Consider the following 121,896-nt stretch of genomic DNA (forward strand, 5'->3'; position numbering starts at 1 on the left):
TGCATTGGTTAACTCAAGGTTTTGAGAATAGTTAACTTCAGGTGAAACCAGATGTCATTATGGCAACAGTATTTTAAGAGAAATCTCCTTTTAAATTGGAATAGAGAAGGAAAAAAATATCGCTAGTTTGTTTCCTTCTGCCGCACTTGCAGGCTGTTTCCTCCCTTTGGAGACCCCTGGCCTTCCTGCCTGTTACTCTCTCACCTGCATCTCCCTCTCGGCGCCTTCGAGTCTGTCTCTGAACCTTCGTCTCTTTCTGCCTCTGTGTCTCCTCACACCCGGCCTCCCATCCCTTCCTCTGGCCTGGACTCTCACAGGTGCTATGGATCTGGCTCTGGCTGACGAGCTTGCGGCAGCCGGCTGTCTCACTTCGCGTGGGTGTGTGCGAGTGTCTGTGTGTCTCTCCAACTGCCTGCCTGTCGCTCCTCTGCTCTCTCAGGAAAGCCCTATGCTTGGCGGGCGGCGTAGGGGCAAGTAGGTCCTCAGTAGGGTGAAGGGGCGGGGCTGACGAGCTCTGTTCGACCTAACTTGTGGCTCCCGGTGGGTCCGAGCACTGGGTAGGTGCCCTGGCAGGAGGGGCGCTCAGGGCCCCGGCTAGGCTGCGCATAGGCCCGCAGGAGGCTCGGGGGACCATGGGTGGCCGGCAGCGGTGGGCCCCGAAGCTACAAAACCCCGAGGCCAACTGGCCCTGAGCAGCGAGACAGATGGGGGTTGGGTGCAGCCCAACGGGGGCTTGGCTCCAGAAGCCCAGGGTTGGAGAGCGCCTAGACCTCTGCAGCCCTCAACCCAACCCCCAGCCCCAGCACGCACGCACGCCCGGCAGGCCGCTCAGTGGTCCCGGAAGCCCTCCGGGCCCGAGGCCCGGTCAGGCGGGTGCTGGCCACGGATGGTGGTGTGCGGGGGCGGGGCGGCTTCCATCGGCCGCTGCACTGCCGGCCCTGCCTGGCCCGAGTTCAGTCGCTGCGCATGTACAGAGCTTGGTCTGGGGAGAAGTGCGCTGGGCTCTCCCGAGGGGCAGGCCAGAACCAAAAGGAGGGCTCTTAGGCGCCTGGCAGCAGCCGCCTCTGTCTACAACCATACCACGCTGAACCAATCTCATCTGATCTCAGAAGCTAAGCAGGGTCAGGGTCGGGACTGGTTAGTAATTGGATGAGAGACCCCTTGGGAATTCCGGGTGCTGTCATCTTTTTGCCTCCCCTGTCCTTTAGCCCCCGGCCCCCAGGCGTGGTTGGCGCCGCCAACCCCACCTGCCCCTGACCATGGCACCCCACCACACTCAAAGTCGTCGCCTGCCTTTAGGTTGGCCAGCCAGCCAGCCGGCGGGCCTCTCAGGCACTGGCGTCAAAACTGTTGGGTCCCTGCAGCCCCTGCACCTCCCTGGGTGGGTGGCAGGGGCCCTGGCTCCAGACAAAGACCTGGGTTGCCTCCAGGCAGCACGCGAGCCCCTTCGCATTCAGCTTCCAGGAACCCAGATGACCATCCAGTCTCTGTCTGAGGCTCCATTGGCAATCCCCCGGCAATCCCAGAGGCTGCCCCAGCCCCAACCCCACCCCGAGCCCAACCCCTAATCCCAGCCCCAAACTCGCACAGGACAGCATACTCTGGCGCACACGCACTCACACCCAGAGAAACAAACACACACACACCATCCGGCACCAAGACAGGTCAAGAGCAGGAAACCCCAGGTAATGGAGATGGAGAAAGAGGGGAGAGAAGCATCAAGAGGATCACACAGGCTTCCCATCCCCTGACGTCCACACACTCCCCTCTCCATTCTGGGTAGCCACCCAGCCCCCAGTCAACCCGACCACACCCTCGCTCACCGACACACTCACACACACTCTCCCACACTCACCCTCTGGCCTGGGTATGGGGTCTGGGTCTTGCCTAAGGTAGCCAAGCCGAAGGGGAGCTTTGAGACCTAGGCTGCGAAGAAGTCTTAGGGACGCCACGGGTGACTGCCAGCCCCAGGGCACTGCATTCAGCCGGGGACCCACCCAAGGCTGATGCCCCCTCCCTTGGAAAAGCATGGCCTCTCTCTGAGGTATGTCACGGTCTGTGCCAGTGGGTCTGTCTTTGATCGGATGCCATCCTCTCTCCCATGTCTGTCTCCTGTTTTCCATCTGTCAGTCGGTCTGTGTCTCCCTCTGTCTGTCTATGCCTGCCTGTGTATGTGTGTCTGTGTGTGTGTGTGCGCGTGTGTGTGCATGCGTGTCTGTCTCCCTCTTGCGATCTTCGAGTCTGTCTCTGAACCTTCGTTTCTTTCTGGCTTTTTGTCTCCTGACACCAGGCCTCCTGTCCCTTCCTCTTGCCCCAGCCTCTCACAGGTGCTATGACTCTGGCTCTGGCTGACGAACGTGCTCTGGCTGGCTGTCTCACTTGGTGTGAGTGCGTGCGAGTGTCTGTGTGTCTGTCCGTGTGCCTGCCTGTTGCTCAACTGCACTCTCAGGAAGGTCCTGTGCTTGGCAGGCGGCATGGGGCAAGTGGGCCTCCTTAGGGCGAAGAGGCGGGGCTGATGCTCTCCAGTGGACCACGCTGGTGGCTCCCCGTGCATTTGGGCACTGGGCAGGTGCCCAACAGGAAGGGCACTCCGGGACGCGGCTGGGCTGCGCTTAGGCCGGCAGAGGCTCACAAGACCTTGAGCCGCGGTCAGCTGTGGGCTGCCAAACCAGACACCTCGCGGCCTCGTGGCCCTGAGCAGCGAATGGGAGGGGGGTGGGCTGGCCTGCAGAGGCCCAGGGTGGGAGAGCGCCCAGATTTCCGTGCCCCTCACCCCATCCCCCACCCCACGCAGGTGCGCACGCCCAGCCACCCGCTTGGGGTCCAGGAAGCCCTCCGGCCCGCAGACCAGGCCAGACGGATGCTGACCGGGGGTGGTGGTGTTGCACAGCGGGGCGGCATCGGCCGGCCACCAGGCTGCCGACTCTGGCAGGCCGGATTCCGGTCGCGGGTCGTGCAGCTCAAGTACAGTGTGCGGCCCGTGGAGAGGTGCGGCCAGCTGTCCCGATCGGCAGGCAGGTCTGAGCAAAAGGGAGACGCAGCACAGGGCTCTTTAGGGCTGCAGCCACCTCCGTCTATGGCCATACCACCCTTAACGCGACTGATCTCGTCTGATCTCGAAAACGAAGCAGGGTCAGGACTGGTTATTACGTGGATGGGAGACCGCCTGGAAATACCGGGTGCTGTAGGCTTTTTGCCTCCCCTCTCCTTTAGCCCCCGGCCCCTGGCGCGGCTACCTCCGTAAGCCCCACCTCCCCCTGGCTCCTCGCACCCCACCGCGCTCAGAGCCTTCGCCTGCCTTCCAGCCAGTGGCCCTCGCAGGCAGCGGCGTCCCAAGTTTTGGGTCCCCGCAGCCACAGCCCCTCCCCGGGTGGGTGCCTGGGGCTCCAACTCCTGACGCGTGGCCCGCGAGCCACTCTGTAAGCCATTCAGCTTACAGGGAACCAGATGACCGTCTGGTCTCCCTCCGAGGGTCTCTTGGCATGCTCAGGCAATCCAGGGGGCTGCCCCACCCCTAGCCGCAACCCCAGCCCCAGCCCCAGCCCCATCCTCACATAGGACCACATACTCTGGCGCGCACGCACTCACAGCCTGAGAAACACACACACACACCCAGAGAAACACACACACACACCAACCGGCACCAAGACAGGTCAAGAGCTGGAAACCCCAGGTAAGGGAGATGGAGAAAGTGGGAGAGAGAGACATCAAGGGGACCACACAGGCTTCCCACCCCTGGCCTCCACACCCTTCCCCCTCCAGTCTCGGTATCCACCAGGCCCCTAGTCGACCGACCACACCCTCGACCTCGGACACACTCACACACACACACATTCTCACACACTCACTCTCTGGACTGGGGGCGGGAGCTGGGTCTTGCCTTAGGTAGCCAAGCCAAAGGGGACCTTTGAGACCTCGTCTGTGAAGAAATCTTGGGGACCCCACAGGTAACTGCCAGCCCCAGGGCACCACATCCAGCCGGGGCCGGCCCAAGGCTGACGCCCCCTCCCTTGGGGAAGTTGCTTCATCCGCGTGGCTTCTCTCTGAGGTGTGTCACAGTCTTTGCCAGTGTGTCTGTCTCGGATCAGATGCCATCCTCTCTGCCGTGTCTGTCTCCCGTTTTCCGTCTGTCAGTCACTCTGTGTCTCCCTCTCTCTGTCTATGCCTCCCTGTGTGTGTGTGCTCACGCGTGTCTGTCTCCCTCTCGCCATCTTCGAGTTTGTCTCTGAACCTTCGTCTCTTTCTGGCTCTGTGTCTCCTGACAGCAGGGCCCCTATCCCTTCCTCTGGCCCCGGCCTCTCACAGGTGCTATGATTCTGGCTCTTGCTGACTAACTTGCTCCGGCCAGCTGTCCTTCTTGGCGTGAGGGCATGTGCCGGTCTGTTTGTCTGTGTGCCTGCCAGTCTGCTCTCTCAGGAAGGTCCTGTGCTTGAGGGCGGCGTGGGGCAAGGGGGACCTCGGTAAGGCGATGGGGCTGGGCTGACGCTCTCCAGTCGAACGCGCTGGTGGCTCCTCATGCGTTTGGGCACCGGGCAGATGCTGGGCAGGATGGGCGCTCCAGGCCCCGGCTGGGCTGCGCCTAGGCCCGCAGGAGGCTCAGGACCGAGGGCAGCTGCGGGTTCCCAAGCCAGACACCTCCGGGGCCAAGTGGCCCTGAGCACAGAATGGGATGGTGGGGGGCAGAGCCGCCTAGCGGGGGCGGGCCTGGAGAGGCCCAGGGTGGGAGAGCACGGAGACCTCCGCGCCCCTCACCCAAGCCCCTAGCCCCCACACGCACGCCCAGCCTCCCGCTCTGTGTCCCAGAAGCCCACCGGCCCGGGTGCTGGCCAGGGTAGAAGTGTACAGGGGCGGGGCGGCTTCGGCCGACCGCCGGGCTGCCGGCCCTGTCTGGATGGAGTCCATTCGCGGGTTGGGCGGCGCATGTACAGCACGCGGTACGGGGAGAAGTGCGCCCGGCTCTCCCGACTGGCAGGCAGGTCAGAGCGAAAGGGAGGCGCAGCGCTGGGGTCTTAGGGCGCCTGGTGGCAGCCGTCTCTATCTGCAACCATACCACCCTGAACACGCCCGAGCTCTTCTGATCTCCCAAGCAAAGCAGGGTCGGGCCTGTTTAATACTTGGATGGGAGACCGCTTGGGATTACCGCGTGCTGTCGTCTTTTTTGCCCCCTCTCTCCTTTAACCCCGGCCACCAGGCACTGTTGGCGCCGCACACCCCACCTGCCCCTGTCCTCTGGCACCCCACCACACTCACAGCCATCGCCTGTCGAATCATATAGGTATTCCTGAAGCATTTGGTTGGAGTGACTAACAATTTGTTGAGGGGCTCACTGCAAAATGGAGGAAAATAAAGAAAATGCATTCAAATGATACTCGGCCATATTTACTGTAAATTAAAGACAACTTGTCTGAAATATGAACATGACTGAGCACAATTAAGTATCAGAACCCAAGCACCCACCTCACACAACTTCTGTAACAGTTCCAGTCTGCACCAAATTGAGCAAATGCTTTCTGAAAATGTGGACTGAAAAAGGATGCCAAAACACTCGCTCTGAAAAGTTGGGGATTAGTGACAGTTCATAAAGGAACCTAAGGAAATAATGCTAAGTTAAGAGGAAAAAGCTGGAAACAAGATTTCCAGGAGAAATATCAATAATCTCAGATATGCAGATGATACCACCCTTATGGAAGAAAGTGAAGAGGAGCTAAAGAGCCTCTTGATGAAAGTGAAAGAGGAGAGTGAAAAAGTTGGCTTAAAGCTCAACATTCAGAAACTAAGATCATGGCATCCGGTCCCATCACTTCATGGCAAATAGATGGGGAAACAGTGGAGACCGGGGCTGACTATTTTTCTGGGCTCCAAAATCACTGCAGATGGTGATTGCAGCTATGAAATTAAAAGATGCTTACTCCTTGGAAGGAAAGTTATGACCAACCTAGACAGCATATTAAAAAGCAGAGACATGACATTGTCAACAGAGGTCCTTCTAGTCAAGGCTATGGTTTTTTTCCAGTGGTTATGTATGGATGTGAGAGTTGGACTGTGAAGAACGCCCAAGAATTGATGCTTTTGAACTGTGGTGTTGGAGAAGACTCTTGAGAGTCCCTTGGACTGCAAGGAGATCCAACCAGTCCATCCTAAAGGAGCTCAGTCTTGCGTGTTCATTGGAAGGACTGATGTTGAAACTGAAACTCCAATACTTTGGCCACCTGATACAGTGCTGACTCATTTGAAAAGACCCTGATGGTGGGAAAGATTGAGGGAAAGCGGAGAAGGGGACGACGGAGGATGAGATGGTTGGACAGCATCACCGACACAATGGACATGGGTTTGGGTGGACTCTGGGAGTTGATGATGGACAGGGAGGCCTGGCATACTGAGGTTCATGGGGTCGCAAAGAGTTGGACACAACTGAGCAACTGAACTGAACTGAACTAAGAGGAAAAAGACGATGCGCATAAACACGTTCATCCTCACACCATTCATGACACTGATGCACAGAAGATACTTCATTTTCCCAATGGAAAGAGCCCCCTATGGCCTGCATGCTGCCCATGGGGCCAACAGTGTGCTTACTTCTCAGCTTTGTCCAGAGACTTGGCGCTTTCCTTGTCTTTAGAGGACTGAATATGATTTTCAGTTTTTTCCAGTTCAACTGACTGTGCTCTCTGGAAAAACAAAAACCAAGCAGTTTTTAGATAATGATCTTAAATACAGCAAAACTCTACATATTTTCATATTTCTTAGCATCTGTTTGAGGTAAAGTTTGACTTTATTCATGAGGTATTTTAAAGTGCATATGTGTAATACAAACCACATCATCTCCAAATCTTCCAAATATTATTGGCTATCAAAAGTGAAAGTGAAATTCTCTGTCGTGTCTGACTCTTTGTGACCCCATGGCCTATATAGTCCATGGAATTCTCCAGGACAGAATACTGCAGTGGGTAGCCTTTCCCTTCTCCAGGCGATCTTCCTGACCCAGGAATCGAACCGGGGTCTCCTGCATTGTAGGGAGATTCTTTACCAACTGAGCTATCAGGGAAACCATTATTGGCTATTGGTGATGTGCAAAATATTTATTCTAGCATGGTTTAAATCAATATGATTTCCCTTTCTTGTTTTTTAGCTGTTTATAATACTTCTCTGGCAATCAGTAGCTAGGATTCTGAGCTTCCACTGTAGCAGGGCACAGGTTCAATTCTTGCTCAGAGAACTCAGATGCCACATGACAATTAAACTATAATACTCTCTGGAATGCAATAATTTTACTTAAAAATGGTATTTCTTATTCAGAAGTTAATCACATTAAATTTGGAAGGAATTTGATCCTAAAGATGGTATAAGGTTTTTAATAGAAATTTATTTATGTTAATTGGAGGTTAATTACTTTACAATATTGTATTGGTATAAGATTTTTAAAAGAAAAAGTACCTATTTACCCTATTGCAATCATTGTGTATGCCTATCTGCTTTGGAAGAAATAAAAATACAGTTGAATTATTAAGTCATGGAACAAAAATAAAAGATTTTGATTCTCCTAAATTTTCTTTCTGATACAAAAATAGCTCCAGGCTTATTTTCTTCCCAAGTGTCTTTTCTTACTCTTGAAAACCTCAAGCTAAACATTTGTAATTCTAAATTTCTGTCTTTATGGGAGAGGATTTTCTACATTTTAACATAAGGTACAGAATTTTATGGGCTACCAAAACACAAATTTATGCTTTGTGAAGAATCTGGATGATTTTTATTGTTTATTTTAATGTCTCTATCATTCACAGAGATGTTTCAAATAGCCTAAATACTTCATTTTCTAAGTGTATGAAGAAATTTGAGTAGATCACCCTATCTTGGGTTTGAATCTAGTCCTCAGAAGGTAAAATCCCTTCAAGATTATTTGTTGTTTACACAGAAAAGCAGCCAGCCAAAAACTGCTGTACATGACAGAACCTGATCAACTTTTAAGCGAAGGGATGGTTCTGTTTTGAGCTCACTGATTATTCTGAAAGGCAGGTATTTCTGTTGATGGGATTAATTAGCCAAGACTAGTTCCTCCAAGAAAACTTCTTTTAGCAGGGAAAAAAGATTTGATGACAGATTGGTCAATCTTGAGGGTTCGATAAATTTTGCTTTTGGAATATGATACAACAGAAGAATACTGACAAGTAAAGATACAACATCTGCTGCAAAGCCTGTCTTGCCCATCTCAACCCCTACTCTAACCAGTCTCTCTCTAGACCAACATAGAACCTTATATTTGCTCTGTATTGGCCACACATACCACCATGTCTTACTGGTGATGTGCAGGCATGTTTACAACTTCTGTAAGAGAAGGGCCACGTCCTGTGTATCTCTGTGGTCCTGGTGACCGGTATGATTCATGATGTGGTCAGCCCTCTGCATCCTGGGCTCCGAATTCAAGGATTCAACCAAATGCAGATCCAAAATATTTGGGGGGGAAAACTCCATAAAGTTCCCAAAGGTAAACTAGAATTCACTGCACTCCAGTAATCATTTATACAGCATTTCCATCATATTAGGCATTATAAGTAATTGAAGTGATTAAAAGTATACAAGAGGGTGGGGTGGGGTGTTCTATGCAAGAACTGTGTCATTTTATTTAAGGGACTTCAGCACCTTTTTTGTATCAATCCTCCCTCCTGTCCCCCTCCCTGCAGATATCCAGGGATGACTATAAAGCTGTTGTTTAGTTGCTAAACCGTCCCCACCTCTCTGCGACCCATGGACTGCAGTATGCCAGGCTTCCTTCACTATCACCCCGAGTTTGCTTAAACTCATGTCCACTGAGTCAGTGATACCTTCCAACCATCTCATTATATGTCACCCTCTTCACCTCTGGCCCTTAGGTTTTCCTACCATCAGGGTCTTTTCAAAAGAGTCAGCTCTTCACATCAAGGGGTCAAAGTATTAGAGCTTCAGCTTCAGCATCAGTCCTTCCAATGTATACTCAGGGTTGGTTTCCCTTATGATTGACTGGCTTGATCTCCTTGCACTTCAAGGGATTTTCAAGAGTCTTTTCTAGCACTGCAATTCAAAAGCTTTAGCACTCAGCTTTCTTTATGGTCCATCTCTCACATCCATACATGACTACTGGAAAAACCATTGCTTTGACTAGATGGACCTTTGTTGGCAAAGTGATGTCTCTGTTTTTTAATATGCTGTCTAGGTTTGTCACAGCTTTCCTTCCAAGGAGCAAGCATCTTTGAATTCCGTGGCTACAGTCACTGGCCACAGTGATTTTGGAGCCCAAGAGAGAATATCTGTCACAGTTTCCACTTTTTCCCCATCAATTTGCCATGAAGTGATGGGACCAGATGCCATGATATTTGTTTTTTAAACGTTGAGTTTTAAGCCAGCTTTTTCACTCTCCTCTTTCACCTTCATCAAGAGGTTCTTTAGTTCCTCTTGGCTTTCTGCCGTTACAGTAGTATCATCTGCATATTTGAGATTGTTGAATTTCTCCTGGCAATCTTGATTCCAACTTGTGATTCAACCAGCCCAGGATTTCAAACGATGTACTCTGCATAGAGGGCTTCCCAGGTGGTGCTAGGTAAAGAACCTGCCTGCCAATGCAGGTTATATGTAAGAGATATGGGTTTGATCCCTGGGTATGGAAGATCCCCTGGAGGAGGGCATAGCATCCCACTCCAGTATTCTTGCCAGAGGAGAATCCCATGGACAGAGGAGCCTGGCAAGCTGTGGTCCACAGGATCACACAGAGTTGGACACGACTGAAGTGACTTAGCATGTATGCATGCACTCTGCTAAGCAGGGTGACAATATACAGCCTTGACATACTACTTAGCAGTTAGTAAATTCTTAAAACATTGAAAAATTAAATCAGTCATCCAATAAGAAGAAAGAAGGCCTCCAAGTCCAGAGAGAAGACAGAGGCAAAAGGAGGAAAGATAATGACAGGACACTGGAAACAAGAAATGGGACGCAATGACATGCAGAACATGCCAGCTGTTTACTATCACCTTAAGAGCACAGTGAGAGTCCATGTGAGGTAATGTGAATCCAAAATATACACCTAAGCATGCATGAGACAAAACTACTTATTTCAAGTGTTAGGACACCAACAAGTAGATAAAGAAATAAGAAAGTTACACTCAGCAAAAGCACCTGTGAATTCACTCATCTGTATATTCATTCAACATCACTCTCTCATGCAGGAATCATCAACCTGTTATGCAGGAATATGTGTATAAAGCTGTAAGGAGTAGGACTAAAAGGGATGCCCAGGTGGCACAGTGGTGAAGAACCTGCTTGCCAATGCAGGTGATGCAAGAGACGTGGGTTCAATCTCTCGGTTGGGAAGATCCCCTGAAGTAGGAAATGGCATCCGACTCCAGTATTCTTGCCTGGAAAATTCCATGGACAAAGAAGCCTGGCAGGCTACAGTCCACAGTGCAGCAAAGAATCAGACATGACTGAGTGCACGCGCATGCACGCACACACACTCAGGACTAAAACACCATAGATTTTTAAGCAGTATTCATCAAATCTACACATTTTACTATCCATCATTACACTAAGACCAACTGCTTCTTCTAGCCCATAATGTCAGTTTTCTCCTTGCAAAACTTGTGCAAAACTCAGAGTCAGTTATTTTCTACCTTTTTAGTTCAGTTCAGTTCTGTTCAGTTCAATCGCTCAGTCATGTCCGAATCTTTGCGACTCCATGAATCACAGCACGCCAGGCCTCCCTGTTCATCACCATCTCCCGGAGTTCACGCAGACTCACGTCCATAGAGTCCGTTATGCCATCCAGCCATCTCATCCTTGGTCGTCCCCTTCTCCTCCTGCCCCCAATCTCTCCCAGCATCAGAGTTTTTTCCAATGAGTCAACTCTTCGCATGAGGTGGCCAAAGTACTGGAGTTTCAGCTTTAGCATCATTCCTTCCAAAGAAATCCCAGGGTTGATCTCCTTCAGAATGGACTGGTTGGATCTCCTTGCAGCCCAAGGGACTCTCAAGAGTCTTCTTCAACACTGCAGTTCAAAAGCATCAATTCTTCGGTGCTCAGCCTTCTTCACAGTCCAACTCTCACATCCATACATGACCACAGGAAAAAACACAGCCTTGACTAGACGGACCTTAGTCGGCAAAGTAATGTCTCTGCTTTTGAATATGCTATCTAGGTTGGTCATAACTTTTCTTCCAAGGAGTAAGCGTCTTTTAATTTCATGGCTGCAGTCACCATCTGCAGTGATTCTGGAGCCCCCAAAAATAAAGTCTGACACTGTTTCTACTGTTTCCCCATCTATTTCCCATGAAGTGATGCAACCGGATGCCATGATCTTCATTTTCTGAATGTTGAGCTTTAGGCCAACTTTTTCACTCTCCTCTTTCATTTTCATCAAGAGGCTTTTTAGCTCGTCTTCACTTTCTGCCATAAGGGTGGTGTCATCTGCATATCTGAGGTTATTGATATTTCTCCTGGCAATCTTGATTCCAGCTTGTGCTTCTTCCAGCCCAGCATTTCTCATGATGTACTCTGCATATAAGTTAAATAAGCAGGGTGACAATATACAGCCTTGATGTACTCCTTTTCCTATTTGGAAGCAGTGTGTTGTTCCATGTCCAGTTCTAACTGTTGCTTCCTGACCTGCATACAGATTTCTCAAGAGGCAGGCCAGGTGGTCTTGTATTCCCATCTCTTTCAGAATTTTCCACAGTTAGGCCCCAAATTCTCTTTCTTATCAGCAACCATCAACTATGTCAGACTAGTGACTACCAATCTGTACAAGAACCTAAAGGTCATCCGGGTAATTCTGACTCTCTTTGACCCCCAAAGTGAAGTATCAAGGGTTCTTCGCTGACCCATCAGTTTAAAGTCAGGCTTTAAAAAGAACGAGTATTAGGGATTTATTCATCCACCTATTCAATTAAAGGCTGACCGATTACTAAGCATTACACAAGATACTGGAGATAAATATATATATTGGGCTTCAAGTTCTAGGAAAATCCCACCACACTACATTCCGTGCTCCTCATAACACCACTCTTATTTGCTCAACCCTGCTACAGCGATCTTCCACTGCTTTTAAAACTGCATGTAACTCTTTCTATATATGAAGGAGGTGCTAGTAAGCTCACTATCATTCCACAGTTTCTGCTGAAATAGGTCTTATGGCCAAACATATGGACAATGCAACTACACATTCACATATCAATTAACCACATAAAAGAATTTCCAAGTTTCAAACATTCAAATAACAAGCCCTCCCTCTCCTAGTCTCACGAGACCAAATTGTTTCAGTCTCCAGCACAGGGACTGCGTACCCCTTCCTACTCCCACCCCAGTTATCTGCAGGTTTGTTCCAGAATTTCTTTTTCCCATGATTTCCCATCTGCCTAAAGATGAACTAGACCTATTGCTGCTAAGTTAGAGGCTTTCACTAATTACTCACTAGTTTCACTAGTTTTCACTTTGCTACTCACTAAAACTCATGGCGCCTAACACCACAGACACAACTCTCACCCAACCACTGGCCAGAATAAATGGAATTCCTGGCTGCCAGGAATCACCAAGTATTTTGACCTCCACAGTCCTAAACCAACCTACCCTGCAACTGATGGCTGCTCTTCCAACTCCTGAGAGAAACTGTAGCTCCCAGAGAGGAGAGGCGTGGGAGCAGGTACGCAAAGGGAGGGGAGGCTGTCGAGAGAGACCATGTGCTTTTCTGTGGCTAAGTCTATTGACAGTGCTCAGCCAGTGTTTCTCAAGTGGGGTTCCAGGGAACATTGACTTGTGTCCTGGGATTCATTAAGAATTGCTGGGTGGTACATACTATAGTAATAAGGGGGTTTCCCAGGTGGCTCAGTGGTAAAGAATCCGCCTGTAATGGAGGAGACATGGGTTCAGTCCCTGGCTTCGGAGGATCCCCTGGAGAAGAAAATGGCAACTTGCCCCAGTATCCTTGCCTGGTGACTCCCACGGGCAGAGGAGCCTGGCAGGTGGGGTAGCAAAAGAGTCAGACATGACTTAGTGACTAAACAAAGACATGCTAAATAAATACTTTCAGAAGTTATGTTGTTGAAAGAGCTATTTCATTTTAACAACAATCCTCATAATTAATTGATTATAAAACAAGTGTGTGTGTGTCAGAAGGAGACAGAGAAGAGGTGATAGAAATGCTCCTGAAGAGCCAGGTTTCCAAGGGATGCAGGTGGAAACACTGTGCAAGCCAGACTTTCACCAGCTCCCTCACTCAGTCTCTACCATTTTCTCAGTATTTTATACTCAATCTCATCTGTAAATCTTTGCCTTGATCCTCAAAGGGCATAAACTCTCCCCCTCGTTTCTGCCGCCTAGTGTTGCTTCCTTCCATCACAGCATCACACCCTCGGCCCCTGGACTTCCCCTCACCCCCAATGACCCCCACCAACCCCCCTCACCAGACCTGCATGCACCCAACCACCCAGGACAAATCTCTTCAGCCTGTGTTTCTGTCATCAGCTCCAGTTTTCCCTCCACATCCACACAGGCAACTACTTTCTAGGCATTTTCATCTTAGACCAAAAAAGTCTAAAGTTAAGCTCATGTCTTCTTCAGTGGTCCTGATGACAGTAAAGTGGGAACGAGTTGCCCAGCTGGAAGGTGATGAATTGCCAAGTCTCGGAGCTGCTCACTGTCCTCCACTCCCACTGCTCTGCCCTCTCCATACCAACAGCCTCCATCTACCCAAGACGCGAGGGTCCACCTGGTCCCCCACCATATCCAAGGCTCTGATACATGTCCTAAATGGTGGGCAGCTTGGCTGTAAAGATACGGATCTGAGCCTGTGTTCCACATCGACCTCACTCTTACCTGTGTCACAGTATCCTGTGGAGGATTACTATCCTCACTCTTGGATCCACAGAGACCCTGGGCACATGTTAAGCTCCCAGTGCCTGCCCGCTTCCCTGCACCCGTGTCTGTGTCCTGCCCCCTCCTGCTGAGCAAGTCTGTCCTCACCAGCTTTCCTTCAGTTCCTCATCCACAAACGCCACATCCTTTGTCTAGAACATGCCGCGCACATCTCACCCTGGCAGCACCCACAGCCACCTGGCTTCAGCTCTAGTCTCTCTGCTCTGGGGAGGCCTCCTTCACCCTCCACCAGCTGCATCCCCCTGTATCATGGCAGCACTAGAGGAATGCACATTTCCTTCCAGCACACATCACAGCTGTGAACAGATATATGAGGCCCAGTGCCCAGAGCAGAAAGAAACTGACATAAGCACATGGATAATGTCCATTTTCTCCTCACTGCAACCAGAGCAAATGCCTGAAATAAAGCAGATGGTTAATAAACACAAGATGAACTCATAATAAAAGAATGGAGCTTATTATACATATAAATTACTGTAAACTCACTCCTTTCTTTCTAATCTCTTATCTCCTCCTTCCGTCTCTTTCCTCTTCTTTACACAGTGGAAACAGTAACCACCAGGAGTGGAAACAGTGGGTGTCTGATTTTGGAGAAGCAGAGGTCACAGGATGTGGTGATGTCAGTCAGGAATGCAGTCCCTGGCTGGATTCAGGCTGAGGGACGCCTGCACTGGCCTCGGGGTCAGTGTTCCTGTCTTTGCTCCTGTGCTACTCTGACAGCACCAGCCGCACTGTCCTCTCCCTGTAATTTACCTGCATGTCTCCCTTCTCTCTCCTCCCCCTCAGCTTCTCCTCCTGTCCTGCCTGAGCTTCAAACTTCCTTCTCCCTCTTTCACAGGCCTCTCTCTCCTTCTCCAGCTCAGAATCTCAGAGACAAACTGACTCCCCTCACCAAGTGCTTGGTCTTTGAATCCCCATCATCTGGCTTTTGTTCTTCCACTAAGCTCAGAAATGATCTCCCTGGAGCCAAGAGTCTCACCTATAGAAGAACAAGAGCTCCTACTGTTGAGCCCTTAGTAACAGGCAGGCATCTGCAAGGTATCCTGTGTGTACAGTGTCATGGAACCCTGACAGACAGGCATCATCACCAAGAGGGTCACCCCCAGTGTATGAAGACAATGCAGATCTCGGGCCTTGTCCACTGAGGACAGGCGCTGAGGTCCAGGCCCTCACCCGTCACCTCCTGACATCAAGGGCCAACATCAGTGTCTCTCCACAGGAGCTCTACTGAGCCCCAGGCTAACTAATGAAGGGGTCTGGGGCCTTAGACACCAACAAATATAGGAAAGCTATGAAAAATGCAGGGAAGGTGACCGGGCGGGAACTTCACAACCTGAGGAATGATGTAAGCTCCTGGGTTTTCTTTCCTTCTTCATCCCTGATGGGGTGCTAGAGAGGCCTGGGCCCAGCACCAGCTCTACACAAAGGACTGGAGAAAGGATGTCTGGTAGGAAAAAACTTCATTTTTAATACTTGTTGACCAACCAAAAATGAAAAGGAAAACTGACCCCTCTTGGAATCAGTGTGTTAAAGTGGAGAACCAAACTTTCCCCCTGAGGAGGGAGCAGATGGCACTCCTACCTGCTCCCCCAGCAGCAACAAGACAGAATGTGGTGGCTAAGAGGGGTGATAGTGAGCCTACAATCTAACAAGAAAATGGGCAAAAGACAGAGACTTCACTGAGAGAACACACAGAAGATAAACATATGCAAAGATGGTCATTTTTTTCCAGAAGTCATGTATGGATGTGAGAGTTGGACTATAAAGCAAGCTGAGCACCAAAGAATTGATGCTTTTGAACTGTGGTGTCGGAGAAGACTCTTGAGAAGTCCCTTGGACTGTGAGGAGATCCAACCTGTCCATCTTAAAGGAGATCAGTCCTGGGTGTTTATTGGAAGGACTGATGTTGAAGCTGAAACTCCAATAATTTGGCCACCTGATGCAAAGAGCTGACTCATTGGAAAAGACCCTGATTGCTGGGAAAGATTGAGGGCAGGAAGAGAAGGGGACAACAGAGGATGAGATGGTTGGATGGCATCACCGACTCAATGGACATGGGTTTGCGTGGACACTGGGAGTTGGTGATAGACAGGGAGGTCTGGCGTGCTGTGGTTCATATAGTTGCAAAAAGTCGGACATGAGTGAGCAATTGAACTGAACTGAACTGAAGATTGCCCTTTACCATTAGAAAATTGCCCATTAAAATCACGAAGAGATATTGCCATACATCCATCTATTACAACAGCTAAAATTTTTAAATGGTGACAGTAGCAGCGATGTAGCAAAATAGATCTCTCACATATTGCCTCTGAGAGTATTAAAATGGTACAGCCATTCTGTAGTTTTCAGTCCGTTTGCCCTCTGATGGAGAAGGATAAGAGGCTTATGAAAGCTTCCTGATGGGATAGACTGACTGTGGGGGATACTGGGGATACTGGGTCTTGTTCTGATGGGCAGGGCCATGTTCTGTAAATCTTTAATCTAATTTTCTGTTGAGGGATGGAGCTCTGTTCCCTCCCCGCTATTTACCTCAGGCCAAACTATGGTGGAATTAATGAATGGATGGATGGTATCACCGACTCAATAGACATGAGTCTCAATAAATTCTGGGAGTTGGTGATGGACAGGGAGGCCAGGCATACTGCAGTCCATGGGGTCACAAAGAGTCAGACAGGACTGAGCGACTGAACAGAATAAAGATAACGGTGACCTCCCTCAAAAGATCCTATGCATGTACTGCTACAGTCCATGCCCCGAACCCCACAGCAGGCCACCACCAACCCATGCCTTTGCCAGAGACTCCCGGACATCCACAGGCAAGTCTCCTGTGGGGTCACTGTTTCTTTCTCCTGGGTCCTGGTGCTGACATCACCAGCTGAACTGAACTGAACAGCCATTCTGGAAAATAGTTTCAGTTCACTTCAGTCGATCAGTCATGTCTGACTCTTTGCGACCCCATGAATCGCAGCACGCCAGGCCTCCCTGTCCATCACCATCTCCCGGAGTTCACTCAGACTCATGTCCATTGAGTCCGTGATGCCATCCAGCCATCTCATCCTCTGTCCTCGCCTTCTCTTCCTGCCCCCAATCCCTCCCAGCATCAGAGTCTTTTCTGATGAGTCAACTCTTCTCATGAGGTGGCCAAAGTACTGGAGTTTCAGCTTTAGCATCATTCCTTCCAAAGAAATCCCAGGGCTGATCTCCTTCAGAATGGACTGGTTGGATCTCCTTGCAGTCCAAGGGACTCTCAAGAGTCTTCTCCAACACCACAGTTCAAAAGCATCAATTCTTGGGCGCTCATCCTTCTTCACAGTCCAACTATCACATCCATGCATGACCACAGGAAAAACCATAGCATTGACTAGACAGATCTTAGTCAGCAAAGTGATGTCTCTATTTTTGAATATACTATCTAGGTTGGTCATAACTTTTCTTCCAAGGAGTAAGCGTCTTTTAATTTCATGGCTGCAATCACCATCTGCAGTGATTTTGGAGCCCAAAAAAACAAAGTCTGACACTGTTTCCACTGTTTCCCCATTTATTTCCCATGAAGTGATGGGACCAGATGCCATGGTCTTCGTTTTCTGTTCCCCTGGTATTTCTGATTTTCTTGAAGAGATCTCTAGCCTTTCCCATTCTGTTGTTTTCATCTATTTCTTTGCATTGTTCACTGATGAAGGCTTTCTTATCTCTCCTTGCTATTCTTTGGAACTCTGCATTCAGATGGGTATATCTTTGTTTTTCTCCTTTGCCTTTAGCTTTGCTTCTTTTTCAGCTATTTGTAAGGCCTCCTTAGACAGCCATTTTGCCTTTTAGACATCCCTCATGTTGTTGGAAGATGGTCTTTGCTATGACCAGTGTGTGCTCTTGGCAAAACTTTGTTGGCCTTTGTCCTACTTCATTTTGTACTCCAAGGCCTATTACAATAGTGTTTTCCATCTCTTTAATTTAGTCATTTTGAAAGCATTAATAAATGGAATCATATAGTATGTAACCCATAGCCTTTTGATACTGGCTTATTTTCACTCAGTATAATTCTGTTGCAATACCACCAAGTGTTGAGTGTATTGAAAGCTCATTTCTTTCCATTGCTGAATAGTATTCCATGGTGTGAATGCCCCATGTCCAAGGGCAAAGGAGAAGCCCCAACAAGATGATAGGAGGGGCAAAATCATGTTTAGAATCAAACCCCATACCCACCAGAGATGCTCAGATGGCTCAAACAAAGCCTTGTGCACACCAGGACCCAGAGACCCCACAGAGACTGAGCCAGACCTGCCTTTGAGTGAGTGAGTATCACCTGCAGAGCTATGGGTCAGCAGTGGCCAGCCATGGGGCCATGGACTCTGGCTGCAGTAGACCTGGGTCATGCAGTGTGTGGCATAAGCCCTCTTCGAGGAGATCATCATTCACGCCAGCATAGAGCCGCCGAGCAGGTGACCCACAAACCGCAGAACAATTATACCAAAGCAAGTCTCGCACTGTTAAGAAAGTTCTAGGACCCACAATAGATTTCCCAACCTGGGGATCTGGCAAAGGGCCTGAGAACCCCCAGGGAATTCTCTTTGGAGGCCAGTGGGATTTGATTCCAGAACTTCCACAGGACTGGGGAAACAGATTTGGAGTACATGTTTGCTTATACAAAGTACAAAACTTTGTGCACACCAGGAGCCAAGAGATAGGAGCAGTGTCCCCACAAGAGACTGGGCCAGACTTTCCTGTGAGTGTCCAGGAGTCACTGGTGGAGGCATGGGTTGACAGTGGCCTGCTGCAGGGTCCAGGCACTGAATACAACAGTGTGTGCACAAGTCCTTTTGAAGGTCACCATTACCACAGTTACCCCTACCACAGTTTGCCTCAGGCCAAAAACAGGGAGAGAACACAGCCCCACCCATCAGCAGAGAGTTGGATTAAAGATTTACTGAGCATGGCTCTGCCCATCAGAATAAGACTTAGTTTCCCCCACAGTCAGTCTCTCCCATTAGGAAGAGCTTCTTATCCTGATCCATCAGAGAGCAGACAGAATGAAAACCACAATCACAGAGAACTAACCAAACTGATCACATGGATCACAGCCTTGTCTAACTCAAAGAAACTATGAGCCATGCCATGTAGGTCACCCAAGATGGACGGGTCATGGTGGAGAGTTCTGACAAAACGTAGTCCACTGGAGAAGGGAATGGCAAACCACTTCAGTATTCCTGCCTTGAGGACCCCATGAGCAGTAATGAGAAAACTTATATCAGCACACAAAAAATATGTATACCTATGGCTGATTCATGTTGAGGTTTGACAAAAAAACAGCAAAATTCTGTAAAGCAATTATTCTTCATTTTAAAAAAAAAACCTAAAACAAAAACAACTTAATGTATGTAAATAGTCACAGACCAAACTGTGGCAGGGGTAATTGTGGTAAAAGGACTTGTGCACACACTGTTGTATTCAGGGCCTCTGACCCCGAGGCAGGCCACTGTCAACCCATGCCCCTGCCAGAGACTCCTTGACACTCACAGGCAAGTACGGCTCAGTCTCTTGTGGGGACACTGCTCCTATTTCCTGGCTCCTGGTGCTCAAAAGGTTTTGTTTGTGCCTTTTGAGAGTTTGCTGGAGGAAGTCCTGTGGAAGTTCCATAATCACACTACAGAATCAGGCAGTAAATAGCCCAAACCTGAAAGCAACACAAATGTCCCTCAATGTATAAAGCAAATGTTAGAGCATTTACACCATGGATTATTATTCAGCAGTGGAAAGAAATGAGCTTTAGATACACTCAGCGCTTGGCTGGATCACAACAGAATTAATACTGAGTGAAAATAAGCCAGTATCAAAGGCTATGGGTTACATACTATATGATTTCATTTATATAACACTTTCAGAATGACAAAATTAAGAGATGGAAAACAGAATAATAAGTGTCAGAGATTAGTAATTGGGAAAGGGATCTTTGCAGAGGTGGAACAATTGTGGGTTTTTTTTTTTTTTTTTTCAGTTGGCTTCATGACTTGCAGCATCTGTCCCTATCAGGGATTGAACCTGGTCCCCGGAAGTGAAAGCTCTGAGTCCTAACCGCTGGACCACCAGGGAATTTCCAACAATTCTGTCTCTTGATTGTAGTGATGTTTACACAAATCAGTACATGTGATAAAACTGTATAGAACTACACACACAAACATGCATGCACATACACTCATTCACATACACACACAAGTGCATGTGAAACCAGCAAAACTGAAAAAAAGGGTCTCTAAAAAACACCAAGTCAGTTTTCAAGTTTTAACATTGTACTATACTTCTGCAAAAAGCAGAGACATTACTTGGCCGACTAAGGTCCGCCTAGTCAAGGCTATGGTTTTTCCTGTGGTCATGTATGGATGTGAGAGTTGGACTGTGAAGAAGGATGAGCACCAAAGAATTGATGCTTTTGAACTGTGGTGTTGGAGAAAACTCTTGAGAGCCCCTTGGACTGCAAGGAGATCCAACCAGTCCATTCTGAAGGAGATCAGCCCTGGGATTTCTTTGGAAGGAATGATGCTAAAGCTGAAACTCCAGTACTTTGACCACCTCATGAGAAGAGTTGACTCATCAGAAAAGACTCTGATGCTGGGAGGGATTGGGGGCGGGAGGAGAAGGGGACGACAGAGGATGAGATGGCTGGATGGCATCATGGACTCGATGGACATGAGTCTAAGTGAACTCCGGGAGATGGTGATGGACAGGGAGGCCTGGCGTGCTGCGATTCATGGGGTCTCAAAGAGTCAGACACGACTGAGCAACTGAACTGATACTTCTGTAAGATGTTATCATTGGGGAAAACTGGGGAAAGGCTACACAGGATCTTTGTGTACTATGCATGCTGTTTCTTGTGAACCTGTAAAATAAAAACTTAAAAGAAAAAACAAATCAACAGGGCTCATTGGTCATCTGTTCCTTAATTTCCCCAAACATGTACCTCCTTTGAAAACCCAACATTGGCACATGGCCATCTGGTCCAGACACCCAGGAAAGAAGCAGACTTCAGTCTCTCTCCTCCCGCATCCAGTTAGGTACCACTTCCTAGCTCGATCAGCCCTGATAGAAATCTCAGGAGCAGATTTCCCCTCTCTTATCACTGCCGATCCAGAGCCATCTGACCACATCCACCCCTGTCAGTCTCAGCCTCATCCAAATCCAATTTCAACTCTCCTGTGGGTCAACTTCACCAACACAGAATTCCACACCCCAAATATTGTAATGTTTCTCTCGTCTGTGCCTTTCAGCAAACTTTATCCCACCTGCTGGGAAAGTCCCCATATCCTCTCTCAAGCTTATAAGAACTTTTACAAGTGGCTTCGAATCTTGCCTCATAATGAAAAGTACTCCAGGTGCCCCAAGACCAAGTAATCGTCACCTCTTCAGCAACTACCCTGTTCTTCTCACATAATTATATCCTAGCACTTGTTACCTTAACCTGTAATTACTTCGTTGTGTGTTTGAAACCCCCCTCCTAATTTTGCAGTCATCTCATCTTATTTGAATAAAAAATATGCATGTTGGACTTCCTGATGGTCTCGGGGTTAAGAATCCACCTGCCAATGCAGGAGACACAGGTTGGATCCCTGGTCTGGGAAGGCTGCATGCGCCATGGAGGAGCTAAATGCACGAGCCACCACTCCTGAAGCCCACACACCCTGGAGCCTGTACTCTGCAACAGGAGAAGCTGCTGCAGTGGAGCCTGAGCGCTGAAGCTAGAGAGCAGCGCTTGCCTGCTGCAGTTAGAAAAAGCCCCGGCAAAGCAACAAAGACTCGGCACAGCCAAAGTTAGAAAAAATAAATGAAACGCAAAAACTATGCATGTTAAGTACATTATGAATGGAACAGCATTTTCTGTGTTGGACTGAGGACTTCTCAGCAATTTCAAGCAAAAATCCTTCTGTATTATTAAATGACTACTTAAATAGACCTTTAATACACCATACATTCCAGAGTTTATGGGTGGTCTCTATACTACTTGTTTGCCTGTGTTTCCTCTAAACTTGAAAACTAGCTTTTCAAGAAGTATATTCTTCATAGTCCACAGACTCAGATACCACAGTCCCACAAATCTTTCCTCCCCAGGTAGAATGAACAACTGGAATGTTGTTAAACGACAAGAGCTGAGGGGAATTTGCAAAATGGTAGTCATGTACACACAGCAATGGTGAACAGAGACACACAGCAATGGAGACACAGATAATATATACATATCGTGATGGTGGACACTGACACACAGCAATCTCAAACTGAATGGCTATTTAGGACTCCTGAAAATATCACAATCACATATTGGCAAATCATTGTATACTGGTGAGTAAACAAAAAGTTCAGAAATGAATACAGATCTAAAATCATTCAATTTCCTAAATAAGTAATCAACAGAAAGAAAAAAAAAAAAGCACAACCAGGATGTATAGAATTTTGCTGAGAAAACAAAATAAAAACATGTAGTCAAATATCAAAATTACTGCTAATCACAAATAAGCCAACATCTCAAGTTAATGACTATAGTTGCCTTTCTGTGTATGGGTAGATGCAAGAGTCTGGGCTCACTGAAATCATTCCTTTGATATGCATGTTAAAGTGGTTCTGTCTGGGGCCTGCATCCTGTTTCTTTCCACCCCAGTCCCTTAGGCACACCATTAGGGACAGCTGTAGTGGCCAAGAGCTTAATGGCAAGAAACATTCTTTGTTTAGAAAAACGGCAGGCAACATTTTTTGTCCAACATTCAGTGAAGGAAAATACAGGAATTTTATATCCTTATAAAGGCATTTGACTATTCCTTTCATTGACTAATTGTCCAGCAAAACATTAGTTGTTGCAATCATGGGTGACAAGGAGGGGAGGGGTGGATGATGCATCCCTCAAGAAGAACGGTGAAACCATCAAATGCTCTTCCTCTTCATGAATAATTACCTGTCAGAACTTCACTTTGGTAGTAGCTAGAGCACTTAGCAAAATTCTCCAAGCCAGGCTTCAGCAATATGTGAACCATGAACTTCCAGGTGTTCAAGCTGGAAGTTTTAGAAAAGGCACAGGAACCAGAGATCAAATTGCCAACATCCCCTGGATCATCGAAAAAGCAAGAGAGTTCCAGAAAAACATCTACTTCTGCTTTATTGACTATGTCAAAGCCTTTGGCTATGTGGATCACAATAAACTGTGGAAAATTCTGAAAGAGATCAGAATACCAGACCACCTGACCTGCCTCTTGAGAAACCTATTGCAGGTCAGGGAGCAACAGTTAGAACTGGTCATGGAACAACAGACTGGTTCCAAATAAGAAAAAGAGTACATCAAGGCTGTATATTGTCACCCTGCTTATTTAACTTCTATGCAGAGTACATCATGAGAAACGCTGGCCTGGGAGAAGCATAAGCTGGAACCAAGGTTGCTGGGAGAAATATCAATAACCTCAGATATGCAGATGACACCACCCTTATGGCAGAAAGGGAAGAGGAACTAAAAAGCGTCTTGATGAAAGTGAAAGAGGAGAGTGAAAAAGTTGGCTTAAAGCTCAACATTCAGAAAACGAAGATCATGGCATCTGGTCCCATCACTTCATGGGAAATAGTTGGGGAACCAGTGGAAACAGTGTCAGGCTTTATTTTCTGGGGGGGCCCTCCAAAATCACTGCAGATGGTGATTGCAGCATGAAATTAAAAGACGCTTACTCCTTGGAAGAAAAGTTATGACTGACTTAGATAGGATATTAAAAAGCAGAAACATTACTTTGTCAACAAAGGTCAGTCTAGTCAAGGCTATGGTTTTTCCAGTGGTTATGTATGGATGTGAGAGTTGGACTATGAAGAAAGTTGAGTGCCAAGTAACTGATTCTTTTGAACTGTGGTGTTGGAGAAGACTCTTGAGAGTCCCTATGACTGCAAGGAGATCCAACCAGTCCAATCTAAAGGAGATCAGTCCTGGGTGTTCTTTGGAAGGACTGATGCAAAAGCTGAAACTCCAATATTTTGGCTACCTCATGCGAAGAGTTGACTCGTTGGAGAAGACTCTGATGCTGGGAGGGATTGGGGGCAGGAGGAGAAGGGGATGACAGAGGATGAGATGGCTGGATGGCATCATTGACTCGATGGACGTTAGTTTGAGTGAACTCTGGGAGTTGGTGATGGACAGGGAAGCCTGGCGTGCTGTAATTCATGGGGTCACAAAGAGTCAGACACAATTGAGCAACTGAACTCAATTGAAAGCCCTTAGCAGGTAGCTACAACCATCAATCCTTGATACCACTGAAATACCTCTGCCTTATTCATAAGAAAAACCAGATGGTCTTCCACATAATCTATTACTTTCCTGCCTCATCAGCAGAATGGTGGTGGTGTTGGTGTAGCCACTAAGTCATGTCTGAGTCTTGCAACCCCATGAATTATAGTCCTCCAGGTTCCTCTGTCCATGGAATTTCTCAGGTAAGAATACTGGAGTGGGTTGCCATTTTCTTCTCCAGGGGATATTCCTAATCCAAGATTTAACCCAAGTCTCCTGTATTGCAGGTAGATTCCTTACAAACTGAGCCACAAGGAAAGCTTTAAAGGGACTTAAAGAAGGTATAGTGAACATTCATGGCACAAGGTTGGAAGCATTCATCTTATCTGCTAGCACCATTCTTCTAACGTCTGCCTGCCACCATAGACAATTACTGGGGAAGGTTCAGTACTTGTATGTCAGGAGAGACTGTCTGTCCAGGAGAGTTGAATATAGTTAGTAAATAGGGGAAGGACAAAAAGTACTTCCTGTACTCCATAATTTGTTAATGTTCCCAAAGAGAGAATCTAGAGGTAGATCACAGAACAGAATTTATATAAAAACAGTCACTGGTAGAAACAGACAAATATTCTAAACTACTCAACTCTCCACACGAGGATGTGCAATTTGTGTTCTTCCAAGGTGAGACTTCCAGATTGGTGGAAAGAAACTGCAAGAAAAGCAGAAGCAAACAAGTGCTTCCATCACCAAATATAGCTTAGGTTTACAACTAAAACATGAGAAAAAAAAATAACAGTAGGGATCAAAGCCAGTGTGAAACCAACATAAAATCATTCCAAATTTTTTTAAAAATTATTAAGGATTCATTCTCCATAGACTTTAAAAAATTTATTATAGTGCTCATTTTGTTCTCTATTTTGAGAAAAGTAATTATAATATTCCCAAATCTTCCTTTATTCTAATTGAAATATCACTTCAGTTCAGTCACTCAGTCGTGCCCGACTCCTTGCGACCCCATGAATAGCAGCACGCCAGGCCTCCCTGTCCATCACCATCTCCCGGAGTTCACTCAGACTCATGTCCATCGAGTCCGTGATTCCATCCAGCCATCTCATCCTCTGTCATCCTCGTGCCCCCAATCCCTCCCAGCATCAGAGTCTTTTCTGATAAGTCAACTCTTTGCATGAGGTGGCCAAAGTACTGGAGTTTCAGCTTTAGCATCATTCCCTCCAAAGAAATCCCAGGGCTGATCTCCTTCAAATGGACTGGTTGGATCTCCTTGCAGTCCAAGCGACTCTCAAGAGTCTTCTCCAACACCACAGTTCAAAAGCATCAATTCTTGGGCGCTCATCCTTCTTCACAGTCCAACTCTCACATCCATACATGACCTCAGCAAAAACCATAGCCTTGACTAGACGGACCTTTGTCGGCAAAGTAATGTCTCTGCTTTTGAATATGCTATGTAGGTTGCTCATAACTTTTCTTCCAAGGAGTAAGCATCTTTTAATTTCATGGCTGCAATCACCATCTGCAGTGATTTTGGAGCCCCCAAAAATAAAGTCTGACACTGTTTTCACTGTTTCCTCATCTATTTCCCATGAAGTGATGCAACCGGATGCCATGATCTTAGTTTTCTGAATGTTGAGCTTTAAGCCAACCTTTTTGCTCTCCTCTTTCATTTTCATCAAGAGGCTTTTTAGCTCCTCTTCCTTTCTGCCATAAGGTTGGTGTCATCTGCATATCTGAGGTTATTGATATTTCTCCTGGCAATCTTGATTCCAGCTTGTGTTTCTTCCAGTCCAGCATTTCTCATGATGTACTGTGCATATAAGTTATATAAGCAGGGTGACAATATACAGCCTTGACATACTCCTTTTCCTATTTGGAACCAGTCTGTTGTTTCATGTCCAGTTCTAACTGTTGCTTCCTGACCTGCATACAGATTTCTTAAGAGGCAGGTCAGGTAGTCTGGTATTCCCATCTCTTTCAGAATTTTCCACAGTTTGTTGTGTTCCACACAGTCAAAGGCTTTGGCTTAGTCAATAGTTGATTTATAATGTGTTAGTTTCAGGTGTACAGCATAGTGATTTAGTTACACACATGTATATACACCTACTTTTTTTCAGATTGTTTTCTCATATAGGTTATTACAGAATACTGAGAGGAGTTCCCTGTGCTGTAGAGTAGGTCCTTGAAGATAATCTATTTTATATATAGTAGTGAAAAGAAATGAAGTCGCTCAGTTGTGTCTGACTCTTTGCGACCCCATGGACTGTAACCTACCAGGTTCCTCTGTCCATGGGATTTTCCCATATATAATAGTGTGTTCATGTTAATCCCAAACTCCTAATTTCCCTCTCCCCCTTTCCCTTTTGATAACCATAAGTTTGTTTTTTAGGTCTGTAAGTATATTTGTTTTGTAAATAAGTTAATTTGTATTGGTTTTTAGATTCCACATATAAGTGAAGAATTTGAGGACAGCAGTATTAGCAGATCTTTTTTCTTCTCTCTTTTGAGAAATCGGTATTTTTTAACCAGGTGATTACATATTAAAAACAGCCCTGTGATTTACAAACAGGTCTGTGGTTGGAGCAGAATTTCTCAGGGAAGTGTGAACATTGGAAAGGCACAACACAGCAACCCTCCCTCCATTCCAGCCTTTCAATCAATGTCTGTGCTCCCAGCTCTAGACGCCACACATCCCCTCCACAAACCGACTGCCTTCACCATCTACTCCTTGTTTTAAGGGGATGAGACTTAGAGTGCGCTATGGTATATTTTGTGCTAAATTATCATATCATTGAATGTTATCCCATTGGAATACTTTCGTGATTATTAAAAATTTATGCAGAGGAAGGTAGAGAAAGATGGCGGAGGAATAGGACGGGAAGATCACTTTCTCCCTCACAAATTCCTCAAAAGAACATTTCAACGCCGAGCGAACTCCACAAAACAACTTCTGTAGGCTGGCAGAGGACATCAGGCAACCAGAAAAGCAGACCATTGTCTTCAAAAACAGATTTTTAATCTTTGCTCTTAGGTTTTTGTTGTCAATTTTGTACATTTAAAAACCCAAACTTCACTACCCAAGTTTACCTGAGAGCGAGATTACTGGCTTGACCACTCTCTCCTCCTCTGGACTCTCCTTTTTCTCCACCAGGTGGCCTCTGTCTCTTTTCTCCCCCATCTCTTCTCTATCCAACTCTGTGAATCTCTGTGTGTTCCAGACGGTAGAGAACACCTAAGGAACTGCTACTGGCAGGATTTGTCTCTCTCCTACTCATTCCTCTCTCTTATCCTCCTGGTCACCTCTGTCTACTTCCTCCCTCTCCTCTTCCCCATATAACTCTGTAAATACCTCTGAGCGGCCCAGACTATAGAGCGCACATAAGGAAGTGACTACTGGCTAGCTTGCTCTCTCCTCTTTTGATCTCACCGCATCTCATTCCAGTTACCTCTAACTACCCCCTCCATCTTCTCTTCTCCTTGTAACTCAGTGAACCTCTCTGAGTGTCCCTCAATGTGGAGAAACTTTTCATCTTTAACCTAGATGTTTTATCATCGGTGCTGTATAGATGGAGAAGTCTAGAGGCTACTGTAAAAATAAAACTGAAAACCAGAAGCAGGAAGCTTAAATTCAAAGCCTGAAAACATTAGAGAACTCTTGAATTCAGGGAACATTAAGCAATAGGAGCTCATCAAATGCCTTCATACCTACACCGAAACCAAGCTCCACCCAAGGGCCAACAAGTTCCAAAACAAGACATACCACGAAAGTTCTCCAGCAACACAGGAACACTCCCCTGAGCTTCAATATACAGGCAGCTCAAAATTATCCCAAAACCTTTGATGTCTCATAACCCATTACGGGTCACTCCACTGCATTCCAGAGAGAAGAAACCCAGCTCCACCCACCAAAACTCCAACACAAGCCTCCCTAACCAGGAAACCTTGACAAGCCACTGATAGAACCCCACCCAAAGTGAGGAAGCTCCATAATAAAGAGAACTCCACGAATTACCAGAATATAAAAAGGCCACCCCAAATGCAGCAATATAACCAAGATGAAGAGACAGAGGAATACTCAGCAGGCAAAGGAACAGGAGAGTTGCCCACCAAACCAAACAAAAGAGGAAGAAGTAGGGAATCTACCGGAGAAGGAATTCCAAATACTGATAGTGAAAATGATCCAAAATCTTGAAATCAAAATGGAAACACAGATAAATAGCCTAGAGATAAGGATTGAGAAGATGCAAGAAAGGTTCAACAAGGACCTAGAAGAAATAAAAAAGAGTCAAAATATAATGAATAATGCAATAAATGAGATCAGAAACACTCTGGAGGCAACAAATAGTAGAATAATGGAGGCAGAAGATAGGATTAGTGAAATAGAAGATAGAATGGTAGAAATAAATGAATCAGAGAGGAAACAAGAAAAACGAATTAAAAGAAACGAGGACAATCTCAGAGACCTCCAGGACAATATGAAACGCTCCAACATTCGAATTATAGGAGTCCCAGAAGAAGAAGACAGAAAGAAAGATCATGAGAAAATCCTTGAGGAGATAATAGTTGAAAGCTTCCCTAAGATGGGGAAGGAAATAACCACCCAAGTCCAAGAAACACAGAGAGTTCCAAATAGGATAAACCCAAGGCAAAACACCCCAAGACACATATTAATCAAATTAACAAAGATCAAACACAAAGAGCAAATATTAAAAGCAGCAAGGGAAAAACAACAAATAACACACAAGGGGATTCCCATAAGGATAACAGCTGATCTTTCAATAGAAACTCTTCAGGCCAGGAGGGAATGGCAAGACATACTTAAAGTGATGAAAGACAATAACCTACAGCCCAGATTACTGTACCCAGCAAGGATCTCATTCAAATACGAAGGACAAATCAAAAGCTTTACAGACAAGCAAAAGCTGAGAGAATTCAGCACCACCAAACCAGCTCTCCAACAAATTCTAAAGGATATCCTCTAGACAGGAAACACGAAAAGGGTGTATAAACCCGAACCCAAAACAATAAAATAAATGGTAACGGGATCATACTTATCAATAATTACCTTAAACGTAAATGGGTTGAATGCCCCAACCAAAAGACAAAGACTGGCCGAATGGATACAAAAACAAGACCCCTCTATATGCTGCTTACAAGAGACCCACCTCAAAACAAGGGACACATACAGACTGAAAGTGAAGGGCTGGAAAAAGATATACCACGCAAATAGAGACCAAAGAAAGCAGGAGTGGCAATACTCATATCCGATAAAATAGACTTTAAAACAAAGGCTGTAAAAAGAGACAAAGAAGGCCACTACATAACGATCAAAGGAACAATCCAAGAAGAAGATATAACAATTATAAATATATATGCACCCAATATAGGAGCACCGCAATATGTAAGACAAGTATGCTAACAAGTATGAAAGGGGAAATCAACAATAACACAATAATAGTGGGAGACTTTAATACCCCACTCACACCTATGGACAGATCAACTAAACAGAAAATTAAGAAAGAAACGCAAACTTTAAATGATACATTAGATCAGTTAGACCTAATTGATATCTATAGGACATTTCACCCCAAAACAATGAATTTCACCTTTTTTTCAAGTGCTCATGGAACCTTCTCCAGGATAGATCACATCCTGGGCCATAAATCTAAACTTGATAAATTCAAAAAAATCGAAATCATTCCAAGCATCTTTTCTGACCATAATGCATTAAGATTAGATCTCAATTACAGGAGAAAAACTATTAAAAATTCCAACATATGGAGGTTGAACAACACACTTCTGAATAACCAACAAATCACAGAAGAAATCAAAAAAGAAATCAAAATATGCATAGAAACTAGTGAAAATGAAAACACAACAACCCAAAACCTGTGGGACACTATAAAAGCAGTGCTAAGAGGAAAGTTCATAGCAATACAGGCATAGGTCAAGAAACAAGAAAAAAGTCAAATAAATAACCTAACTCTGCAACTAAAGCAACTAGAAAAGGAAGAGTTGGAGAACCCCAGAGTTAGTAGAAGGAAAGAAATCTTAAAAATTAGGGCAGAAATAAATGCAAAAGAAACAAAAGAGACCATAGCAAAAATCAACAAAGCCAAAAGCTGGTTCTTTGAAAGGATAAATAAAATTGACAAACCATTAGCGAGACTCATCAAGAAGCAAAGAGAGAAAAATCAAATCAATAAAATTAGAAATGAAAATGGAGAGATCACTACAGACAACACAGAAATACAAAGGATCATAAGAGACTACTATCAGCAGTTGTATGCCAATAAAATGGACAACGTGGAAGAAATGGACAAATCCTTAGAAAAGTACAATTTTCCAAAACTGAACCAGGAAGAAATAGAAAATCTTAACAGACCAATCACAAGCACGGAAATTGAAACTGTAATCAGAAATCTTCCAGCAAACAAAAGCCCAGGTCCAGACGGCTTCACAGCTGAATTCTACCAAAAATTTCGAGAAGAGCTAACACCTATCCTCCTCAAACTCTTCCAGAAAATTGCAGAGGAAGGTAAACTTCCAAACTCATTCTATGAGGCCACCATCACCCTAATACCAAAACCTGACAAAGATGTCACAAAAAAAGAAAACTACAGGCCAATATCACTGATGAACATAGATGCAAAAATCCTCAACAAAATTCTAGCAATCAGAATCCAACAACACATTAAAAAGATCATACACTATGACCAAGTGGGCTTTATCCCAAGGATGCAAGGATTCTTCAATATCCGCAAATCAATCAATGTAATTCACCACATTAACAAATTGAAAAATAAAAACCATATGATTATCTCAATAGATGCAGAGAAGGCCTTTGACAAAATTCAACATCCATTTATGATAAAAACTCTCCAGAAAGCAGGAATAGAAGGAACATACCTCAACATAATAAAACCTATCTATGACAAACCCACAGCAAACATTATCCTCAATGGTGAAAAATTGAAAGCATTTCCCCTAAAGTCAGGAACAAGACAAGGGTGTCCACTTTCACCGCAACTATTCAACATAGTTCTGGAAGTTTTGGCCACAGCAATCAGAGCAGAAAAAGAAATAAAAGGAATCCAAATTGGAAAAGAAGAAGTAAAACTCTCACTGTTTGCAGAAGACATGATCCTCTACATAGAAAACCCTAAAGACTCCACCAGAAAATTACTAGAGCTAATCAATGAATATAATAAAGTTGCAGGATATAATATCAACACACAGAAATCCCTTGCATTCCTATACACGAATAACGAGAAAGTAGAAAAAGAAATTAAGGAATCAATTCCATTCACCATTGCAACAAAGAGAATAAAATACTTAGGAATATATCTACCTAAAGAAACTAAAGACCTATATATAGAAAACTATAAAACACTGATGAAAGAAATCAAAGAGGACACTAATAGATGGAGAAATATACCATGTTCATGGATCGGAAGAATCAATATAGTGAAAATGAGTATACTACCCGAAGCAATTTACAAATTCAATGCAATCCCTATCAAGCTACCAGCCACATTTTTCACAGAACTAGAACAAATAATTTCAAGATTTGTATGGAAATACAAAAAACCTCGAATAGCCAAAGCAATCTTGAGAAAGAAGAATGGAACGGGAGGAATCAACTTGCCTGACTTCAGGCTCTACTACAAAGCCACAGTCATCAAGACAGTATGGTACTGGCACAAAGACAGACATATAGATCAATTGAACAAAATAGAAAGCCCAGAGATAAATCCACACACATATGGACACCTTATCTTTGACAAAGGAGGCAAGAATATACAATGGAGAAAAGACAATCTCTTTAACAAGTGGTGCTGGGAAAACTGGTCAACCACTTGTAAAAGAATGAAACTAGATCACTTTCTAACACTGCACACAAAAATAAACTCAAAATGGATTAAAGATCTAAATGTAAGATCAGAAACTATAAAACTCCTAGAGGAGAACATAGGCAAAACACTCTCAGAAATAAATCACAGCAGGATCCTCTATGATCCACCTCCCAGAATGCTGGAAATAAAAGCAAAAATAAACAAATGGGATCTAATTAAAATTAAAAGCTTCTGCACAACAAAGGAAAATATAAGCAAGGTGAAAAGACAGCCTTCTGAATGGGAGAAAATAATAGCAAATGAAGCAACTGACAAACAACTAATCTCAAAAATATACAAGCAACTTATGCAGCTCAATTCCAGAAAAATAAACGACCCAATCAAAAAATGGGCCAAAGAACTAAATAGACATTTCTCCAAAGAAGACATACGGATGGCTAACAAACACATGAAAAGATGCTCAACATCACTCATTATTAGAGAAATGCAAATCAAAACCACAATGAGGTACCACTTCACACCAGTCAGAATGGCTGCGATCCAAAAATCTGCAAGCAATAAATGCTGGAGAGGGTGTGGAGAAAAGGGAACCCTCCTACACTGTTGGTGGGAATGCAAACTAGTACAGCCACTATGGAGAACAGTGTGGAGATTCCTTTAAAAATTGCAAATAGAACTACCTTATGACCCAGCAATCCCACTCCTGGGCATACACACCGAGGAAACCAGAATGGAAAGAGACACATGTACCCCAATGTTCATCACAGCACTGTTTATAATAGCCAGGACATGGAAACAACCTAGATGTCCATCAGCAGATGAATGGATAAGAAAGCTGTGGTACATATACACAATGGAGTATTACTCAGCTGTTAAAAAGAATTCATTTGAATCAGTTCTGATGAGATGGATGAAACTGGAGCCGATTATACAGAGTGAAGTAAGCCAGAAAGAAAAACACCAATATAGTATACTAACACATATATATGGAATTTAGGAAGATGGCAATGACGACCCTGTATGCAAGACAGGGAAAGAGACACAGATGTGTATAACGGACCTTTGGACTCAGAGGGAGAGGGAGAGGGTGGGATGATTTGGGAGAATGACATTCTAACATGTATACTATCTTGTAAGAATTGAATCGCCAGTCTATGTCTGACGCAGGATGCAGCATGCTTGGGGCTGGTGCATGGGGATGACCCAGAGAGATGTTATGGGGAGGGAGGTGGGAGGGGGGTTCATGTTTGGGAACGCATGTAAGAATTAAAGATATTAAAATTTAAAAAGTAAAAAACTAAAAAAAAAATGAAATAAAAAAAATCAAGGCAAAAAAAAAATTTATGCATATTTTAACCTCCCCCCCCCCAAAGTATATCCTCTTTGTGGGGGAAGGAGGGCAGAAACAGGCATCCAGGATATTTTCTAGAATCATTCTATAGACAAAGCATAAATTGGAACATAAAACGTGTAAGTATAAATTATTTTTCAGAGCATTACTATTGTCGTTCAGTCGCCAAGTCGTGTCTCTTTGGGAGACCATGGGCTGCAGCACGTCAGGCTTCCCTTTCCTTCGCTATCTCTGAGTTTGCTCAAACTCACGTGCATTGAATTGGTGATGCCATCTGACCATCTCATCCTCTGCCTATCCCTTCTCCTCCTGCCCTCAATTTCTTCCAGCATCAGGGTCTTTTCCAATGAGTCGAGTGTCCACATCCAGTGGTCAAAGTGTTGGAGCTTCAGCTTCAGCAACAGTCTTTCCAATGAATATTTAGGGTTGACTTCCTTTTGGATCAACTAGTTTGATCTCCTTGCTCTCCAAGGGAGTCTCAACAGTCTTCTCCAGCACCGCAATTGAAAAGCATCAATTCTTCAGTGCTCAGCCTTCTTTATGGCCTACTCTCACATCTGTACATGACTTCTGGAAAAACCATAACTTTGACTAGATGGACCATTGTCAGCAAGTCATGTCTCTGCTTTTTAATATGCTGTCTAGGATTGTCATAGTATATACTATTTCCATATATATTATTTTAAACATTTAATTAAATATCCAATACTATATTTTAACATGCACAATATACAGAGCTTTCCAGAAATGGAATTACCAGTCACATCTAAGGAAAACCTTACCTCAACTTCACCAAGTGTTCACCACCTTGGAATATCTTATAAATGTACGTAGGTTTTTATCTATTAATTTCTTCTCAGAATGGTAAAGGAAATGTGGGCAAAGAATGTTGATGCAATTTCAGTAAACCAAGGATGTTGCTGCCTTCAGCCACTACAGCCACCTCCTCTGTGAGCCCTGAGAGGATCTGGGAAGGAGTGAAACAGGACACTGGCCCTAAGTAGTTAACGTGCACATCAAAGGAATATTCCAGTGAACCCAGCCTCTTGCATCTTCCTATACACAGAAAAGCACTAAGGTCATTTACTTGAGATGTCTGTTTTTTGATTAGAAGTCACCTTTTGATGTTCAACTACATGTTTTTGTTTTTGTTTTTTCCCCTTTTATATATCCTTACCTCTTTGGGACAGTCACTCAGAGCTTTCTGAGAGGCTGTATCCCAGGCTTACATCCTCAGAATGTCTGCCAAGAAAAACATAGTTCTCAACTTACAGGCTGTACATATTTTTCATCCAACAATAACATATTTCTTAGGAAAAGGAGGCATCGAATGGATAGGATTGAGAATTAGCAGTCTGGTCTAAGGATTATCCATCTGGGATGACTCATCCTTCTGCAGGAAGCTCACTCAATAAAGAGACTCCAAAAGGAAAGCAAAGTGGTAACACTGGAGCTTCAAAAGCAAATGTTGCAACATGGAATGATGCAGTCAACATCCAGGGATTACTTCCTGAGGGTGCCTGGTCATTTAAAATGAGAGAGGGCAGGAGGGGAAAGGAGAAGGTCTGGAGCAGAAGGAAGCTCCATAGAGCCAGGAGTACAGTCTCTCTTCAGGCCCCTTGGGGACACACAAGGAAGCCAGTAATTGTGATGCACTGGAGAAACACAGCAGGTCAACCCAGGCAGCTCTCAGCTGTGCTTTATGTGGGGGACGTAGTGCCAGACATCTGACTTCCTGTCATGATTATGAGAAAGTGAGAGTCTTTATTGCATTTGTCAAAGTAAAAACTGATCCTCAGATTACCTTTGTGGAAGATCTGATCACAGTTCCTCTTTCTCCTTAAAATATTTGTCATCACTTAAGTAATGATCAAAAGCTTGATGTTTTTAAAAACATTCTATTTAAGAGAACATGTCAAAGCTAGTGTTATGTTTACTATCAGTAAATGCATTTATTTGGTAAATATTTCTTTGGGATGCTTAGTGGGTTCCCAGTGGGAATATGCTACTAAGGAAAAGAAGCAGACATGGAACTTACATGATGTTGGAGGCGATGACAGTAAATGCTGGGGCTGTGTGTGGAACATCCAGGCTAAGTGCTCTAAGGGTGAGGTTGCTCTGAGTTTAAAATAGGAGGGTCTTTGACCTGGAAGAATGAATGAGGAGGAAGGAGGGAATGAGAAATGCTTCCGAGGAGGAGCTGGTGAGCAGAAGCTTCCATCTGAGAGCAGCTTGTCAATGGAGTTCTAGGGGTGGACAAGGAGGTTCTGAGAAGCAGACACCAAGTGGCTGGAGGGCAGACAGCTGGGAAAGCTGTTCTCCAACATGCCTACCCTTGGATTTCAGCAATCAAATTAGAATCTCAAGTTAAAATGAGGTAAAAAAGTATGTGAACATTCCCATGTCATTCATTTTCAGTGAAGCCGGGTTATCATTCTAACTTTCATTTTCCAGGAATTCCCTGGAAGCCATTTATCTGAAAGAAGCACAGTTATCAAAACCTCAGTCGCACCTTCATTGCGTGGAAGGCGATGTCATGTCTCAGACGGAGTAGAGAGAAATGTAATGTCTGAATTTTACTAAGTCCACAGCATCAATATGTTAAGTGATCTGAGATCAACAGGCTTTCTGTTTTAATTCTGACATTCACCTTAATCGCATTCATACTTGAAAATGAGGAACACGGAGTCCAGGAACCAACCCAAAAAGCAAAGAAATGCAAGAGTATAGTTTTTAAAAAGCTCTGTGGGGAATTTAATTTCCTTGGGCTCCAATATCACTGCAGGTGGTAGCTGCAGTCATGAGATTAAAAAAACGTTTGCTCCTTGGAAGGAAGGCTATGATGGACCTACATGGCATATTAGGAAGCAAAGACTACTTTGTCAACAAAGATCTGTCTAATCAAAGCTATGGCTTCGTATGGATGTGAGAGTTGGACCAGAAATAAGGCTGAGCACTGAAGAATTGATGCTTTTGGACTGTGGTGTTAGAGAAGACTCTTGAGAGTCCCTTGGACTGCAAGGAGATCAAACCAGTCAATCTTAAAGGAAATCAACCCTGAATATTCATTGGAAGGACTGATGCTGAAGCTCCAATACTTCGGCCACTTGATGCGAAGAGTTGAGTCACTAGATAAGACCCTGATGCTGGGAAAGTTTGAAGACAGGAGTAGAAGGGGATGACAGAGGTTGGATGGCATCACTGACTCAATGGACATGAATTTGAGCAAGCTCTGGAAGATGCTGAAGGATGGGGAAGCCTGGTATGCTGCAGTTCATGGTGTCACAAAGAGTTGGATGGGACTGAGTGATTTAACAACAACTATGGAGAACATCAGTAATCCTATTACACTTATTTGAAGAAACTAGTGATTAAATGTTTCATAAAACATCAATCCAGTAAAGACCTCTAGGAAGTGATGGGAACAGATGGTCAATCTAGTTCATTTTTACTAAGGTACCACAGTGCACACCTTTGAGGATGCTCTGTCCTCTGCTGTGTGCTGGCTCCTTTTCCATACTGAGGTTTACAATCTGTCAACCAGGACACTAAGTAAAGATCACTCCAACTATGAAGCCTGCCTGTGAAATCCAATCTTGAAAAGTGTAATTTTAAACCTCTAATTCTTTCTACTTTCCCTGCTTTTTTCCCCTCCTTCTAATTGGATTAGTTGTTTAATTACAAAGGGATCTGGATTTTTTTCCCTTTTCTTTTTAATATCTTTTCTTGGACTAAAATTCTAATAGGACTTACTTCCAAGGTTTGCTTTTGTCTCACTATTTAAGATTATTTCTGTTTCTTGAATATGAAATAAAGAAAACTGAACCATTCTCTGAAAAAAATATACAAGGACATTTTTACAGGCACATTTCTGACTTTATGTTAAATATTTGATTCACTGAAAAAAAAAAAAAGGATTCTACCTCAACTTCTCTTCCATTCTCCCAACCTCTGTCCACCACTTCTCACTGGGCCATATGAAGAGTATGTACTAAGAATTAGAATCAATAGATATATTAAAGAAGAAGTGAAGTGAAGTCGCTCAGTCGTGTCCGACTCTTTGCGACCCCATAGACTGTAGCCCACCAGGTTCCTCCGTCCATGGGGTTCTCCAGGCAAGAATACTGGAGTGGGTTGCCATTTCCTTCTCCAGGCAAATCTTCCCAACCCAGGGATCGAACCCAGGTCTCCCGCATTGTAGGCAGACGCTTTAACCTCTGAGCCACCAGGGAAGCCCCAATATATACATTGAACCATCCATAAATACTGCATAGCTTATGAAGAGATATTACTCTCAGAACTCAATTGCAGTCAATAACCCAAAGTTAACTGTAAAGATTTTTTGCTTTAAAAAAAGTCAATAGGATATACTGTATTTAGAATCTCTGGATGTGCTAGGATTTAATTCCTCAGGAAACAGGTATTGGGCCCTCAAGGCTCTGGCTTTTGTTTTTTTTTGTTGGTTTTTTTTTTTTAATTTTATTTTATTATTTATTTATTTATTTTTTTAATTTTAAAATCTTAAATTCTTACATGCGTTCCCAAACATGACCCCCCCGTCCCACCTCCCTCCCCACAACATCTCTCTGGGTCATCCCCATGCACCAGCCCCAAGCATGCTGCACCCTACATCAGACATGGACTGGCGATTCAATTCTTACATGATAGTATACATGTTAGAATTTCCATTCTCCCAAATCATCCCACCCTCTCCCTCTCCCTCTGAGTCCAAAAGTCCGTTATACACATCTGTGTCTTTTTTCCTGTCTTGCATACAGGGTCGTCATTGCCATCTTCCTAAATTCCATATATATGTGTTAGTATACTGTATTGGTGTTTTTCTTTCTGGCTTACTTCACTCTGTATAATTGGCTCCAGTTTCATCCATCTCATCAGAACTGATTCAAATGAATTCTTTTTAACGGCTGAGTAATACTCCATTGTGTATATGTACCACAGCTTTCTTATCCATTCATCTGCTGATGGACATCTAGGTTGTTTCCATGTCCTGGCTATTATAAACAGTGCTGCGATGAACATTGGGGTACATGTGTCTCTTTCAATTCTGGTTTCCTCGGTGTGTATGCCCAGCAGTGGGATTGCTGGGTCATAAGGTAGTTCTATTTGCAATTTTTTAAGGAATCTCCACACTGTTCTCCATAGTGGCTGTACTAGTTTGCATTCCCACCAACAGTGTAGGAGGGTTCCCTTTTCTCCACACCCTCTCCAGCATTTATTGCTTGCAGATTTTTGGATCACAGCCATTCTGACTGGTGTGAAGTGGTACCTCATTGTGGTTTTGATTTGCATTTCTCTAATAATGAGTGATGTTGAGCATCTTCCACTTTCACCGCTACTATTCAACATAGTTCTGGAAGTTTTGGCCACAGCAATCAGAGCAGAAAAAGAAATAAAAGGAATCCAAATTGGAAAAGAAGAAGTAAAACTATCACTGTTTGCAGATGACATGATCCTCTACATAGAAAACCCTAAAGACTCCACCAGAAAATTACTAGAGATCATCAATGAATATAGTAAAGTTGCAGGATATAAAATCAACACACAGAAATCCCTTGCATTCCTATACACGAATAATGAGAAAGTAGAAAAAGAAATTAAGGAAACAATTCCATTTACCATTGCAACGAAAAGAATAAAATACTTAGGAATATATCTACCTAAAGAAACTAAAGACCTATATATAGAAAACTATAAAACACTGATGAAAGAAATCAAAGAGGACACTAATAGATGGAGAAATATACCATGTTCATGGATCGGAAGAATCAATATAGTGAAAATGAGTATACTACCCAAAGCAATTTACAAATTCAATGCAATCCCTGTCAAGCTACCAGCCACATTTTTCACAGAACTAGAACAAATAATTTCAAGATTTGTATGGAAATACAAAAAACCTCGAATAGCCAAAGCAATCTTGAGAAAGAAGAATGGAACTGGAGGAATCAACTTGCCTGACTTCAGGCTCTACTACAAAGCCACAGTCATCAAGACAGTATGGTACTGGCACAAAGACAGACATATAGATCAATGGAACAAAATAGAAAGCCCAGAAATAAATCCACACACATATGGACACCTTATCTTTGACAAAGGATGCAAGAATATACAATGGAGTAAAGACAATCTCTTTAACAAGTGGTGCTGGGAAAACTGGTCAACCACTTGTAAAAGAATGAAACTAGATCACTTTCTAACACCGCACACAAAAATAAACTCAAAATGAATTAAAGATCTAAATGTAAGATCAGAAACTATAAAACTCCTAGAGGAGAATATAGGCAAAACACTCTCAGAAATAAATCACAGCAGGATCCTCTATGATCCACCTCCCAGAATTCTGGAAATAAAAGCACAAATAAACAAATGGGATCTAATTAAAATTAAAAGCTTCTGCACAACAAAGGAAAATATAAGCAAGGTGAAAAGACAGCCTTCTGAATGGGAGAAAATAATAGCAAATGAAGCAACTGACAAACAACTAATCTCAAAAATATACAAGCAACTTATGCAGCTCAACTCCAGAAAAATAAACGACCCAATCAAAAAATGGGCCAAAGAACTAAATAGACATTTCTCCAAAGAAGACATACAGATGGCTAACAAAGGCTGTGGCTTTTGAAATTGTGTCGTGTTTACATCTGGAGAGAAAGCTCTCTGCCAAACATATGCCATCAGAGGAAAACAAAGATTACATTCTCAACAAGGCTACATAACAACAGCCTCCGTCTGTTCCACAAAGGTCACACACAGCTGCTGCAAAACATGCCAATGATCTGGAAGCATCTGGCAAAATGCAAACATGGATTTACAGCAAAGGATTCAGGCTGGCTATGGGTGCTGCTCTCAAGGACCAAGACTGCAAAGACAAGTAAGTGTTCCTTGTACCCCTGAAACAAATATAACAATATAGGTCAATTATATTTCAATAAAAAATGAAAAGGAAAAAATAAACCACTAATTAAAAGATCATTTATCATATATTTACTAGCAAAAAAATGAGTTTAAACGTTAGTCTATTTTCTACTAGAGAAAACTTAAATAGCACTTCAAAATACCATTATTGCCTGAGGGGAAGAACAAGATCATGGAGGAGGAGGTGGGCGTGGACTACATCCCTCTCCATGGATACATCAGGAATACACCTTCAGACACATAAGTGTATGCAGAACACCAGCTGAGAGTGGACAGGAATACATGACCAGTGATAAAAAAAATATATAGAACCATGCAAAACTCAAGATCAAGCCCTGAGCCTCTGCAGTGGGAGCACTGAATCTAAGATCCTAGGCTACCAGGGAACTAACCCTAGGGAGTATCAAATAGCAAGAACTTCCACAAAGGAAACTATTTGAATACAAGACCGACCAACACGCAACCACCAGTAGAACCCTGTGCAGGATGCCTCATCCAAACAACAAACAAAACAAAAATACAAACCCAATCATCAGCAGAGATTACCACCTCATTCAGCCTTGCCCACCAGAGGGAAAAAATAACTCAGCCCTAATCTCACCCTATACAAAGCTTACACAAACCACTAGATCAAACTTAGGAGGGCAGAAACCAAAAGGAAGAAATAATTCAACCTTGAAGTCGGGCAAAAGGAGACCTCAAACACAGTAAGTTAAAATCAAACAAACAAACAGACAAACAGACTAAAAGGCAGAGAAATATTGCACAGATGAAGGAACAAACTAGAAACACAAGTGCAAATAAATGAAGAGGAAATAGGAAAACTACCTGAAAAAGAATTCAGAATAATGATAGTAAAGATGATCAAAAATCTTGAAGACAAAATGAAGAAAATGCAAGACTCAGTTAACAGAGACCTAGAAGAATTAAAGAATAAACCTACAGAGACAAACAACACAATTACTGAGATTAAAAATACTCTAGAAATAATCAATAGCAGAATATCTGAAGCAGAACAAATCAGTGAGCTGGAAGATAAAATGGTGGAAATAACATCTGAAGAGCAGAATAAAGTAAGCAGAATGAAAGAACTGAGGATAGTCTCAGAGACCTCTGGGACAACATCAAATGCACCAGAATTCAAATTATACGGGTCCCCAAAGAAGAATAGAAAAAGAAAGGGCATGAGAAATTTTTTGAAGAGAATATAGCTGAAAATTTCCTCAACATGGAAAAGGAAATAGTCAATCCAGTCCAAGAGGTGCAAAGAGTCCCATGCAGGATAAACCCAAGGAGAAACATGCCAAGACACAGAATAATCAAACTAACAAAGACTAAATACAAAGAAAGAATATGAAAGGCAGCAAGGGAGAAGCAACAAGTAACATACAAGGGAAACCCCATACGCTTAACAGCTGATCTTTCAGCAGAAACTGCAGGCCAGAGGAAATGGCAGGGTATATTTAAAGGGAAAAATCTACAACCAAGATTACTGTACCTGGAAAGTATCTCAATCAAAATTGATGGAGAAATCAAAAGCTTTCCAGACAAGCAAAAGTTAAGAGAATTCAGTACCACCAAACCAGCTTTACAACAAATGTTAAACGGACTTATATAGTCAAGAAATATTAGAGAAGAAACAGGTATACAAAATCAAACCCCAAACAATTAAGGAAATGGCAATAGGAACAAATATATCAATAATTACTTGAAATGTAAATGGATTAAATGCTCCAACCAAAAGTCACAGACTGGCTAAATGGACACAAAAACAAGACCCATATATATTCTGTCTGTAAGAAACCCACTTCAGGCCTAAAGACACGTATACATTGAAAGTGAGAAGATGGAAAAATATATTCCATGCAAATGGAAAGCAAAAGAAAGCTGGAGTAGCAATCCTTATATCAGACAAAATTGACCTTAAATTAAAGAATGTTATAAGAGGTAAGGGATCAATCCATGAGGAAGACATGACAATTGTATATATCTATGCACCCCACATAGGATCACCTCAATACATAAGACAAACACTAACAGACATAAAAGGAGAAATTGACAGTAACACAATAATAGTAGGACACTTCAACACCCCACTCACACCAATGGACAGATCATCAAAACAGAAAGTTAATAAGGAAACATGAGTCTTAAATGATACATTAGATGAGATGGATCTCACTGATATCTTCAGGACATTCCATCCAAATGCAGAATAATACACATTCTTCTCAAGCACATACAATACATTCTTCAGGATAGACCACATCTTGGGTCACAAATCAAATTTTGGTAAATTTAAGAATATCGAAATTCCATAAAGCATCTTTTCTGACCACAATGCTATGAGACTAAGTATCAATTACAAGAAAAATAACTGTAAAAAACAAAAACACGTGGAGATTAACCAACATGTTTCTATATAACCAACAGGTTACTGAAGAAATCAAAAGGGAAATCAAAAAATTTCTCAAAACAGATGACGATGAAATCATGACAACTCAAAACCTAAGGGATGCAGCAAAAACAGTTCTAAGAGGGAAGTTTATAGCAATGCAACCCTACCTCAAGAAACAAGAAAAGCATCGAATAGACAACCTAACTTTACACCTGAAACAACTGAAAAAGAACAAAAATCCCAAAAATTAGCATCAGGAAAGAAATCATAAAGATCCAAGCAGAAATAAATGAAAAAGAAATGAAAGAAAAATAGTAAAGATTAATAAAACTAAAAGCTGTTTTTTTGAGAAGATAAACAAAATTGACAAATCTTTAACCAGACTCATTCAGAAAAAAAGACTGAAAATCAAATCAACAAAATCCGAAATGATAAATGAGAGGCTATTACAGACAATGAAGAGATACAAAGGCATATAAGGGACTATTACAAACAACTATATGGCAATAAAATGGAAAACCTTCAAGAAATGGACAGATGTTTAGAAAAGTTCAATCTTCCAAGACTGAGCCAGGAAGAAATAGAAATTATGAACCACCCAATTACAAGCACTGAAATTGAAGCTGTGATAAAAAATCTCTCAAAAGAACAAAAGCCCAGGACCAGATGGCTTCACAGGAGAATTCTATCTAACATTTAGAGAGGAGCTAGTGCCTATCCTTCTAAAACTCTTTCATAAAATCACAGAGGAAGGAAAATTTCCAAACTCATTCTATGAGGCCACCATCACCCTGATACCAAAACCGGACAAAGGCAACACAAAAAAAGAAAACTACAGGCCAATATCACTGATGAATGTATATGCAAAAATCCTCAACAAAATTTTAGCAAACAGAATTCAGCAACACATCAAAAATTTCATACAACATGAGCAAGTTGGGTTTATACCAGGGATGCAAGAATTCTTCAATAAATGCAAATCAGTCAATGGGATACACCATGTTACCAAACTGGAAGATAAAAATCACATGATCATTTCAATAGATGCAGAAAAAGCCTTTGACAAAATTCAGCACCCATTTATGATTGAAATTCTTTAAAAATGGGCATAAGAAGAAACATCCCTCAACCTAGTAAAGGTCATATATGATAAGCCCACAGCAAACATTAGTCTCAGTGGTGAAAAACTGAATGGATTCCCCTAAAATCAGGAACAAGACAAGGGTGGCCACTTTCACCGCTATTATTCAACATAGTTCTGGAAGTCCTAGCTACAGCAATCAGGGAAGAAAAAGAAATAAAAGGAATCCAGATCAGAAAAGAAGATGTTAAGTTCTCACTCTTTGCAGGTGACATGATACTGTACATAGAAAACCCTAAAGATAATATCAGAAAATTACGAGAGCTAATCAGTGAATTTAGCAAATTCGTAGGATGCACTATCAATACGCAGAAATAACTTACATTTCTATACAGTAACAATGAAGAATCAGAAAGAGAAATTAAGGAATCAATCCCATTCACCACTGCAACAAAAATAATTAAATATCTAGGAGCAAACGTATCTAAGGAGACAAAAGAACTACACACAGAAAATTATAAGACACTGATGAAAGAAATCAAAGATGACATAAACAGATAGAGAGACAGTCCATGTTCCTGGGTAGAAAGAATCAATATTGTAAAAATGACTATACTACCAAACACAGTCTACAGATTCTGTGCGATTCCTATCAAATTACCAAACACATTTTTCATAGAACTAGAACAAAAAAAAAAATTCACAATTCATATGGAAACACAAAAGACCTCAAACGCCCCAAGCAGTCTTGAGAAAGAAGAATGGAGCTGGAGAATCAACCTTCCTGACTTCAGATTATACTACAAAGCTACAGTCACCAAAACAGTATGGTAGTGGTGCAAAAACATAAATATAGACCAATAAAATAAGATATAAAGGAGGCAAGAATATACAAAGGTGCAAAGACAGCCTCTTCCATAAATGGTGCTGGGAATACTTGACAGCTACATGTATAAGAGTGAAATTAGAACACTTCCTAACACCATACAGAAAGATAAACTCAAAATGGATTAAAGACCTAAATGTAGGGCCAGAAACTATAAAACTCTCAGAGGAAAACAGAGGCAGAACACTCAATGACATAAATCAAAGCAAGATCCTCTATGACCCACCCCTTAGAGTAATGGGAATTCAAAACAAAAGTAAACAAGTGTGACCTGATTACGCTTAGCTTTTGCACAGCAAAGGAAACTATCTGCAAGTTGAAATGGCAACTCTCAGAATGGGAGAAAATAATAGCAAATGAAACAACTGACAAAGAATTAATTTCCAAAATATACAAGCAGCTCATATACCAGAAAAACAAACAACCCAATCAAAAACTGGGGGAAAGGCCTAAACAGATATTTCTCCAAAGAAGACATACAGATGGCTAACAAACATATGAAAAGATGTTCAACATCGCTCATAATTAGAGAAATGCAAATGAAAACTACAATGAGATATCATCTCATACCAGTCAGAATGGCCATCATCAAAAAGGTCTACAAACAATAAATGCTGGAGAGGGTGTGGAGAAAAGGGAACACTCTTATACTGTTGGTGGGAATGTAAATTGATACAACCACTATGGGAGATGGTATGGAGATTTCTTTAAAAACTAGGGTTAAAACCACCATATGACCCAGCAATCCCACTCCTAGGTATATACACTGAGAAAACCAAAATTGAAAAAGACATGTGTGTCCCATTCATTGCAGCAATAGCTAGAACGTGGAAGCAACCTAGATGTCCATCAACAGATGAATGGATAAAGATGCTGTGGTACATATACACAATGGAATATTATTACTCAGCCATAAAAAGGAACATATTTAAGTCAGTTCTAATGAAGTGGATGAACCTGAGACTATTATACAGAGTGAAGTAAGTCAGAAAGAGAAAGATAAATATCGTATACAAATGCACATATTCAGAATCTAGAAAAATGGTACTCAAGAATTTATTTGCAGGGCAGCAATGGAGAAACAGACATAGAGAATAGACTTATGGACAGGGGCAGAGGGGAGGAGAGGGTGAGATGAAGGGAGAGAATAACTTACATTACCACGTGTAAAATGGACATCCAGTGGGAAATTGCTGTATGGCTCAGGTAACTCAAACAGGGGCTCTGTATCAACCTAGAGGGGTGAGATGGGGAGGGAGATGAGAGGGAGGTTCAAAAGGGAGCGAATATATGTATACCTATGGCTGATTCATGATGAGGTTTGACAGAAAACCACAAAATTCTGTAAAGCAATCATCCTTCAGTTAAAAAATAAGTAAAATTTTTAAAAGTTCATTATTAAACATTACAGCAAATTTAAGGCTCTATTCAGATATATTTCCAATACTGTTTCAGACAGTATTGAAATAAATATTTACAGTTATATCGCACAATAAAGTTTGAAAGATTTCCAAGGAGATCCCAAGCCAGATCCAAGTGCACAGATAAATTTTTCCTTCCAGAGGCACCTTCATATGAGCAATACTTGAGTCTTACAGAGTCACAAGTGACATGGGACTTATACGCAAAATAAGAACAAACATTCCAAGCCTCAACCCTCCCTACTGTCCATGCCAGTTATTGACTCTCAGCCCTCAATTTACCCCACTGACCCCATTCTTCACATAGTGGACAGGCCTTACAGCATCTTGCCTTTTGCCCTGTGAACACAATGTTAAGCTCTGCCAGTAGCAGGCGCTGGAGGGACACAGCCAGTGGAAAGGTGCTCTTCCTGATTCTGGCTCGCAGGGGTTGATCTCTTCTTTCCCCGCTGTTCAGGTGATTCGCTCAGGGGAGCCACCTGCACAGGTGATCCAAAACGCGGGTGTGTGAGAACGTGGGGGTCCTCCGGCCTCAGCTGTAGCCACAAACCAGAGCACACAGGTTTCGAACTTCTCAGGCCTAAGGCCCAGTGACCTCTTCAGCCCCATGTGGACACCAGGCATTTGGCACCTGTGCCAGCCAGGGCTCACCTAATACTCCCTGGCATCTGCCTTGGCATCCTGCTCCATGACAACGGCCCCCAATGCTTCAGCGTCTTTGAGGAGCTGGTACTTCACCACATCTCTGATGACCTCCAGCTATATTCCCCTCGCTCACACCGTTTCCTTTGAGCCTCCCTACTGGTCCTTGAACACATCAGGCTTGCTCTAACCTCAGGCAGGAAATCATCCCTGAAATATCCACGTGGCTTCTCTTCTCCCTCTCCTGAAATTCCTACTTAAAATGCCATCTTTCACATGGTATTTACAATTGTACATATTATCCTGGGCAATCTTCATTCTCTTGAAGGACAACTTTGCTGGAGAGAGTATTTCTGGCTGGCATTTTTTATCATTCAGTATTTTAAGAACGTCATTCTGCTCTTGCCTGGCCTGCAGGGTTTCTGCTGAGAAATCTGATGATGGCCCAATGGGAGTTCCTTTGTAGGGTTCCTTTTTTTTTTTTTTATTGCTGCCTATAAAATTATTTGTCATTGACTTCTGACAGTTTTAACATAATGTGTGTTGGAGAAGGTCTTTTTGTGTTGAAGTAATTAGGAGTTCTCTTAGCCTCATGGACTTGCTTATCCACTTCCTTCCCCTGTCTGGGATGTTCTCAGCTATTATTTCTTTAGACAGTTGCTCTACTCCCTTCTCTCTCTCTTCTCCTTCTGGGTACCCATTACTCTGTTGCCCCTTATAAAAGAATCAAAGAATTCTTGTAGGATTTCCTTACTTTCTAAAGATTTTAATTCTCTATTCTCTTCTATCTGAATCATTTCTAGATTTATATCTTCAAGCTCACTATTTCTTCCACACGGTCTGCTCTATTTCCAGTACTTTCTAACGAATTTTTCATCTTCTTAATCGAGTTCTTCAGCTCTAGAATTTTTGTTTGTTGGTTTTTTAGAGCTTCAGTCTCTTTGGTAAAGGATACCTCCTGTACAATAATATTATTCTTGATCTCATTGTAATGCCTTTCTGAGTTTTCCTGTGCTTCTTCACAATGGCCATTTTGAATTGTCTTTCATTTGGATAATACTCCTTAAGTGTTTTTGTTTTTTTTTTTTTCCTGGAAGACTGTTGATTTCTTTTTGAAACACAATGTCACCTTGGTTTTTCATGGTGCTGGATGAGCTGTTCTTCTGCAGGCACATGTGAAGTAGGCAACACCTTTCTTCTTTAGGTAAAGCTTTTTTTTTTAACTTGATTCTAACATTTAAGGGAAGGGAATGTTGCTCAGTCATGTCCGATTCTTTGTGACCTCATGAGCTATACAGTCCATGGAATTCTCCAGGCCAGAATACTGGAGTGGGTAGCCTTCCCCTTCTTCTGGGGATCTTCCAAACCCAGGGGTTGAACCCAGGTCTGCCACATTGGGGGGCAGATTCTTTACCAGCTGAGCCACCAAGGAAGTCCAAGAATACTGGAGTGGGTAGCCTATCCCTTCTTCAGGGGATCTTCCTGACCCAGGAATTGAACTGGGGTCTCCTGCATCACAGTCAGATTCTTCACCAGCCAAGCTGCTAAGAGCTAACATTTTAAAAGGTCTGTAATTAGAGCGCTGTCTTCGATCTCCAGTAGGTGGCGCTGTGGCATACATTTGTGTGTCTCCACCTGCGTGGCCTCTGCAGGTGCTGCAGGTGACCTGGGTACTGCTGCTAGTGTTACTGGGATGTGCGTCACTTCCACCACATTCCGGGGCCTCCTGCATATCCAGGGTGTGGGGTCCACAGGCACAATCCTGGGGGGTCAGGAGGCAGGTGGCTGGAGTCCCTGATGCCCAGCTCCCATGGCCCAGGCGTTTCAGTGGTCAGGAGGCTGGAGTCCTATACAAGCTGCCTGACCAGTGCTGCCAGGCTCCCCAGTGATGCGGGCTGAGCCCCCAGCCAGTCCACGATCACAGGCAGGTGATCCAGGATCACCTTCTCTGTCTCAGGCTCCGCTTTCTCCACGTGCCCTACACACCCGCCTTCAGATGCACAGATCCAAGGAACTCTCCAGAGACCTGACGTGCTGAGCAGAGGCATCTTTGTTGAGTTATGGATATTTTACTGATTATATATTGAAGGGGAAAGAGACAGAGATCATCTCATTCCACTCTGATGCTGGACATAGTTAAGATGCCATTTTCACATAATAATTCTTGGTGAAAAGAAACATAACTGGAAAAAGTTCAATTATTTTGTAACAGGTAAAGACTAACAATATTAATTTATAATTATATAATAGACACTTTCCTTGACATTTTATAACAGATAAATTTCTGAAAGCCTGGGTTTATTTCAACTGTAGCACAGTAGTATTTTCAAAAGTATATAATTTGTGTACTATCTGTTCTTTTTTATGGCTGAGTATAGAATTTTTTAGATAAAGAGGAAGTGGTGGTGATACAGCTGTGATGGGCTGGGCATTCTCCAGGAAAGGCGAGGGTTCGGGGGTGGACACACTACAAGGGCCAGGACGTGTCACTGAGCTGGCCTTGTTTAGCCTGCCCACTTGCTCTCCCCCACACCTTCAATAGTGCAGAGGAGACATGGAATGTCTGCTGCAGTTCCACTGGGTTGGGGTGCTGCCCCTTACAATACATGATGAATGAGAAGTGCAGCTGGAACCCCAGTCCCCTGGGGACTGGCACACATACTGGTTTCACGTGGCTGGAACCACACCTTCTGTTGTGCCTTGTGTGTAAGGGCAGGAGAAGAGGGTTGGTTCAGGAGAGTCACCTCATCTCAGGCAGAAACAAAACTTCAGCCTATTTAATGCAGCTCCACTCCAACTGTAAAGGCAGGAGGGGGAGGAACATGGGAAGAGCCCCAGAGGTCCACCCAGACACGTGGTCACGTGGCGGCCACCTCATTTCTGTGAGTCGTAGGTAAACACAGAGTCTTTAACAACTGAAAAAACATGGAGAACTGTGTTCTGCATTGAGTACAAAATAAATAAACTACAACTGGGTCCAAGTCTTGGCTTCACCTTGGGATCAATGAACTGGGATGAGAAAGTTCACACATCCAGTCAATCTACTTGGCATTCAAAGGTCAAGGCAACCTGGGAAAAGGGAAAACTTCCTCCAGCAGCTCCAACAGCTTCTGAGGCAAAAGCCTCTGAAACTGCATTAACAAGAAGGAAACGACCATACCATACTGAGGCTGCCTAAGACAAAACGTCACTTACTGAATTTAAAACATTGAAAAAAAGCACACAAAAATCCGATGAACTATTTCTGAGTTAGTAATGATTAACTTCTATTCAGGTAGTTATCAGTTCTGAATCTTTGAACACATATTTCTGAAATTATATTTAAGAAGGCAACATTACTTTTTACACTGATCTTTCAAAAAAGTACAGTATTTGAAATAGTGACATTTACCAATTTCATCTCCTTCATTGATGAAACCACACCAAAAGCAAAAAATAATACAACTCTCATATCATTCTTTAATTAACTAGTAATTATTATAATATACATAAACCATCACACTAAGCATGGAATATGAAAGTCCTACTAGCAAGGAATTTATAAGGAAACAGTGGACACAGTGGCTGACTTTATTTTGGGGGGCTCCAAAATCACTGCAGATGGTGACTGTATCCATGAAATAAAAAGATGCTTGCTCCTTGGAAGGAAAGTTATGACCAACATATTGAAATATGTCATTTTAATTATTAAAATAATTTAAAAAGCAGAGACATTACTTTGCTAACAAAAGTCCGTCTAGTCAAGGCTATGGTTTTTCCAGTAGTCACGTATGGATGCGAGAGTTGGACTACAAAGAAAGCTGAGCGCCGAAGAATTGATGCTTTGAACTGTGGTGTTGGAGAAGACTCAAGAGTCACTTGGACTGCAAGGAGATCCAACCAGTCCATCCTAAAGGAGATCAGTCCTGAGTGTTCATTGGAAGGACTGATGTTGAAGTTGAAACTCCAATACTCTGGCCACCTGATGTGAAGAGCTGACTCATTGGAAAAGGCCCTGATGCTGGGAAAGATTGAAGGCAGGAGGAGAAGGGGACGGAGGATGAGATGGTTGGATGGCATCACCAACTCAATGGACACGAGTTTGGGTAAACTCGGGGGGTTGGTGATGGACAGGGAGGCCTGGCGTGCTGTGGTCCATGGGGTCACAAACAGTCGGACATGACTGAGCAACTGAACTGAACTGAAGGAATTTATAGTTAAATTGAAAGATAAGACATATGTACACAAATGATAATATAAATCAAAAAAAGGCGTGTGACCAAGGAAAGGAGGACAGAAAGGATGTCATAAGGGAGGTTACTGGAACAACCATCAAAACAATGGGATCTGAGGATTAGATGACACTAATATATCAGTGTCAATTTCATGATATTGCTGGTTGTATTATGATTAAGTGTCTGCTACTTTGTATGAAATACACACTAAAGTATTCAGGGACAATCAGGCATAATGTTGACAATTTATTTGCAACAAATACAGAAAAAGAATAGTCCTTCATAGTGACCTGCAACTTCAGTGTATCTCTGAAAATGTTTTAAAAAATTAAATATAAATTTTAAAGTGACGATTGTAAATAAAGTGATATCATTCTAAATTTGACAATTTTTTTAAAAGAAGTATTCCCTATGAATTCATGTTGCCTATAAATACACAGATATTTATTCTCCTTCATTCAGCAAAATCTTCAGACCCTCGAGGAAAGGTCCAGTTTTAAGATCCATGGTGCACAACTTTTGCTATCTTCAATGCTACCAGTCTTAGACAGTCACTGTCGTTTGACAATCTTAGTTGTTTTCAGTTCTATGCTCATGCTTATTTTTATTTAAAAGAAAAGCATAAGAGTATTGAATAGTCCAGAAAATTCTCTTTATGTCCATTTGACAGTGACAAAGATTGATGTTTTTATACATTATTAGACACCTTATTTAGAAATGGGGAAATGGAAGCTGAAGGAGCATCAATAAATCACTGGGGGCAACCATGAGCTTCTGCTGCTGAAACCTGGGCCACATTCTCACTTTTCACCCCGAGTTCCTGCCACCACACAGTGTGCCTTACCTCTTCCCAGAGGGTCCTGTCCAGTGCTCTTCAAGAATCAGGAAATTCTGTGCTTCAGAGCATGGTGCTCAGGGACCAGGGTCACACGCAGCAATGAGCTGACTACCTCTCTGTGTCAGTTTTCTCTTTTTCTAATAATAGTGCTTCTTCCTTCTAAGTTGGATGTAAGCCACTTGCAGGATTAAATGAAGTAACATATGTAAGATGCTTAGAGTGGTATCTGGTGCATAATACACATTAAATTACTACTAGTCTAAAACTCAGATACCCTGATTTTTAAATGATCCTAGCTCTCTTAGGAACTTAAACAAGTCGAATGAAGATTTTGAACAAGTGCGTTTTTCACTCAGGGGATATATAGCTCAATTTTCTCTTGAGTTAGGGGGAGTTTCTTGCTTTGCTAAAAGTACATTCATCACCTAACTGGGGAAGCCTTCATCCACAACTGTTGTCTGACACCAAAAAAAAACAGACACAGCCTCAGCCCATATCCCTAGAAAACCAAAGAGCGTCACATGCCAACAAGTCCCAGAAGTATGACCCTAACGACCCAGAATTCCAAAAATATGTAACAAATTTACCTTTGTCATTTACCGTTTTCAAGGTTTCAGCCATTCTGCTCCTCACCACGTTTTGTGCAGATCAGGTTACAGTAAGCTATCCACAGCCTCCCAGAAAGAGCCTCTCATTATTGTGCACATGCAGTTTCATTATCAACAAAGTAAAGAGGGCAAGAATCAATGTTCAATATGGATCCTTATTCATGATGAGTATCAGTGTGAAGAGGCAAAATGGATCTGAAAACTATATTACAGAAAATCCAAGAGGTCATAAAACCAAGCCTACCAGCAGAGTTCACTCAGGAATTCAGACATATATTCAAAAGAGATGCCCTTTTCATCATAGGGGACTGGAATGCAACAGTAGGAAGTCAAAAGATACCTGGAGTAACAGGCAACTTTGGCCTTGGAGTATGGAATGAAGCAGGGCAAAGGCCAACAGAGTTTTGCCAAGAGAATGCACTACTCATAGCAAACACCCTCTTCCAACAATAAGAGAGAACTCTACACATGGACGTCACCGGATGGTCAATACCCAAATCAGACTGATTATATTCTTTGCAGCCAAAGATAAAGACGCTCTAAACAGTCAGCAAAAGCAAGACCAGGAGCTGACTGTGGGTCAGATCATGAACTCCTTACTGCAAAATTCACACTTAAGGAGGCAGGGATCAAGACCATCCCCAAGAAAAAGAAATGCAAAAAGAGCAAAATGGTTGTCTGAGGAGGCCTTACAAATAGCTGAGAAAAGAAGAGAAGCTAAAGACAAAGGAGAAAAGCAAAGATATACCCATCTGAATGCCGAGTTCCGAAGAATAGCAAGGAGAGATAAGAAAGCCTTCCTCAGTGATCAATGCAAAGAAATAGAGGAAAACAATAGAATGGGAAAAACTAGAGATCTCTTCAAGAAAATTATACATACCAAGGGAACATTTCATGCAAAGATAAGCACAATAAAGAACAGAAATGGTATGGACCTAACAGAAGCAGAAGATAATAATAAGAGGTGGCAAGAATACACAGAAGAACTATATAAAATATTTCAATGACCCAGATAACCATGATGGTGTGATCACTCACCTAGAGCCAGACATTCTGGGATGCAAAGTCAAGTGGGCCTTGGGAAGCATCACTATGAACAAAGCTAGTGAAGGTGATGGAATTCCAGTTGAGCTATTTCAAGTCCTAAAAGATGATGTTGTTAAAAGTGCTACACTCAATATGCCAGCAAATATGAAGAACTCAGCAGTGGCCACAGGACTGGAAAAGGTCAGTTTCAATTCCAATCCCAAAGAAAGGCAATGCCAAAGAATGCTCAAACTACCACACAACTGCACTTGTCTCACACGCTAGCAAAGTAATGCTCAAAATTCTCAAAGCGAGCTTCAACAGTACATGAACCGAGAACTTCCAGATGTTCAAGTTGGATTTAGAAAAAGCAGAGGAACTAGAGATCAAATTGCCAATATCCACTGGATCATTGAAAAAGCAAGAGAGTTCCAGAAAAACATCTACTTTATTGACTCTGCCAAACCCTTTGACTGTGTGGATCACAACAAACTGTGGAAAATTTTTTAAGAGATGGGAATACCAGACCACCTGACCTGCCTCTTGAGAAATCTGTATGCAGGTCAAGAAGCAAGAGTTAGAACCGGATATGGAACAATGTTCTGGTTCCAAATAGGAAAGGAGTATGTCAAGGCTGGATATTCTCACCCTGTTTATTTAACTTATATGAAGTGTACATCAAGCAAAATAACAGGCTGGATAAAGCACAAGATGGAATCAAGATTGCCATGAAAAATATCATTAACCTCAGATATGCAGATGACACCCCCTAGATGGCAAAAAGAGAAGAGGAACTAAAGAGTCTCCTTATGAAAGTGAAAGAGGAGAGTGAAAAAGTTGGCTTAAAACTCAACATTCTGGTCCCATCACTTCATGGGAAATGGATGGGGAAACAATGGTAATGGTGACAGACTTTATTTTGGAAGGGGCTCCAAAATCACCATGGATGGTGCCTGCAGCCATGAAATTAAAGAACATTTGCTCCTTGGAAGAAAAGCTATGACCAAATGGACAGCATATTAAAAAGCAGAGACATTATTTTGCCAGCAAAGGTCCATCTAGTCAAACCTATGGTTTTTGCAGTAGTCATGCATGGATGGGAGAGTTGGACCATAAGGAAAGTTGAGTGCTGAAGAAGATGCTTTGAACTGTGGTGTTGAAGAAGACTCTTGAGAGTGCCTTGGACTGCAAGGAGATCAAACCAGTCTATTCTAAGGGAAATCAGTCCTGAATATTCATTGGGAGGACTGATGCGGAAGCTACAATATTTTGGCCACCTGATGTAAAGAACTGACACATTGGAAAAGACCCTGATGCTGGGAAAGATTGAAGGCAGAAGGGGAGGACAGAGGATGAGATGGCTGGATAGCATCACCAACTTGATGGACATGAGTTTGAGCAAGCTCAGGGAGTTGGTGATGGACAAGGAAGCCTAGCGTGCTGCAGTCCATGGGGTTGCAAAGAGTCAGACATGACTGAGCAACTGAGCTGACCGACTGATCCATTTAACATTTACTGAATATTTCCTATGTGCCCAGTACTACCTGAATCTAAGTGCTCGAGATGTTGCTGTGGATAAAAGAAATAGTTCTGCCTTCTTTGGCCTTGTATATTAATGGACATGACTCAGGAATTAGTATGAGTTCTGTTTGTATACAAGGCATATATTTTTACACAAGGCATCTCTTATTCATACAGGGTGCCTTAAGTTCCTCTATTGAAGAGAGTGATCAAAACAATCCAGAATATTCCCAACTAAACCAGTATCACTATGAATCACTCCTACCACAAACTGATTGTTTTCCTGACACAGTGAAAGTCTGAACCATCAGATTTAATGACATCAGCAATATAAAGAAAACCACAAATGTAACTAGTTCCAGTTGGTGCTGGTTCTCCTTTCATGGAGTACAATGATAAGAAATTCTGGGTAGCTATCTGGGTTGTCTATAGTCAGAAATTTCTATTTTGTGAAGTTACTTTACTTTAAAGGCGAAAATCTCCCAAAGGAAATACTCTAAATCACTGCAAAATAAAGTTTCCTTATAAATACAGTTGTCCCCAATGTTGTTTTTTTTCTGTATATGTTTTTGCACATGGATATAGCAGCTTAAAATAAAACATTCATGCCTTCATATAATGTACAGACATATATACTATGTATCTGCAGAAAGACATGTACATAAGTACATTGAATATGTGCCTGAGACACAATTACACATATACCAATAAGTCTGACATGGTTACAATCTGTTCAAGGCATTGTTCCCCCTGGTGCTTCTTTGTTTCTTCCACATGGTTCTTGGTTGAGAGCAGGTTGGCAGGAAGGATGAGGGAAATGAAAGCTCTGTATACCTCTAGACAGTTCCATTTTTTCCAAGTTTTCCATCATGTAGTGACCACCAGGTAACAAAACACTCATGCTTTCCTGTCCAGTTCATTAATGAGTCACACACCTGTGCCCACAGTGGGCGCCAGGTGACAGCACTGCGTCCGCCACAGCTGTATATTTCGCCTGTGGACTGGATGATGCTTCGAGAAATACATGCCCGATTCTAATATGCCGTCAAGGTTGAAACCCACCAATCAAGCCCACCACTGAGTTTTCAGATGAGAGACTTGAGACAGACAATCCTTAGCCACTCCCCTCTGCTTCCCAATCCCATCCATTCATTGCTACTGTCCAGCTTCTGATTCTCTGACTGGAACGTCTTGGTACAAGGCCCCCAGAGGTGACAGAAGAATGTCACCATGGTGGCCATCATGCCCCACTCATGAGAGTGTGTGTGTGTGTGCTAAGTCTCTTCAGTCGTGTTGGACTCTGTGACCCCATGGACTATAGTCCACCAGGCTCCTCTGTCCATGGGATTCCCTAGACAAGAATACTGGAATGGGTTGCCATGCCCTCCTCCAAGGGATCTTCCCAAAACAGGAATCAAACTCAAGTCTCCTATGTCTCCTGTGCTGGCAGGCGGGTTCTTTACCACTAGTGCCACCTGGAAGAGAATCCAGGAAAGCCCCTCAAGGACCATGAGGCAAGAGGGCAGCCACCTTGCTGTGGTCACCATATCCACCTCAATTTCCAACACACACCCATGACCTATGGAACCACAAACTGGCCCAGGCTTTGTAAAGTGCTACCCAAACGCACTTGATCACTTTATTGCATCATCCGTGGTAGCATCACCTCAGGAACCTGGTAAAAGTGTGCACTTTGCCCACTCACCCATTTGCTCCCTATTACTCATGTTCTTAGGCATCTTTCTGCTGCTGTTCTATTTTGTCATTATCACTGCACAGTTTACAAAAGTAAGACACATTTTTTTCTTACTTCTTTTTAATTTTTGTGTATTCTGGTATCACACCCAATACAACAAATTCTTTTTTCCCTTGCTTTAGCCAGAAAAAAAAATGCCAAAATAGACAAAATGGCTTGCTCAACACCTGAACCAACACCAAATAACCCTAAGATTTGGGACCAGTGAGCTGCAAACAAAAGTTGAACAATTATGATGGAGGCAAAACAGATCCTGCTGCTCTGTCTCTCCTAGAATTCTAGGCACCTCTCTAATCCATTTCTCATTCCTCTTGTCTCCAATCTTGAGGGAGCCCAAGATCAGTAGGAAAAGGAACCCCACAAACAGGCCTCTACACCTCCGGCTTGTCAAAGATTTAAAATCAAGAAGCAAATAACCTTGGTAGAATGACCTGTGTGATTCTTTTGCTTCTTTTAAGTGTAGTCCACACTGTTGGTAAATTACATGCAAGTATTTCAGAGACTCCTGTGTACCTTTCAAATACTTTGGCATATGGTATGACCAGAAACAGGGCTTCCCAGGTGGCGCGAGTGGTAAAGAACCTGCCTGCCAAGGCAGGAGTCATGAGAGATGCAGGTCTGATCCCAGGGCTGGGAAGATCCCCTGGAGGAGAGCGTGGCAACCACTCCAGTATTCATGCCTGGAGAATTCCACAGACAGAGGAGCCTGGCGGGCTGCAGTCTTAGGGTCGCAGAGCTGGACACAACTGAAGCCACTTAGCACATGTGCACATGACCAGAACAGCCGGATGGGACAACCCTGCCCAGGGCTCAGCAGCAGGTCTGGGCTCTGGGCCTCCCCCCAGGTCACAAACCTCAACCCTGGGCATTTTGTGTGTGTGAAACTCACTCAGTCATGTCTGACTCTTTGTGACCCCATGGATTGTAGCCTGCCAGGCTCCTCTGTCCATGGAATTCTCCAGGCCAGAATATTAAAGTGGGTAGTCATCATTCCCTTCTTCAGGGGATCTTTCCAACCCAGGGATCAAACTCAAGTCTCCCACATTGCAGGCAGATTCTTTACTGTCTGAGTTACCAGGGAAGCCCTAGCTGCAGCCAAACTCAGTTTTTGTGTCAGTTCTGTGGGCTTCCAGAAAGAATTCAGAACTATAACGTGAACAAACATCCTCTAACTGATCCACCTTAAGTAGCCAGGGTTTTGTGAATTACATGTTCTTAGGATGATGCACACCTTGGTTCTCTTAACTGTGAAAGAAAGGTTGGGGTTTTTTTTCCAAAGCCTAATAGCGAACCACTGGAGGTGGGGAAGGAGACCTGTGGAATGTTGCCAAGAGTTTGTTTCTGTTCAGTTATCTGGTCAGTGAAGGAAGGAACCTGGACCTCACCATACAAGTTGTGTGTGTGTGTGTGTGTGTGTGTGTGGCACATATATGGGTACATGAGTGAATGAGTGTGTGTGACTGTATTGCATGAGTGAGTATGCTTGTGTGTATCTGTGGGGATGTGTGTGAATGTTTGTGCGTTTGTGTTGCAGGAAGGGGGATCCCTTCCAGGCCATGAGAGTGGGCTCTCATTTACATTTCTGAGTCTAACACTCAGGAAAGAACTGTCCAAGGAAAACAAGTGTGCTGACTAAGCAAGAGATTTTATTGGGAAGGGGTGCTCCAGTAGAGAGCAGCAGGGTAAGGGAACCCAGAACTATTCTGCCACATGGCTTGCAGTCTTGGGTTTTATGGTGATGGGATTAGTTTCTGGGTTGTCTTTGGCCAATCATTCTGACTCAGAGTCCTTCCTGGTGGCGCACACATTGCTCAGCCAACATGGACGCCAGTGAAAAGGATTCTGGTAGGTGGTCAGATATACGGCATTTCCTTTTGACTTTGCCTGAATTCTTCTGATTGGTGGTGGCTTGTTAGTTCTGTGTTCCTCACCAGGACATCCTCTCATAAAATATCTCAAGCAGATGGTTACTGTGGTACCTGGTCAAGGGGGATGGTTTTAGTCAGTGTGTTTCTCCTAACATTTGAACAGGTGTGAAAGAGTTCTGTGAGCATGCTGTCAGTGTGTATGAACATATGTGAGTGTGTACGTACATGAGTGTATGTGTATGAAGTATGTGCATTTGAGTCTGTCTGTGGGGGCTTGGGCATATACTCAGTTCCTGGGGATAGTCCTGTAGTTCACAGCTAACCTGTTGAGACCACTGGTCTCAGAGGTTCGTTCCTGGGCTAAACAGGTTGCATCCTTGTTTGCTGGACCATGCCCAGAAAGTACACCTTTGTGGCACTCATATTCGTTTTCAGCCTACACTTGGAGATTCTGTATTCAGAAGTAAAGCTAATTTTTTCTGAATTGTCCAGCCTCTTGGGCAACTAAAAGCAAGAACAGAATCTCCTTAGCCCAAGAACCTTCCCAGGATCAGCCTCAAAGGAGGGCTGCTCTCACAACTAGTTATTTGCATCCCTGGTGACAGATGGTAGAGTCTGCCTGCAATGCAGGAAACCTGTGTTTGACCCTGGGTGGGGAAGATCCCTCAGAGAAGGGAATTGCAAACCACTCCAGTATTCTTGCCTGGAGCATTCCATGGACAGGGGAGCCTGGTGGCCTATAGTCCATGGGGTCACAGAGTTGAACATGACTGAGCAACTAACACACACATATGGTATGTTTGTAAGAACAAATGCATTTTGTTTCAAAAATGCACGCCTGGAGAAGACTTCAAGGCAGGTGAACAACCCTGGGGTACTTCTCACCTGCCAGCACAAGAACAGCTTTTGAGTGCCCTGCAAAGGGGGTGTGGGGTCCCTGGGAGGGGAAGGCTGCCAGGAACCAAGAGATTTCCAACTACACTTAAAAATGGAGCTATCTGCAAGACCTGTATGTCAGCCACCTGGGCAAGCACAGGTCACATGCATTTTTTCGGACCTCTTTAAGGCTCCATGAAAATGTCTTTGAGTGTCACAATTCTAATACAGATAATTTCTAATTTAACTAATGATAACCAGTCAATCCTAAAGGAAGTCAACCCTGAACATTCATTGGAAGGACTGATGCTGAAGCTGAAGTTCCAATACTTTGGCCACTGGATGCAAAGAGCCAACTCATTGGAAAAGACCCTGATGCTGGGAAAGATTGAGGGCAGGAGAAGAGGGAGGCAAAGGATGAGTCGGTTGGATGGTATCACCGACTCAATGGACATGAACTCGAGCAAGCTCTGGGAGCTGGTGAAGGACAGGGGAGCCTGATGTGCTGCAGTCCATGGGGTCACAGATTCAGACACGACTTAGTGACTGAACAACGACAGCAATACTTTCTAGTTCAAAGTTGCTATTGCAATTTTACTATTATTATTTCTTTGACCACACTGCATGTGGGATGCCAGTTCCCCAACCAGGGATGGAATCTGCATGCCCTGCAGTAAAAGCACAGTGTTAACTTGTGGACCACCAGGGAAGTCACACTCTCATCACTTTAAAGGAAGCCCATTTCAGTTCACTTTCTCAGTGAGGGTCCCCTTCGAAAGTTCCTGTAAGTATTAACTCCTATCCCACCTAATCTAACATTATTATTACTTTGGCTGCACTGGGTCATTTTGAGGGGCATGGGCTTCTCCAGTTGTGGCGCTTAGGCTCAGCAGTTGTGTTATATGGATCTAGTTGCCTGGTGGCTTGTGGGATCTTAGCTCCCCAACCAGGGATCAAACCCATGTTCCCTGTATTGGAAGGCCTCTTAACCACTGGACCACCAGGGAAATCCCATCCTACCTTTTTATTTTTAAAAATAGTGTAATATAGGGTTATCCCTAGGATAATGTGGGTCATGGTCATTTTAGTGGTGTCCTGGGGCAACTCACATCTTATAACTGACTTCCCATCTTTTTCCATCAGGCAAGGATCAGGTGAAGCAATACACACACACACACACACACACACACACACACACACACACACCATCTCAGTGGAGGATGCAAAGTAAAATAAAGAAAAATTAAAGATATTGGTTCCAAATAAATATTTTCATAATTTGTTTAATTTGTAAGGCACAAAGGGTTTTCGCTTTAACTTCTAAAAATACAAACCTGGCACTAGTAGCAGCAATTCATTTACTAAATTTAAATGTAACATGGTAAAACTCATCTTCAGAATCTGATTCCTAAACAGATGTGAGACAGGAATCACCACGACACATGCCAGAGACAACTTCCTAAATAAATGGCTAACAAAGTGAGTGGAGGGCTGGGAGTTTGGCTGCCCCTGGTTAAACCATTGGATCCAGTACGAGGGAAGAGAAAGCGGCCACCGTATGAAGGGCTTTGTTCCTCTTACTAGACATCTTTTTCTAAACCCCAGAAATCTCAGAATGTTAATGCATCTCCCTTTCTTCCAAATGAATCGCCCAGTGAACAGATGTATACTTTTTTTCTAATGTTTTTAACATCAATCACATGCTGTCTCCAACTCCACAAGCGAGTTTTCTGGAAGGTGTGTGCCAATGTCAAAAGGACACAGCCTGGCGGATAACACTGGAACCCTGGGAGTTTAGATGAGCATGGAAGGAGTCTCCTATTCTGTCCTCCAAGCCTTGAGTAGGAACCCAGCCCCCACACACAGCTGTCGCTGGGAAGCTGGCTAAGGGTGGGGGAGGGGAAGGCACAGATGAACCAGAACACTCTTTTGACTCAGTACTTTCTACTTCCTCCCCATATGGCCTGTTTACCACAACTGCCCAAGAGGAGTCACCAAGAATTAAATCTCCCTGGATTTTCCCTGCCTGACCTTGAAATGATGCTAGAGAGCGCAGAGATCCAGCAGGATCCAGGCCAGCCCAACATGACATCATGGCCAAAAAGGTGCGGTGTTACACCATCTGAAGAATCGAGATGTGCTTGGTCCACGTTTCAACAGGGGGCAAGGAGATTCTGCCACACAGATGATGTTAAGAGTCCTCCCGCAGGCGTGATGTCTGAGAGGGAGGGAGTAAGAGGCCTCTGAAAGAGAGCCAGGAGAGACACACAGAGGCACCCTCCTCCATGCCTTCCCTGGAACCAGGGACAGAGGCATCATGGAGGTAGGAACAAGGTGGGGGGGGGTGCCCTCCCACTGCTTGCGGTCCCCGCTGGTCTTCACAAGTCCTCACATCTCTGTGGACCCCGAGGTTCTCCATCCCTCTGAAACTTGGCCACAAGTGCTCTCTCGAGGTCTGTGGTGCCGAATCTCTGTTTTAGGTCCTCTAGGGCTGACCATCAAGGTATCACCAAGGGGGGTCAGTCCCTTCACCAGTCCGTGAAAATAAACTAACACAATACCACAGAGGCAAGAAATGATATGTGGTGTGAATGCGAGTGTGTGAAAGAGTCTGAAGACTTGGAAGATACTCACTGATACACTATCAGTAGTTATATAAGTGTAGTGAAATTCTAGGTGACTTTTGTCTTTCTTTTTTATACCTTCTGACTTTGTTTCAAATATTAAAATAAGTGAGTATCACTTTGTAATTATAAAAATTATTTTGTTTTAAAATAGTTGAACTACCATTTTAGAGCAGGAAAATAGGTTATGCATGATTTTGAGAACTATCAGAGAAAAACACATTTAAAAAAAAAAAAAGGAGTTTAGTAATAAATAAGGTTTGAATCCAAACCTTATTTGCTTTGAAACGTAAACTGCACAACACATGCCCTAAATATCATGGATTACAAGGTCCCAGAATGCCAAAGATATAAATGAACATAAACCAGACAACTGGAGTGTATAACAACAGACACTGGTATTATTCAGATACACAAGTGAGCTGACAAATTACAAGGCTAGGAGTGATTTCCTGTTGAGTGGATCATGCTATGGTATCCACATAGCTAAAGTATGGGCATTATTTTGCAAAGAATGGTCACTGGGAGGAAAACACAAAGGAGACACTCGTTTCACAGTCTAGCTCACACAGCTGAGAAATGAGACAGAAAACAGCCCAGCTTTACTTCATTCTTTTGGCAACATCTGAATATGCGTGTTCAATCTCCTGGTCGGCAGGACACGTGTTTGTGAACTCATCCCGAGCATATGCATTGTTCAAGTACCTCCAGATGCCAGTCATTTCAGGAGGAAATTCAAAATCTCTGTATCTCTTGGCCACGATCTGAAAACGAAGAGGAAACAGTCAAGAAGGGAAAACCCACAAACGTAGGCAGTTACATCAGACAATCCATTCTTCTGAGGCATGTATATTCTTTCTCAAGTTCCCATGTCATTCTACAGCCTTTCAAGCGGCCCAAAGTGAGTGTGGGACTCAAAACAGAAGTACTACACACCTGTACCCCACCCATTCATCACAGATGGTCCTCGTGACCCGCTGGCATGAATTTGCTCTATTGTCTTGTCACTCAGTCATGTCCAGCTCTTTTGTGACCCCATGGACTGTAGCCCACCAGGCTCCTCTGTCCATGAGATTTCCCTGGCAAGAATACTGGAGTGGGCCACCATTTCCTTCTGCAGGGGATCTTCCTGACCCAGGGATTGAACCAAAATCTCCTGCACTAGTGGGCAGATTCTTTACCATCTGAGCCACCAGGGAAGCCCTGAGCTTGCTCAGTAATCTGGTGGATTTCTCTTTGTGCTTCTAGTAGTTTTCTCTCCCTGCGTTCTGCTGCTGAGTTATTTGGTGCCTAAAGATTCAGATGGCTCAGATGATAAAGAGTCTGCCTGCAATACAGGAGGCCCAGGTTCAATCCCTGGGTCAGGAAGATCCCCTGGAGAAGGAAATGTCAACTTATTCCATTATTCTTGCCTAGAGAATCCCATAAACAGAGGTGACAATTCATGGGATCGCATAGGTTTGGACATGACTAAGCAACTAACACTTTCACTTTCAAGGGTTCAGGATGGATTTTCAGTGCCAGGATCACTTTGTAGTGCCCTCTCTTTTTCTTATTTGCTGAGCCTCACCTCCTGAAACCCCAAGTAACCATGTGAGTTACACCTGTGAATTTCCATCATTCTGCCCAAGAGTATCATTTCACTGTGGGTCTGCCGTGTGCAGAGGGCAGATTCATGAACTGAAAAATCCTTATCCTCAAGGAAACAGTGGATATAAGGATGGGGTAGCTGAGAATGGATATCATGAAAACACAGTGGTATGAGATGTCTCCTCTGGCTGGAGGGTGTCACTGGGAATTCATCACAAAGGAGGGTGTATCCTCTTTGCAGGTGGTATGGGTTCTCTGCGGTTGCCTTAACAAAGCACTACAACCGTGGGTGGCTTAAACAACAGAAATGTCTTCTCCCACAGCCCGGGAGGCCCAGAGTCCAAGATCATGGTGTCAGCAGGGCCGGGTTCCCTCTGAAGCCTCCAGGGAAGGATCTGTTCCAGGTCTCTCCCTGTCTCTGGCTCATGGGTGTACAGTTCCAGTCTTCACCTGGCATTTTCCCTGTGTTGGCGTCTCTGGATCTAAGCTCCCTTTTATAGGAACATCTGTCATGTTGGATTAGGAGCCCACTCTACTGCTCCTAATCAATTAACATGACCCCATCTTAACTAATTACATCTGCTAAAACTCTATTTCTAAATAAGGTCAGTTTTGAGATATTGGGAGTTAGGACTTGGTCTAGTTTAGATACAAATTCGGGGGGACAAATATTTGGAAAGCTATGACAAACCTAGACAGTTTATTAAAAGGCAGAGACAGCACTTTGCCAACAAAAGTGCATATAGTCAAAGCTGTGGTTTTTCCAGTAGTCATGTATGGATGTAAGAGCTGGACTATAAAGAAGGCTGAGCACTAAAGAACTGATGCTTTTGAACTATGGTGCTGGAGAAGACTCTTGAGGGTCCCTTGGACTGCAAGATCAAACCAGTCAATCCTAAAGGAAATGAACCTCGAATATTCATTAGGAGAACTGATACTAAAGTTCCAATACTTTGACCACGTGATGCAAAGGGCTGACTCAATGGAAAAGACCCTGATGCTGGGAAAGATTGAAGGCGGGAGGAAAAGGGGATGACAGAGGATGAGATGGTTGGATGGCATCACGGACTCAATGGACGTAAGTGTGAGCAAGCTCTGGAAGTTGGTACTGGACAGGGAAGCCTGGCATTCTGTAGTCCATGGGGTCCCAAAGAGTCAGACACGACTGAGCAACAACACTTGGAAGGACTAATATTTCCCATTGTATTGGCTCCTGGGATGTTTGGATGACGTGAGCATGGAATTTGTCACCAATTAGAAGATCTTAATGACTTATTTCTCAGATTTTGGAAGCTGTGAGCTAATGATGCAGCAAGACAGGACCACATAACTTTCCAAAGAACCTCCTAAATTAATATCTTTTACTTGAATTCAATCTTACTAGAGATTAGTGTCAAGACTCCTGCTTTTCTTTTATTTGCATTTCCCTACTTTTGCTTTACCCAAACATTCTGGGTAAATTTATTACGTACGTGCCTCTCATAAATGTAAACTTGTTTTATATCATATCTTACTAATGTTATACTTTGTTTTCCAACTTCCTATAAATATTTTTGCATTTGTGTACACGTGTGTTTCCCTATCTGGTGGTTTGGAAGGTTTACGGTCTGTTTTAACTCTTCCAGTGGTGGTGGTTGTTTAGTTGCTAAGCCATGTCTGACTCTTTGTGGCTCCATGGACTATAACCTCCCAGGCTCCTCTGTTTATGGGATTTCCCAGGCAAGAATACTGGAGTGGGTCCAGTGGTCTCCTATATAACTAAAAAACAAGAATTCTTTATTTCTTGATTATCAACTATCTAACTGATCTCTACTTACTCCTGATAATAAATAAGGAAATGAGTATACTTACACTTCTTTTCATTTCTGATCTACTATGCCCCTTCCAGTGGTGTGAAAATAGAAGTTTACTATATTTGATTCAGTTCTGTATCTGTAATTCCCACTGCTCTTGAGTTTTAGTTCTGGTTTAATATCTAAAGAGGTTCTATGTCTCTATCACTAATCCTTTTATACCACGCACCTTCTCTGTTCCTGGATCCTTATTTTATTATCCTTTTTTATTATGTCATCATACAGAAATTTTATTTTTACAAAATGGCTCAGGGGTGCTTATTCCATCAAGACCAGAAGTCTAGGTGAAAGCAACAATTTACTTGGATATAAAATTCTTACATCACACACCCTTTCCTTTAATCCTTTACCTACTGGCCGTGCTGGGTCTTCACTGTGGCACGCAGGCTTCTCTAGTTGCGGAGCATAGGCTTAGTTGCCCCAAAGCATATAGGCTCTTAGTTCCCCGACCAGGCGTAGAACCTGCATCCCCTGCACTGGAAGGCAGATTCTTAACCACTAGGCCACCAGGGAAGTCCCTAATCCCTTAACCATTAAACCACTGTTTTCTGGCTTTTAATGTGATTCTAGAATCCCACGGAGAAGGGAATGGCAACCACTCCAGTACTCTTTTCCTTTTTTAATTAATTTATTTTTTTTAATCAAAGGATAATTGCTTACAGAATTTTGTTGTTTTCTGTCAAACCTCAACATGAACCAGCCATCAGTTCAGTTCAGTTGCTCAGTCCTGTCCGACTCTTTGTGACCCCATGAACCATAGCATACCAGGCCTCCCTGTCCATCACCAACTGCCAGAGTTTACCCAAACTCATGTCCATTGAGTCACTGATGCCATCTAACCATCGCATCCTCTGTTGTCCCCTTCTCCTCCTGCCTTCAATCTTTCCCAACATGAGGGTCTTTTCAAATGAGTCAACTTTTTGCATCAGGTGGCCAAAATATTGGAGTTTCAGCTTCAAATCAGTCCTTTCAATGAACACTCAGGACTGATCTCCTTTAGGATGGACTGGTTGGAACTCCTTGCAGGCCAAGGGACTTTCAAGTGTCTTCTCCAACACCACAGTCCAAAAGCATCCATTCTTTAGCACTCAGCTTTCTTTATAGTCCAACTCTCACATCCATAAATGACCACCTGACTAGACGGACCTTTGTTGACAAAGTAATGTCTCTGCTTTTTAATATGCTGTCTAGGTTGGTCATAACTTTGCTTACAAGGAGTAAGCATCTTTTAATTTATTGCCATCGGTATACATATATCCCCTCCCTTTTGAACCTCCCTCCCATCTCCCACCCCATCCCACTCCTCTAGGTTGATACAGAGCCCGTTTGAGTTTTCTAAGACACACAGCAAATTCCCATTGGCTATCTATTTTATATAGGGTAATGTAAGTTTCCATGTTATCCTTTCCATACATCTCGCCTTCTCCTCCCCTCTCCCATGTCCATAAGTCTATTCTCTACTTCTGTTTCTCCATTGCTGCCCTGTAAATAAATTCTTCAGTACCAGGATTCCATATATATGCATTAGAATACAATATTTATCTTTCTCTTTCTGATTTACTTCACTCTATATAATATGTTCTAGGTTCATCCACCTCATTAGAACAGACTCAAATGCATTCATTTATGGCTGAGTAATATTCCATTGTGTATATGTACAACTTCTTTATCCATTCATCTGTCGATGGACATCTAGGTTACTTTCATGCTCTAGGTATTGTAAATAGTGCTGCATGGAACAATGGGATGCATGTGTCTTTTTCAATTTTGGTTTCCTCAGGGCATATATATAGGAGTGGGAATGGAAGAAGCACAAGCTGGAATAAAGATTGCCGGGAGAAATATCAATAACTTCAGATATGCAGATGACACCACCCTTATGGCAGAAAGTGAAGAGGAACTAAACAGCCTCTTGATGAAAGTGAAAGGGGAAAGTAAAAAAGTTGGCTTAAAGCTCAACATTCAGAAAACTAAGATCATGGCATCTGGTCCCATCACTTCATGGAAAATAGATGGGAAACAGTGGAAACAGTGTCAGACTTTATTTTTGGGCTCCAAAATCACTGCAGATGGTGACTGCAGCCATGAAATTAAAAGACACTTACTCCTTGGAAGAAAAGTTATGACCAACCTAGATAGCATATTCAAAAGCAGAGACATTACTTTGCCAACAAAGGTCCATCTAGTCAAGGCTATGGTTTTTCCAGTGGTCATGTATGGATGTGAGAGTTGGACTGTGAAGAAAGCTGAGTGCCAAAGAATTGATGCTTTTGAACTGTGGTGTTGGAGAAGACTCTTGAGAGTCCCTTGGACTGCAAGGAGATCCAACCAGTCCATTCTAAAGGAGATCAACCCTGGGATCTTTGGCCACCTCATGCGAAGAGTTGACTCATTGGAAAAGACTCTGCATCAGAGTCTAGGAGGGATTGGGGGCAGGAGGAGAAGGGGACGACAGAGGATGAGATGGCTGGATGGCATCACTGACTCAATGGATGTGAGTCTGAGTGAACTCCAGGAGTTGGTGATGGATAGGAAGGCCTGGTGTGCTGCAGTTCTTGGTGTCGCAAAGAGTCGGACACAATTGAGCGACTGAACTGAACTGAACTGATGGTGCTTTTATTCCTAGTTTTTTAAGGAATCTCCATACCATCTTCCATAGTGGCTATACCAGTTCATATTCCCACCAACAGTACAAGAGTGTTCCCTTTTCTCCACACCCTCTCCAGCATTTATTGTTTGTAGACTTTTCGATGATGGCCATTCTGATCTGTGTATGTGATAGCTCACTGTAGTTTTGTTCTGCATTTCTCTGATAATGAGCAATATTGAGCATCTTTTCATGTGTTTGTTAGTCTTCTTTGGAGAAATGTCTGTTTAGGTCTTTTCCCCACTTTTTGACTGGCTTGTTTGTTTCTCTGGTATTGAGTTATATGAGCTGCTTGTATCCTTTGTCAATTGTTTCATTTGCTATTAGTTTCTCCCATTCTGAGGGTTGTCTTTTCACCTTGCTTATAGCTTCCTTTGCTGTGCAAAAGCTTTTAAGTTTAATAAGATCTCACTTGTTTCCTTTTGTTTTTATTTCTATTACTCTAGGAGGTGGGTCATAGAGGATCTTGCTTTGATTTATGTCAGTGCCACTCCAGTATTCTTGCCTGGAGAATTCCAGAGGAGCCTGACGGGGGTTGCAAAGAGTCAAACACGACTGAGCTACTTTAGAGACATATGAGGCTAGTCTGAATTTATTCATTGTGTAGGTGCACTTACCTTTTATTATTACTACTATTATCATTATCATCTGGGCACCCAAAGGGGTGATTTTTTTATCATCAAAGTTCAAATATAATTTACCAGCTATATCAGTGTGTTGACTGTTCAGGACAATATTTTTCTAATCATGGATGGCTATTTAAAGTAAATGCTCAAGTCATCCTTTAATTCAAAACACTTTCCCTTTGAGTCTTCTTTTTCCTTTTTTTCTTTCCTCTTCTTTTTCCTGATTAGGTTTACCTTTACCTCTTGCTTCTTCTCCATTTGATTTGAGGTCATTTCCTCAGGCTCTCTTCCAAATCCTTGATGGATTTCTGTAATGTCATTTTCCACCTCTTGCTACTCCTAATACAACTTCTAAACAATTTCTGAAATTGTTTTGTCTTTAAGGTTTTTTTCAGTTCTACCAGTTTCATTTTCATCCTCTTTGTGAGATTATATTTTTTGACACTTTGTTACTTGTCTTCGAGCACTTTCTCCAAAGGTTCATGTGCTATGCTAAGTAGCTCAGTCATGTCCAACTCTTCTGAGACCCCATGGACTGTGGCCCACTAGGCTTCTCTGTCTATGGGATTTTCCACCTGAGAATACTGGAATGGGTTGTTATTTCCTACTCCAGGGCATGTTCCCAACTCAGGGATCAAACCCATGTCTCCTGTGTCTTCTGCATTGCACTTGGGTTTTTTACCCACTAAGCCATCAGGGAAGGGTTCATGTTCTCTTTTCATTTTTTTGAGGCTGTAGAGAAGTAACTGTCTGAAAAGTTGAGATACTTTTCAGTTACTGAAACCAATCTTAACCAGAGAGGTGTTTCTCATCTGCCTTTTTCTCTTTTGTTCTATTTAACACTTCCCCCTCTTCTTTGTGATCATCTTTATCCACATAGAGGTCCCACTTAGATTCCTTTTGGTTACTAACCATCCTTTAATGGGCAGACCAGTTGGACCTACTATTTGCTTAAAAACAAGGTGGAGAGCAATGGGAGGAAGGCCAGGCAACAGGCAGACCAATTTGGATATTTATCCTCAAACACCTATTCATCAAGGGGCTTCTCTGGTGGCTCAAATGGTAAAGAAACTGCCTGCATTGCAGAAGACCCAGGTTCAACTCCTGGTCAGGAAGATCTCCTGGAGAAGGAAATGATAGCCCACTCCAATATTCTTGCCTGGAGAATTCCATGGACGGAGGAGCCTGGCAGGCTAGATTCCATGGGTGGCAGAATCAGACAAAACTGAGCAACTGACACTCTTAACTTTTTTCACCTGCTCTTCAAACTCTACCCTATACTCTGCCCCAGGGACAAATGAGGGTCAAGGTCAAAATCAGGGTTAGTGCCTCCTCCACTCTGAAGCTCATGGATTAGGAGGAGGTCACCCTGGCTAAAAGTGATGCTGAGGTCATCTACAGTCTCTCTTCTGAGTGATTCCAAGCTTATTTCTTTTCTCTGCTCAGCAGTCACAAAGCAGAATGCCTCTTTCCTTCTCTCCTCCCTCCATGTTCCTTTGGGTCAGGGGACAGTGGCAGAACACACAGGGGACACCTCTGAACAGTTTCACCTTCAGCTCTGCCTCCACAGAAATCTCATCTCCGTAGGGCTTGTCCCTGCCTCTCTTGGTCCACTCGGTGCTTTGTCCTCAAACAAAGAAGCTTAGGTTGGGCACTTCAAGGCTGTATTATTTACTTTTACAGACATCCGAACCTTGCTGAAGATCTAGAGAAGCTAGTGTCTAAGCCTTTGAGTTGGTGGTCCTTCCTTTTCTAATTTTACATAGGGTGGAGAGGGACTTCCCTGGTGGTCCAGTGGCTAAGACTCTGAGCTTCCAGTGCGGGAGGTGCATATTCAATCCCTGGATGGGGAACCGAGGTCCCAGGTGCTACCCAATGCAGCCAAAAAGAAATTAAAGGTGGAGATAATGCTTTAGATTTTCAGAATGTTTTTGCTGGTTTCAGGATGGGAATAGATTATAAAGTCCTCTATTTTCTCATTGTCTTACTATAAATTCCTATAGACTGATTCTCATTGCCTTTCAAAAGTGCTGCATCCTGGAAGATTAAGCTGCTGGGTATTTTGAGTGCTAAGTGGCTTTGAAGATTTTGCAGTTAGGTCTTCCATTGGAGCTGTGGACTGCTTTATTTTACTCTGAAGTTTATACCCTCTACTGACATATTAAATAGTCTTTTTTTATAGGAACTAAACAAGTGGCAACTGATCTGTGTATGTAGGCATGTGTGTGCATACGTGTGTCTTTTACTTGCCTTCCCTAAACTCCATGTGCTTCTGTGATGTTACATTAGTCAGAGCAATAATGAGAATATGTTTAATAAAGGGACTAACCCAGACACAATGACATAAATAATCTGTTGGAAAATGGCTCCCAAATATCCGGTTTGGATTATCACCAATGTGGCAGGTTTGAGTGGCAGGTTTGAAGGATTGAGTTGCTGTCATGAAACTTTACATCAGAACACTGGCAGCTATTAAAAATCACTTGGAGGATCAGCAGCATCCTCAACGCTTAGCTTTCAGGTTGGTGCCCCTTGAACACATCAGGGAAGAGAGAAGAAAGATGAATGGGGCAAGGCTGGGAATGGAGTCGGAAAGGAAAAGAAAGGCGAAGAATGACTGGAGTAATGGGGTGGCCAGTCGCCCACAGGACAGCCATGCCACAGATGGTGGGAACCTAATTTGTAAATTTCTAAATGCCAGATTAGTCATGTATGGATGTGAGAGTTGGACTATAAAGAAAGCTGAGTACTGAAGAATTGATGCTTTTGAACTATAGTATTGGAGAAGACTCTTGAGAGTCCCATGGAGATCTCCCAAGGAGATCCAACTAGTCCATCCTAAAGGAAATCAGTCCTGAATATTCATTGAAAGGACTGATGCTGAAGCTGAAACTCCAATACTTTGGCCACCTGATTCGAAGAGCCAATTCCTTGGAAAAGACCCTGATGCTGGGAAAGACTGAAGGCTGGAGGAGAAGGGGACAACAGAGGATGAGATGGTTGGATGGCATCACTGATTTGATGGACATGAGTTTGAGGAAGCTCTGGGAGTTGGTGATGGACAGGGAAGCTGCAGTCCAATTCAGTTCAGTTCAGTCGCTCAGCCGTGTCCGAGTCTTTGCGACCCCATGAACCTGCAGTCCATGGGGTTGCAAAGAGTCGGACACAACTGAGTGACTGAACTGAAATAAAATGGCAAATAAATACATTATTGAACAAAAGGTTGTTGACTTGTATTTCCCTATGTCTTCTCTCCCATCTCCCTATCCTATACCAAGGACCTAGTTCTGGACCTGGTATGATCTGAATACTAAGGATGCCCCAGAACAAGGGTTGGGCTTCTTCCTGGGGCCTCTAGGGCTACTGAGGACCAAGGGCATAGCAACAGTGATAATGACACAACAACTAACAGCTGTGAGTAACAGCCAGACTGGGGCACCCTGGAGAGCAGCCATAACTACAGGGACCAAGGATGGGGTCATCTGCTTCTGAATTTCAGAGTCACCCCCAGAAGTTCTGCTTTTAGTAAGTCAGGAGCTGAACTGCTGGGTTTACATTTCTAAAACGGCTTCCCTGGTGCCTCAGTGGTAAAGAATCTGCCTGCATTGCAGGAGACGTGGGTTCAATCCCTGGGTCAGGAAGATTCCCTGGAGGAGGGCATGGTAACCCACTCCAGTAAACTTGCTGGGAAAATCCCATGGACAGAGGAGTCTGGTGGGCTATAGTCCACGGGGTCACAAAGAGTCAGACACAACTGGAGCCCCTGAGCAGGCACCGTTCTAAATTAGTAGGCATCTTTAAACCCTAATTATACATGACCAGCGACCCTTATTTCATGTTCGATCACCTGGGAAAACAGGCTGCTGCATGTGGTCCAGCCGAGGAGCAGTCAGCTGCTTACCAGCTGTTAAGGGGTCTGTGTTAAGAGCCAACCTCCTCCCTTATCCCAGGGTTAGGCTTACTCTTCCCATCACCAACAATTGACTGAGTTCACTTTTTTTTTTCCGAAGGTTGGCTCAGTTTTTTGGTTGTTATTTTTGTTTTTAGACTGCACTGCTCAGCTTGTAGGATCTTAGTTCCCCACCCAGGGATTGAACCCAGGCCACCCCAGTGAAAGCGCTGAGTCCCAACCACTGGACCACCACCAGGGAATTTCCCGAGTTCACATTTTAATCCTTGCAGATTCCACACACCATCCCTAAGCCTGGAGTGTGAAATACCAGCTATAAGCAATGTATTCCCTTAAGTTGCTTTCACAGAGCTTGTCTTTAGGCTGTGGGGGTTAAGAGTGGAAAAAAGAAGCTGTGAGGATGGAGGGATGAGAGCCAAGCTCTCAGATGCTTCATGAGAACCTCCAAGGAACACCTGATAATAGCATCCACAGATCTCAGACTTGGGGCTTGGCTGCCGCAAACAGAAACGAGCTAGACTTTTAAATTCATTTTAGATTGTCTTGGCAAAAAAAAAAAAAAAGCAAGTCAAAACCAAATGGAATAAAGCCCCATTCATGTATTCAGCACCTGACGTACGACGAAGGACAAACCTTAATAATGTGGAGCTTGGGTAAGAGGTTGCAGTCGGCCAGCGTGAGCTCATTGCCATCCAGGAACTTCCTTCCAGAAACAGCAGCTTCCTCGGTGCTGTAGGCATCTATCTCATCAGGCAGGGGGCTGTTCAGATAACTATCCAGCTTCTTCAGGGCCTTTAACAGGTTCCTTTCATAAACTAAAATGGGAAGGCAGAAAGCAACTGCGATGAGCCATGAAGTCCACGTCTCCTCTGTCTTTGTCGTTGCTCAGTGGCTCAGTCATGTCCAGCTCTTTGCGACCCCATGGACTGCAGCACGCCAGGCTCCCCTGTCCTTCACCAACTCCCAGAGCTTGCTCAAACTCATGTCCATTGGGTTGATGATGCCATCCAACCATCTCATCCTCTGTCATCCCCTTCTCCTCCTGCCCTCCTCTCTCTAGATATCAAAAAAAAGGAGTTTGTCCCTTCCCTCCTGAGGCATGGCCAGTGAGTGTTAAGAGTCAGGAAGGAGACAGATGGGTTTATGGGATCTAAATAAAAGACTCACTTCTCCTTGGAAAATAATTCTGCTCTCTACACAACACTGCTGCTTCTAGAACTCATTCATTTATTCAAAAACCTATATGGAAAAACTTTCACGGTGGGCATCACCAACTCAATGTACGTAAGTTTGAGTAAACTCTGAGAGTTGGTGATGGACAGGGAGGCCTAGCGTGCTGCAGTCCGTGGGATTGCAAAGAGTCAGACGCGACTGAGCGACTGAACTGAACTGAATGATTAAGACTCTGTGCTTTCCAGGTGGGATGGGAGGTTGGAGGGAGGCTCAAGAGGGAGGGGCTGGGTATATACCCATCGCTGATGCATGTTGATGTATGGCAGAAACCAACACAATATGCTAAAGGAATTATATTCCAACTAAAAATAAATAAACTAAAAAAGACTCTGCATTTCCAATGCAGGGTCAAGGAACTAAGATCCAACACGCTACACCATATGACCAAAACATTTTTTAAAAAATTAAAAATTAAAAAAAAATCTTTATGGAAATCATCTAATGAAGGAAGCACCAATAGAAGGTTCATTCACCCTGAATCCCATGGGAGAGCAAGGAACTACTGGTGGTGATGATTTTCTCCTAAAAATCTCCTTTTCTGGACAATCTCTAGAAAAGCACTCAGTCCCTGAAACCCATGTGCAGGCTCAGAGTAGGAGGTGCTTTTTCTTTATTTCTATACACAGGTCCCTCCCCACTGTGCAGTGAGTCAGAATTCCCCGAATCTTATAAGAAGCCACACCAGAGGTGGAATAGAGGTCCATGAAGAAAACAGAAAACAGGAAGATGGGAGGGACTCACTCTCGTTTGCATCCTTCTTGGTGTTTTTTATAAATGCTGAGAACTTGGCAAACACATCATTTCCAGCAGAGTTAGATTCAGGGTGCTGGGTCCCCAGCTTAGGGTACCTTGAAAAGTTCAAAGTGAGAGTATCATAGATCAGCAATGTTTGAGTTAGAAGAATACAAAGCAGGAGGGGAAGAAATGCCTTTCTTTGAGCAGATATAAAGATGAAAACTGCTCCTTAAGTGTTTTCCTATTCTACCCATCTTCAAAGTTGGGAGTAACACCAGCCAACAGTAAAGCACTGGATGGACTGTTCTCATCCTGGGATGGAGTGCCCCCTGGCCTTGCTGGTCTCAGTTCTCTCCCTCCTGAAACAAAGGTGATGAACTAGAAGGCTCCCTTGCAGGCCCAGCCTGCTGCGATGTTGCGTGTAACACATATTCCCAACAGGCCATCAAAACAGGCCACCCACGTGACATCAGCCCACTTCCTGCCACCAAACCCTAATTGCCAAATGCAGAGTAGAGAAATCCCAGCCACCTAGACTCAGGGCTTCTAATCTCTCTGTGCTTCCTGTGGCACACCACAGGTACAGCTCAGGACGTAAGCCACAGGAAACCAACACAGCGCCAAGAGCTTTAGAACGGTCTGTGAATGGGGAAAGCTGACGACCAAGTTGCCGACACTCATCTGGCGAGGCCCACCTTGGGGGAGCCAGTTTCTCCTCCAAAAACTCCTCGATCTTATTCACGTCTGTCTTGACTTCGCCGTCAAAAGTCATGAAAGGTGGGTTGGTGCCGGGAGCCAAGTTCTGCAGGTCCGCGGGTTTCCTGGGCAGGGGGGAAGGGCAGTGCCAGGGTTGGGATCATTGCCTAGGCTTAAGCAGACCCTCACACACACACACATGCACACACCAGTGGAAGAGAAACCACCCTTGAGAATTTCAAAGGCAACTGGAGTTTACAAACTGTCCTACTGGCAAGGAGAGTGTGGCCCTTTATCTGGAGACGGGGCTGAAAAGTTGACCCTTCCCAGTGTTATCAGCCAGGAGCAGGGCTCAGGCAGGCTACAGAGAGTCACAGCTGACCAGTCATGGGGTGGGCAGGCTCCTCCCAGTTCCCCTCCGCCTACTCCTTCCAGGTTACATCTGACCCCATCCTGTAAGGACTCTGTGGCCCACGTACGCCCACCCTAATCCAGGGTCCTGACCCAGGGTGGATATGCCCAGAACAGGGCCCACGGGTCCTAGGAGTGTGTATGCGTGTACCTGTGTGTTTGTCTCAGTGTGTCTCCGTCTATGTGTGTGTGTGTGTGTGTCTGTGTCTATGCATGTGCCTGTCTCCATCTGTGCGTGTGCATCTATGTGTCTGTGTCTGTGTCTGTGCCTCTGTGCGTGTCTGTCTCTGTGTGTGTCTGTGTCTGTGTGTTGTGTCTGTGTATGTGCCTATGTCTGTATGTCTGTGTGTCTCCATCTGTGTGTGTGCACTCCTGTGTGTATGTGTTTCTCTATGTCTCTGTGTGTGTCTGTCTTTGTCTCAGTGTTTGTATGTGTGTGTCTGTGTGTCTGTGTTTGTATTTGGGTCTGTGTATGCTCCTGTGTCTATCTGTCTATGTGTGTATGTGTTTCCATCTCTGTGCGGGTGTGCTTACACCTGTGTGTCTGTGTCTCTGTGTGCCTCTGTGTGCCTCTGTGTGTGTCTGTCTCTGTGTGTCTCCATCTGTGTGTGTGTGTGTGTGTCTGTGTAGACACCTGTGTCTGTATGTCTGTGTGTATGTGTATCTCCATCTATGTGTGTGTGTGTGTGCACGCCTGTGTGTCTGCATCTCTGTGTGCCTATGTGCATGTCTGTCTCTGTGTGTCTCTGTCTTTGTGTGTGTGTGTGTGTGTCTGTGTCTATATTTGGGTCTGTGTATGTGTGTCTGTGTGAATGCGTGTCTCCATCTCTGTGTGTGCGTGCACCTGTTTGTGTCTCTCTGTGCCTCTGTGCATGTCTGTCTGTCTGTCTGAGTGTGTGTGTGTCTGTGTCTGTATCTGGGTCTGTGTATGCATTGTGTCTGTGTGTCTGCGTGGATGCATGTCTCCATCTCTGTGTGTGTGCCTGTGCCTGTGTGTCTGTATGTGTCCGCCTGGGTGTCTCTCTGTGTGCCTGTGTGTATAGGGAACTGGGGATGTTTATTTCAGTACTGCAGAAACTAGGTCTTACCTTTTCAAGTCCACTGTTGTCACATTAAATATAACACCCTTCAGCCAGAGAATCATAAAGAGACGCTGAGAAAATGGGCAATTGCCAATACTCTCACCATCACAGCCAGCCTGCAAAAGGAAGAGGAGATCATCATCAGAGCCAGCCTCACAGTTACAAATGCCAGACTCCGCTCTGCACACACACAAAATCATGGTGAATGTTTGTTAACAGTGATGATACTGTAAGTAGCCTTCTGAGGTCCCTTCCCCCAGCCTCCAAGTGGGAGGTGTGGGTGGGGAGGACACACGCACTCGCTGAGCCTTCTGCCTTCCTTCCATCTCCTCACCACTTCCTGCCATTTGGGGCCTCTGAATAGTGGTTCTCAGAGGGGAAAGAGCAGCCAGAGGGAACCCCCTTTATTACTAAAGGCAAAAATGAAAGACATACTCTTCCCCTCCCTCCATCTCTTGATCCTCTTTAGAGACACACCTCTCTTGCCAGGATGATCATTTGTGAAAAAGACCAGCAGGCTCTCCCACCGGGACTCAATGCCCAGCATTCTCTACTGTTTCCATCTCTGGAATGAGGGCTAGTTCCTATGAGTTCTAGGACCCCGGGACACTAAAATGTTTAGGTCCCCTCCTCCATTTGGGAGCATTTGTACTTAGATGGCAGATTGTTCACAGTTGATATGGAGGGTAGGAAAACAGGTAGAAACAATGTCTCCCTGATAACCTGAGAGGGTCACATCCACACACAGGTACCCGGACGCAGGCACAGAAGAACACTCAGCAGACATCCTCCCTTCTGTGGGCTTGCGGGAGAAAAGAATGGCAGATATAAGAGAAGAGAAGGGAGCCGCAGACTTCATCCTCTTGGGGCAGTTCCCAATCTCTTCCTTCTCTTCCCTACAAAGTTATAGCGCTAACAAAATGCTGCTGGAAAGACCAGGAGACTCAGCCGGGCTCTGATGACACAAATGGCCATATTTAGGCCAGAAGTCCATTTATTCCACCTGCAGTCCAAACGGAATTGACAGGAAAGCATTGAAACTATAACCTGAACAACAGAAAGGGAGAAAGTTACTTGCTGGTTTGAGAATTGAAGAAAGGAAAAAAGATGCTTCAAGAAAATTAGGCATCTTAGGAAATTCTTCAGAGGTGGTTCTCTGGCATGAAGTTCTTAAGTCACCTGGAGAGGTGATTAATAACAAGCTGTTCCTACAAATGTAGAGTTGATAAGAGACCCCAAACTCAGTTTTAAAAGACACTCGATCAGCCTCTTCACAAAGACAAAGCCCAGATGGCCAACAAGCACATGAAAAGGTTCTTAACAGCTAACAGGGCAATGCAATTTATAACTGCAAATAAATTCGATGACATACCTACTAGAATGGCTAAAATGAAAAGCTCAGACAATATCAAGTGTGGACAGGAATGTGGAGCAGCGGACTCCCCATCCACTGTTGGTGAGAGTGCAAATTGGTGCAACCACTCTGGAAAACTGTTTGGCGATTATTTACCCAAAATAAACATGCATTCATGCTATGACATAGCAATTCCACTCCCAACAGAAATGAGTGTTAGGGGCACAAAAAGCACTTAAATGAATATTCCTAGCAGCTTTAGTGTCGTAGCCAAAACCTGGAAACAATTCAGACACCACCAAGAGTAGAATGAATAAATAAATGGTAGTGAGAGAGTCATTTCCTAGGAAGGTTGATAAGAAGTCTAGGGGTCCCCAAGGAGAGAGGGGTCTGGAATTCTCAGGGAGGAAGAAAGGACAAACTTTCTTTTTTCCTCCACATTCCTTAGGATTATGTATCCTGCCTGAGGACAGTCTCTGGATTAAACCTTCTGGCTAATTCTGTTATCTTAAAATGTAAATTATGGGAGTAGGTCTGGTGAGATCTTTACAACCTCCAGACATTCTTTGGATTCATTGGAGAGTATATAACTCCACTGCTAACATTAGCAAGTGGGTACTCCTTCTGCTCCCTTCTGATGTCTATGTCAGAAGCTTTCTCTATCTCCTTTATACTTTAATAATAAACTTTATTACACAAAAGGACCCCATGCCTGAGGAGCGGCAGCCAAGATGAGCTACACCGCGTCCGAGGTCAGGGGCAGTGGCCGAGAATGCCAGGCTGCAACGGCACAGGAACAGCCAAGAGGAGTTACCCCACATCTGAGGTCAGGGGCGCCAGCCAAGAGGAGCAACCCTATGTCCAAGGAGTGATGGCTGCGCGTGTGCAGGAGGGCCTAGAGGAGCTACTCCATGTTCAAGTTCAGGAGGGGTGGCGGTGAGGAGATACCTCTCGTCCAAGGTAAGGAGCAGTGGCTGCGCTTTGCTGCAGCAGCCGTGAAGAGATACCCCACGTCCAAGGTAAGAGAAACCCAAGTAAGATGGTAGGTGTTGCAAGAAAGCATCAGCGAGCAGACACACTGAAACCATACTCACAGAAAACTAGTCAATTTAATCACACTAGGACCTCAGCCTTGTCTAATTCAACGAAACAAAGCTATGCCCTGTGGGGCCACCCAAGAGGAGAGGGTCATGGTGGAGAGGTCTGACAGAATGTGGTCCACTGGAGAAGGGAATGGCAAACCACTTCAGTATTCTTGCCTTGAGAACCCCATGAACAGTATGAAAAGGCAAAATGATAGGATACCAAAAGAGGAACTCCCCAGGTCATTAGGTGGCCAATATGCTACTGGAGATATGTGGAGAAATAACTCCAGAAAGAATGAAGGGATGGAGCCAAAGCAAAAACAATACCCAGCTGTGGATGTGACTGGTGATAGAAGCAAGGTCCGATGCTGTAAAGAGCAATATTGCATAGGAACCTGGAATGTTAGGTCCATGAATCAAGGCAAATTGGAAGTGGTCAAACAAGAGATGGCAAGAGTGAACCTCGACATTCTAGGAATCAGTGAACTAAAATGGGCTGGAATGGGTGAATTTAACTCAGATGACCATTATATCTACTACTGTGGACAGGAATCCCTCAGAAGAAATGGAGTAGCCATCACGGTCAACAAAAGAGTCTGAAATGCAGTACTTGGATGCAATCTCAAAAACGACAGAATGATCTTTGTTTGTTTCCAAGGCAAACCATTCAATATCACAGTAATCCAAGTCTATGCCCCAATCAGTAACACTGAAGAAGCTGAAGTTGAACGGTTTTATGAAGACCTACAAGACCTTTTAGAACTAACACCCAAAAAAGATGTCCTTTTCATTATAGGGGACTGGAATGCAAAAGTAGGAAGTCAAGAAACACCTGGAGTCACAGGCAAATTTGGCCTTGGAATATGGAATGAAGCGGGACAAAGGCTAATAGAGTTTTGCCAAGAGAAGGCACTGGTCGTAGCAAACACCCTCTTCCAACAACACAAGAGAAGACTCTACATATGGACATCACCAGATGGTCAACACAGAAATCAGACTGATTATATTCTTTGCAGCCAAAGATGGAAAAGCTCTATACAGTCAGAGAAAACAAGACCGGGAGCTGACTGAGGCTCAGATCATGAGCTCCTTATTGTCAAATTCAGACTGAAATTGAAAAAAGTAGGGAAAACTGCTAGACCATTCAGGTATGACCTAAATCAAATCCCTTATGATTATGCAGTGGAAGTAAGGAATAGATTTAAGGGCCTAGATCTGATAGATAGAGTGCCTGATGAACTACGGACTGAGGTTAATGACACTGTACAGGAGACAGGGATCAAGACCATCCCCATGGAAAAGAAATGCAAAAAAAGCAAAATGGCTGTCTCCCCTGTCTGGGGAGGCCTTACAAATAGCTGTGAAAAGAAGAGAAGCGAAAAGCAAAGGAGAAAAGGAAAGATATAAGCATCTGAAAGCAGAGTTTCAAAGAATAGCAAGAAGAGATAAGAAAGCCTTCCTCAGTGATCAGTGCAAAGAAATAGAGGCAAACAACAGAATGGGAAAGACTAGAGATCTCTTTAAGAAAATTAGAGATACCAAGGGAAAATTTCATGCAAAGATGGGCTTGAAAAAGGAGTGAAATGGCATGGACCTAACAGAAGCAGACGATATTAAGAAGAGGTGGCAAGAATACATGGAAGAACTGTACAAAAAAGATCTTCACGACCCAGATAATCATGATGGTGTGATCACTCACCTAGAGCAGACATCCTGGAATGTGAAGTCAAGGGGGCCTTAGAAAGCATCACTACGAACAAAGCTAGTGGAGGTGATGGAATTCCAGTGGAGCTCTTTCAAATCCTAAAAGATGATGCTGTGAAAGTGCTGCACTCAATATGCCATCAAATTTAGAAAACTCAGCAGTGGCCACAGGACTGGAAAGGGCAGTTTTCATTCCAATTCCAAAGAAAGGCAATGCCAAAGAATGCTCAAACTACTGCACAATTACACTCATCTCACACGCTAACAAAGTAATGCTCAGGATTCTCCAAGCCGGGCTTCAGCAATACGTGAACCGTGAACTTCCAGATGTGCAAGCTGGTTTTAGAAATGGCAGAGGAACCAGAGATCAAGTTGCCAACATCTGCTGGATCATAGGAAAAGCAAGAGAGTTCCAGAAAAACATCTATTTCTGCTTTATTGACTATGCCAAAGCCTTTGACTGTGTGGATCACAACAAACTGTGGAAAATTCTGAAAGAGATGGGAATACCAGACCACCTGACCTGCTTTTTCAGAAACCTATGTGCAGGTCAGGAAGCAACAGTTAGAACTGGACATGGAACAACAGACTGGTTCCAAATAGGAAAAGGAGTACGTCAAGACTGTATATTGTCACCCTGTTTATTTAACTTATATGCAGAGTAGTACATCATGAGAAACACTGGACTGGAAGAAGCACAAGCTGGAATCAAGATTGCCGGGAGAAATATCAATAACCTCAGATATGCAGATGACACCACCCTTATGGCAGAAAGTGAAGAGGAACTAAAAAGCCTCTTGATGAAAGTGAAAGAGGAGAGTGAAAGAGTTGGCTTAAAGCTCAACATTCAGAAAACTAAGATCATGGCATCTGGTCCCATCACTTCATGGAAAATAGATGAGGAAACAGTGGAAACAAATGTCAGACTTTATTTTTTGGGGCTCCAAAATCACTGCAGATGGTGACTGCAGCCATGAAATTAAAAGACGTTTACTCCTTGGAAGAAAAGTTATGACCAACCTAGATAGTATATTGAAAAGCAGAGACCTTAATTTGCCAACAAAGATCCATCTAGTCAAGGCTATGGTTTTTCCAGTGGTCATGTATGGATGTGAGAGTTGGACTGTGAAGAAAGCTGAGCACCAAATAATTGAACTCTGGTGTTGGAGAAGACTCTTGAGAGTCCCTTGGACTGCAAGGAGATCCAACCAGTCCATTCTGAAGGAGATCAACCCTGGGTGTTCTTTGGAAGGAATGATTATAAAGCTGAAACTCCAGTACTTTGGCCACCTCATGCAAAGAGTTGACTCATTTGAAAAGACTCTGATGCTGGGAGGGATTGGGGGCAGGAGGAGAAGGGGACGACTGAGGATGAGATGGGTGGATGGCATCACCAACTCGATGAACCTGAGTCTGAGTGAACTCCAGGAGTTGGTGATGGACAGGGAGGCCTGGCGTACTGCGATTCATGGGGTCACAATGAGTCAGACACGACTGAGCGACTGAACTGACTGACTGACACAGAAGCTCTGAGCGATGAAGCCTTGTCTCTGACCCTGGACTGAATTCTCCTCAGGAGGCCAAGGATCCCGGCATCTTTGCGTGATTCAGCAACAACCTTTCAGTAGTATACTCATATATGGGCTTCCCAGACGGCACTGGGGGTAAAGAACCTGCCTGCCAATGCAGGAGACATAAGGGATGTGGCTTCGATCCCTAGATTGGGAAGATCCCCTAAAGGGCACGGCAACCCACCCCAGTCCTCCTGCCTGGAGAATCCCATGGACAGAGGAGCCTTGCAGGCTACAGTCCATGGAGTCACAAAGGGTCAGACACGCCTGAAGCAACTTAGCATGCATACTCATATACTACCCCACACTATACCACATACACTGCACCATACACTCATACCACAGTGGAAAAAAACAGCTATTACTACAACCACAATGTGGATAAATCTCACACACATAATGTGGAGGGAAAGAAACCAGACTCAAGAGTCCTTTAGGAGAGTCCAACGTAGATGAAGTTCAAACACAGGAAAACTGTGTGTTGGGAGTCAGAAGAACTGCCTTTGGAAGCTGGGTATTGTCTGGAAAGGGTGGAAGGAGCCCTTAGGATGGTGGAAATATTCTATAGCTTGAGTGGGGTGGTGGCACATGGTGGGTATACTCACCTTGACAAAGTCTTAATTAAGGTTTGTTTCCTTTACTGCATGTTTTACTCCAGTTAAAAAAAAAAGAAGCAAAAGTATTAATTTAAAAAATACAGAGTCAGATTCAATAGGTATTGTATGGGGTCCAGAGATCTGAATTTTTAACAAAGTTTGCCAAGGTAACATAATGCTGGCAGTCCAGGGCAGTCCCCACCTTGGACAAGAGATAAGGCTGGTGTAGTGCCCTGGTTAATGCATAAGACAGAATGGCTTGAACCACACCCCAATGGATGATCAGTTGATGAGAAGGTTCTTACAAGAACTTCAAGCTGATAAATCTAGCTGCATAAGTGTAAAGATAATAGGTGAATTTAATATACATGAAGAGGCACCAATAGACTCAGATAAGTGGCCTCAGAGTTCCCTAAGCTGTGAAGCTCTGGCTTCACAGACTCCAACTCCTCCAGCTCTCCCTTCCCGCTTCTAGCATTTATGGGCAGGCCCACCTGGTGTTTCCAGTAGTTGGACCATAAAGAAGGCTGAGCACTGAAGAATTGATGCTTTCAAAGTGTAGTGCTAGAGAAGATGCTTGAGAGTCCCTTGGACTGCAAGGAGATCACACCAGTCCATCCTAAAGGAAATAGTCACTGGAAGGACTGATACTGAAGCTGAAGCTCCAATACTTTGGCCACCTGATGCAAAGAGCCAACTCATTGGAAAAGACCCTGATGCTGAGAAAGATTGAAGGCAGGAGGAGAAGGAGGTGACAGAGGATGAGATGGTTGGATGGCATCACCAACTCACTGGACATGAGTTTTGTTTTTTGAGTAAACTCTGGGAGACAGTGAAGGACAGGGAAGCCTGGTGTGCTGCAATCCTCGGAGTAGCAAAGAGTCAGACATGACTGAGCGACTGAACAGCCTGGTGTCTGTGACAGATTAGGAGTGTGACAGTTAGGACCCCTGCAGATGCCCATGTGGCTGCCTGAGGCCACACCCCGCCAGGGGGCCCCATAGCCTTTTGGCCATTTTGAAGACTGCCCAGTCTCCTCTCAGCTGCATACAGAGCTCAGCTACATACAACTCTGAACAGCTTGTTGCTGGAGACCCCTCCTAAATCATGGTGCTTTCTTAACTACTGCAGGTTTGGGCAGAGTCACACAAGAAAAGGGGGCAAAGGAAGAGATGAAAGTTCAGGGACACAAAGGCACGTATTTTGGCCAGTCCTGACTTGTTCCACAGCTTCTAAACCTCTTATTTTTATAGTGGTTACACTAAGCTCAGTCAAGCCTGAGGTAAGTTTTGCAGAGTCAGGCCATTTTGTTTCTCCTTCTCTCTTGTGTCTCTAACCTCCAGAATCCTCTTCTAACTCTATGCTGAACGGGGCCAAGATCCCCAAGGAAATGCACTTTGACCAAGAGCTCTGTGCCTGGGACCCACCGCTTTCTATGGCATCTGGAGAACAGCTACCCTGAACAGGTCTCTCTGCCTCGCTGCTCTGTCTCTTTCATGGTCTCAAACTCAGGCCAGTGTTTTCCCTTGAAATTGTTCTCTGTTTTTCCTGAACCCTGGAAGCTCCTTCTTAAGGAGAAACAAAAAGGGAGAGAGGAGCAACTCATTTTTTAAAACCTAAAAATGGCCTGTGTCATCCAGCCAGGTAAACACTTCACCTTCTTAACAGGTTCCTTCCCAGAACTGGAACTGGGACTTAACACAGGACCTGGAAGGTGGAATGATGGTCTGCAAGGCACAACGCCCACAGCCCAGAAGGTAGTGATGAAAGCCGCCTTTGTACATTGCCCACCCATGTGATCATCAAACAGAATTGTTCCGACGCAGCTTGGGCGCTGATCTGAAGGCTGTCAGGCATTTTAGAAGAATCAGCCAGCTGCCACGACTGCCCATAAAAGATTTTTGCATATCCAGTGTTGCCTCACCTTAAATTGCTCTAAAAAAAAATTTTTTTTTCTGTCTCCGTCTGTTGTAAATGAGGGGTTTACAGGAACATGGTGGGAGTGACTAGGACGCCTTGCTGCCTGATTTTATTACTTTAATGTGCTTCAATGCCAGTATGTGCCAGCAAAAATAAAGGCAAAGATACGCCATCTCTACCGCCCATTACTGGGCAACACCAAGGGAGTATCGCCCTGGTCATGGTCATTATCAGACGAGATGATGGGATCAACACAGGCATTAGGGGTGAAAACCTGACACGGCTGCCATAATTAGGACGTTTTATCATATGCAGTTTTATTTTCCGATGCTGATAATTCTCTCAGGCTAATTACACACTGGGCTAAGTTTTCTCAGCAGAGTTCTCAGCCTACAGGGAAATTTTTGTATGTATAAATTGCTGATAAAATCAAATTAGGCAGTTTGAGAGATCAGAGTGTCTTTTTGTTTCCAGTGAAGACCCAAGCACTTGGATAACCCAGATTCATAGGTCCACCTTTTGAAATACAACATTTCTGAGTGCCTACGATGATGGTCATTCTCAAAAGAAAAGCACTGATGCCTCTGACATGTTCTGAGAAATCTCGTCTGCCCCGGAACCTGTTTGCGGCACTGGAGGATGTTAGTAATTCTGCTGAGTCCTGGCCTGGGCCCACCTCCCACCTCACAGCCCGAGCTGTAAAGGTTCAAATGTCGCTACAAAGGTCAGCAGGTCTTCAGACCGGAACCTACTCTCACCTACTCTTTGCACACTTAACTCCATGTAGAATTTGTGGAGGAGCATTTTGTTAAATTTCCTTTCAGTGCTTTTTGCTTCCGGCCAATGACCTTTCCAAGGCTGGGCTGGAGGGACACGTAAGGTACACCAGTCACCCCCACCTGCCACTAAAGTCACTCCTACTCCCCACGGCCTGTGAGGGACTGCCCCCCACCCCTGACAAATGGGTGATGACCCTCTGGTGGTTCCAGATTACCCTTACCGGACCCTCCAGCTGAATCCCACCTTCAGGGTCTCTTTCTAGAAAATTCCATGAGGGCCTAAAAGGTAAACACATTCTGCAAAGGAAGCATTTTTCCTTACTCCATGTAAAGATCATGAAAAAACAATTGGAGGAGACTTCCCTGGTGGGACAATGGATGAGAATCCACCTGCCAATGCAGGGGGACATGGGTTTGATCCCTGGTCCAGTAAGATCCCACATGCTTCAGAGCAACTCAGCTCGTGTGCTACAGCTACTGAGCCCATGTGCAGCAACTACTGAAGCCCGTGCACCTAGGACTGTGCTCTACAACAAAGAGTAGCCCCTACTCGTTGCACCTAGAGAGAACCTGCCCACAGCAACGAAGACCTAGTGCAGCCAAAATCAATTAACTATTAAAAGAAAGAAAAAAAAAAACAGTTCGACGGTGGAGGGAAGATAAAGGAAGAGTCAATAAACTGGAAGTACTCTGCCCCCTTTCTGACCACTGGTTTTCAACCAAGAAGATGAGATTGAAAAGTGTTAGTTGCTCGATCATGTCTAATTCTCTGTGACCCCATGGACAGTAGAGCCCACCTGGTTCCTCTGTCCATGGAGTTCTCCAGACTAGAAGAGAATTTTCATCCCATGTGCAGGAAAGTGTTCTTGTCCCTGTAGAAACGCGGGAGGGATCCGGGGGGTCAAAGAGCTAACGTAATCAACTCCATCCCAGGGATCCAGAGAAAATCAGTGAGTAATGATAGACGGTGTTCCCAACATTCTGGGGGAGGTCTTGCTGTTTAGTTGCTCAGTCATGCTCAGCTCTTTGCGACCCCATGGACTATAGCCCACCAGGCTGAATAAAAGAGCTGCTGATCTGAGGAGGTGAAGGTCAGAAGACCGTTTGATGTGGGAGGCCACAGGCAACCACGAAGAACAGCGCTCACCCAAGAAGAACGATGTGGTCAAAGGGCTGGTCAGGACTCTCTTCTGTTGGCAGCTGCCCCCGTGGAAGGCTGGAGACAACACAGCCAGAGGAACAGCTGCAGCCAGCCGGATGAGAGCCGACTCTCCGCTCCAAGACCTGCCTGCACACTCCCACGAACTCCTCCAGGGTCCTCTGCAAGAAGCCTGATGGCCCCATGTGCTTTGGGGCCTGGCAATCAAACCCACCTTGCAAGGCCAATGGCAGAGATCCTGCCTCAGAGCTGGACAGGCAGCCCTCCCATGTCCACGGTTCCTGCACACACACCATCTTATGACTGACGCCAGGGGTGGCTGAGCACCCCTCCTGGAAGGTGGGAGCTATAAACTCAACCCCAGGAGGGTGGGAGGGTGAGCTTGGGGTGCTGGTAAAGAGAAATGTGGGTGCAGTTCTGCACGTGCACCCCTAGGGCCCAGCCTGAACCCACCATGTCCACCTGCCACTAGGAGCGACAGGTGGGAGATGCTCCTCCTAGGTCTTTCCTTGCTCCCAGGGAAGTAGGTGGGAGCTCCAGGATCTCCCTAACCATCCACACAGCCAGTGTCTAGAGCCAGGGACCTGTCTTCCTTCAGCCAAGGGTCCCGCAGGACATGGCGGAGTTCCAGGCCCACAGTAAACACTCCATGTGTGAAACACTAAGGGCCTGAATCCCATGGCTCCAGGCACCTGAAGCCTGGACCACTTCACAAAGTGCCTCCCAGGCCTGCCTTCCTCTTTCTTCTCAAGGCCAGTGTCCATGAACTCTTGATTTTTTAAAAAAGCTCACAAAGACAAGGTGCTGAAATGGAAGACCTTGTGTACTCCTGAATCTTCAGAGCTTCCTAAGGGACAAATTTTCTTCTTAGGAATGGAGGAAAATTCTCCCATTTTTGAGCCATACGTTTATGACAATTCTACAAAATTGCATGTAACTTTATATTTTAAAAAGATACAGTTTTGCAAATATTTGTAAGTACATATATTACAAATATTCCGCTTGCTTGATTTTGAATTATAGATGTCTAATATTTTGGTTTTGGGGGGTTATGTTTTATTATACTTTGTTAAAAAAAGAAAAATTGTACATTTTTAGAATGTTTGTATGAATAAATTTATGTACTGGAAATAAAAATTTTAAAAAGGAAAAGAAGCTCACAATGTCTCGCGATTAAGAGATCACCCAAGGAGAGCAGCATTCAACAGGAGCCGAACAGAAGAAAAGGAGAGGCGGGAGCAGGGAGGGGAGACAGAGAGGAGGGAGGGGTGGGGGAGAAAGAAGGAAAAAGACAGGGGAGGGAAGTGGGAGAGGATCAGAACACGAGGCACTCAGGTCATAGGCAGCAAAGTCTTCCCAAAACCTCTTGGACTTGAGGTATGACTTAAAATGCAAAATTTAAATCAATCTGAAACTTCTTGGTTTTGAATAATCTGTACGTTTGACAAAATGTATATGCAATTCTTCCTGTTTGCCAGACACCTTGAAGTTTCTGTTTTGAGCAACATGAAATCTCTCAGAGGCAATGCAATCCAGGAGGACGGGTGTGGGGCCAGGGAGGGCCAATGTGAACTTGGGTCCCACTCCTTACTAATCGAGTGGCCTCAGGCAAACCATTTGTTCTCCCCAAGTCTCATTTTCTCCATTTAAAAGCCAAGATGAGAATTCCTACGCCTTGGAGGATCTCTGGGTGCTACATACTGGAGTCTCCTGGGCACCCAATAAAGGAGGCTATTAAAATTATTATTACTGTCATCATTCCTCTTCTAGATCTGCAGGGCCCAGAACAATTAGGGAATTTAGGGTACTTTATAACAAGGCTCAATTAGTGTGGTTTTCATGCCAAACTGTATAGGCCTTAATGAAGTACTGATTTTTTTTTGCGTCCCCCAAATCTAACGCCTCCTATATCTATCCCAAGTGAAAATTAACAACTGAAGTTGCTTTCTTAATTGCAAAAACAGACAGATCCTCAGCCAGGAGGCAAAACAGCAGAGCCCCGGCCTGGCATTTGCATCTGGGAGTTACCCCAGCCTCTTAGGGAAAAGTCCAGAGGAAAAGGCATGTGGAGAGCTGGGGGCACCTGACTGACAGCAGGGCTGATAAGCCCAGGGAAACTGCTTCCTTTTCAAGAAATAATGCCGCAGGCCTCCATCATTTATCCACCATCATCTGGGCTTCCCTGGTGGCTCAGAGGGTAATCAATCTGCCTGCCATGCAGGAGACCTGGGTTCGATCCCTGGGTCCGATCCCTGGGTCCAGAAGATCCCCTGGAAAAGGAAATGGCAACCCACTCCAGTATTCTTGCCTGGAGAATCCCATGGCCAGAGGAGCCTGGTGGGCTACAGCCCATGGGGTCGCAAAGAGTCAGATACTACTGAGCAGCTAACACTTTCATCTGAGGGAGGGTGAGTTTCATATAATGAGGGAAGAAGGCAATCCCTCCCCCATCAGGACTTGGTGTTCAACATGCTGGAACTGCAGATCCACGTGGAAAAAGGCTATTTTAACCAAGCAGAGGAGAAACAAGGAAGTCCATCTCTTCCTTATCAAACTAGAATGTTTTGGAAGCAAGAAGTAAGTAAGTAAAGTCACTCAATCGTGTCCGACTCTTTGCAACCCCAGGGACTGTAGCCCACCAGGCTCCTCTGTCCATGGGATTTTCCAGGCAAGAATACTGGAGGGGTTGCCATTTCCTCCTCCAGGGGATCTTCCCAACCCAGGTCTCCAGCATTGTAGGCAGACGTTTTACCATCTGAGCCACCAGGGAAGCCCTTTGGAAGCAAATGCGCCGCCCCCAAATCAGCAATTTTGAAGGTGATCTCTAAAAAGTAACACTTCTTAAAGCCCTATTCTGACTTCAAGTCTTTCCAAACTATTTATAGACATGGGCTTCAATACTCTCAATGGAAACAGTGACAGGTTTTATTTTCTTGGGCTCTAAAATCACTGTGGATGGTGACTGCAGCCAAGAAATTAGAAGATGCTTGCTCCTTGGAAGAAAAGCTATGACAAACCTAGACAAGCGTATTAAAAAGCAGAGATGTCACTCTGCGGGCAAAGGTCCGTCTAGTCAAAGCTATGGTTTTTCCAGAAGTCATGTACGGATGTACGTGTTAAAACATAAAGAAGGCTGAGCACTGAAAAACTGATGCTTTGAAACTGTGGTGCTGGAGAAGATTCTTGAGAGTCCCTTGGACTGCAAGATCAAATCAGTCAATGCTAAAGGTAACCTATTCATTGGAAGGACTGATGGTGAAGCTGAAGCTTCAATACTTCGGCCACCTCATACTAAGGGCCAACTCATTAGAAAAGACCTTGATGCTGGGAAAGATTGAGGGCAAGAGAAGAGAGTAACAGAAGATGAGATGCTTGGATGGCATCACCGACTCAATGGACATGAGTCTGAGCAAACTCCAAGAGATGGTGAAGGACAAGAAGCCTGGCATGCTGCAGTCCATGTGGTCACAAAGAGTCGGACACGATTGAGCAACTGAACAACAGATCCTCTCAAACTCCTGTAAGATGTCCTATTTCTACTCCCATTTCACAGATGAAGAAACCAAGGCTCAGAGGGATTAATAAACAACCTGCCCAAAGACCCAAACACGATTAGGTGAATAAAGATCACTCACGTTCTTGTAAACTAGATCCAGTTAACGATCACAACTCCTCTCCAAGCCCTCAAGATGGAAACCAGATCCCCCAACACCACCCTTTTCCTGAACATCACTAGACCCCAACACAGCTTTCTCCTTTGAAATCCTTTTTGCCCAGGTCTCCTAGCCTCCCACCCAGATTCCAGCAGCAGTCTCCAGATGGGTCTCTCCTTCCTGGGATTTCTAGCCCCTCTGATCATTATTGTACCCTGGACAAGACGAACCCAGATAAAATGCCACTGTCTGGGCTCATTCTGCCGGAATGTTGCCCAAGTGCAGACTCCAGTCATGTTGCTCTCAACAGCGTGTGACATGGGCAGAGCACCTGACCTCCCAGGGTAGCTCTTCGCTCGTTTACAACAGAAGGTTAATTGCACCTGCCCCTCCGTGTCGGGTGAGAATGAATGAGATGTTATACAGAACACACAGGGCAGTGCCAGACATGAGGAAACAATTGATAATCTGTTATGCCTCCCTTCTTTCCTCCTTCGCCTTCCTCCCCTTCTCCTTCCTCCTCTCCACGGTCTAACAGATGCCGGCCAGCAGAGCCAATCATTCCCCTTAAATGCTGTCCTTCAACATCCCACGTCACCTTCCTGTCCATCCAACTACCACCTCTCTCCCACTCAAGTCAGTAAGTTCTCCCAAGCTCTGGACCCTTTTCTGTGACTCTCTGGTCAGTATTTCATTTTGCCTTTTCTGAAGTCCGCTGACCATACTATCCTCGGCTCTGCCTGGTGTTACACCAAACTGTTCCTTCATTATTTCCTATTGGTTCCATTCCTTTCAGGGAAAACCATGCCAGACTCTGTGGAACCAATGATTAACAACAGTGCCTGGGACAGGTTCTTCCCACCCACCACTGACAGCATCCACTGCACACGGTCAGGCTGTGGAAGCCATTCCAGGAAAACTCACGTTGAGGAGCCAGTGATCACTGTACTCAGATGTTCTAGGAAGCTCCTTATCACAAGGAGTTCATTGAAATACAGGGGAACCAGTCTCACCCCCAGAAAGGGTTATCAGCAAGCCCAGCCTCACCACCCCTAGTTCTCTCCCCAGGCTGTCTGTCCTGGGGCTTCTTTCTCCTACCACCCAAAAGGCCAAGGGCTGAGTGATCTGGTTTGTTTGGGACTGTGATGATTTTAAAGTTGGAAATCCCTCATCAGCCCCCTCACCAAGTCTCAGGAGTGCTAGGATGGCTGGTCACCCCATTGTCCACTCAGATGACAGCTTTATTTTTTGAGTGGGTCAAAAAAAAGCATTAGTAACAACTTCCGAGTAACCCAGAAGAAGGAAAAGGAGGAGAAGGGGATGACAGAGGATGAGATGGTTGGATGGTATCTTTGACTCGATGGACCTGAGTTTGAGCAAGTTCTGGGAGTTGGTGATGGACAGGGAAGCCTAGTGTGCTGCAGTCCATGGGGTCGCAAAGAGTTGGACACAACTGAACTGAGTAAACTAGATGTGGGGCTTTGTTCCTCCCGAACCAGAAAAACTTCAGCACAGATGAACGTAACCCATTGATCAGATTAGGCAGCTGATCCTTGAAAGGTGAGGATCCAAGACTATAGGTCCCTGGAAGGGAGAACAGATGAAGAGAGGTTGAAGTCCATGAGGGGTGGGGAAGGGAGGTGGGAATTTAAGACAATCTTGGCAAACTCCTCAGTAGCTCAGGGTCAGCTATTAAAGAAACGGCCTTCCTCCTCCCAGCTGTCAGACCACCTTTGGGAAAGAGAAGCAGTTAAAAATCAAGAGTGCAGTGCAGGTAACAAATATTCCCCCAGAACTGCCCATCTCTGAATGTGATCAGTGCAGAAACACTAACTAGAAAAAGATATATGCACCCCCATGCTCATAACCAAGATATGGAGACAACCAAGTGTCCACTGGCAGATGAATGGATAAAGCAATGTGATATGTATATATTGTGCTCAGTGTGTCCAACTCTTTGTGACCCCAGGGACTCCAGATACATTCCCTTCTCCAGCTACATATATCTTCAGGTGTGTGTGTATATATATATCTTTAGGTAAGTATATCTAGAGAAGGAAATGGCAGCCCACTCCAGTATTCTTGCCTGGAAAATCCCATGGACAGAGGAGCCTGGACGGCTACATACAATCCATGGGGTCACAAGAGTCGGACACGATTGAACGACTATACCACCACTACTATCTCTCTCTATATATATACACACACAATTTAATATTATTAATCTATAAAAAATATTGAAATCTTGCCATTAGTGACAATGGAGATACTTGCCATTACAGACAAAGGAGAGACCTTGAGGGCTTTTGAGGACACAAGAAGACAAACACCGTAAGATCTCATTTCTACATGGGATCTGAAAAAGAAAAACCTCATAGGTTAGTGTTTGGTTGCCAGAGATGGGGAGGGAGGGAGGTGAAATGGGTAAAGGAGGTCGAAAGGTACAAACTTCCATGTATTAAATAAGTCATGGGAATGTAATGAACAGCATGGCAATTATGGCTAATGATACTCTATTGAATATTTGAAAGTTGTTAAGAGAGTAGATCTTAAAAGTTCTTACCACAAGAAAGAAAAAAAATGTTGTAACTCTGTAAGATGATTTATGTTAACTACACTTATTGGGGCGATCATTTTAAAAAATACACAAATGTCATATCATGGTGTTGTACACCTGAAGCTGTATAATGTATGTCAATTATATCTCAATTTTAAAAAATTTAAGAAATAAAACTAAAAAGTAATTAAATCATGGGACTTCCCCAGTGGTCCAGTGATTAAGAATCCGCCTTGCAATGCAGGGGACGTGTGTTCAATTCCTAGTCTGGAACTATGACCCCACATCCCACAGAACAACTAAGCCTGCATGCCACAACTAGACAGTCTGTGCACCACAAGGAAAGATCCCACATGCCGCAACTAAGCCTTGACACAGTCAAATAAATAAATACATTTTTAAAAAATAAAATAAAATAAAAATAAAAAGTAATTAAATCAACAGATCATTGAAAAAACTGCCCTCCATCATGGACACCCTGGATACTGAATTAAGCCTACATTAAACCACAGCCCCTGGAAGAGTCGTTTGTTCAGCATTTCAGTCAGGATCTTCCAGACTCTCAGGTTTAGCCTCTGAAGTTCCAGGTAATTGAGGAAATAGCAAATTGAAATGAAATCAGAACACTCTCACATAAGGATGCTAAGACTCACCTTTCCACAGCATGACATATTACTATACATGAACCTCCTATTTCCTTCTAACGGTGCTTGGTTCAGTAAACTGAGGGGAACTTCCCTGGCAGTCCACTGGTTAAGACTCAGTGCTTCAGCTTCAGGGGTCACAGGTTCGACCCCTGGTTGAGAGAGGAAGACCCTGCATGCCACTCGATGAGGCCAAAAAATAATAAAAAATTATTTTTTAAAAAATGTGCCAGCAGGTCTTGGGCCTACTGAAGTAATTAAAAAAAAAGAAGAAGAAGAAGAAGAAGAGAACTGAGGGGCCTCTGAGAGACTGGACACTAGCAAAAGGTGCTATTCCTTCCTCTTAAATTAGAGGATGAAAACCTTGAATTATTTTCAATATTCTTGCTTAATTGAGGGCTTATTTTTTTTTCTTATAAGATGACCTACCTTATTTGAGAATCATCAGGAAAGAGTTGAGATTGGGAAAAAAAAACCCTGTAGTGCAGATATATTTATATTGGCATAGTGGTTTCTTAAGATTAACAATCATAACCACCAGGTGCACAAAGAGAGGGAAGTGGGTGGAGTATCACTGAGATCTAAGAAATAGAATAATGAAAACCATTTTAAACAGGCAGTGAAAGTCAGGTGACAAACCAACCCCAGAACAGCCCATCTCTAGGTGTGACAGACACTCCAGACTAAAGGGCACCACACAGAGGAGCCAGAAACCATCACCCGCTCATTCTTAGATCCGTAAATTAAGCTCAGCAAAGGCCACGGTTTCTCTTTGACCCTCCATATGACCTTTTGGGTCAAAAAGAATAGCAAAAACTTCTGTCCCAAACAGGAAAGTCTTCTAGGTACCCCTCCCCTTCTCAGGTCAGCAGCTGGAAGAAACCCCGGCAAACCTGAGTGTCCATCTCCCCTGGGGAATTTGGGGCTGAAGTGTTCATCACTCTGTCGTGTCCAACTCTTTGTGACCCCTGGAGACTTGCCTGGGGAGTTCTCCAGGCAAGATACTGGAGTGGGTTGGCATTCCCTTCTCCAGGGAATCTTTCCAACCTAGGGATCAAACCTGGGTCTCTTGCATTGCAGGCAGATTCTACCATCTGAGTTACCAGGGAAGCCCCTGGGCCTGAAAAGATCAGTATAATTAGTAAGTGGCAGCTTGGAACTCAGCTCCCATCTCTCACTGTAAAAAAGAAGACATATAACTAGAGGCATCTTCTCAAGACAGTTCACCCAAGGCCCTAAGAGATTCACAGATTCCCAATCTGTCTTTTGTCAATGTCATTACAAACAAAATAGTTGTGTTATGAAATGATGATGTTGATGGTGATGACAGTGGTCTGATAAGATGGTGGTGACGGAAATGGTGATGATTATAGCAACTAACACAGAGCCTTTACTCTTTGCAAGTCCTAGTTCTAAACACTCTACTGATATTAACTCAATACATCCTGACAGCAACTCTATTAGATACATACACTATTATTATCTCAATTAGTTGGTGTGGAAATTGAGATACAGAAAGGATACCGTAACCTGCCCAAGGTCACACAGCAGGCCTTGAACCCAAGAGTCATCTAGAGTCCATCCTCTTCATCCCATTCTGGACACTGGCTCATGTCCTAATGGAGAGGCTCTAGCTCCCTGGGTCGGCAAGATCCCCGGAGAAGGAAATGACAACCCACTCCAGTATTCCTGCCTGGAGAATCCCATGGACAGCGGAGCCTGGTGGGCTACAGTCCATGGGGTCATAAAGAGTTGGACACAATGGAGCAACTAACACTTTCACTTTCTTTCCAGCTCCAACAAGACCCCTCCCCAGGATTAATGCCTCTAGGGCCCTGGCTGGGTTACCTGCTTGTTTATCTTACCCCACGTCCTTTCAGGAAGGTGATTTGCAGGAACCCATTATGAAACACACAGCAGAGGGCTGCCCTGGTGGCTCCTGGTACCTGCCTGCCAATGCAGGAATTCGATCCCTGGTCCGGGAAGACCCCACATGCCTCGGGGCAACTAAACCCATGCACAACTGCTGAGCCTGAGCTCTAGAACCTAGGGGGGGACCCCAACAATTGAGCCCAGGGGCCACAATTACTGAAGCCCTCACGCCCTAGAGCTCGTGCTCCACAACAAGAGAAGTCACCGCAATGAGAAACCCAGGGACCACAACCAGAGAAAAAGCCTGCATAACAAAGACCCAGCACAGCCAAAGATTAAATAAATACATAAAATCTTAAAAACACACAGCAGAACAAGTGTAAAGTGCAAAAGGCAAACAGTGTTGGGACACTGGATAGTCCTGGGGGGACAACTTTGGTGGCCAAGTGGGCTGGGGTGTTGGAGAAACCTCTGGCTGTGTGCTACAACCCTCTCCAGGAAACTTCTGCAAGAAGTCAGCGTGACAATGGGTTTGACACTGCGCGCCCCAGCCCACACGTGGAGCGCAAACCATCTTTCTGCTTGTGAACAACAGAGGTCTCCCTCCTTAGACACACACAGCCGTGCAAGGCTGGCATCGACCTGCGAAAACTGAGGAGTCAAGTCCTGCAAAGCTGTGCTGCAAAGCCCTTCCAGCAGGGCAGGCAGAGCCAAGGTGTGCTGAATCGACTCTAATCCAGCTCATCACAGTCCCTGCAGCATGCTTCATGTTAAGAGTTTGGCTCTGGAATTTTCAAGGCAAGTAAAACCAAATGCCTATTCTTGGCCATAAATAGCTTTCTGTAAACCCACCAGTCCATCCTAAAGAAGATCAGTCCTGAGTGTTCATTGGAAGGACTGATGCTGAAGCTGAAACTCCCAATACTTTGGCCACCTGATGCATAGAACTGAGTCACTGGAAAAGAGCCTGATGCTGGGAAACATTGAGGGCAGGAGGAGAAGGAGACAACAGAGGATGAGATGGTTGGATGGCATCATCGACTCAATGGACATGAGTTTGAGTAAACTCTGGGAGTTAGTGATGGACAGGGAGGCCTGGCATGCTGCAGTCCATGGGGTCACAAAGAGCTGGACACGACTGAGTGACTGAACTGAACTGAAACACAACAGAAAGTGCTGAACACAAAGCATGACACTGCCTACTGCAGAAAAATGATTTTTTAGACTTGTCTTTCTCATGTCAGAGTCCAAGAAGGCACTGGTTAAGGAGGATCAGTAGGCAATCTCAGAAAAAGGCAGGAAAATAACCACCAATTCACTTTCCAAGTAGGTCTTTTGCTGTTGTTGCTGTTATTGTTGTTTAGTCACAAAGTCGTGTCCAACTCTTTTGCAGCCCCATGGACTGCAGTCTGCTAGGCTCCTCCATCCACGGGATTTCCCAGGAAGAATACTGGACTGGGTTGTCATTTCCTTCTCCAGGGGATCTTCCCAGTTCAGGGATTGAGCCTGTGTCTCCTGCACTGGCAGGTGGATTCTTTACCACTGAGCCACAAGGGAAACTCAAGTAGGTCTATGCTTGACCACAAGTCAACCCAGCCATGGCCTGTGGTGACAATGGTGGAATATGAAGAACAAATCTGAAGACTATCTGCTGCTCCAGTAGGCTGGATAATGACCCCTCAAAGATGTCCACATCCTAACACTCAGAACCGGTGAATGGCAACAAGGTTATGAATTTGAGATGGGGAGGTTTCCCTGAGCTGTCAGGTAGGTGGGCCCACTCTGATCACATCCATCCTTAAAAGTGAGAACCTTTTCCAGCTGCCGTCAGCGAAGATTTGACTAGGGAACAGTGGTCAGAGAGATAAACTCGCTGGCTTTGAAGACGGAGGAAGGGGGCCCGAAGTCGAGGAAGGCAGGTGACCTGAAGAAACTGGAAAAAGCACAGATGTGGATTCTCCCCTGAGCCTCCAGAAAGGAGGTCCAGAAGGCACCACCAGTGCCTTAGTTTTAGCCCAGGGAGATGTGTGTCAAACTTTTGACCAATGGAACTGTCAAATAATACATCTGAGTTGGTTAAAGCCACCGAGTGTGTGGTCATTTGTTACAGCAGAAATAGGAAACTAACACAACTGATGATGATTCCGTACGGGAATCCTGAACCTTTTCCTAAGACGATTCGGTGGATCAACCACACGCCAGTCACGCAGAAGGACCCTGAAGCAGGCAGCATGTGGCCTATTTCTGGAAACTTCCTGCATGAGCCTCTCCTCACTGCCAAGGATTTACAAGGTTGACAAACAGCCAAGCTAAGACCATAGCCCCTCTGTGCGGGCTTGTGGATACAATGACCCCTTTGACCTGAAATATCAGAAGGCTTGCTCATTCCTCCACACCACCCTTTAGGGCCGCATGGTCTAGCAGACCAGCTCCTCAAACAGCTTTCTACTTGACTCTGCTATATACTTTGCTCTAATTTCTTAAACTAGTAAAAGCAATCTGAGGATCCATCTGGCCAAAAGCTAAGAAGGCACAGTCCCAGATCATCCTCTCAAGAGAATGAGGAGGTCCGCTGTGATATTCTGCTCTTTTTATTCTTGTTTCCTCCCAGTGGTTTTTCTAGAATCTGCCTTCTCAAAAAAGAGCTTTATAACTTGAAGCCACGGAACGTGTTCAATAGAGCTGGCGCCCCCTAGTGATCCTGAGATGCACTTTCTGGCTCATCACCTTCCCTTTAGACATACCCATACAGTCCATCCTATAGGAAATCAGTCCTGAAGATCCGTTGGAAGGACTGATGCTGAAGCTGAAACTCCAATCCTTTGGCCACCTGATGCGAAGAACCGACTCATTGGAAAAGCCCCTGATGCTGGGAAAGAGTGAAGGCAGGGGGAGAAGGGGACGACTGATCTGAACTGAACTGACTGAAACACAGTTGTGACCCAAACAGTGGTGGCTTTACTGATGCATCTCAAGTTGAGATCAGCAGCTGATGTGTGCACACTTTGCTCGTGATAGGAAAATAGCAACTGAAGATTTGTAAACTACTTAGGAGCAAGGAAGTGTGAAGAGTGGAAGAGTAGGGTCACCCCATGTGCGAGGCAGAACCGTTCATGAAAAGGAAATTCTAGTTTTCTCTAAGAGGATTCAGATGCGATTTGTTCACAAGTCTCTAGCCCTTTTGCATAATTATTTAGAAACAAGGGCTTCCCCAGAGGCTCAGTGGTAGAGTCCACCTGCCAATGTAGGAGACCTGAGTTCAGTCCCTGGGTCAAAGAGCCCTGGAGGAGGAAATGGCAACCCACTCCAGTATTCTTGCCTGGGAAATCCCATGGATAGAGAAGCCTGGTAGGCTACATATAGATAGCTGTATGGGGTCACAAAGAGTCAGACAGAACTTGGCCACCACACAACAACAACTTAGAAACAGGCAGCCTCCTGAAAACTTAAAAAAAAAAAATCCCTCTTTCTTTTTCTTTGTAATGTCGGTAAGTTTTAAAGACACCAAAGGTCTGAAACTATCTATTTACAAACAGGAAAGTCTATTGCCTTAAAGACACATTAGTTTTGATGACCAACTTATGAAAGTTGTTTGGATCGGAGTCAGGAAGGGAGGGGACTGGAAATTTCATATTTTTTGTTCTAACTGAAACTAGTCAGTTAATCAGAAACATCTTAAAGGTTACTGAGAGAATTGTTGTGACCAGTGCTTTTAAGATTTTAGAATGTGTTCCCTTAAATGCTTAAAGATGGCAGAAATCAGAGGCTTTAAGCTTACTTTTTTCAGGTAGAAAGGAGGAATCACCTATGTGGTATGATATGTGAGTTCTGGAAGAATCCACATGTCTAAAACTGCCCACACCAGCCCTCTGTGAAAGCCTGAATCTCAAAGAATTGTCTAGAAAAAGCCACTGTCTGTTAAGAGGTAGCAGTGGTTAGTCTTATCTTCCCCAGGACTAACACAGGAAAAGACACCAGTCCCAGAAACCTCTAACCTTTCCACAAGTTGACACTGTTTGTCTATTTGCATGAAAGGGTCCATTTTGGTGAAATTTTCTACATCTTCTTACAGGTGTTTGATGAAGTGGCAAAGCCATTAAATTCGTATTGTAAAGGTATGCTTGTCAGATCTCATTCTACAAGATTCAAGGCACTTTTGAGAAGCCACATTAATTATTGCAGCTGGTCACTATAGTGATGAAAAGATATTCAAAATGTAAAACTAAATCCCAAAGACTTTTAATAGCCAAAAGAAATCTTGAGAAAGAAGATCAACATTGGAAGCTCACGCTTCCTGATTTCAAACTACATTACACAGATATAATAATCAAATAGTATGGTATTGGCATAAAAATGGACACATAGATCAATGGAACCAAATAGAGAGCCCAGAAATAAACCCATGCATGTATTCATAGTCAGTTAATTCACAACAGAGGAGCCAAGAATATACAATGGGGGAAAGGACAATCTCTTCAATAAATGATGTTTCTTGAACTGGACAGCAACATACAAAAAGATGAAACCAGACTACTATTCAGTTCAGTTCAGTCACTCAGTCGTGTCCGACTCTTTGCCACCCTGTGAATTGCAGCACGCCAGGCCTCCCTGTCCATCACCATCTCCCGGCCGTGCATTGAGTTGGTGATGTCATCCAGCCATCTCATCCTCTGTCGTCCCCTTTTCCTCCCGCCCCCAATCTGACCCAGCATCAGAGTCTTTTCCAATGAGTCAACTCTTCGCATGAGGTGGCCAAAGTACTGAAGTTTCAGCTTTAGCATCATTCCTTCCAAAGAAATCCCAGGGCTGATCTCCTTCAGAATGGACTGGTTGGATCTCCTTGCAGTCCAAGGGACTCTCAAGAGTCTTCTCCAACACCACAGTTCAAAAGCAACATTTCTTCTGCGCTCAGCCTTCTTCACAGTCCAACTCTCACATCCATACATGACTACTGGAAAAACCATAGCCTTGACTAGATGGACCTTTGTCGGCAAAGTAATGTCTCTGCTTTTGAATATGCTATCGAGGTTGGTCATAACTTTTCTTCCAAGGAGTAAGCATCTTTTAATTTCATGGCTGCAATCACCATCTGCAGTGATTTTGGAGCCCCCCAAAATAAAGTCTGACACTGTTTCCCCATCTATTTCCCATGAAGTGATGGGACCAGATGCCATGATCTTTGTTTTCTGAATGTTGAGCTTTAAGCCAACTTTTTCACTCTCCTCTTTCACTTTCATCAAGAGGCTTTTTAGCTCCTCTTCAGTTTCTGCCATAAGGGTGGTGTCATCTGCATATCTGAGGTTATTGATATTTCTCCTGGCAATCTGGATTCCACCTTGTGCTTCCTCCAGCCCAGCGTTTCTCATGATGTACTCTGCATGGAAGTTAAACAAGCAGGGTGACAATATACAGCCTTGATGTACTCCTTTTCCTATTTGGAACCAGTCTGTTGTTCCATGTCCAGTTCTAACTGTTGCTTCCTGACCTGCATATATAGGTTTCTCAAGAGGCAGGTCAGGTGGTCTGGTATTCCCATCTCTTTCAGCATTTTCCATAGTTTCTTGTGATCCACACAGTCAAAGGCTTTGGCACAGTCAATAAAGCAGAAATATATGTTTTTCTGGAACTCTCTTGCTTTTTCCATGATCCAACGGATGTTGGCAATTTGAGCTCTCGTTCCTCTGCCATTTCTAAAACCAGCTTGAACATCTGGAAGTTCACAGTTCACGTATTGCTGAAGACTGGCTTGGATAATGTTGAGAATTACTTTACTAGCGTGTGAGCTGAGTGCAATTGTGCGGTAGTTTATATTATACAAAAAAATTATTCAAAATGGATTAAAGACTTGAATGCAAGACCTGAAACCACAAAACTCCTAGAAGAAAACATATGCAGTAAGCTCCTTGACATCAGTCTTGGTGACAACTTTTTTTCTACTTGACACCGAAAGGCAACAAAGTCAAAAATAAACAAATAGGATTGTATCAAACTGAATAGCTTCTGACCAGCAAAAGAAACCATCACCCAAATAAAGAAACAGTTTACTGAATGGCAGAAAATATTTCTAATCATATACTGATAAGGGACTAATATCCAAAATGCATGAAAAAAACATGTACAAACTAACAGCAAAAACCCAACAATCTGATTTTTAAATGAGCAGAGGTTCTGAACAGACATTTTCCAAAGAAGGCATATAGATGGTCAACAGGCACATGAAAAGATGCTCAACATCCCTCTTCAGAGACACATGAGATCAAAACCACCATGAGATATCACCTCACACCTGTTTTAGAATAGCTATTATCAAAAAGGGCTTCCCAGTTGGCACAGAGGTAAAGGACCCACCTGTCAATGCAGGAGACACAAGAGACACAGCTTTGATCCCTGGGTGGGGAAGATCCCCTGGAGTAGGAAATAGCAACCCACTCCAGTATTCTTGCCTGGAAAAGTCCATGAACAGAGGAGCCTGGCAGGCCACAGTACAAGGGGTCTCCAAGAGTCAGACACCACTGAGCAACTGAGCCCGGAAGTCACATTATCAAAAAGATAAAAATATAACAAGTGTTGTAGAGGATGTGGAGAAAAGGGAACCCTAGTGCACTGTCGGTGAGAATGTAACATGGAGCAGCCCTGTGGAAAACAGTACTAAAGTTTCTCAAAAAATTAAAAACAGAATACCATTAGATCCAGCAATTTCATTCCTGGGTATTTATCCAAAGAAAATGAAAAAACTATCTGCTGCTCACAGGGCAGAGACCAGTGGTTCCAGCTGTGCCCTTCTTCTCTTCTTTAACTTTTCTGCAGGGCAGAGAGAGTGCTAGTAAGACAGGAAACTACCCCGCTGGCCCGCTGGACCTTGGTCCCTTCTCGTCCCTTTTCTGCCCTCTAGTGGAGCAACAAAACAGGACGGTAGGACAGCAACAACTAAGAAAACACCTAGCGACAGAAACAAGTTTTTTCTTTAAAGAAATAAACGCCTGCACAGTTGGTTGATAGCACTTTCTAGATGACTTTGTACACCCAACCGGTGGCTCGAGTCATCTGCCCCCAGTGGAGGGGAAGCCTTTGCTCATGGTCTGTCTGTACTTTATCAGTAAAATGTGTTCATTAGGGTCCTCGATCCACATCACCAAGGGGACTATGCCCTATTTTAAAGCATGGTCCTCACTCCATAATCTTAGAACATAGGGATGGCTTCATTCCTCTTCACACTTAGATTCTAAGAAATATATTTTAGATTCTAAGACTTGACAACAGATCTGAACCCTAAATGTATCCCCACATACCAGTTCAGTTCTTGCTCAGTCATGTCCGACTCTTTGCAACCCCATGGACTGCAGCACGTCAGGTCTCCCTGTCTATCACCAACTCCCGGAGTTCACTCAAACTCATGTCCATTGAGTCGGTGATGCCATCCAACCATCTCATCCTCTGTCGTCCCCTTCTCCTCCTGCCCTCAATCTTTCCTGGCATCGGCCTTTTCAAATGAGTCAGCTCTTCGCATCAGGTGGCCAAAGGATTGGAGTTTCAGCTTCAACATCAGTCCTTCCAATGAAGTGATGGGACCGGATGCCCACTCAGGACATGCGACTTAGGACTCTCCTAAGCTGGTAAAATCCGAGTGGGTGAAAGATGGCCAAGGGGAGAGGTCCAGAGTGGGTGAGAGCAGTGCTGAGGGGCTATGGGGCAGTATAGATGACAGGACGACTGTATGTGACCAGGTCTTGTGTTTTGTGCCTACGTTTCCCCTTTGAGTTACTCTACGAAATGCTCAGTCATTCAAGAAAGTAAACCCCCAAGGTATAGCAAAATGGGCTGCTTTATTAAGCTGGCTTTCCAGAACAAGATGTTCCTTTGTTGTAATAATTCCTTGTGAGAATTTTACAAGGAAATAGGCTTTTCATCTCTGTGTGAAAGCTTCAGTTGTTATCAGGCCATATTATTAAATAAGGATTAAAAATAGCCCTGGAGTTTTTAAAGCATAATTCATATAGGAGGATAAATAGCGAGTTTCATTGTGTTGGTCCACATACTTCTTATGAATTGATTCCACCTGCTGTGACCAAAAAGACTGACACACAACCTAGCCTTTCGTCAGATTTTAAAGCTAAGAGCAACTGGGTTCAGTGATTAAGCTTTGTGGATCAATGGTGGTCACCCAACTACTCTACCTAATAAGACATTGATTGTTACTACAGTTGAAAAGAGAGTTGGACTATAAAGAAACCTGAGCGCCAAAGAACTGATGCTTTTGAACTGTGCTGTTGGAGAAGACTGTTGAGAATCACTTGGGCTGGAAGGGGACCCAACCAGTCCATCCTAAAGGAGATTAGTCCTGAATATTCATTGGAAAGACTGATGCTGAAGCTGAAACTCCAGTGCTTTGGCCACCTAATGTGAAGAGCTGACTCACTAGAAAAGACCCTGATGCTATGAGGGATTGAAGGCAGGAGAAGGGGTCGACAGAGGATGAGATGGTTGGATGGCATCACCGACTCAATGGACATGAGTTTGAGTAAACTATGGGAGTTGGTGATGGACAGGGAGGCCTGCCATGCTGCGATTCATGGGGTCGCAAAGAGTCGGACACAACTGAACGACTGAACTGAACTGAAGTTGCATGTCTCAGGAATACATCACTCCCTATTTAGCAGCCTCAGTTCAGTTCAGTCGCTCAGTTGTGTCCGACTCTTTGCGACCCCATGAATCGCACCACGCCAGGCCTCCCTGTCCATCACCAACTCCCGGAGTTCACTCAGACTCACATCCATCAGGTCAGTGATGCCATCCAGCCATCTCATCCTCTGTCATACCCTTCTCCTCCTGCCCCCAATCCCTCCCAGCATCAGAGTCTTTTCCAATGAGTCAACTCTTCGCATGAGGTGGCCAAAGTACTGGAGTTTCAGCTTTAGCATCATTCCTTCCAAAGAAATTCCAGGGATGATTTCCCTCAGAATGAACTGGTTGGATCTCTTGCAGTTCAAGGGACTCTCAAGAGTCCTCTCCAACACCACAGTTCAAAAGCATCAATTCTTCTGTGCTCAACTTTCTTCACAATCCAACTCTCACATCCATACATGACCACTGGAAAAACCATAGCCTTAATTAGAAAGACATTTGTTGGCAAAGTAATGTCGTTGCTTTTCAATATGCTATCTAGGTTGGTCATAACTTTTCTTCCAAGGAGTAAGCAACTTTTATGTAAGCAACTTCATGGCTGCAGTCACCATCTGCAGTGATTTTGGAGCCCAAATAAATAAAGTCTGACACTGTTTCCACTGTTTCCCCATCTATTTCCCATGAAGTGATGGGACCAGATGCCATGATCTTCATTTTCTGAATGTTGAGCTTTAAGCCAACTTCTTCACTCTCCTCTTTCACTTTCATCAAGAGACTCTTTAGTTCCTCTTCCCTTTCTGCCATAAGGGTGGTGTCATCTGCATATCTGAGGTTATTGATATTTCTCCTAGCAATCTTTTCCAGCTTGTGCTTCTTCCAGCCCAGCGTTTCTCATGATGTACTCTGCATAGAAGTTAAATAAGCAGGGTGACAATATACAGCCTTGATGTATTCCTTTTCCTATTTGGAACCAGTCTGTTGTTCCATGTCCAGTTCTAACTGTTGCTTCCTGACTTGCATACAAATTTCTCCAGAGGCAGGTCAGGTGGTCTGGTATTCCCATCTCTTAAAAAATTTTCCACAGTTTATTGTGATCCACACAGTCAAAGGCATTAGTATAGTCAATAAAGCAGAAATAGATGTTTTTCTGGAACTCTCTTGCTTTTTCCATGATACAGCAGATGCTGGCAATTTAATTTCTGGTTCCTCTGCCTTTTCTAAAACCAGCTTGCACATCTGGAAGTTCACAGTTCACGTATTGCTGAAGCCTGGCTTGGAGAATTTTGAGCATTACTTTACTAGCATGTGAGATGAGTGCAATTGTGCAGTAGTTTGAGCATTCTTTGGCATTGCCTTTCTTTGGAATTGGAATGAAAACTGACCTTTTCCAGTCCTATGGCCACTGCTGAGTTTTCTAAATTTGATGGCATATTGAGTGCAGCACTTTCACAGCATCATCTTTCAGGATTTGAAATAGCTCCACTGGAATTCCATCACCTCCACTAGCTTTGTTCGTAGTGATACTTTCTAAGGCCCACTTGACATCACCTTCCAGGATGTCTGGCTCTAGGTGAGTGATCACACCATCGTAATTAGCTGGGTCGTGAAGATCTTTTCTGTACAATTCTTCCATGTATTCTTGCCACCTCTTCTTAATACTTTCTGCTTCTGTTAGGTCCATACCATTTCTGTCCTTTATCGAGTCCATCTTTGCATGAAATGTTCCCTTGGTATCTCTAATTTTCTTGAAGATGTCTCTAGTCTTTCCCATTGTGTTCTTTTCCTCTATTTCTTTCCACTGATCGCCAAGGAAGGCTTTCTTATCTCTTCTTGCTATTCTTTGGAACTCTGCTTTCAGATGCTTATAGCTTTCCTCTTCTCCTTTGCTTTTCACTTCTCTTCTTTTCACAGCTATTTGTAAGGCCTCCCCAGACAGCCATTTTGCTTTTTTGTGTTTCTTTTCCATGGGGATGGTCTTGATCCCTGTCTCCTGTACAATGTCACGAACCTCCTTCCATAGTTCTTTATCAGGCACTCTATCTATCAGGTCTAGGCCCTTAAATCTATTCCTCACTTCCACTGTATAATCATAAGGGATTTGACTTAGGTCATACCTGAATGGTCTAGTGGTTTTTCCTACAAGTCTGAATTTGGCAATAAGGAGCTCATAATCTGAGCCTCAGTCAGCTCCTGGTCTTGTTTTTGTTGACTGTATAGAGCTTCTCCATCTTTGGCAGCAAAGAATATAATCAATCTGATTTCTGTGTTGACCATCTAGTGATGTTCATGTGTAGAGTCTTCTCTTGTGTTGTTGGCTATGACCAGTGCATTTTCTTGGCAAAACTCTACTAGCCTTTGCCCTGCTTCATTCTGTATTCCAAGGCCAAATTTGCCTGTGACTCCAGGTGTTTCTTGACTTCCTACTTTTGCATTCCAGTCCCCTATAATGAAAAGGACATCTTTTTTTGGTTTAGTTCTAAAAGGTCTTGTAGGTCTTCATAGAACCATTCAATTTCAGCTTCTTCAGTGTAACTGATTGGGGCATAGACTTGGATTACTGTGACACTGAATGGTTTGCCTTGGAGACAAACAGAGATCATTCTGTCATTTTTAAGATTGCATCCAAGTACTGCATTTTGGACTATTTTTTTGACCATGATGGCTACTCCATTTCTTCTGAGGGATTCCTGCCCGCATTAGTAGATATAATGGTCATCTGAGTTAAATTCACCCATTCCAGTCCATTTTAGTTTGCTGATTCCTAGAATATCGACATTCACCCTTGCCATCTCTTGTTTGACCACTTCCAATTTGCCTTGATTCATGGACCTAACATTCCAGGTTCCTATGCAATATTGCTCTTTACAGCATCGGACCTTGCTTCTATCACCAGTCACATCCACAGCTGGGTATTGTTTTTGCTTTGGCTCCATCCCTTCATTCTTTCTGGAGTTATTTCTCCACTGATCTCCAGTAGCATTTGGGCACCTAATGACCTGGGGAGTTCCTCTTTCAGTATCCTATCATTTTGCCTTTTCATACTGTTCATGGGGTTCTCAAGGCAAGAATACTGAAGCAGTTTGCCATTCCCTTCTCCAGCGGACCACATTCTGTCAGACCTCTCCACCATGACCCACCCGTCTTGGGTGGCCCCAGAGGCATGGCTTAGTTTAACTGAGTTAGACAAGGCTGTGGTCCTAGTGTGATTAGATTGACTAGTTTTCTGTGAGTATGGTTTCAGTGTGTCTGCCCTCTGACGCCCTCTTGCAACACCTACCATCTTACTTGGGTTTATTGAGGGTTTAACAGCCTCAGTTGTCTGTTTTATTGTATATTATGATTTGGTGAGTAAGGAATTTGGGGAAGGCTTGCCTGAATGATGCTTCTGTTTCATGTGACATTGACCAGGTCACTCAGTGGTGTTCAGCTGGTGAACCAGGTCCATGACAGCATCACACACCTGTCAGGTGTTTTGGCGGAATGGCCAGAAGGCCGTCCTCAGCTGGGGCTGTCAAGTGAAGCACCTACAGGCAGCCTCCAGCGTGCTGGCCTTGCGGGGTCGGGCGGTGGGGGGGGGGGAGTCAGTGGACAAGGCGGAAGCTGCATGGCCCTTTGAAGTGAGAGCCACACAGCATCACTCCCACCGTATTTTCTTGGTTACCACGTAGTCACCAAGGTCAGGCCACATTCAGAAGGAGGAGAATCAGAGCCCACTTCCCAAGGGTCTGATGGGACGTCCAAGAGGAGGCTCAAAGAATTTGGAGCCATCTTGAATTCACCACCCTATCTGATTTCAGAGTGTGCTGAAATACTCAAACTATTTACTTATAGATTCAGGTCTTTACTGAAGTTGCTCAATCATGTCAGACCCCTGTGACCCCATGGACTGTAGCCCAGCAGGCACCCCTGTCCATGGGATTTTCCAGGCAAGAGTTTCAGAGTAGGTTGCCATTTCCTTCTCCACAGGATCTTCCCGACCCAGGGATTGAACCCGGGTCTCCAGCATTGTAGGCAGACACTTTTACCATCTGAGCCACCAGGGAAGTCCAAGCCTTTACTAACTTCAACCAATTTTTTAAAAAAATTTTAGCAGGGCATAAAAGCAATGTTGTTGTTTCATATTATCCAGTGATGAGCAGGGCACTGTACCTGTACTACTTTCTACAGCAAGTCTCACTAGCTGGAGAGTGACAGACCAACCTTCCTTTCTTGTTGCTGCTTACAATCCAAAGAACCATAATATACTGGTTAAAATGACATTAACCAAAAATCATCCTCCTCCATTTCTGATGTGTCAGTACCTCTAAGTTTCCTTTTTTTTTTTCCCCATGGAAAGCAAAGGTGACCTTTATTCAAATGGTAAAAAAGAATGCTTTCTGCCTGATGTCCAAAGGTGATACGAATTTTAGAAATACATTTTTCCATGAGAGTCCAAAAAAAAAAAACCACACACAATAAAGGACAGAGATTAAGATAAAGGGTTAGAAATATGTATCACAGGTGATTAATTATCACTAAAAAATATGCAGGAATACATTCACTGTCATTTTTTAAACCAAATAATTTCAAGTGGAGAATATTACAATAAAGGCTCAATTCTTTCAGTTAAAAAAATTTAAAAGGCAGTGGACAGAACATCGTATGACTGACCAAACAAACTTTTTATATTGTCAACCTTTCTCACAAATATGTCTATACACACACAAAGTAACTAGGGGAAAGAAAACAAAACCTCCAACTCTTTTTGAATAATGTGATGAAAGACAAATAAGAGCACTCTACTTGCAGGATACAAAGGGTTCTCTCAGACAAGTTTTGATGAACAGAGTAGATGCCTGACACAGAGACAAATGCGTGTGCGTGTGCATGCACTCAGTCACTTAGTTGTGTCCAACCATTCGCCACCCCATGGACTACTACAGCCCACCGGGCTCCTCAGTCCATGGAATTTTCCAGGCAAGAATACTGGAGTGGGTTGCCATTTCCTACTCCAGACCTCTAAGTTTTCTTCAGCATGGAATTCTCTGCTCAGAGAGTTAAATGACACCAAAAAGCCACTGAGTGCAACCCAAACTTCATCTTGTCGGGTAATTTATGGGAAGAGAGTTGAAGGCATCCAGCCTGGATGAAGTTCAAACGAAAGGGACAAAGTAGAGGAGAGGTAAAGGCTTTCAAAGATTCTTTGAATCCACCACATCCAAGAACCTGACACCAAAGGAACTGAGAAAACAAAGTGTTAACTGTCGTCATTTAGGGAGAAAGCCTGAAGTCTCTGGCTCTCCAATCGCACCTTCATGCTGGGTGACCTTCACAGCACATGGCAGCTGAGCTGTGCTGGGTGTCTTGGCCACGCCCGTGGCCACTGTCCTAAGGGCCCCATCCGACTCCCTGGTGCGCCCCACCCAGGGTGCCTCCCTGTCCTGATTTCTCATCCCCACAGTGCACGGTGGTTGGAGATGGACTGGGGAACTGGGCTGGGCGGCTAGGGGTGCACAGCGAGGGTCTTCCTACTGGACCGCCAAGAGCCTCACAGGCCACAGGCAGAGTCCCGCAGATTCAAAAAATGGAACCAAATCTCTGGCTTCCCAGAACAGCCCTAAACTTGCACACTCTAAGTGAAAAGAGGGTATTGAGGCTAGTAGCTCCTTAACCAGCACATACTGCTTCTCCTGGATAAGAATAAATGGCTGCCTCTTAGACATGACAAAGAAGTGACTATAAAAAGGGCCTATGGGGACTTCCCTGGTGGTCCAGCGGGTGGGGCTCCACGCTCCCAATGCAGGGGGCTCCGAGGTTCAGCCCCTGGCTGGGAAACAAGATCCCACATGCCTGCCACACCTAAGAAGTTCACATGCCACGGGCGGCGGGGAGGGGCTCTCTTGGGCCCTGGCTAAGGCCCAGTGCAGCCAAAATAAGTAGATAAATAAGTATTTTGTAAAGGGCATACGAAGTGGCCCACCCAATTTCTTCCACATGATGTAACAGCCATGTTTGTCATCCATCCATCCACTGAGCACAACTGGTGCCTGAGACAGTCAAGAAACCTCCTGCAATGCAGGAGACCGAGGTTCAATCCCTGGGTCGGGAAGATTCCCTGGAGAAGGGCATGGCTACCCACTCCAGCAATTCTTGCCTGGACAATCCCATGGACACAGGAGCCTGGCGCTCCATGGGGTCGAAACGAGTCGGACACAGCTGAGCGACTTTCACTTACTTTTCAACACAAGGGCGGAGCCCTCACTGTTTGAGATCTAGAGACCACACGTCTCCTTTCTGTTGGTCGTCGCCCAGGCTACCATCCTGCTCATCCCACCTGTCCCAGCTAACTCCGGCCCCAGTGCTCTCCTGCCTCATAAAAAATTGAAGTCATTTCTCCTCAGATCACCCTCTAAGGCTGAAGGCTCCAAAAAAGCAGGTTTTCTGTTCATCAACACTGGCCTCAAACAGTGTTACATGGTGTGTACTCCTTACTCAACTTTAAATAGGCTTCTTGTTGTTGATCAGTCACTAAGTCATGTCCAACTCTACGACCCCATGAACTGCAGCACGCCAGGCTTCCCTGTCACGCCAGGCTTCCCTGTCCTTCACCATATCCTGGAGTTTGCTCAAACTCATGTCCATTGAGTCCGTGATGTCATCCGACCATCTCATACTCTGCAGCCCTCCTCTCCTTTTGCTTTCTATCTTTCCCGGCATCAGGGTCTTTTGAGTTGGCTCTTTACTTGGGTCCAAAATACCACTTGGTAGTTAGAAAGACTGAAAAGCAGCTTTTCTGTTGCCCTACATCAAGATTCAGCTTTCACACAGATGACCAACTACAGAAGGACAGAGAAAGAGTTGAAATAGAGCCCATAAAACTAGTAAAAATGGAGAATTTTTGTTTTTTTTCCTGGCTTTCAACTTTTTATTTCGTATTAGGGAATAGTCAATTAACATGTTGTGGTAGTTTCAGGTGAACAGCAAAGGGACTCAGCCATACATGTATGTGTATCCCCCAAAACCCCTTCAAAAAATGGAGAATATTTTTAATCTCATGATCATGCAGGCATATTTAAGATCAGACTTCCCTTGAAGACTGAGGAAGTATGTGCCCACATGGTCTGCATTTCTTCACAGAGCTACACTTTCAGAAGCTTCAAAATTATCTTTTCAAACAATCTTTGGTATTTGTGTATTTCCAGCCTCTCTCTCATCTGACATAAGCCACAGGCAGGCCTCCGCAATTCCCTGGTCCTCTGCAAACAGGATTTGTCATCCATCTCTACATTGTGGTCAATTCTTTCAACAGATGGAATCCAAAACAGAACATCTGGCTAGGAGGCACAATCTTAGAAACAGTACTTCACAACAGATAATTATCTGTCATGAATTCATTTCAGGAGATGGCAAGAGCAAAGGGATATATCTTTACATTTTCAGGTGGAGCAGTGTGGGTGTGAAATGATGCTGCTATCTATACATTTTAAACTTTGTTTGAACAGGAATTCTAACAATGTAGGCAAGAGTTTGATCCTGAAAGGATGTGTGCTTGATAAAATGTAACCTACTAATTAAAAAGGAAGGGAGAAAGGCAAGATCTGAAATACCTAATCCTTCAGGACTTAAGAAGTTAGAAAATAAAAAGCAAAACAGAGCATTTAAACATTTCAGGAAATGAAGTTTCTAAGAGTGCTGTCACAGCCGATGCTTTGTTTTCCCAAGTATCCATTACAAGAAATTACTAAAGCAAAAAGGATAAATTACTCCAGTACAAATAGTCAAAACAGACAGGGGTCTAACTTCCTTAATATAAAAATCAGGAAGAACAAGACCAAAAGGCAATTTGAAAAATGAGCAAAGGACATAAACAACAAAGGATAGATAACAGAAAAATAGATACTAATGGTTTTTAAATGTGTAAAATTAAACTCAGTCTCATGTATACTAAGAGAAATGTGCGTTAAATGACAATGGATCTCATTTTTCACTTCTCAGATTCAAAATGTTAGGGAACACACTGAGCAGACAAAGATGGGGAAGCAGACACAGCATTCACGGAGGGTCAGGGGAACACTGTTTGGCATAACCTCTTTGGAGAGCAAATTTAATAAGTTATCAGAATCTTAAATACGCACATCCTTCCTCTTAGCAATATCATTCCCAAGAGTTTAGGTTCCATATATGATTTTCACTACAGCACTGCTTATCACATGAGAAAGGGGAAACTACCTAAATATCCAACAGTGGCAAACTGATAGTAGAATACACCCACTATGAGAAAAATGCAAAATGTTAACAAGAATGTGAGGGAGCTACAGGCACCAATGGGGAATGATTTACAAGACACGATGTTAAGTAAAGACAGCAAAATGCAACCAAATGTATTTCCAGTGTACTACCTTTCATAGCATCTGGTCCCATCACTTCATGGCAAATAGATAGGGAAACAGTGACTGACTTTATATTTTGGGGCTCCAAAATCACTGCAGATGCTGACTGCAGCCATAAAATTAAAAGACATCTGCTCCTTGGAAGAAAAGTTATAAGCAACCTAGACAGCATATTAAAAAGCAGAGACATTACTTTGCCAACAAAGATCAGTCTAGTCAAGGCTACGGTTTTTCCAGTGGTCATGTATGGATGTGAGAGCTGGACTATAAAGAAAGCTGAGTGCTGAAGAACTGATGCTGTTGAACTGTGGTGTTGGGGAAGATTCTTGAGAGTCCCTTGGACTGCAAGGAGATCCAACCAGTCCATCCTAAAGGAAATCAGTCCTGAATATTCATTGGAAGGACTGATGCTGAAGCTGAAACTCCAATCGTTTGGCCACCTGATGTGAAGAACTGATTCATTTGAAAAGACCCTGATACTTGGAAAGATTGAGGACAGGAGGAGAAGGGGACGGCAGAGGATGAGATGGTTGGATGGCATCACTGACTCAATGGACATGAGTTTGAGTAAACTCTGGGAGTTGGTGATGGACAGGGAGGCCTGGTGTGCTGCGGTCCGTGGGGGTCACAATGAGTTGGACATGACTGAGTGACTGAACTGAACTTTTTGTGGAAAAAAAAAAAGGTGTGGTATTTTAAAATATTTTAAAAACATCTTTGGCCTTCTCTCTAAAAAGTGGAGTTGAGGTACTTGCTGGTGGTCCAGCAGTTAAGACTCTGTGCTTCCAGGGAAGGGGGTGTGGGTCTGACCCCCTGGTTGGAGAACTAAGATCCCACATGTGATGTGAGCAAAAAAATATCTTCTAAAAAATAAGTGAATAAATAACAAAAGGTAAAGTTGAATTCCACTCTCCTTGAAGGCTAGACTTAGACTACAGTATAAGACGGAAATTACAGCGTGTGATTTCTCAGTTGCTGTGCTCAGTCAGTCAGTCATGTCCAGCTCTTTATCTGTCCATGGGATTTTCCCAGGCAAGAATACCAGAGTGGGTTGTCATTCCCATCTCCAGGGGATCTTCCTGACCCAAGGACTGAACTCGCATCTGTTTCATCTCCTGCACTGGGTTCTGACACAATGTCATGAAAGGCTTCCTGTCTTGGATCCATGCTCTGGGGAGAGCCAAAATGTGACAAGGACACTAAAGCAGCACTGTGGAGAGTCCAGGTGATGGACACGTGAACCTCTTCACAACTGACAGGAGTCAACCAACCCCACGGAAGTGGATCCTCCAGCCGCAATCCGTCCTTCAGATGAGACCAGGGCCTTGGCCAACATCCTGGCTACAACCTCATGAAGGAGAACTACCCAGCTTAAGCCACTCTCAAGCTTCTGACACACAGAAACCTTGAATAGTAAACGTTTGTTGTTTTACGGTGTTAAGTCTTAGAGTCATATGTCACACAGCACTCAGTAACCAATGCAGCGAAGATATTCACATATATGCTTGAATATTTGCAGAATATCTCTAGAGAGAAAATGGAGAGACTGGGCCTCAGGGGTGGAAGAAAACATTTTTGATCATACTGTACCTTTTTATATTTATGTTTTTATTTTCCTAATGTATTATCTTTTCTTTAAAAAGACACATTTAACAAAAGAACCTCATAGATTCCATGAATGGCTGAATTGTGCATAAACATCTTTAACCTCCCTATTTTAACTCTTAAAAAATTTAATTTGTTCCACTTGTGAAATAAAACTGAAGTAAATAGTAAAATACAAGTTGAAATATTTTAGAAAATATCTCCCCCCAACTCTGCCCAGATACAGAGCCCACTGTATAAATCAGCACTCTGTCAGAAAAAGAGCAGAGAAAATTAATGATGAAAAAAGAGAAGCTTAGGAGATTTAAATAACCACCTCCCTGATTCTCAGAGAAAACTTTTCTTGGCTGAATATCACAGGAGCTCAGAGAATGGTTAGGGCAAAGCCAGCCTATTTTAGAAAATCTTGAAGAATCTGTGCTAGGGATTATCCAAGGGTCCCACTCTCTGTGTCTCCTCAAATACAGTTAAGTGCATAACTCTTTAGAGACCACTCGACATGCAGGTCCTCTGTACCTGCTTGTATAGCCCCCACTCAACAGGATCCCACTTTCCCTTCCTCCCCAGGTGACTATTATGTGCCAGACTATAGTGCCTTCATGGAAAAGACTGACTCTGGCCCTTGAGCAAGGGACCCTGGACTGAGCAGTGGGGAACAGAGCTCGAATCCAGCAAGGCACCTTGAACCAATCATCCATCCATCTGACTTATTTACTTTCCATTACCAAGAAGAAAGCTGAGCACCAAAGAACTGATGCTTTTGAACTGTGGTGTTGGAGAAGACTCTTGAGAGTCCCTTGGACTGTAAGGAGATCCAACCAGTCCATCCTAAAGGACAGCCCTGAATATTCATTGGAAAGACTGATGCTAAAGCTAAAACTCCAATACTTCGGTCACCTGATGCGAAGAACTGACTCATTTGAAAAGACCCTGATGCTGGGAAAGATTGAAGGAGGGAAGAGAAGGGGATAACAGAGGATGAGATGGTTGGACGGCATCACCAACTCAATAGACATGAGTTTGAGTAAACTCCAGGAGTTGGTGATGGACAGGGAAGCCTGGAGTACTGTGGTCTATGGGGTCACAAAGAGCCAGACGCGACTGAACTGAAGTGAACCAAGAACAGATGGAGGGCCTCCCACAATCCCTCTGCTGTGCCAGGTGGTGAGGACACCCCATGAATCTCACTCAAGGGCATGTGCTGTGTTGTGTGTGCACATGTGTGTAAGAGGTTAGCAAAGCACCTCTGTTCCCACCCCAACTAACCTTGTATGATTTCAAAAATGTAATGTGAAAGCGGACAACAGAGGACAAGATGGTTGATGGCATCCATTGATGACTCAATGGACATGAGTTTGAGCAAATTCTGGGAGATAGTGAAGGACAGGGAAGTCTGGCGTGCTGCAGTATACAGGTTGCAAAGAATCGGACACAACTGAGCAACTGAACAATCACAAAATGTGTAAGCAAGTGGCATAGACACTCAGAAAACAATGATGAAAAAAATGTCATTTGGGGGGAAAAATTAAGGTTACAGAACTGCATTTTTGCTCATTTCCCTTTTGAACACAAAATTCATATTTGGTTATGGAAATAACATCTCCCTTTTAAGCTCTTCAGACACCAAACCAAAGAGGTCTCAGCCTGCTTGCTCCTGGACGCACAGAGAGTCCACCAGATGTTGGTCCCAACAGACTCCGTCGCCACTCCCAAGCCCCATTCAATGTGACAATGTTAGGACAACTCAGTTAATTTACCTATCTATTTAGGGAGGCAGCATCTCTCGGAGACAATGCTTATTCAAAGGCCATGACTTGACTTCTACTTTGTTGTACTCAGTTTCACCTCCCTGGAGAGTCTAAATATAATGGCAAATACAAGTTTTCGAGCTCAGCAGTAGCTGCGTATTAGTGGTTAAATGTATGGTGTCCAAAACATAGTTTAAGAAATTATTAGATTCTGGTCCAGGACTAGTCACTTGTCACATACATTATGCTTTTTTTAATTAAGTCATGTGAAATTTGCTAGGAAATCCATTTTTTAGACTATTCCACCCCTGCTGCCTGTGTGCTCAGTCATGTCCAACTCTTTGCGATCCCATGGACTGTAGCCTGCCAAGCTCCTCTGTCCATGGGCTTCTCCAGGCAAGAATACTGGAGTTTCCTTCTCCAGGGGATCTTCCCAACCAGGGATTGAACCCATATCTCCTGCATTGGCAGGCAGATCTTTCAGCAATGCACCACCTGGGAAGACCTATCCCACCCCTGGACCCTGCCTGAAAGTATTAGAAGCACCAAACCTGTAAGCAAGACTTCCTTAGCTACTAAATCCTTGTGTCTAAGGTCCTTACTTTACTCCATGGTGTTAGTATCTTGTTTGTCATTTGTTCTCACTGTGTTGGTGTGTTATTATGTTGTCATCCTTTGCTTTGTAACGAAGAGAAGAATTTTTGTTTCTAAAGACATTGCAGGGTTACCCTATAATTTGATAAATAATTATCACTTCTTTGAGAAAACAAAACTAAAAATTACATGATCAGCAATTCATTTACCATACAATAATTCAAGGAGGCTTTCCAGTGGACTGCTTTATACATTCATGGCTCTTTTACAACCAAGAATACATTCTTGCATGTGCACAGAATAAAATAAAATGACAAAGTAATAGAATGACAATTCTCACCAAGATAGATAATATGAACTACCAGGTGGCTAAATTTAGAAGCACATCTTATTATTACATTTTACTGTGTCATATGTCATTACTTTCTGATAATCAATACATTTATTTGTCACCTATACATTTTAAAAATAGGAATAAATATAAAAAATTTCCCAAATAGAATGAGAACTAATTAACTTAAAACTTTGTTTAAAAAAAAGAAGAAGAAAAAAAACTGTGTTTACTAGGCTGTCATGAAGGCTAGGTAGTTAGAGGAACATTGCAGTATTATCCTTAAAGAACAGCTCTGTGAAATTTACACTCCAGTCATGGCATCAAAAACACACCAAGATACACTGGCCCCTGACATGTTTAAAAAACCTAGACAGTCAGATGTCCACTATGGAATACAGTGTCCAGATAAAGTGCAGCCCAAATAAGGAGCTTAGGAATGGTTAAATTTGGCAAAGAAATCCTATTCTGAACTAATTTAAGGATTCTACATCAAGTATCACAAAGTCAAGAGATAAAATAGGCTAAAGGGCTTTTGCTTGAGTTTTGCTTTGCTTCTGTTTTTCAAGACAATGATTAGAAGCATGAGAAGAAAGTGAGATGCCTTAACAATCCTATGGGACACATCCTAAGTGACCCTTAGAAGTTGCATCAGGCAGCAGTTGCTTCAAAACCAGTTTCACTGTTCGGAGGTCCATTTGTTACTTTAACAAAAGGAAAAGGACTGAGTACCCTGCCAATCATCGGAGTCAAACATTATGGCTAAGCCACTCAGGACATGCCCCCTTGCCTCTGCCCACACACACTACTCTAAGCAGAATCTGAGAAAACAACTTGTTTTTACTTTTCATAATATTCTTCTCCCCCAGAGAATGGAAGTAATTGGGTATATAGAGGTATTTTCCCTAAAATAAAATAAAATGGCAAGGATGGAATGGAAAAGGGACTATCCCCATGCAAAAATCAATGAAAGTTGATCAGAACTAGCAGATGTAACAAGAATTCACACTTATACCAGGCTTCTTTCAAGTCAGGTACTGTTCTAAGTAGAATCTTATCTTGAATCCCAACAACCTCATAGAGTAAGTACTATGGTTGTTCTGTTTTATCCATAAGCAACGAAGGCACAAAAAGGCTAAGTAACTTGCCCAAGGTCACACAGCAAGAAAGAACAAAGCCAGGATTTGGCCCCAGCTCACTGGCTCTAAAGTCTGTGCTACTGATCATTACAATATACCACCTCCTATAGGCAGCCACCGGTTCACATACATCATCCATTTCCAGACCTGTGCTCCACACTGGAGACAGCATACAGAGGGTGGTGTGAGTGGAGTTTTGACAGGGGGTACCCAAGCCAAATCAGGGTTGGGAAAGCCTCCCTGGAGGAGACGATGGCCACGCGGAACCTTGGACACAAGCAGATAGCCAGGCAAGGGAGGACGAGAGGGATGAAGGGGAAGAAACTTGATTTGGGTAGAGCACATGGAAAATTTCAAGGCAGAAAAGAATGTGGTTCTCCCAAGGACCAGTAAGTAGTTTAACTTGGCGGCACAGTGGTATCAAAAGGGGGGGGGGGGTGGTGAGGGGGCACCCAGGCAATGCCAAGGAGACAGGAATCACATCCCAGAGAGCCTCGTGATCTGGCTAAGGAGTGGGGATTTATCTGCCATAAACAACTGAAGAATTTTATACTAGGAAACAAAAAGATCAGGTCTTTTCCTCCTTAGTTCACTGGCTATGACGAAAGACTAGATTGGAGAAAACCAAGGATGGAAGCTGAGTCCAGTTAGGAAACTGTTTCCAAGCTGTAATGAGAGACTGGTATCCTATAGCCCAGAGACCAGAGCCAGGGGAAATTTCTTAAACCAAGGGGCGGAGCTAGAACAGGCACAGCAGCACCGTGTTCAGGTTCCCCCTCCCCTAACTCCCCTGAAGTCTTCGTGCTCCAGGGACCTCCTTGGGGTTTGTACCCTCAGATTAGGTCCCAATACATGGTCTGAAAAGTCTCAGCATCTTTAAAATTGCCCTGAACAACACAGTGAAGAAAAGCAAGCCCGTTCTTCTCAAACTCTTGCCACTCAAAGGATTCTTGAAATTCTGATCTTAATCATGTTGGGAACTTTTTTTTCCTTATTTCCTTTTTTTTCTTTTCCAGTTATTAAAATTTGCTTACATTTCTGTCAAAGAGGTTGGGTCATAACTGGCCTCTATAAGCCTGGAAATATTTTGCAAGGATTATGACTTAACATACAATGCACATTCTTGACCTTATTATCTGCTGCTTTCCCAGTCTGGCCAAAGGTCTTTGGGAAGAGCTTTTTCAACAAAAAACCTGCTCCTGGACCTTGGTCCTTATTTGTGATGCCTCATAGGAATCCCTATTTAAACTCAAAACTACCTCACTTGTATCTCTACAGAATCTTTGTCCTCTTTGACTCTTTGAAGTAAGGCTGAAAATATGACAAAGAAGCAGACGATGGTTATCAGCATATGGCATGATTCTTTAAAAAAAAGCTAAAATGTTCCATAAATGTTACCATATTTAAATAAACTTCCATTTTCCTCCCAAACATACTTTATTGATTCTCCCAAAATGAAAGAGGTTTTGGGAGTTAAAAATTTGGGCCAGCTCTGGGCCTCTGAGCTTTGAGTCCTAGTATACAGTTTCACTTTACAACCAACCTGTTGGCATTTTTTCACTTTAAGTATTAGCGTTTCCTTTGGCAGAAACTGTTCGGAACATCAATAGGGCTTGTCAGGGTTTTGCTTTTGTTCTGTAGGTTCTTTGAGAATCTCCAGACTAGAAGGGCCAGTTAGGATTTTCAGGACAAAGGCCAGTGGGATGCTGGACTTACCTCCCACCACCCTCATCCCAACCTCTTTGTTTCCAAACCCTTAATTCTTCCCCGTCACATTCCTTTGGATTTCCCCAACTCGGTGGAAAAAAAAAAAAAATTCCGCCTGCCAAAGCAGGAGACGTGGGTTCGATGCCTGGGTGGGGAAGATCCCCTGGAGAAGAATAGCAACCCATTCCAGGAGTCTTCCCTGGGACATTCCATGGACAGAGGACCCTGGAGGGCTAGAGTCCATGGGGTCGCAAAGAGTCGGACACGACTGAGCGACTTAACAACCACGCTCCTTTAACTCTTCTCGTTGAAACGTAGCCTGTCCTGCCTGGCTCTCGCGGACAGAGGGCTCGGTGACCATCGGGCGCAGAGAGCATGACCCCTGCGCGTCCCTCTGGGATCAGATCTGAAAAGACACCACTGAGGGTGCTGGGAGGGGGCGTCCCAGGAGTTGCGGGAAGCCAGGTTTACCTTCACGAAGAGAGTGATGTCGTGGTCCTGCCCCGGGGACCCCTCCTCGGACGCCTCGCCGCCCTCCTGGCCGCCGTTCTCGGGCACTGTCCCGCCGCCGCGTTCAGCGCTGCGCTCGTCCGCCAGGTGGTTGCTCAGGTCAGCCTGGGGCTCCCCGACCTCCGCCGGCCGGATCGCCTCTCCAGCCGCGGTGCCCTCCTCCTCGCCCCCGGCCGTGGCCTCCTCGCTTGGCCCCTGGAGACCCCGCTCCGGCCTCTCCTCTTCGGCCTCCTCCGCCTGCCCCGGGGGCCCACCCTGGTCCGCGTCCTCACCGGCCTCTGCCCTCGCGTCCCCTGGGGCCGCTTCCCCCGACTCCCCTCCCTCCGGGTCGCCCGTCTCCTCCGCTGAGCCCCGAGGCCCCCGCGCAAGCTCGCTGGGGGTGGACCCCAGGCTCTCCGCCGCTGGGGCCTCAATCGCCTCTGCCTCGGACTGGGGTCTGTGGCCCCCTCCGTCCCGGGGCTCACCCTCCGCGCCCTGCGCTCCTGCCGTCGGCATCCCGACATCCGTGCTGGCCCCTGCTGGCCCCCCGACATCTGTGCTATCCGCCACCGAATCCTCGGCTCCCACGCTCTCTCCCGCCGGCCCCTCGGCGTCCACGCGGGCCCCCACCGACCCCTCGGCGTCCACGCTGTTCCCCTCCGACTCCGGGGCGTCCACGCGGGCCCCCACCGACCCCTCGGCGTCCACGCTGTTCCCCACCGACTCCGGGCCGTCCACGCGGGCCCCCACCGATCCCTCGGCGTCCACGCTGTTCCCCTCCGACTCCGGGGCGTCCACGCGGGCCCCCATCGACCCCTCAGCTACCACGCTTTCCCCCACCGACTCCGGGGCGTCCACGAGCGCCCCAGACGCCCCAGGCGCGCTGGCGGCCGGCTCCCTCGGCCCGCTCCCCGCTTCTTCCTTGGCGTTCAGGGCAGCGGGGTCCCCGCGCCCCCCCTGAGCCTCCCCCGGCTCCTCGCCCTGCACACCTGGCCCGGGGCTCGCCTCCTCCTCCGGCTCCGCGCCGCTCGTCGGCCCCTCTCCCCCGCGGGCGTCCTCCCCTGCCTCGGCCTGGCCCTGCGCCCCGCTCCCGCCCCGCGTCTCGGCTCCCGGGCCCCCGCCGGAGCCCGGTTCCAGCCCGCCCGTTCGCCCTCCGGCCGGCCCCGGGCCTTCTCCCTCGGGCCCCGCGGCCGTCGCGGCTGCGCCCGCCCCGTCGCCCCCCGGCGCCTCCGCGGGGCCCTCTCTAGCCTCCTCTCGCTGAGCCTTCGGGCCCGCGGCCTCCGGCTCGCCCCGCCTCTCTGCCTGAAGCGCCGAGCCCCCGGACGGGCTCCGAGGACGCGGGGGGCCCCCCTCCAGCTCCGCGACCTCGGCCATGGCTGTAGATCCCTGTCTTGGACCCGAGACCCTTCCTGGACTCTGCTGAGGAGCCGGCTGGCGCTAGGCGAAGGGCACGGCGCGGGGGACCGTGGCAGCCCCTCGGAGAGGACCCCCCTGCTCCGGGCTCTGGCGGCGCCTGAGCGGTGCGCTGGGCGCGCGGGGCGAAATCCTCTAGCCACAAGACGCCGCGCCCCTTC

The 121,896-nt window shown here is 44.4% G+C and overlaps 1 protein-coding gene across 1 annotated transcript; it reads right to left on the reverse strand.

Annotated features, from left to right (window-relative positions):
* Nucleotides 1-60,684: 60,684 nt before the first annotated feature.
* Nucleotides 60,685-121,331, reverse strand: CLIC6 (chloride intracellular channel 6). Its single transcript, XM_069548867.1, has 6 exons — nucleotides 120,305-121,331; nucleotides 76,831-76,940; nucleotides 75,331-75,456; nucleotides 74,642-74,748; nucleotides 73,301-73,482; nucleotides 60,685-62,805 (listed from the first exon to the last, which is right to left on the reverse strand). The coding sequence occupies exons 1-6, from the start codon at nucleotides 121,130-121,132 to the stop codon at nucleotides 62,644-62,646; spliced, it is 1,515 nt and encodes a 504-aa protein (XP_069404968.1). The 5' UTR covers nucleotides 121,133-121,331; the 3' UTR covers nucleotides 60,685-62,643.
* Between the last annotated feature and the right edge of the window lie 565 nt (nucleotides 121,332-121,896).

The sequence above is a fragment of the Ovis canadensis genome, chromosome 1, assembly GCF_042477335.2.
Source record: "Ovis canadensis isolate MfBH-ARS-UI-01 breed Bighorn chromosome 1, ARS-UI_OviCan_v2, whole genome shotgun sequence".
Classification (NCBI taxonomy): Eukaryota; Metazoa; Chordata; class Mammalia; order Artiodactyla; family Bovidae; genus Ovis; species Ovis canadensis.

Bases quoted from the DNA above. Each gene is read 5' to 3' on its own strand.
- CLIC6 (XM_069548867.1), bottom strand. From the start codon at position 121,132: ATGGGGGCCCGCGTGGACGCCCCGGAGTCGGAGGGGAACAGCGTGGAC. The intron at 76,941-120,304 runs GTAAACCTGGCT...TTCCTTTTGCAG, and splicing joins ACATCACTCTCTTCGTGAAG to GCTGGCTGTGATGGTGAGAG. The intron at 74,749-75,330 runs GTGGGCCTCGCC...GAACTTTTCAAG, and splicing joins GAGAAACTGGCTCCCCCAAG to GTACCCTAAGCTGGGGACCC.